A 130246-nucleotide genomic window follows, 5' to 3' on the forward strand; every position below is an offset into this window, starting at 1 on the left:
TCTATTCTAAATTTTTGTACTGGCTTGAGGAGTTGACTTTGTATTAATCTGATACTCCAGCTGCTTTTGATTTTCTTTATTAGAAGAGTCTTTAGAGATAAGTTAGGTAGCATAGCAGTTTCATCAAAAACGACATCTCTGCTAATCACAACTTTTCTATTTTCAGGACACCATAACTTATACCTTTTTGCACCGGCTTTATAACTAAGAAAAACATATTTAATGGATCTCGGTTCCAATTTTCCATTATCATGAGCATACACAGGACACCTGATAAACCGTAAATTATACATATTTTTACCCCATGTTTAATGCATTTTATGGATGATTTCTTATTAGAATTGGTGAATTCGATGCTCAACGCTTTAATTTCATGTTTTATACTTAGGAGGGCATAGGAGAGCGAAAGGAACAAGAAATGGGCCAAAACGGAGAAAATGGGCCAAAGTACGAAATCAACACGGCCTGGACCTCCTCACACGGGCAAACCACATGGTTGTGTCAATCTGGCAGAATTGGAGCACGACTCACACGGGCATAGCACACGCCCGTGCCATTTTAACAAGCTCGAACACGGCCTGAAGTAATCGTACACGGGCGTGTCACATGGGCGTGTCCCTGCCGAGCCCAAGTTAAGTCCAATTCAGAAAATACCACTTTTGAGGGCTTCTAGGCATTCCAAAGCCTATAAATACACCCTAGAAGAGGAGAGAAAGGGAGACGGAGAAGGGGGTAAGGAATTACCCCAAGGAAGCCGATTGATCCATCTCAGAAGCCGGATTCATCATCAAGACTGAAGATCTCTCCTCAATTTCCCTTTAGGAGTTTTGGGTTTTCTTTATGTTTTGTATTTTTTATTCTTCGAAGATGTTTTCTTATTTAGTTATGAACTAAATCCCCTAAATACCTAAAGGGAATAAAACCTAAGACGAATCTTGTTATTATTTTCTGAATCATATGATAAATATTTAACTTGTTCTTAATTATGTGTTCTTAATTCTTGTTTTGATATTCCAGGATACTGATTCAAGACATGCTCTTATTTAGATGAGGAATAAACCCTGTCTAAGAGTACTTTTTGTCATAATTAAGCGGAGTTGATTGCGCGCCTAGAAATAGGGTGACAAGATTTTGCCGGATTAGGGTGAAACTTAATAAGGGGATCCATAGATCGAGTTAATGCAACCCTAGAGTGTTAATTAGAGAAAAGTATTGGTTTTTCAATCTAAGGATTAGACATTATTAGTCTTGAATAGGGATAATAACATAACTTAGGGATTTCTGCGGAACAAGTTGAATGAATAAATCGTCCGATTCGGCGCCAGAATAACAAGTAAAGTCTAGGTGGATTCTTCCTTAGGTATTGTCTCAAGTCAATCGATTTCCCAAAAGCAATTCCCCAATTCTTTTCTCTATGCGTTCTTAGTTTAGATAATTAGTTAATTAAAACAAAACCTCATTATTCTTAGGCTAGATAATAAAAATACAGTCATTACTAGTACTTTTAGTTCCTTTGGGTTCGAAAATTCAGTCTTACTAAAACTATACTACTATTCGATAAGTACACTTACCTACATCGCGATAATAGTTAGTTCAAGAACGAGTAATTATAAATATTTAAAACCTATCACGAAACCTCGCGATCAACACCTAAAAATTTTTAAGTCAGAATAATTAGTAGGATTACCAGACCATACCTCTTGTGGAGTCTTTTTCTAAATGGAAACGGATGGAGATCGGTTGATCAAAAAACATGCAGTAGAGGCTACTTCTGCCCAAAACGACTTTGGTAAGTTGGAATTTGACAACATACATCAAACTTTCTCCATGATCGTTCTGTTCATTCGTTCTGCAATGCCGTTTTGCTGTTGAGTATGACAAATTGTCAAGTGTCACACGATCCCTTCTGACTTGTACAGTCTATTAAACTCATCAGAACATAACCCTTAGCCATTATCTGTGTGGATGTATTTTATTTATTTTCCCGTCTATTTTTCAATCATAATTTTCCAAGACTTAAATGAGGAAAACATATCACTTTTCTACTTCAAGAAGAACTCCCAAACTTTTCTGGGAAAATCATCAATAAAAGTTAGCATATAATTAGCTTCACCTCTCGAAGGCACCCTAGATTTCCCTCACAGATCAGAATGAATATACTCCAACATTCCCTTCGTGTTATGGATTCCTCTGATGAATCGAACTCTCTTTTGCTTCCCAAAAATACAGTGCTCACAGAACTTCAGTTTGCAAATTCTTTACCTATCAAGAAGTCCTCTTTTGCTCAATTCTACCATGCCATTCTCACTTATATGCTCTAGGCGCATATGCCAAAGTTTAGTAATATCATTATCTGATAAGGAAGAGGAAGCGACAGCAGCATCACTAGTAACAGTAGAACCCTGCAAAACATATAACTTGGTAGTCTTTCTCTACCCTTTCATCACAACAAGGGAACCTTTGGAAATCTTTAAAACTCCACTTTCAGCTGTGTATCTGTATCTTTTTGAATCAAGAGTACTCAACGAAATTAAATTTCTCTTCAATTTTGGAACATGTCGTACGTCACTAAGTGTCCTGACAACTCAATAAAACATCTTAACTTTAATTGTTCCAACACCTGCTATTTTACATGAAGTATTATTTCCTATCAAAACAACAACTTCAGACACTGTTTCGTAAGTTGTAAACCAATCCCGATTGGAACTCTGGAACTCACATGGAAGGTGCAGCCTGAATCAAGTATCTAGTCATCACTCACTTTAGAATTGTTGACAGAAGTGACTAGAAGTTCACCATCGTTGTAATCTTCTACAACATCAGCTTTACCGAAATTTTCTGGTTGTTTTCCCTTTTGATTCGCAGCCTCCTTTTTAATTTTGCTTTGTAGCTTATAGCACTCAGATTTAATGTGCCCTTTTTTTTTGCAGAAGTTACAAGTTTTACCTCTGTTTGAAAACTTTGATCTACCCTTAGATTTATCGCGATGATTATGTTCCTGTGTCCTTACACGATTATCATCAGCATTCCGATCTTGTCTCCCACGAACAATGAGACCCTCTTCTTGAGAGTCGGGTTTAACCACAAGTTACTTTATCTTATCATACGAGGTCAAAGAATCATAAACCTCATCAACTGTGAGAGACTCGCAGCTATATAAAATCGTGTCTCTAAAGGTTGAATAAGACGGGGGAAACAAATAAAGTAAAATCAACCCTAGATCTTCCTTATCATACTGAACCTCTATGGCCTCCAAGTTTAAGAGAATTTTTTAAACACTGTTAAGCAGTGTTCGTGTACAGACGCACCTTCCTCCAAACGATGAGCATAAAGACACTGCTTCATATGTAACTCGTTTGTTAGAGTTTTCGACATACATATTTGTTTCAGCCTCTTCCATAATGTAGCAACAGTCTTCTCATTTATCACATCCTGCAAAATTTCGTTGGACAAATGCAGATGTAATTGTGTTAATGCCTTTCGATCCTTACGCTTCTTCTCTTCATCTGTTAATGTCAAAGGCATCTTATTTATCCCTAGCAGGGCATCTTCTAGATCCATCTGCGTAAGAACTGCTTGCATCTTAATCTGTCACAACACAAATCTGGTGTTGCGATCCAACAACGGAATTTTATACTTCAAAGACGCCATTACCGTGATCGAGATGAACTACTTGGAAGCTTGGATACCAATTTTTGAAAATAAAATTAAAATAAAACATAAATAAAATAAAGAACACACAGATTTTAAGTAGAAACCCTTTCGGGAAAAAAACCACGGGCAGAGGAGAAGAAAATTCACTATGTCGAATTCGAATAATTACAAGAGGAATAAACTATGTCTATTTATAGACTTCTAAAGTTATATTCTAGTAATATTGAAACACTTTATTCTAATCAATATAAAATAGATGGAGTTTAATAAGGTTTAAAATTTTTTATTTTAAAATAAAATAAAAGAAGTATAGTTCTATATGAATTTTACTTTTATTTTAATTTACCACTGTATTTTATTTAAATAAGGATTCGGGTCATTTAATTATAGCAATAACATACATTCAATATTCAATTTCCACATTAATCACGTATATCCATATAAATTCAATAAATTTATCACATACCAAATCAATCCATTTCAATTATAAAACTCAATACAAATAATTCTCACCTTAATTATTTACTATAACATTTAATCAAAATACAACAATTAAAAATTAAATTCACTTTTCAATTTCAACCAATGTTCACTCCAATTCAAATAATCATTTCAATGCACTTACCATACATATTAAATAATAATTTCAACAATTAAATATTAAGTTCGGATTATAGAAATATAAACCGTAATCATTAAAACAATTTCCATAATCATTAATACAATACTAATTTACATTTAGGATTTAAATTTCTTATTGAATTTCTATTCAATTTCTACTTTAATTTCAATTTTAATCTTAACTAAATTCACTTACTTTTCTTTCTCAATTCATACTTTGTTTCTACTCAATTTTCAACCAAACTTAGACATAACTATCTAAAATTTATCATAAAACCCTAAATTTGAAATTCTTACAATTTAGTCCCTACTATGTAAAACTAATAACTTCTTTTACTATTTAATCCTTTAATCAATTCTAACTAAAAATTCCATCAATTAAACCCCTAATTCATCATTTTGTTCAACATGAACTATATTTGAAAACCTATAAAATTCCAAAATATTAACTTAATTTCGTCAAAACCTTGTTTTGAAACTTCAAAAACATCAAAATTAAATAAAAGGACTTAATTGACTTGCCTTTTAAAGCTTAAAGCTTCAAATCCCAAATTTTTCCTTTTTCTTTTCCTTTGCACCTTTGCTATTCTCTACTTTCCTTCTTTGTCTTTTTTGTTTTATGTTATATATATAAATATATTTATTCTTTTATTTTATTAATTAATTTATTATATTATAATATAATAACATTAAATATCTTTTATATAATTAATCATATACATACAAATGTACACCACCAATACCATACAATCGTCATACTTTCAATTTATTTACTAATAAAAATATTCTAATATAATTATTTAATTAGTAATTATCTTTTACTTAATTTTTAAGTAAATAAATAAATATAATACAAATGTATATATTCAAATGATTACAAGTGTTACTATCTAATTTGTTCATTACACAAAAATCTCACAATTTAATTATTTTATCTAATAAATATCTTTTACTAAAAAATATCACAAATGTATATATTTTTATTAACACTTGTATTAAATTACTACCATACATTTATCTTTATTTAACTTATTTCATAATATTATAATAATTAATATAATTTATAAATTAATTTAAAACCTTCAACATGCAAAATCTAATAAAAATCTTAGATTTTATCTAAGTTTGCCGCCTCATCTATGCTAGATGGCATATTTTTCATTTTGGTCCTTTTTACTTTTTATTAATCTATAATTCAACTTTTACCCCTTATTCAATTTAGTCTTTTTTTCCCAATTATCTTTAATTCACCTATCCACAATCTAATTAACCTCACAATTAACTTCATAAATATTTCTAATAAATATTTTCGAATCCATTTTTCAAAAACAGAGACCCAAAAATATACTTTTTCGATAACCGTAAAATCCGGGTCGTTACACTAACATTTTCTAAATTAAAACTTAATAATGATTACACTTTTACAATTTAGTCCCCATATTATAGTTAACCGATTGCACTTTTACAATTTAGTCCCCATACTATAGTTAACCGCTTTCTCGATTCAATTACTTGACCATCCAATAATATATTTTTCATACTAAATATGTAAATCATCCATTCAAAAATTTACTAACTTTATTTACGGATTCAGCTTCGAAACCATATTTTTTTACACTGGCTAAAATTGGGTCGTTACAATCTGATGGCCAATGTAAAAAATTGAAGAATAATGCTATTTAGATTTTGGTTCGCATATTGATGACGTTCAAAGTAATTTTATGAAAAAAAATTAAAATGTAGAAGATGAATGAAAGTTTACTCATCTAATTGGTGTTGGAGGTGAGAATGGAGAAGGTCATACAAAAATAATTTTAACAACCTAATGACTTAAATAAAAACTTTTCAATAACTTAATGACCATTTTCTAACTTTTTAAAGTTGAGTGACCAAACCTTAAATTTATTAATAATTCAGTGACCTTAAATGTAATTTATCCTAAAATAAAAAGTAAATGATATGTATTAGTAATTTTTTAAAGTAAAATTAAGATTTTTTAATACTACAGCTATCATTAAACTATATATAAAATTACCATATCCTATTATGCCGCCCTTCATTTTCTAAAAATTTAAATTATTTACTTTTATTTTATTAATGTAAATAAAATCTAGTAAATTTTAATAATATTATATTAAAATAAATATGATTTTATTATTTTTATTATATATACATTTTAATTTAATTTCTTGACTAGTGAATGGTCATTTTCTATTGTCATTTACTAATTTATTATTTTTATCATATATATATTATTTTAATGTCTTGACTAGTTTAACCGTTACGGTAATTAATATCGCCATCATTAACTGTGGTCCGTTCAAAAGAAATCTTAATGATTCTTTTGTTTAGGGGTTGTGAATTTTCCAGAAGAAAGTCGAAGGAGCCTAGCAGCAGGAGATATCATTATACCCATATCCCAAGCTGATAGCAAATTTCCAAGCATTATGAACCGTTCAAATTCTATCTTCCATCACTGCTTTTCAGATTTTTTGAGCAGATATTTTGATCCAGCTTCGGCGCTTCAGTTCAGATATTTTCAGCTCTCTCCCCCCTGGAAACAAGCTTAAATAACACCCCAAGTTAAATACTCATTATCATATCCCCTCCATTTACCACACAAAAGCACCCCAAAAACAGTTTTGCACCATTCAATGGTAGCCATGGCAACAACCCTCTCTTCACTATCTTCCACCCCCAAACCATCCTTCTTAGACCACAAGTCATCCTTCCATGGCACCCCTTTAGCTTCTCGCTTTACTCCCATTAAATCCTCCTCCCAAATCTCCACCATTTCCATGTCCTTAATCCCTCCTTACGACCTGCAGTCCTTTAAATTCCAACCCATCCAAGAATCCTATGTCGCTCGTGAAATGACACGCCGTTACATGATGGACATGATTACCTATGCTGACACCGATGTTATCATCGTCGGCGCCGGCTCTGCAGGTCTCTCCTGTGCTTACGAGATTAGCAAAAACCCCAACATCCGTGTCGCCATAATTGAACAGTCTGTTAGCCCCGGTGGAGGCGCATGGCTCGGTGGCCAACTCTTTTCAGCCATGGTTGTGCGGAAACCGGCTCACAGATTCCTTGACGAGCTCGGCATCCAGTACGATGAACAAGAAGACTACGTAGTGATCAAGCACGCAGCTCTGTTCACCTCAACAATCATGAGCAAGCTCTTGGCAAGGCCTAACGTGAAGCTATTCAATGCTGTGGCTGCTGAGGATTTGATCGTGAAGGAAAACAGAGTCGCCGGTGTGGTTACAAACTGGGCTTTGGTGTCAATGAACCATGACACACAATCTTGCATGGACCCAAACGTGATGGAGTCCAAGGTTGTGGTCAGTTCTTGTGGGCATGACGGACCATTTGGAGCCACCGGAGTCAAGAGATTGAAGAGTATTGGGATGATCGATAGCGTCCCTGGAATGAAGGCACTGGATATGAATACTGCCGAGGACGCAATTGTTAGACTTACCAGGGAGGTTGTGCCTGGCATGATTGTTACGGGAATGGAAGTTGCAGAGATTGACGGAGCCCCAAGAATGGTATCCTTATCCTTGTGTTTAGTGACTAGGAACATGTTCCCTGTCGAGTAAAATCATGTTATTAACAAAATGTTGGTTTGATTTTGCAGGGTCCGACATTTGGAGCAATGATGATATCAGGGCAGAAGGCAGCACATTTAGCCTTGAAGGCATTGGGACAGCCAAATGTGATAGACGGGACCTTCAGCGAAGCTGAAAGAGTACAACCAGAGTTTGTTCTTGCTTCTGCTGAAACAGAGGAGATTGTGGATGCTTGAACATATTTGACAGCGGGTTTGATTTTCAGGGAATGGACTCCATAAAGATTATATGTAAATAAAACTACACCGTTGTGGAATGGTGTGTGTGAAAGACTGGCGCTGGACAAAAGGAGGACTTTTGCATTGAGTTTTGGTTTAATCGAGTTATGCTTAATGTCCATATTATCTTAGAAAATGAGGAGAAAAAAATGTTATGCAAAGTAATTCTAAGTGCTACATAATTTAACCAATATTAAATGAAGGAAAGGTAAATGTTGCTGCAACTCCAGGTTGTGGTCCATACCTGAAGCTCTTGGGGTTGAGCAGAGATGCGTTATTACAACTAATGTGTTGTCGATATGCCCTTCTGGACTTTGAACAATTTGTAAGCCCCTTTCAGAACAAAAACAAAAACCAAATTATAAGCCCTTTTGTTCAATAACAAAACTTGCAACCTAAAAGGAATTAGCTATGCCATTTGTCTAAAAAATTTATTGAAAGAAGCTGAAAGTCTTTAAAATTTGCTAATATTTGAGAGATTAAGGTTATTTTCCTTTAACAGGACTCAAGCAAAAGCGACATGATTAAAGGCATCGTTAAAACCCAAGTGCTGAAATTGGATTTTAATTGCTCATTGCAAATTGGACCTTTAATTTAAACCCAATTGCACCCTTCACAACCGAATCAATCACCACTTTAATCCATTTTTCTTTGCTATTCTACCCGATATTTAGACATGGTTTGGTTATTCGTTTTGAGGCGGAAGATTTCTTAATTACTTAAAGGGGTCTCAAAAATGAACTTTCAGTAGAAGTTTACGCCTGATTTAAATATAAACCGAATTTGGATTTTAATACCTATAATCCATTTTTTTTATTTTTATATATAATTTTTATCATATAAAAATTGAATATATACTACAAATTTTTAGTTGTACAATCAAATTTAAATTTAAATTTTAAAAATTTTATCTCATATAACAATAAAAATATTTTTATAATAATATAAGTTATTTTTAGAACTACAATTTTTAGTTGATTCTCTAATTCTTATATTCGAGTTCGAATTGGTTACTAACACCAACTTCATTAATCAATTAATTAAAAAATAATATAGATATTAATTCCAACTCGAATCAGAAACGAACAAAAGTGTTAAAATTAGATTAAATTAGTTAAATCAATAATTTATGGTTTAATTAGTTCAACCAATACTATAAAATTAAAAGTTTAAATTGATAAAAAAAATCAATTGAACTAAATAAAAGATTGATTAAAATATCATTTGAATGAGATCTAAGTTAGTTTAAATATTTAACTTTATAAATAAATGCTTATCTTGGTATTATTATTTATTTATATTTATTAATTATTTTATCATTTTTGTTTTCGTTTTTTTTCCTTTACTATTTTTTAAATTTTGTTAGAACTAAAATAGTCACTTTTATTTGTCACAGATTACATTTTAGTTATTTATATTTGAAATGTTACGTTTTAATTACTTACGTTATCGTATTGTAACATTTTAATTACTGAGCTGCTGATTGCCATCAATTGTGTAACAATAAGTTGACGTGGCATGTTAAATCATCATTTCAAATAAAAATTTTAGGTTAAATTCTATAATTGGTCCTTATATTTTTTTTTATTTTGAGCAATTTAATTTTTTTCATTTATGTTCTTTTAACTTTTTTTCCCATTCTCTTCTGCTTTTACTCTGTTTTCCTCCATTCTTCATATCTTTTTAACGTAGTTTTTTTTATGTTTTTTTTAAGTATACAGACTAGTTTTAACAAATGAAAATTATAGAAAAACTATGTTAAAAGAAATAGAGAAGGGAGGAAAACACAGGGAAAAGTAGAAGAAAATTAAAAAAAAAAAGAAAAGTTAAAAAATATAGAAGAAAAAAATTAAATTATTCAAAACGAAAAAATATGGGGACAGATTATATAAATTAAAATAAAATTTTTATTTAAAATGATGATTTAATGTGCTATATCAGTTTATCTTTATATTGTTAACGGCTAAGTAAATAAAATATTATAATGTAATAATGTAAGTAATTAAAAAGTAATATTTAAAATATAAATAATTAAATTATAATTTAAAATAAATAAAAATGATTATTTTAATACATTAATCATCTCACCATCTCATCAAAGACCATCTATACAGTTTTACCCGAACCCGATTCAATACCTGAGGGGAAAAATGCTTCTCGAGAACAGTACTTTCTCAAGCGACGGAGAGTGTAAACTCTAAACTGAACTCCAATGAAGTTTCACTGCCGCTCTCGCCGTTTTATGAAACCTTTTTCAAGCCTTACACCAAGGCAAAGAACAAATCATCCTTCTTCTTCTTCTAATTGGAGAACTCAAATCAAACAAACCCAGCTGGTTTCCCAAGTCTCATCCATTCTCTTACAAAGACATAACTGGCCTCCCCTTCTTCAAACTCTCAACCTCTCCTCCAAACTAACCCCATCTCTCTTCCTCCAAATTCTCCGCAAAACCCAACATCAACCCCATCTCTCTCTCTCTTTCTTCAACTGGGTCCAAACCCATCTGGGTTTTGAACCTGACCTCCTCTCCCACTGCCATATTATCCGAATTTCACTGGGCTCGGATGTTTCCCCATCCCTAGACCCCCTTTTACACTTCCTGATCAGTCGCATCCTCCACCACTAGTTGCAGATTCTATGGTTCAAGCTTGCAGAGGTACAAATTTTGATTCCACTGCTTTAAGTTCGTTGATCAAATGTTATTCAGAAAAGGGTCTTTTTATGGAAGGATTTGAGGTGTTTAGGAAAATCAGAAGCTATGGATTTACTCCTTCAATAAGTGCTTATAATGAGCTGCTTGATGCTTTACAGAGAGGAAATGAGGTGAAACTAGCTTGGTGTTTTTTAGGTGCAATGATTCGAGATGTCGACCCTGATTCATTTTCTTGGTCATTGGTTGCTCAAATTCTTTGCAAAAATGGGAATTTTGACAGTGGTTAAATTGCTGGAGAAGGGCATTTATAATACTAAAATTTATGATCTTCTTGTTGATTTTTATAGCAAAAATGGGGATCTTGAAGCTGCATTTCATCGATTAAATGAGATGAATAATAGAAAGCTTGATGCTAGTTTTTGTACCTATAGCTCAGTACTTGATGGGGCTTGTAAATATAATGATAGTGAAGTGATGGAGAGGATAACGAGGATAATGATAGAGAAGCAATTGCTTCCGAGATGCCAATTTTCCGGAAATGATTCGATCATCCAAAAGCTTTGTGATTTGAGGAAGACACATGCAGCTGAAATGATGTTTAAGAAGGCTTGTGGTAAGAACATTAGATTACAAGATGAAACTTATGGATCTTTGTTAAAGGCCATGTCTCAGGTCGGAAGGATAGATGAAGCGATAAACATGTATCAAACGATGTTGAAAAGGGGAATTAAGGTAAAAGACAGTTGCTATTGTGCATTTGCAAATGTCCTTTGTAAGGAAGATCAATCTGGTGATGGATATGGATTGTTGGTGAATATCATGAAACAAGGACATCATCCTTGTCCTTCCCAATTGTCCAAATACATAGCATCACTGTGTAGGAGGAAGAAATGGAAAAAAGCTGAAGAACTCTTGAATCTAATGCTAAAGAAAGGGTTATTGCCTGATTCAGTTCCTTGTTGTTTGCTGATGGAGTACTATTGCTTTAATAGGGAGATGGACAAAGTTGTTGCATTGCATTATGAGATGGTGAAAGTGGAGGGAAGTTTAGATGTAACGACATACAACACGATTCTTGAAGGGCTGTGGAGGGAAAAGAAAGCAGAAGAAGCAGTCGGGGTGTTTGATTATATGACAGGGTTGAACTTGGTTAATAGTGCAAGTTTTACGATCATGATCTGTGAGCTCTGCCGCATGAAGGAAATGAGAAAAGCTATGAAAATTCATGATGAAATGTTGAAGATGGGATTTAAACCTGACAAGGGTACATACAAGCGATTGATTTCTGGATTTAAGTAATAGATATAGGTAGTGCATATATCACATTCACATGGCCATTTGATTATTAGGTTATGTAGAGCATTCAAGTTTGGGTCTCGAAAACTTACTCCTCCATTTAGATAGATATATATTTTTTGTGATTAAAGTATCTTTCATCTCCATTTAGATTCATGAAGACTATCTAACAACCTTGTTTCTAAGGTTTAAATTTGATCTCAACACTTGTTGGAGAGAAGGAAAAGAATATATATAAACTTTTAGATTATTTCAAAAAAAAAAAATCTTATTATGAAACGGTGTCGTAAAGGTTTAGTTCAATATCAATTCAAAGTCTTCCGGTTCAGTCGAATGATAAACTTGACCAATATACCATAAACCAAACAATTCCAACTGGAAAAAAAAGGAGTAAAAATGGCGGATCATTTCTTCACATTCTCGATCATTACCCTTTCTCTCTTCGTTGTAGCTTCCTCAGGTGGACTGGAATCAGAGCTGGTAGCCGATCTCCTAACTCTACAGGCCGAATCAAAATCAGGAGTCATCCACTTAGACGACCGAACCGTATCCAAATTCCTAACCTCTCCCCGAACCCCTCGCCCTTACTCTTTTCTCATTTTCTTCGACGCTGCCAATTTCCACGACAAACCTGAACTCCGCCTCCGGGAACTCCGCCGGGAATTTGAAATCGTCGCCTCGTCTTTCATTACCAACCACAACAGCTCCAACACCAAGCTCTTCTTCGGTGACATCGAGTTCCGCGAATCCCAATCTTCCTTTCAGCTGTTCGGCGTCAACTCCCTTCCCCACGTTCGCCTCGTCGGCCCCACGGCGAAATCCTTGAAAGATGACTCGGATGTAATGGACCAGGGCGATTTCTCCCGTTTGGCAGAGTCAATGGCCGAGTTCGTCCAGTACAGAACTAAACTCACCGTGGGTCCCATCCATCGCCCTCCCGCTCTTTCTAAAATGCAACTGGGTCTCATCACTGCCCTTTTGTTACTCTGTTTACCCTTGGTCGCCAAAAGGATCTTCGCTGGCGAAACCCTCTTACACGATCCCAAAATTTGGCTTTCCGGTGCCTTTTTTGTTTATTTCTTCAGTGTTTCCGGTGCAATGCATAATATAATAAGGAAAATGCCCATGTTTTTGGTGGATAGGAACAATCCAAACAAATTGGTTTTCTTTTACCAAGGGTCAGGAATGCAGCTTGGAGCGGAAGGGTTCGCGGTTGGTTTTCTGTATACTGTTGTGGGGTTATTGCTAGCATTCGTGACCCATGTCCTTGTCTATGTTAAGGATGCAACAGCCAAACGCTTGGCGATGCTTTTTACGCTTTTAGTTTCCTTCTGGGCAGTGAAGAAAGTGATTTTGTTGGACAATTGGAAGACCGGGTATGGGATTCATGGGTTCTGGCCTTCCAGTTGGAATTAAAGGGATTATCATTTTTTGTTTTCCCGGTTACTATGAGGTGAATTATGGTTTTAACATGGAGGTTTTAGTTGGCAAATCGATACAAATTTAGATACTTAAATTGTATAACTTTGCTTGGAATTTTTGGCTTATAGAACATTATTTTGTTAGAAGTTGACATCTTTGCTTGAAAAATCAATTTGCATGCTTTAATCATAGCGTTCCACATTATGCGTCCACTTATTTCTGTTTCTATGCTGCGTTAGGCTTTACATGTTTAGCATTGATGGTTTCGCTAACCCTCGTTTCAGTCTCTGGGTTTAGAAATGAAGGCTTACATGCATGGGATAAAATCTTGTGGAGAAATAAAATTTGCTGCCCTTGCTTAGTTATCTACTTATACATGTCTACGTTTGCCTTTTCTTTGTTCTCTGCTTACACCTCCAATTTCGTGCACCAAAAATACTAATCTAATCTTTGTAATTGATATTAGTGACGCTTTAAGTATCTGCCGAAGCATAGATTGGAAAATGTCTTGTAGGATTTCATATCCTAAACTGCAAAGGAATCCTGTAGACATATGAGAACCATAGTTTTTATTTGGAAAGATACTAATCATATCTGTGTTTGGTGGTATCGGTACAGGATTCTCTAAACCAAACTTTAATGTCCAAGTTGAATTCAAGCCTTGGACACCTTTTACTTGCCATGGTTCTTAGGATTTGTTTATGTCCTAGTTCCTGATGTTTTGTATCATACAAGTTAGCAGTCTTATGTCAGTCACGTGTAGAAGTTGATGTTCTTGATCAATAGAGTCACATCTAGAGCAGTAAACCGTTGACTGCACATTAAACATGGATGGGTTTTATATGGCTTATGCTCCATGTAGCAAACTCCTTGCATGCACGCCAGCAAACTGCTTAAGACGAGCAGTGGGAAAATTCCTTTTTCATGGCTCATACTCATGGGTGTTCAGATTGGCCAGGGCATAAAAGAACACACATTTCGTGTTATTTCTTCCTGGTTGAAATGCTGGTTTCTTTTTTTGTTTAGTAACTCATGAACCTGAATTCTTCGAGTTATTTTGGGGATCATGCTATGTTTTCTGTCTATTGAGAGGCTGAAGAAGAATGATTTTTGTTGACTAGATACTTGTTCAGTGCTTCAGAAACGAGAACACATCAGCTGATTGATTAATGTGAAAAACCATGAATTTCATACCGTTGATTATTAGAAAACCTACAGCCCCAATAGATTCAAAGTATTTTCCGAGGGCTCCCTTGTTGATGACTTTTCCAAACCAAATTAGCTCCTTGGGTATATTTGGTTGTTGGACCTTGTTCTTCAGGTAAAAAATTCTATATATTTAGGGATTTAAATAGCGGTCCGATATCGCTATAGCGGCCGTTATATAGCGGTAGCGGCACTGTCCGAAACCGTTACTGCTGAAACCGCTATTATTGTTTTACAATAAGTTGTGTGAATTTTCAAAAAAATTCACGATCGCGATACCTGCAGTGACCGCAATAGCATTCGTTATGTCCGCAACCGCGACAAATGCAATGCGACCGAAAACGCGGCCGCGTCCGCAATTTAAATCCCTGTTTCATACCAAAAAACTGAACTAAGTATTTAAGTAGTTTCACTTCTATGATAGGGATCTAAATACTCGCGCCTATTACACTGATTTAGCTGATTATGGAGATTTGGACCACTGGCTAAGTGTAGATATGGTATCCAATGAAACTCTCTTTGGTCCAGTTTCTGGCATTTGGAATCGGTTCTAAAGAGGATAAGTTTCTCAGGGGGAAAGAAAAGAAAAATATATTCCAAACTTTCGGCCCACCCCCTACTTCACTTTCTTAAGGTATTCTTTTTCTTTCTTTTTTTTTTTCAAACTTTTACTAAAAGAGATTGCTGCTGAGTCACTCACGACCATACAGGGCATTTATACATCACAAAAAGGTAGCTGTTGAGTCATTTGGACGGCTAGTAAAGGCTCTGAACTGTGGTTTCAATCCTCCATCCAATCAAACTTTGCGTATAATTGCAGGCAGCGGATTCCTCATCTTACAATTACAATCGCACCCCTCATCTAGTTGGAGGAAATCTCTACCCTTTTAAGCTGAAGGCAAATGAATATGGGGTACTATAGTCATCTAAATGGTAACCCGGGAGACAGTCCCTTTTGGTTGCTTAGCTTAGTTCGCATGTTATTATCTTAATGTCATATATTCATCCAACCTTATATTCGCATGGCATGGTGACTCTCGAGAAGGAGGGAACCTTTTGAGTATTATTGAGAGATCATAACAAATGGAAGAACAAATTGATTTGGTGGGGAAGGCATTTGTGGATCATTACTACCATCTCTTTGATAATGATCGGCCTGCATTGTCTTCTCTCTACAAGCCTTCCTCCACGTTGACCTTTGAGGGCCATAAGATACAAGGTGTTGAGGACATCACTGCTAAGCTTATCAGTCTTCCATTTGATCAATGCCGACATGTAATCAGCACCATTGATTCGCAACCTTCTTTCTCTGGCGGCATTGTCGTCTTCATCAGTGGCAGTCTCCAGTTGTCTGGAGAGGAGCACCATTTACGGTTCAGCCAGGTTAGGTATTTCTTACTCAAAGCTTGGTTCTCATTCTTAATTAATACAATTTTAGTCTCTAATTTTTAATGGTATAACAGATGTTTCATCTAATCCCCATGCTTGAAGGGAACTTCTACGTGCAGAATGACATATTCCGCCTGAACTATGGATGAATGGTTCTTTTTCCCATTCAATCATTTGTTGTTCAACATACATTTCTTGGATAAAACTCTATAATCACTGATCAATTTGTTCCTTTAGTATCGTTATATTCATTGTTGTCTGCATTTATCCTCCTCCTTGGATTGCTAAAGTTGTAGTTTACATCAAAGGCTGCCTGCCTGCATTGTTATTTCGGTTTAATATAATAAGAGATTGCAATATCCGTATTCGCGTTTTAAGCTTAAACGTTTCCTGCTCAAGGTGACTGCTTACTCCGCATTCAAGTACTAAACCTAGTTTATGGATGGATTAGTCAGATGGGATCCTTTGAAAAGCTAGTTGGGCCATTTTGATTTATTTGTTCATGGACCATTTCGAATGGGTAATTGTTTGGGATGGGCTAAGAGTAAACAACTCTCTAGGTATTGTAAAGAAACAGCGAGATTAAAGCAAATATCAATGTCCTTTTCGAGTTGAAAGATAAGAACCGAGAAGCATAAACTAGTATAAGTTGATGTAAATTTAAGTTTTTAAAATACGTTAAGTTGTTCCCAATGTTTAAACTTAGACAAAGTTCTAGGAAGAAAAGATGAAGAAGTGTAAAAGAAAAAGGACAATAATAAATTTTTATTTAAAAAAAAAAGAATGGTAAACAAAGGTAAGTAGAATAGGTGAAGTGATTGAATGGTGATATTCAGCAATTCCATGATGGCTCACATTATAAGCGGATCTAAAATCCTCCACTTGGATTCTAAAGTGGCAGACAGTGCCATCATGATCCCTTGCTTTTCCGAAGTCATTGCTCAATAACTAAGCATTCACATACATATGTGCTTCATTTTGTACTCTTTAGTAAGTATTGTTTTTGTTCCAATTTGATTATATTTATGTTTTTAAAAGTATTGGGTGTGTTTCCGTATTAAAATCTCGTCTCAGCCGAATATGTATAAGATAATGATATGCACCTTATGCAATGTCTTCGAGCACTCCTCGTGTATTTATGAACCATTTGAACATGTAGCAATTTCATAACCATTCAACAGTTTTCAGATGCATGTTTCAAGCATTCGGAAAGTTGTCAATAATTAAAGATAAAAATGAGAGAGGTTTAATGTTTAGATTTAGTTGAAGGAACAAAAGGTTCGAGCTTATTCCTGAGCCAAATAGCCTTAGCTATAATGTTGCCGCTTAAACATTGAGGGACCCAGAGAAAAAGAACAGCCTAAAGCATGGTTACAAATGTCCCAGTTTTCCAAAGTTGACAAATGATCCACTGAGAAAACTTGATCATCTCAAGACTCAAATCCTGGTTAATGATAACTTCCATCTTCATTCATGGTGTTAATTATTTACCTTTTTTATTATTATCCATGTGTAACTGTTTCATACATTATCCCCTTATGTGCTTTACTTCAATGTTGTGATTAAGAAAATCCCGTACTGGATTCCCTTGCTTATTTAAGGATTATGTAGCGAAAAAGAGCCTAGCTACTACTGCAGTTAAGCATATCAAGCTTACTTAAATACCATGGCTAATATCCGACAGCCTTTACTAGACAGACCAAGAGGTTCTTACAGCAGGGATTGCCCCCTAATTTTCACATTGGTACTTCTAATATGCTTAGCTGCCCTGGTTGCAATCCATTTAGTAAGATTCAGCTCCTTCGATGCTAATCATCCATATAAATATTGTGAGAGAGCTGTTGACCAGAAATCATGTTTAGCCTTGCTCTCTGAAGTAGCCTCAAAGACAACCGTAAGAAAGAAGGGTGTTGATCTGCTACATGCTTTCTTAGAGCGATCTGCTTCTGATATGCAAAATGTCATCAACCAGGCTCGCAACTTCAACGATGGAATCAATAATAGTAGGGAGCAAGCGAGTTTGGCTGATTGTCTGGAGTTGGTGGAGTTATCCAGGGACAGGATCATGGATTCTATGGTTGGTGTTGAAAAACAAGATGTTAATTGGCATTCCAATGCTCAGGCGTGGCTGAGCAGCGTGCTGACAAACCATGTGACGTGCTTGGATGGGTTACAAGGGTCAGTGAGGACCCTTATGGAGCCAGGGCTCAGCGACCTTATATCGAGAGCAAGAACTTCCCTGGCCATTTTGGTTTCCGTTTCTCCTACGAAGACAGAATTCGATGACGACCCATTGATCGGTGGGTTTCCATCATGGCTCAGCAGCAAGGATCGAAAGCTTTTACAGGCTTTGCCTAATGAAATCAAGGCCGACGTTGTGGTGGCTAAAGATGGGAGTGGCAACTACAAGACCCTAGGAGAAGCAGTGGCAGCGGCACCAGATAAAAGCAAGACCAGGTACATAATTCATGTGAAAAAGGGTACTTACAATGAAAACGTCGAGATTGGAACAAACAAGAAGAATTTGATGATTGTTGGTGATGGCATGAACTCGACGATTATCACGGGTAGCCTAAATGTCATTGATGGATCCACAACCTTCAAATCAGCCACCGTCGGTAAACATCTTTACCTTAAAATACATCTTAATGCATACATATTCCTTTCAACAGTATGGTTTACTTGCTTTCAATAATGCAGCGGCTGTTGGTGATGGATTTATGGCCCAAGACATATGATTCCAAAACACAGCTGGGCCACAAAAGCATCAAGCTGTGGCCCTCCGAGTTGGAGCCTATCAATCTGTTATAAACCGCTGCAAGATCGATGCTTACCAAGACACTCTTTACGCCCACTCCAACCGCCAGTTCTACAGGGATTCCTACGTTACCGGCACGGTGGACTTCATATTTGGCAATGCAGCTGTGGTGTTCCAGAACTGCAAACTCGTGGCCCGGAAACCCATGAACTCACAATCAAATATGGTCACGGCCCAATGAAGATTAGACCCAAACCAAAACACTGGGACTTCGATCCAAAACTGTAATATACTAGCAAGTGCTGATCTTGAGCCCGTTAAAGGCTCCATCAAGTCATATTTAGGTCGGCCCTGGAAGGAGTATTCACGAACTGTTGTGATGCAATCCTACATTGGTGACCATATTGACCCTTCAGGTTGGTCGGTTTGGAGTGGGGATTTCGCTTTGAAGACATTGTACTACGGGGAGTACATGAACAGGGGACCAGGAGCCGACACTAGCAAGAGAGTGAAATGGCCAGGCTTTCATGTCATTACTAGCGCCAAAGAGGCCAAAAAGTTCACTGTGGCTGAGCTCATACAGGGAGGATCTTGGTTGAAATCTACAGGGGTGACTTTTAAAGAATGGCTGTAAATATATTCACTGCGACTCGAGTTTTTTTTTTTTTTTAATAAATGAAAGTCGTCCACCAACCCTTTCGCTGTAATAGTTTGGCTAAAACGGACACGAATTTAAGGTTTGCATCAAGTTTTAGTTCATTAACTAATCGATTGCTTTGAAGCAAGGGTAATAAGAAGTTGCTATTGTCTTACTCAATTCACTAAACTAAATTTGATGGTAACCTTTTACTTATAAATTAACCTTAGTTTCGTTGAACTTAAGAGAGAGATTTGCTGAGTATTCTACTTTGTACAAAAAAACCCAAGGCATATTCAAATTCGCCCTTTGTCTTTTAAAGCTGAGAAGGATTGGAAACCAAGTACTAAAGCTGTGTTTTATTCCAAAAGACAGCTGCTCCAAACGTGGCTACAACAACCAATTACATTTCAAAGATATTGTGTGGTTTCCAAAGAAATGCTTAGGAAATTTAGCTGTATCAGATTCCAAGATGATGTTGGTCAAAGCAGTTATAATATTATAATACCCTAGGAGGAAGACATTGTTAAAATCAGATTCATTGCCAGAAAATATTTTAAAGAGATGATGAGTATCCATGTGGGGGTCGTGAAAAATCCATTATAATTGATTGACAATTATGGAAAGATACGTTTATGTTAATGAACCAATTAAAAGGAATGAATGATTCCTTTTGGTCTTTGACTTTTGATTTCCATCGAGAATTAACAGTATAGCAGTAATAAGGTGAAAGAAAAAAAGGGAAAATGAAAAAAAATTTTCAAGGAAGATTAAACGAAATTGAACAGGATATGTCCAAACTGCAACATTTGGTGGGCAAAAGAAAGGCATTATATCTTTTTTGTCCTTCTCCCATATCTTCTGGTTTTTTGCCCCAACTTAAAAGAGTATCTTATTAACTTTGACGGAGTAGCCTTAAAAATACATATAAAGTAGCAACAACAAATACTGTCTCAAGTCTCAATCTTGTGCTTTTTAACCAAACAAACAGAGCCACCACCCGATTTTTTTATGTCGTGACTCGATTCTTTGTTGTTTTATTTGTCTGTCAAGGCCCATATTATCTCACCTTTCATTTTGGGAGGTTCTTATTTAGTTTCATTTCATGCCCTTCCACTATCTCTTCTAGTCCCTTTAGAACCCTCTTTCTTATCTTCTTTCCCTTGAAGCCGCCATCTGCATTGCCTTTCCCTTTCTCTTCCTTGTTATCTCTGTTGGGTTTTTTCCTTTTCTTTTTCTTTTTTTATGTTTATCCGTTTGTTAAAAAAAAAGTGATACAAACAAGATGAAGAATGGAACCTTGCATCAATGCTTGGAGAAGATGGGGGGAAATTTATAGGTACATTAAAGTTGTTTATTTTTACACCTAAACGATCTATCTTTCATCTATTTATTATCATAATTTGCTTTAGTTCCAAGGATAGATACCAACCTTGTTTCACGGGTAATATAGTCCCTCAATCACATGTAATTACTCCTCTGATACGCAGCAACTTTTTGTTTTTTTGTATTTCTATATGTGTATATATATATATAAAAGGTTAAAGCAACAAACTTCATGTCAAGTACAACTACTTTTCAGCAGGCAAAACTCCAATCTCTTCCCATTTCTCATTTTTCTAGAGGTTCCTTCAACAATCAATCATTCTTTGAACCAGTTGCTCCATTGTATTCCTAGTCAACACCATCATGGTTACCAAGATGAAAGGGATCTACAAAAGTTTCAAATTCATTTCCCAAATCTTTGGTAAGGCCCCTTTCTGTCTCTTTCTTTATACATTCATTCCACAAATGTATGTATTTGAGCATGTTTCCTGGGTTAGTGTTGTGTTTTGATTGCTTTGGAGCTGAAGTGGGAAAGGGGTATTTTGTTGTTTGTAGTTGTGAAGGAACGAGAGATGGAAATTGGGTATCCGACAGATGTTAAACATGTGACTCACATTGGTTGGGATGGCTCTTCTGGCACTGCACCCAGTTGGGTAATGTTATCTCCACTCTGTTCCATATTTGATTTAACATTCAAGTAAGTTGTAAGTCCGTTTGTGTTTATCTCTTTAACTGTGTTGTCTTGGCATGGACCTTTATTGCAGATGAATGAATTCAAGACAGACCCTGATTTCACAGCAACATCAATTGGTAACTCCAGAGATTCTAATCCTACATGGTCTTCTCAAGGCATGTTTTCTCTCAATTTTACCTTGTTTTTATTTGATATGCTAATATGCGTGCATGATTTAGTTGAAATAAAATAGTAGTCGAGAGTATGCTATACATACAGAGAATAATATTAGGAATTATTTTATTTTATTTTATTTATACTTGAAAACCATGCATCCATCATCCCTAAAGCATTGTCAGATACCATGTGGAGAATTCTTAATAAGAGTAAAACAATAGAAATGGGGCCATTTCACGGGTAAGATGGACAAGGGGGAAATGTTTTATATATCTCCATTATATTGAAGCTAAGTTTTCCAAGACATGGAGAAAAGATTTTGAAATTATTTGCTCCCTTGGCTCTTCTGTCACGGGACAAAAACTTCCATATCTGGGGGAACCCTATATGCTACTAGTCCTAACTAGAGATCATTTTGGTGGTCCCTTTCAATAATTTTAATGGATCTTTACACTGCTATAGATATATACACGTCTTCTGATGGGGTGTTTCATTATTTAATAAACAGATTTTGAGCAATCAATGGGATGCCAACCTGCAACGGAGATGATGACAAACCTCTCTTGCACGGATCTCCCAGATATTCCTAAGAAACAAAAGCGAAAAAAGAAGACGTCTTCATCCTCAAAATCTTCACGAACATCAAAGACCAGGGCTGCATATACTCAAATGGGTTCCTCCACACAACTTCAAATATAAAGAGAGATCTGCATGTAATAAGATTTTTGTGGCTTTTACCTTCCTTTCAGTGGTCATTAAGACCAGAAAGAAGTGCAGGAATTTGGACCAAAAAGCTTGTGTAAATTAGAAAAACATATTTATTTTACAAAACGGTAAAAGTAAATTAGCTTTGGGTGATAACTTGAACACAAAATGAATGATCCAGATGGGCTGGTAGTTTGTATTGGGTTGTGTTTGGTGGAAAGTTTTGCTAATTCAGATTATTGGCTCCACCAAGTTTGTAAAGGATTCTAATTTTTTCGTGTTGTTATGGATGAAATGATAGTTTATTTTTGTGTTCGACCTCCAAGTACATTTCATATGCATGAATGTCATACAAGTTTTGTTTGGAATTGGAAGTAATTGCCTTTGGAATTCCAGAGCATTTTTCTTTTTGATCCGTGTAGATATGATAGCAGTGAAATTCCAATACTACATGCATATTATGAGCATCAATCATAAATGAGATGTATAAGTTCAGGCCAATCAAAATGGTTGCAGTGGAAGTTTTATCTTGGAAATAAAAAATCTTTTCTTTTGAAAGTTCAGGCTCATGGGGCAAGGCTAAAGCCTTTTTCCTGTTAAGCCATGAACCAGTTCAAGAACTTTCTTATGAGCTTTATTAGTGAATTTACTTAAATAATTAAGGGAAGCTGGGGTGTAGATTAATTACATGCTGTAGCATATTTGAACTTCAGAGAATAAAATTGTAGTTGATTATTAAATTAAATTTAGATGGCAAGACTGAAGCTGCAAGAGACTAATAAATTAAATTTTTAACTATTTAGTGCTCAACTATTTGGAAACAACCTCAACCATATCTCACTTACAACCACTACAAAGGTTACAAGAAAAATCACAACCCAAGAGAAAAGGGAAATGGAGGATCTAGCAATTCAAAATGAGCCAAAGAGGGCCTTTCTAACTGGAAACATCTACAAATTGAAACTGCCACGTGACCCTGCAAAACTTCAGAAGGAGAAACAAAGATTATATATTGCAGGAACTCCTTACTTAAACAATGATCATCTGCCTTACTCCATCTATAGACTTTACCTTTATGCTGGTTACTAAAATTGTAGGGTCCCTTTGTAAACAGAAATGAGACCTTCACAAAAAGATTAACACGAGGCATGTACCTTAAAATGACTGATTATCCTTGTCCCATCGTATACAATTTAAGCCATTCCAGATCTCCACCAGGGAGATCTGGCTTCATAAAAGTGCTCACCATCATCCCATGAAATTTGACAAGCTTGCAGACCAATGGCAACCTTTGGCTCTTTCCCAAACCGGGCAAACCACTTTGTGACAGCCATTTCTTTATCACTCTCAGTAGTGTACTTTTTGTATTTACCAAATGGGCTAAGCCCAGGGTTTGCCATCTCTGCAATAGCAGCTGGCATGTACATCGAGTCGCCCACTATTGGTGCCCCACAGGCAGCCAGTTGTGCACGAACCTGCATCAAATGATGAGTAGTTATAAAAATCCATTCCTATTGCCAATACTATGAAAATTCACATTGAGCTTTGTTCTTTTCTGCTCCTCTCTATTAATTGAAGTACAAAAAACTAGCACCTAAATGAAGGCCGAGGGATGCAGAAATGGACTTGAGCAGTTCAGAAACAACTCTAATTATATCTGAATTATCAGGAATCAACAAACTCCATTTCCCCTAGCTTTAGGTTTTTTAGATTTTCTAAAGCTCACCATAATCTAGACAAAATATTTGCTTAATATTAGGAACCAGTAGTCATCTCTAAAAGGAAAAGCATGCTACTAGACATATGTCAATAAATTACAGCAGTTACCTTTCGAACGCCACCATAAACCAGGAAAAATGATGCTATGAAAGAAACACATAGCTTAGACTGCATATCATGTAAACTTGGAAGACTACAGAAAGAAATAACTTAATAACCTGATGAGTCCGACCAGTCAAAAGGTTTATTTTACACTCATAAGCACGATCTTTCGAGGGCCACTCAAAGTCCTCAATACAGTACTTTTGTTGAATGACAGGATCTGGCCAGGGAACCTCCTTGCATTCCATAACCTCAAGTTTACACAAGTACCATCCTTTAATAAAATCTGCAAGTCATATAAACTCCAGGCTTTAACCAATATTAGAAATGTTGAAATAGGACAGCAAGAAAATGCTAACGACCAAAAGAACTTCTGAGAAGACAATGTAAAAATTACTCGAGCAAATTAGTGGAGGGGGTTGAAATCTCCATGTAATTGCAGAAAACATGTAATAAACAACAACAGCAAAAAAAAAACATCACACATCCAATGAAAAGCCTTCAACTGTAATGCGATTAATTTCTACAAATCAAGTAGCTTTTAAAACAGGACTTGGCATTCATATCAATTCATGAATAGAAAGAGGGGAAAAGAGTGAGTGAGACATCATTTGGTCAGACAGAAGCAATATGGAGAGGGCTACATCTTTTATGTTCCATGTTTTTTCCTCATTCTTAGAGTCTTTCGGGTTTGATTGAGATATTAAATAGCATAATCAAAATGATTAGGAGACAGCATTACCCTCTGAGATGAGTCTAGGAGCAACATTGATTGGACGCATATAGTGTGTTATTATTCCAATTGGTACAGGTGCAGCTGTGAGAGCAAGATATAGTTTCTTTACCTTTTTCTCCTGTTGTGATAAAACCAGAAAGCGTCAGTGCAACACAGACAAGCAAACAGACTAGAACAAAGTGAACAAATATCCATTTGCTAAATTAAACCTTATACTCATTCATAGATAGTTAATTAATTAATCTATTTACTTTGATAAAACATGACTTCACAGAAATATCAGCTATGTTTACAAGTTAAAGCTATCAAATATAACTACCTTTCTCAAATTATACAAACCTATTAGAAACTTACTCTGATTTTTCCATGAAAAATTGAGCAATACTCCTTAGTCCTAGCTAATACAACACTGCAAGTAAATTACTAGTTATTACTTAGCATACCAACAAACAACGGAAATAAAATAATAAGAAAGAAAAGGCTATAACCAACCACAAGCAATGTAACATCAACAAGATACAATACCAGCCTTCCGTGCAATTATCTATCTGATGAGTAGTTTTCAATGGGGTGGAAAATCCCAAGGCACGACTAGCAAATGTTGCACAACTTTCTTCTATATTGTCTGAAGTTCCTCCAACCTAGCAAGTTGAGATAGAATATAGATATTATAATTCATCCACACCTCAAATTTGAAAATATCGGATTTGGGCATGCATTAATAGAATAACTTTGCTAAGTTCAAATCACAATTGAAGAAATAAAGGAAGCAGACACATACAGATGTACCAGCAGGTTTGTCCAAAACCACATAGGAGTCAGCCACAGCTATGACTCTTGATTTCCAGTCAATTTCATAACACCTGGTCTATATACAAGTTTCAATAGCATTACAATGAAAAAATAAATAAAGAAACAAGTGTAATAGTAGTGTTTCACCTTGGAAAACGTTTCGGGTGTACATGCACACGTAAGTATGTTCCAGCTTCAACAAACTGCTCAACGTGAGTTATACGGAAAGTTTTCTGTGCCTCCCGTACGGTTTTCCCCTTAATGGATGTTCTTTTACTTAAAACTGATGGTGCTGTTACTTCTTTAAATATCCTAATTTGCTCCGGGGTGGCACTTGGAGGGGGCTGTGGACACACAAGGGCATAATATACTGCTCCAAAATGGATGAGATCTGCAACAAACCTTCAAAGAATGAAATTTTGAATGTATCACTCTGTTCTTATTAATGAAAAGATCAGTGTATAACACCATAAATCACGTAGTTTAAAACAAAATAAACATAGAGGATAATAACTTACAGAGGAGGAAGATCTAGTGATTTACAGATGTACTCCAGAACAGGCCCTCCTTCTGAAACAACTAAGTGTTCAACTCTTGGTGGGCCATTTTCTGAAGGACATGGAAGCAACCGGTCATATTTGTGATAGCTGCAAGGGAAATGAATCTCAATTACAAAACATAGAATTACCATATAAAAAGGATGAGTAAAATGATAAAGAAGGATAACCTCAATGTAGCACTACAAATAACAAAAGATCATCAATACCTCAACAGGATTCGAGTTGGAATATCAATATTTATAGTTTCCTTTTGCTTGAACTCTCAAAATTTATAGTTGAAACTATAGAAAATAATAATAAAAAAAACTAAAACACACACCAAAAAAACATTTAAACTAAGAAAGAGAACCATTTTTCCAGTTACCTAACTTTTTCTTAACATTTACAATCCGAAAGATATATTTTTTTCTCTAAAAACAGATACCCGACAACAAAAAAGGAGAAGAAAAAAGAAGCTGAAGTACCCATTAACAGAAGAAGTCGTTGTTTGGGCAACGTCCACTTTGGAAGATAAACAAGCAAGCTCTATCTTGCTTGAACTCAAACAAGACAAAACTGCACCCTTGCTATTCCTCTTGTAATGCTTATATAAAGAAGAAGACGCTAACGTTCGCCAGGAGGAGACTGGAGCACCGAGACTCCGGTAGCCATTGCTGAAAATTGAAACTAAACCAGCTGAGGCTGAACCCATCTTCATGATTTAGATAGCTTGAGGCAGTGTTGGTTTTGAGGGTTTATGATAAGATTATTCGGATAGGATTTGGCCCATTGTTTTGCGATTAACTTAGGAGGTTTTAGGCCTAATACCTTTTTAAGCCCGTCTCTCTAATACAGCCCAAACGTATCCGTTTGTTAAGACAGTTGTGAGTGGGACTGGTTTCGACGACGTCGTTTACTTTTCAATCATGTACATCCACCAAGATGACGTCGTTTGGCGGATCTCTCCGATTAATTGTAAAACGACAAAAAAAACAGTGTCAGACGAACAAAGAGGTAGTTGATTTCATAGGAAAAATGAACGTAAATACTGTTCCAGTTTTTTCAGTCACTCTCTCATTTCTTATGGCTCCCGCCTTTTAATCTCTCTAAAGTTTAATCCTTAACATTAAAAAGAAAGTAACTTTATTTCCATTTTCAATGCAATTTTTCTTTATAATTCTCCATGAAAGAAATGCAAATGTGAAACATCAATTGAACCGTTAGATCGGGATCATAGTTCTCTTCCCCGCGCATTTTAACTGTCCGATTACAATGTCTTGGGGACTAGGATGGAAACGTCCTTCGGAGACCTTCCGTTTATCTCTAAACTACGGATACGAAGAATTGACGGAAAAGCCTCACCGCAAATCCTCGTCACCGGTTCTGACTTCCTCTTCTTCCTCCTCGGCATTGTTAACGTCTACAGACCTGCAAGACCTCGGCTCCAAGATCGATCTGGATTGGGTGTCGGGAGATGACGACGACCAGGTGGCGCTAAGGCTGCAATCTCAGCTGATGGTGGCGCTTCCAGCGCCTCAAGATGCGGTGGCGATTGAATTGAGAGAGACGGCAGAAAATGTTGTAAGGGTGGAGATGAAGGTGGAGAAGAAAAGGGAGCCTTTACGAGCGGTTACAATGTTTAAGGCTGGCGGGTCGGGTCAGCAGAGTGATGGAGTTGGAGTCCTGGCTCGATTGTTAAGGTCAGATTTGGTTCTTTCTGGTGACGGGAGTCCCACCGGATATGATGACCATTGGAGAAGTGTAACTTTGCTTAGCCTGTGTGGATGTGGTTTAACGGTAATTTCTTATTTTCCTTTACCTTTTCATCGGTGATAGATATTTATATATTTGCAGAAATGTGGGAGCAATAGAGTGCAATAAAGTATAAGGCTAAGTCTAGGCTATTTTTAATTAATAATTGATTTTTTCATTGTCAACAATACAAATTGGTATTGAGAAAAAGTGGGTCCATAAATTTTTTTAATAAATATTTGAACTTTATCAGGCATGTTTCTTTTCCTTTCCTTCTTTAGTTTGATGCTCACTGGTTGCTTACTTTTTTATACAGACACTGCCCATCGAGTTAACTCGTTTGCCAGTTCTTGAGAAAATATACCTTGATAACAACAAGCTATCACGGTTACCACATGAGCTTGGTGAATTAAAAACCTTAAAAGTTCTTAGGGTCGACAACAACATGCTTGTTTCGGTTCCTGGTAAGCCTAATCTTGTTTTTACATTTAAATTACTTTCCTGAAAGTTATACTACCATATCAAGTTCACAACTTGCAACACAAGGGAAAATGTGTTCTCATGATTTTGGAGGGTCTAAGCCAATGATGTTGGAATCTGCCATATTTACCTCAGTGGCCATTTTCCTTTTCTTTTTTTTTTTGGGGGGGGGGGAGCAGTAGAGTTGAAACAGTGCATCGGATTGGTGGAAATATCATTAGAGCATAACAAACTTGTTCGGCCTCTTCTTGACTTCAGGTCACTTTATTGAACAACTTATTTCTTTTAGGCTAGTGAATATATAGCTTTCTCTGGTCTAATGCTTTTCTCCAGTTGGATGGCAGGGATATGGCTGAGTTACAAATTCTGAGGTTATTTGGTAATCCACTAGAATTCCTTCCTGAGATTTTGCCTTTAAGGAAGCTCCGTCACTTGTCTCTTGCCAATATTAGGATTGTGGCTGATGAAAATCTAAAATCGGTGACTGTGCAAATAGAGGTACAGGTCAACCAATATTAGCTGTTTGTATGCTCATGCCTTTAAATGAGCATAATAAATGAATGAAATGAAGTGCTTCTCTTGTCGTGTAACAGATGGAGAATATTTCTTATTTTGGTGCGTCTAGACACAAGCTCAGTGCCTTTTTCTCTCTCATATTCCGTTTCTCCTCTTGTCATCACCCTTTGCTTGCCTCTGCACTGGCCAAGATAATAATGCAAAACCAGGGGAATCGTATAGTTGTCGGTAAAGATGAGAATGCATTGCAGCAGCTCATAAGCATGATAAATAGTGACAACCGCCATGTGGTACACTGGCTATACTTTCCTTTTATGAGGTCACATAGGGCATCATCTCTTTTTCTTTCCCCTCCCTATTTTGTACCTTCTTTATTATTCTGTTTTGTCCCAGGTCAAACAAGCCTGCTCTGCTTTATCAACTCTTGCTGGGGATGTTTCTGTGGCCATACAATTGATGAAATGTGACATCATGCAACGCATAAAAAATGTTATGAAGTCTCCTGCCCCAGAAAAACTGATTTCTGTGCTGCAAGTTGTGGTTACACTGGCCTTTGGATCTGATACTGTAGCTCAGAGGATGCTAAACAAGGATGTTTTGAGATCATTAAAATTATTGTGCGCCCATAAAAACCCAGAGGTAACTGTCTGATTATAATTGACTAGTATATTGAACGGTTTGGTATATTTAACCTATCCAATCAGGTGCAAAGGCTTGCTTTGGTAGCTGTAGGAAATTTGGCCTTCTGTCTGGAGAACCGCCACATTCTTGTCACCTCTGAAAGTCTGAGGGAACTTCTCATGCGCTTGAATTTTACACCTGAACCACTTGTTAATAAAGCTGCAGCTCGTGCTTTGGCAATTCTTGGTATATTTTTTTGGATTTTACTTTTTTTGTTTTTTTGGTTTAGAATCTTAAGATTATAAGATTATCTGATTATGTTCTTTTTCTAGGAGAGAATGAAAGTTTGCGACGTGCTATTAGAGGGAGACAAATACCAAGACAAGGCCTACGCATACTCTCAATGGATGGAGGTGGCATGAAAGGTCTTGCAACTGTGCAGATCCTTAAAGAGATTGAGAAGGGAACTGGAAAGCGGATACATGAGCTATTTGACCTTATATGTGGAACATCGACAGGTGGTATGCTTGCTGTTGCCCTTGGTATTAAGTTGATGACCTTGGAGCAGTGTGAAGAGATTTACAAAAAGCTTGGTGAGTATGCTGCATAAATATTCATTCAATAACAATTTACTTGTAGTTTATTTTTTTACTTTATTCTCCCATATTGGCTCTGTAGGAAAACTTGTTTTTGCTGAACCTATGCCAAATAACGAATCAGCAACTTGGAGGGAAAAGTTTGATCAGCTTTATAAAAGTTCATCACAGAGTTTCAGAGTTGTTGTACACGGATCTAAAGTATGAATCTCTTTGATGTATACAAAATTTGTGCATCTTTTTTCAATGATAAGTTCCTCATGTCTTGCTGGAAAATGCATGTGCATCAGTATGTATACAGGGATATGCATGAATAACTGTGTGAAATTGGATCTCAAACAAATGGGATTTTCCTACTTTCTAACCAGATAATTTATGAGCTTTTAGGGGATTTACAATAACTCCTGGAGGTGTTCATTATACCAATAATTCAAATGGACCTGTTTGTTTTACCTTTCAAAGTATCATTTGCTTTCAACAAGACATCATAACTTTTAGTATTGCAGCACAGTGCAGATCAGTTTGAGAGGTTGCTAAGGGAAATGTGTGCTGATGAGGATGGCGACCTACTAATTGAATCTGCTGTGAAAAACATTCCAAAAGTTTTTATTGTGTCAACTTTGGTGAGCGTGGCACCAGCTCAGCCTTTTTTATTCCGCAATTATCAGGTTGAGGTCAAGGGTTCCTTTTTTATCATATAATATGAACTCTTTTTGGGTTCAAGTATTTTGTTGCTTATATATGGTAATCTTGTTAGCTGTATAAATTTGTTACACTTTTTTTTTTCTTACTGTGCAGTACCCTGTGGGAACACCTGAAGTGCCTCTTGCAATATCTGAAAGTTCAGGAATCACCATTCTAGGGTCTCCAACTACAGGTTCTCAAATTGGCTACAAACAAAGTGCTTTTATGGGAAGTTGTAAACACCATGTGTGGCAAGCTATACGAGCATCTTCTGCTGCCCCATATTATCTTGATGACTTCTCTGATGGTATTTTTCTTCTGTTTGCTTAGATCAACTACATCTTTTAAGAATGTCTAAGCTTTTTAACCTTTATTTTACCATTTGTGTAGATGTGTACCGCTGGCAAGATGGTGCTATAGTGGCAAACAATCCAACTGTCTTTTCCTTAAGAGAAGCACAACTTTTGTGGCCTGATACAAAAATTGACTGTATAGTTTCAATTGGTTGTTGTTCTCTGCCTATTAAGGTAATTGCTTCCCTTTTGTGCTTTTGCAATTTAAGAATTTTTCATGACATTGCTCTAAGTATCCATAAACCTTTACCAATAACCATGACCCTGAACTGAAAATCACCATTTCACGAGGATATTCCTGCAGATTAATAGGAAACAGAATAGGTGCTTTTATTGATGCTTCAACTTCTATGTGATATGTTTCTATGTGGTTCTGATATTTCGCCTAACTGGATGATAAAAATCAAAAGACTTCAATTTCATAAATTCATGATTATCTCTTCTGTGTTATAGGCACGAAAAGGTGGTTGGCGTTATCTAGATACCGGACAAGTGTTGATTGAGAGTGCATGCTCTGTGGATCGAGCTGAGGAAGCTTTGAGCATACTGTTACCTATGCTCCCTGAGATCCAATACTTTCGGTTTAATCCAGGTACAAAAATTTACAGGTTCATTATGACTTCCACGGTTGTGTAACAGCTCTTTAGTTAAATAATTATGAACTTTTCACTATTTTATATGGTTGCCCCTGTAGTTGATGAACGTTGTGACATGGAGCTGGATGAGACTGATCCGACAGTTTGGCTGAAACTAGAAGCTGCTGTAGATGACTACATCCAAAACAATTCAGATTCCTTGAAGAACGCATGTGAAAGGCTTCTTCTACCCTTTATACATGATGAGAAGTGGGCAGACAGTTTGAAATCTCCACATTTTACGAAGGCAAAGGCAACAAATTTAGGTGTTGAACCTTCTTGTTGTTAGTTGCATGTGTTCTAACTTTCTGGATGCTATGCTAAATCTTCTCAAATTCATTTTTCTTGGTCTATACTAGTTCCAGGTGAAAGTAGCCCTTCATTAGGTTGGAGGCGAGATATACTACTTGTTGAAGCTTTGAATAGTCCTGATTCGGGAAGAATTGTGCACCATGCTCGAGCACTTGAGTCATTTTGTTCAAGAAATGGAATAAGATTATCTCTTTTGCATGACATATCTGGAATTTCAAAGGCGGTACTGGAAAAAAAATTTCCAACATCATTTACCTCTCCTCTGATCACTGAAAGTTATCCCTCAAGCCCTCTTGTTTTCAGTCCTGATGTTGGCTCGCAAAGGCTTGGCCGAATTGACATGGTCCCACCTTTAAGCTTGGATGGATCTGGAAAAACAGTTACTTCACCCCCAGAACTCTGTCCTGAGCCCAGGCAGCTTTCTTTACCCGTACAGTCATTACACGAGAAGTTACAGAATCTACCACAAGTGGGCATTATACATATGGTACTTCAAAATGACTCCATTGGCTCAATATTAAGGTCTAAAAGCCTTTCTGTTTTGTCACATAATTTGTGTGTGTAGATTATGCCCTAATCTTAACCTTCTAACCTTCTAGCTGCTTCTTTCTCTAGTTGGCAGAAGGATGTGTTTGTCGTGGCTGAACCTGGAGAATTGGCTGATAAGTTTCTACAAAGTGTCAAGGATACAATGTCCTTTGTGATGCAGAACCAGAATCGGAAGGGTGCATTACCTTTTGCTAATATTGCTGATCTGGTTCACTGCAGACCATACTTCCAAGTTGGAAATATTGTCCACAGATATGTTGGACACCAAACTCGAGTGTGATGCTTTTCTCATTTGCTTTGTAATGATTTCATTTGCTGTCAATTTGGCATTATCAAAACTAATGAACTTTTGTTGTGATTTTTATGAGTTGTTAAAGGTCATGGAAAATGATAAAGAAATCAGGGCATACATGTTTTGTCGTAACATACCTTCTTTGCACATAATACCTGAAGATGTTCGTTCCACGGTATGTACGTGGCTTTCATTTGATTATCTAGTTTACCAGTCAAAGCACATGATACCTGAATCCCGATGACATCCATTGGATAATTTGTATTTCCCTTTTTCACTCTGGTTAGCTTTTGCATGGAGAAATAATTCGTGGTTAACCTCCATTGTCCACTTTATGTCTATTAATGTTCTGTGTTCTGGTTGTCTTGTAAGGCCAATATCTCATTTACAGGTCTAGTGTAATTTCCCTTGGTCCAATTGTATAACTTTATGGATCGAGATGACCTTGCTAGAAATAAGATTACCGTTATTTTTAGCCATTCTGGATGTTGTAGGGCCAATGTTCAGCAGATTCAATAATCCCACTTTCAATGGCAGCGGGAGTCTTCTTTTATATGTTTTATGTTATTTTATTTCTGTTCTCTGTGGATAATGAGCTATGATACCCTGAAGAAAATTGTTTTGGTATCATTTGGCTGAAAATATTTTTTTCTTTTTGACAAATTGTGCTATGTTGAATAATGCCAGGTTGGAGCTTGGAGGGACAGGATCATAATCTACACCGGGACTCATGGTCCCACTGCAAATTTGATTAAGGCCTTTCTGGATTCTGGGGCAAAAGCTGTTATATGCCCCATTGCTGAGCCCCAAGATGTGTCAGTGACAACAGTTACTGGATCAGGAAAGTATAACACCCCGGAAAACGGAGAGTTCAAGATTGGTGCAGAAGATATAGAAGGTGAAGAGGCTGAACGTATCAGTCCAGCAAGCGATAGGGAAGACAACGACTCGGAGAAGAATGGAAACCACCAAACTAGCGGTTTCCCGGACGAAGAAGAAGAGGAACTATCAGAGTTTGTATGTCAGTTTTATGACTTGGTATTGCGTGAAGGAGCAAGCGTGGATGCTGCCCTGAAGAATGCTCTTGCCTCCCATCGGAAGCTGAGGTATTCCTGTCACCTTCCGCGTGAAAATGAGCTTGTCAAATAAATCTCATTCAACATTTAGAAACAAGTAATAAAACGAAGGCAGATGAGGCAGAGAGAGAGAGAGAGAGAGAGAGAGAGAGAGAGAATAGAAAATATCAAGTGCATGAATAACTCCTACATTTATTTTCTATCATTCATTTTAGGTTAAAATATACCCCTAGATCGTTCCTATATTTTTCATAGTTTGAGAATTTAGTTTTCTTTTTTTCTTTTTATTTAAAAATTCATATCCAATAGATAGATCTGTTAAAATTTTCTGCTGACATGGATTTTAGGAAAAAAATATTTGGTATTTTACGTGTCATTTAAAGGGTAAATTAGAGAAGTAAAAAAAAACTAACAAAAAAAGGCAGTAAAAAGTTTCGTAATCTTATAGAAAAAAAACTTTGAAATCTTGGAAGAAAAACCGTAAATCCAGTCGTATTTTATGATTTTAAAGTGAAATACCAAACTCATTTTCAATCCCTGATATTCAAATTTAAACCCAACCTAAAACCTAACCCCTTTCGAGAATTTTGAATCTGGAAGCTAATCCGATCTCAACCTTCAGTGGTCTCTAAATCTCAACCTTGCAATCTTTTGCATCTGGGATTGCAAAAGTTAAAAATAAACCAAGTTTATCAGCTTGAATCTGATGGTTTACGTTGAGTGTGGGTTTTATTTATATTTTGGTGTTTATATACAGTTTGTATGTATAATTTATGTATATATAATGGGTTAGGGTTTTCAATAAAAACCTATAAAATACGAAATGGGTTTAACATTTCAAATAATTTCGATTCGATGTTTTGGGCTTGGTTTCTTTGTTTTTCATTTTTAAGATTAGTTGCAGAGAAGAAGATCATAAAATGTTTTTCCGCCACATTTCTCTGCTTGAGAAGAAAGTATTGAAACATGTTTCTGAAACATGTTTCTATTACTCATTAATTTACATTTTAAATGACATGTCAAATGCCAAGTAAGTGTTATTTTTCTTTCTAAAATCCACATCAGCATAGTTAAATAAAAAAAGTATAGGGATTAAATTCTCAATACACCAATAACTACAGGGACTAAAAGGATATTTTAACCTTCATTATATTAACAAGAAGTGTATATATTTTGATTTTCTTTTATTGGAAATGTGTATATAAATTGAAATTTCGTCTTAGCGCCTAGCGATAGCCTTTTCTGTGTGTTGTAACCTAGCCAGTGTCTTCTTATGAGCTTATTCTGTACCTTTATTAGAGTGCAGTTACTGAAAATGACCACAGATAGTTTTTTTTTTTGAACAAAAAAACAGCCCAAACAGGCCTAACTTTCATTTATAACATCTTGAATAACAAGATCATGGATTGAAAATGACCACAGATAGTTACTATTGATGGTAAGGGTGATGGATTGAAGATGATGATTGCTATATAAAGTATAAACTCATTAAATTGATCGTACATTCTATTTTTTTTGTAGAAAATGATTTGATCTTTATTAAGATGATGGATTGCTTGCTCGAAATAGAGAGAGAAAACTTTATTTCTTTTTTATCATTATTGCTTTCTGATGATATTTTCACTCGCTCACTAGAGCTTCAAATCCCCTTATGTTCATGTTTTTTTTAACTGAAAGAAGATTTATAATTGAATATGTTCTATTTTATTTAAATGGTGAATCCTGACGTTAACATAAAAATGCTACCTAAAACTTGATTGGGGGGCATGCAGGGCAATATTGCGAACACATGAAGTATATGATTATGTTATCCCTATCCAGTGCTCCAATTGTGCAGAAACCCATACTGACCACTTTTATTAAAAGTGATTAAGACTAAAATAGCTTATTAAAGTAACCTTAATTACCATATCTTCAAAACGATCACCAGGGCCACCATTTTCTTCAGCGACAAGCTTCCATTAATAATACCACTTCGAATGCACCAAATTTTTCTCAGAGAACTCCTGTTGTGATAGGAACAAGAGGAACTGTGGGATCACTACTCCAGTAGGAAATCGAGTACTTTACCAAGTTCGAGTCAGAGGGACGAGGGAGCTTTGCCCTTTGGACGTCTCGTGGACAAATAGTGGAAAAGGATTGCAGGAGTGGTCATTCAAGACCTAGTTTCTGGCCGGAAACGGAAGATGTGGCAGCGGATTCCGACCAGCGACCAAGCCTATGTTGCAGATAGATATGAATCAGCTAAAGAAGATTCCTCGTTTCAGTTACAGGATCCTTAAAAATGACGTGTATAACTTTCAGGTTTAGTCATGTTGGAGGCAGCCTCTTAAGTTGGATTTTTAGGAACCCACCCTTCAAGCCCAGAGCTTCAACTTCTCTTCGTAAAATCAAAACCCATGGTTACTCTTTTTCTTAGAGACACAATCATGTTGAACTGCGGCACAGAACCTTGGAGGTTCCCCTATGTATGGTTTCGTTATCTTTCATGCACAATCTTTGAATTGTATATGCTGATATACTTACAAAATGAAAAACACCCTTTGCTCTGCTTGGTCTTGCTTTCAACTGCTAATCTAATCAGCTCCCGACTTTATGAAAAATATTCAAATCACTTAATTTGAGAAAAGGGAATGAGATCCATGTCAAGATTTTGTATTCTTTTTACAGGTATCTTTGACATTTGAGGAATTCTGAAATATGATGTTCAGATAATGCCATAACAGCTCCAATTGGCCGCCTTCTTTTTGTTACTTTCTCTGCCTCTCAATATCGCTTGCTGCAATTGCAAGAACTTGATAATTGATAAAGACCCTTTACAGGGTACTTCTCTTCATGTAGGGAATCGCCATCACCATCAACTTCTGCCGGTCCTTAAATAATGGCTCTGCTTGCGGGTTAAAAGATTAATTTAAATTGACCATACATGATTGATCGATTGATCGAGTTGTTAAAATATTAATTATATAAAATATAATTAATTTATATAAAACTATTTTAAATTTATATTAGTGTGAATGAATCCTTACTAGTAATAAGTAAGAGATGATTAATATGATGAGTTTTTTAGCTAAGCAATGAAACAATAACATTAGATGTAACTTAAAATCGAATTTAAAAAAATTAATCTTTATAAATCATAAAATAAACTTAAAAGATATCTTAATTCTGAAACATGAAGTTCTGTTACCAAAAACAATTGATTATGAAATCCATATAAATACTAAAGTAACCAAGTTTTATAATTCGCTGCCACTTCATTTCATACATGCGAGCATAAAAATGTTAATAGCTATAAACCATACTTTACAAATTATAAAAGTGTTTATAGGTCATGCCTAAAACTACCTATAACTCCTCCCCAATTTTTAAACAAGAGGATAATGTGTTTCAACGCACTTAAATCTAAGGGTGAGCAAAATCAGATTCGATTCGAAAAACTCGATAAAAAATTCAAATTTTAAATTAAATAGTTCGAGTTATTTGAGTTAATCAAGTCATTTGGATCAATTCGAATAAAAAATTAAGTTTTTTGATTTAACTCGAATATGAATTACATAATTTGAGTTATCCGAAAATCCGAATAAGAAAAGACAAAACTACGTAGTTTTGATAAATGTTTACTTTATTAAAAGTTAAAATTCAAAATAATTAAGTTAAAAGGTAAAACTACGTCATTTTGATAAATGTTTGCTCATTAAGTTAAAAGACTAAATCATTATATTGTTCATGTAGTTAAATAATCTTGTACTTCATCTACTAGTTAAATAATCGGTCCATCTAAACACAACATTAAGTATAAATAATAGGATTCATTAACTTGACTCGATTTGACTTGAAATTTTTGACTCGATTCGATTCGATTCGAAAAAATTTCAAATTGAGTTCGGTTGCTAAAATAAGATTTGTCAACTCGACTAACTCGAAAATTTTTTACTCGATACGACTCGACTCGATCGAATACTCACCCCTACTCAAATCTATATCTTTTTACACTGATAATAATGTTGATGTCAACTGAGCAAAGACTCTATCGACATCAAACGATATAATTATATCCTATATTTTATTTTAAATCATATACTAAATATATTTTATAACTTAAATTCATTTCTTAATTTTTTTAATTCTTATTTTTAGAACACTTAATTTTTTTATTTTACCAAACACAAATTAAATTAAATTAAAATTAAAAAATATAAATTCAAACCCCAAAGCCAGGCGAACTGGATTGAGCAGAGCGGACCACCCGCCAATACATTGCTGATCCTTGTTCGGCATTTCCAATGTGATTTGTTCGGCATTGCTGATCCTTTTGAATTATGATAAGATAAAATAACGTGCTTCATTAATTGTAGCCTTCTCTTTTTATATGTATACAGACGTGAATTTTCGTAGCCAATCAACCACGTCTAGAGGCTTACGTGGATAGCAAAGGCCAAGGGTTCCAAAGAAATCAATTTCTTTAAATATGTTCATTATTTCATAAAATATAAACAGTTTAATGCCTTAACAGCACAACACTAGATATGACATCAGTTTTATAAAAGGAAACTGTATATATAATGGCAACAATCATACAAGATAAAAGAATTTAATGAGATTTTGGTGACGGGACATCGGATTATCTTTTAAAAAAAATTGAAATGGTATTGGTAGGGAGTCCACAAGCTTTTCAACAGTAAAAATATTGTATCTAAACTGATTAGGTTCAGTTTTATCTTTTGAATTTTGTTTTTTAATTTCCAGAAGAATTCACCATGTCACTAAAGAATATTCTAGTAAAATTTATGTCTTTATATTAATATTAGTGAATAAAAATAATACCATTTAAACTACCTATCTTAATAAGTGAGACTTTCATAAATTCTATAAATTTAATTAAACTCTCCTCAAAGTCGAAGAATAAAATTTGAAGATATAAACATCTTTAAACATAATATTTTCATTGTTAAATGATTGGTCGACTCTTAATAAACTACATTTTAAATTTTTTTTAAAAAAATTCCATGTTTTCTCAATAGGCATCATATGCAAATTTAATCCCTCATCCTTTTATTATGATATAAAAACAGAAGGTTGTCAGAAGAAAACACAAACTATTATGCAACTGTTTAGTTGAACATCTCATCCCATATATAATTACTGTAATATAAAAAGAGAAAATCTAATAAAACAACACTTATTGCCAAAAGAGATGATAAAACCGAACACGATAGAGCCTTGTTTGTATTAATAAAATAAATAAATAAATTGGAAAGTGGGGGAAATTCAGAAGACACCGCCAAAACCGACCATGGGCCATTGGACACGTCATCGATAGGGCGCAGTGAAGAAACTTCGCGTCACAAGCTGTTAACGTAGTACTTCCCGGTTCTCACTTCTCCATGATTGTGGGACCCCAACTCTCGGGGAATCTCTTACGGCATATCCCATCTACCACACCTGTTATCCTCTCACTTGCTTGGCCTTTCCCTTTTATATCATCCCATTCTCATCTCTGGTTCTCCATTAATTTTAATCAATAATTCTGTGATTTGGAATTTAAATATTTTAAAATTATATATCCAATTAGATGCTAATAATTGAACAAATGTTCCCAAAAAGCACTCCTAATCACAATATTAATATTTCAATCCTTCGTCATCTTAATTATGTTGTTATTTATTAAAATTTTCATTTGATATACATTTTAAAAAGTTTTAGTGTATATTTTTCTTCAATTTTAAGGGTTTAGAAAATATTATAAGTCATAATAGTAGTAGCAATTATATAAAAACTTTATTATTTAAAAAATTATAAAACCATTACAATAGAATAAATTTAATGGTGGAATATGTACTTAAATTCAATTATAATAATCAAATGAGAATATAAAATGATCATTAATAATATTAGAATAAAAATTTTATATAATCAACATTTTGGATTGTTTGAGCTTTATGAAATTATTAAAATTGTGTTAAGTTACAATTTCAATATTATTTTTTATACTTTTAAATTTTAAAATTTTAGTTTTGACTAAATGTAATAATTAAATATGTCTGGTTAAATTTTACTATTAATTATGTAATATGTGTAAAGTTATAGATTTAGTCCATATTCGTTAACTAAATCATTATTAACCACTATATTTTCTAAATTTTAAAATTTTAATCTCAATGAAAATGAAAATCATAAAGTCCATTGACAATTTTTCAAGTAATATACAAAAATAGTAAACTGACATGATAAAACACATGTGATAGTATATTTGTCGCATTAAAATTAAAAAATAATAAAATTTAACTTAATAAATTTAATAACTATTATTTGATCAAAACTAAAATTTTAAAAGTGCATGAATTAAAAATAACTAAATTAAAACATAAAAATTAAATCCATATAGAATTTAACCTTCAATAAAATGTAGGTTGAGTAGAAATCAAACTACACCTTTTGTAAGAAAAGGTCAACTCCCTAACGATTTTCTTCTTCCTAATTTAAGTGTATGTACTTTTATTATTATTATTTATAAATATGTAAATAAGACATTACGCTGTGCATCGTGATTTAACTTTTTTTCTCTTTAAAGAATAATCACTATCAATACTACATTGGTGAGAAAATGTAAAAGAGTTTTCATATTTATACATTTTTTAAATAATTTTATTATAAATTTTGATCATATATGTTATTTTTTATATAATATTTAGAATTATCTATAGCTCATTCCCAACTCATAAATAAGAGTATAATACGCTTCAGCACACTCGAACTCACATATTCCTGCATTAACAATAATATCTATGCTAATCGAATTAAAACTCAATCAATATTTATATTTATATTTTTAAATAAATGATATTTATGAAGGATAAAAAAATCAAGGGTGCTCTCAACAAAAAAAAATCAAGGTTATTTTTTAAAACAATGGTAGATTTTTTGAGGAGAGTTGCTTTTAATGCTAATATTTTTACAGATATTTTTAAGGAAAAAACATTTGCATTAATATTGTTTTACAATTTTTCATAATTTTTTCTATAATCTTCTAATAATTTAATTATTATATTTAATTATATATATAAATCATATAAGTTTGAAGTAAATAATTTTTTTGACTATTTGTTTTATATAATCAACCATTAAATATGTATTAATATGGACAATATTTTATATCGATATGATAAAAATATTATATCGATTTGAAACTTTACATGCATAATAAATACAATTATATTGTCAAATTCAACTGTTATTTAAAATATCAATTGCTAAAAAAATTAGAAAAATGCGTCAAACCATTTTAATTTTACATTGTAAGCTGATTCCATCCATTTTTTAAGTGATAAGTTATTTTATTTGAATATATATTATATATTTTAAAAATTGCGTTTAAAATATTTATTATTTTTAAAAAAATTAATATTATGTCAATTAAGTTGTAGTTCAATTGGCATCGGCATTGTTGCTAGTACATGAAGATGTAGGTTCGAGTGTGCAGAATTGTATTATCGTCCTATTCAAGAGTTGAAAAGAGACTATGGGTAATTTTAAGCATTATATAAAAAAAAGAACAAATATGATAAGAACCTATGATAAAATTAATGTTAAAAATAATATTATTTAATTAAATTAGTGCTGGATTAATTTATAATATTAATTAAATCAAAATTTTTATACTTGTAATAAATTATTTAACAATTGAATTAATTTTTGAAATACTTAAAATCTGATCATGGTATACGAGTAATAAAAGATGAAACAATAACTTAGGCGTTATGATTGAATTTTCTTTTATGTATGATTAGAATTAAAATGATATTTATATCACTAATGATTTCTTTTTGGTGAATTATAAAAGAAGAGCAAAGCTCTGATAATAACATGATTAATATGACTCAAACGCAAATTACATTTGAGACGATAAATACATTGACCATCTGGTCAACACACGGGTTCATCATTTAATACTTAAATTACATAATTTTAAATTTTATTTTTTTCTTGATAAAAAGATATTATTTTTAATATTACAATGATAAGAAATCATTTGAGTTGTTATTAATTTTTTATATTTATTAAAAATATTGTTTTATCAACATGGCTTCTCCAAAATTAACATGAAACAGGAAATATATAAAAAAATGGAAATATGTTTGGACACCATAAATTAAAAATATTATTTATGTACCATTAATATTAACTTTTTTTATATAAATCACGGCTCGACCTGTTTGAACCATAAACACCTCACCAACAAAAGGGAAGATGAAAGAGAGGAAAAAAAATAAAATAATGAAAAGCAAAATTGGAAATTGCAACTACCACGAACTCGTAGAAGCTTAGGTGGGAGTTGAGAAGGGAAGAGAAGGCAAAAGAGCGGCCCAATAAAGCCATAAAAAACGATAATAATAATAAAAAGGTTTTCACAGTTTTATTGCTAATAATTACAGAAATTAGGATTAGCTCCATCGCTTTGGACCGACGGGTAGATTTATTTAATCAAAAAAAGAAAAGAAAAGAAAAGAAAAGGGCCTCTCTCTTCCTATCTGTCTCTCACAGTTGGAGTCATTGGTGTCCTCGGCTTTTCAAAGTTTTTCATTTCTCTTTCAGCTCTTTTTGTTTTTAGGTTTTCTTCGATTCGTGTTTGGCTGAGGCGGGTTTTGTTTTTCCCGGGAAAGCTCGGGGAATTAAGAGAAAATGGTTAGAATGACGAAAATGCCACTGAACTTAACTTCTATTGAGCTTCCAGCTCTGGTGTCCGACTGGTGGGACGAGATCAATGAGTCCACTAAGTGGCAGGATGGCATCTTCTACACTCTCTGCGCCGCTTATGCCCTAGTTTCCTCCGTTGCTCTGGTCATCCTTCTATTCCTTTTTTTTAAAAAATTATTTTTCAAGTTTTTTTTTGTAAGTTTTTGTTTGATTCACTGAACTTTTCGATTTTGATTTTGTATGGATCAGTGCTTAGTAGAAGCCCTGTTCTTCGAGTTTATTTTTATTTTCATGTTAGTACTTTCCAATATTTTAGGATTCAAACTGATTTAGTTTGTTTAGTTAGTAGTGACATTTTATCACTAGCTATTCTTTTCACACAAATTTAATATAGAATTAAAGCTTTTAAAGTTAATTTTACTACGTATTTTATTGTTAATGATTTCAATTTCGAGAAATTTATTCCCAGTACTGGGATATGAGATTAGTTTGTATGTGAAAGTTGCTGTTTGTAATGTGCAGATACAATTAGTAAGGATTGAATTGAGAGTGCCCGAATATGGTTGGACGACACAGAAAGTTTCCATCTAATGAACTTCATTGTTAATGGAGGTAATATTCAAAGTCCTCAAAACATATGTAGTGTTTTCTATTACTGTTATTAGGATTTAGGATTTTAGTTTGATTATTTGATCTTGAATTTTGTTGTTGTTGCAGTGCGTGCAATTGTGTTTGGATTTCACAGACAAGTATTTGTATTGTATCCCAAGGTTAGTTTGCTATAGGATCCAGAGATATTGGTTCATTTCTGACACAAAGTTTGCATTGCATTTCCAAATGTGATAACATTTCATATTTGGGAATAAATTCGTTTCACTCTTTCTGCTTCACAATCTAGGCCTATTGTTTGAGTTTCTCATACAAATTAAGGTTTCTTGGGTAGCATAAGGAGAATAAAGGAGGATTCTATTTTGAGAGAACAAGGAGTATATAACTAGCAAGTTGTAATGATCCAATTAAGACAAGAGTTTTATAATACTAACGTGAGCATTACTTCTTGAACTAGGTCCTCACATATATGTTGTTGGATCTTCCGGGCCTTCTGTTTTTCTCCACATACACATTACTTGTCCTGTTTTGGGCCGAGATTTACCATCAGGCAAGAACCTATTCGTAATTGCTTTTGTGAAATGATGTGTCAAACTTTGTTTCTCCATGATATAAGATCAATATACCGGGTTACAAACTCATGTACTCGGTTCTTTCTTGTACTCTTGTGAGGAACTGTGCCATTTTACCTTTCCATTATGAGCAGGCTAGAAGCTTACCAACGGACAAACTCAGAATCTTTTATGTGTCAATCAATGCTGTTATTTACTTTATACAGGTGCGCTCCAACTTGCATTATCTTGTCTGTTTACTCAGTATTACCATCATTAGTACTAGGCTAATCTGTGAGGGAAGTGATTATATCTGTTTACTTATTTCTCTGTTGAGTTTTTATCTCAAGTTTCCTGCCACTCTTGCTATGACATGTACTTAAATGTGTGAGTGAAGTTAAAAAATGATATTTTGACTTCAGGTCTGTGTGTGGGTATACCTCTGGATAGATGACAACAGTGTGGTGGATTTCATTGGAAAAATATTTATTGCTGGTAAGTGTTACAGTGAATTATCAATCCATGTTCACTAGGTTTATCCCTGGGTATTAGTTTTTCTTTTTTTCCCCTTAATGAAAATCTTATGCACATTAAGTCTTACTATTATTTTTTAACATTGCCCCTTATTTTCTATATTCTTTTCTCCAGTGGTGTCATTTATAGCTGCATTAGGATTCTTGTTGTATGGAGGAAGGTAATTATGGTTTGCTTACACAAAATTTATTGATATTGAATTATAGTGAGCTTCTAAGTATGACCAAATCCTACTTACTCAATTCCTTGCAGATTATTTTTCATGCTAAGACGATTCCCTATTGAATCGAAAGGAAGAAGGAAGAAGCTTCACGAGGTATTTTCCTTCCTTTATTAAATAACAATTCAATTTCAGTATAAGCCTGACATAGCATAAGTTTAACGTGCATTTCTATGTTCTAATCTCATGGTTTCTAAAATGGCCATCATGCTGTAAGATGTTCTCGACATTACTATTGTTTATGGATGTGTTATTTGTTTGTAGGTTGGATCTGTTACGGCCATTTGTTTCACCTGCTTCCTTATTAGGTGCTTTGTGGTAAGTTTTTCTTTCTTGACCAAACTTTGTTGTAGGTTTTCAAGCTATGTAATTTATTGCTTGACCGAGAATGTTGCACTTTAAACTATTACTTGTTTGATAAATCTCTTGTATGTAACTCATGCTGCAGTCTCTCTGTTCTCAACAGATGACAGTTTATTTGATTATTACATCCTGAGGCAAACTGATAATCTGAACTCACAAATATGCATGAATTTAGACTTGCTACATCCTTCACCTGAGAGAGTACCTCTGGGAGATTTAATTTGTATAGTATACTTTTTAAATTAAAATGAGGTAAAATGACTAAACAATATTTTCCGAGCGAAAATTGCATACTTCATTCTGAGTTTTAATTCCACTTCTTTCTCTTCCCTTTGAACTGAAAGAAAACTTGAAACTTTAAAGAAAACTTGAACCTTTCCTCGAGTTTTTTGTTTTCTTGAAATTCTTGCTAATAATAAGAGACAAGGAAATAGGTAGTTTGCATTTGGCTAAATGCTCCCAGGAATTGGTGTATAGCTGAATGTAAGAAGATATTGATTTGCCCACTGGATATAGAGAGAAGAGAGGCATGAGGCTAGGCTTGACAACAGTCAAATGCCAAAACTCTTTCCATCAACCATTTAGAAACAATAATATTCTGCTGCTGATTTCATTTAGTTGCTCAACGTTTCCCTACTGCTTTATGTGCTCCTTTAACTAATTTCTCTGCATACAGGTGGTTTTATCTGCCTTTGATGCAGATGCGTCACTGGATGTTTTGGACCATCCAGTACTGAACTTGATCTATTACACGGTATTTAATGAACCCATTTCTCTCATGTCTTATTTGTCTCTCTTATATTCTCCTAAGCATGTAATTTCTATTGATCAAATTACAGCTGGTTGAGATCCTACCTTCGGCTCTAGTGCTGTATATCTTGCGTAAATTGCCTCCAAAGAGAGTATCCGCTCAGTATCACCCAATCCGTTAGTCGGAATGCATCTTTGTTCGTAGAATTGTTTATTCCCGTAGGAAAACAAAAAAAGATGGTTTTGGCATGTTTCAAGAGGGCTAGTTAAATTTCCAGTTGAGTGAGGGAATCAGAGCCAGGAGAACTGGAATGGTTGCTGATGCATGCAAAAATTTTTTAATTTTGTATGTGACATAGCTGTTTTGGAGCTTTCTTAAGGGGAGATCTTCGTTGATTTCTTCATTCGTTATGTGATCGAAGAGTTGGTTTATCTGACGCTTTGCGCATTATTGGTTGACAATTGAGAATTTAGTAGGGGTTTCCAAAAAAAAAAAAATCAGAGTTTAGTAGTTGTTTCATCGGTTTGCTTATTGGAAAATGAAGATGAACATGATTTGTGTTGGGCATGCACGCCTTTGTTTAATGTATAACTTTTGTCATAAGCAAGACATTATTGTTAGCTCTACTAGCAGAAGCTTGTTGAAGGGAGAGTTTGAAAATAAAATAAAAAAAATTCATTTTCTGCCACAATCTGTGAAACTGGTGCTCTTTTTTTCGTAATTTATGTTCCGACTTAAAGTCTTAGAAAAGAAACGAATAGTTTTCTTTTTCGTGAAAAATAAGAAACGAATAAATTTCATTTTCTTTTGTTTAAATATGATTGAATTTTCTGTTGATGCCTTGGCCTTGGGTATAATTGACTGTTGACAGTGTAATACTAGTAGGTTTTGATTCACTTGTTTATTTTATTCACACAATATTATTATATCAAATGATTTTTTTTAGATGACAAGTACGACCAACGCCATTTGAATAGTCAACCATTATAATTTGAATATATCTTAATCAAATCATAATAGAATTTATATAAAGTGTAATTTAATTTGAGATTTCAATAATAATATTAATATGATATTGAAATTAATTACATGGTACTTGCATTTGGTTTTAAAGTTTAATTTCGTATGTAGATTAATTGATATTATGTGATCCAATGGATGTTTGACACGTGTACTCTAGAAAAAAAATATAGGTACTTTATTGGGATAAAAAATTGAAGTACCAAATTGGAAAAAAATACCTCAAGTATCCAATTGCAAGAATTTAGGTACCAAAGTGAATGTTAAAACTAAACTCAAGTAGGACAAAAAAATATAGGTATCAAATTGATTATTGAAACCAAACGTAGGTACCAAATGATTTATCAACCCATTTTTATACAATCAAAGACATTCCAATAGAGGGATGTTAAATGTTAACACTAAGGTGTCACTTTTAGGCATTTGCTCCTCGAGTTATTGGCGCCAATAATTAAAAGAGTTAATATGTAATTTGCCCCTTGAACTTGTCTAAAAGTGCTCAAGTGATGCTAGAGTTTTTTTTTTTTTACTTAGTTGGTACTTAAACTTGTATTCTGTCACATAGGTTGGTACTTCTACACTAGCATCGTTAGTTTGTACTGAAGTGATATTGATTGCCAATCTTATATCGACACGTGATGACCTCTCAGTATGATACATGACAAACATAAATTAAAAAAATAAAAATCTTTTTAAAAATATAAATTAATTTAAAATGTATAATTTTTTGGACAAGTTTAAGTATCAATTAGATACTTTTGGACAAGTTCAAGTACCAACTAAATACTTTTGGACAAGTTCATAGGGCAAACTCCATGTTAATTCAAAAAAAATTAACACTATAAGCAAATTGGGACAATGTGTATGACAAAATATTAGTCCAGGTACCAATTTGATACAAAAAAAAAAGTTAGGCGTCGACTAGGTACTTTGATACGACCCGCCCCCAGGAACGGCTATTGTTTCAGCCTACGAGCGAGGCTCGTCATTTTTACAAGCGGGACGTAGCTCAATTTTATTTTTATGGAGCTTCACGGACTTACTTTACTTCTTGAAACTCAATTATATTCTATCTTCTTCTCGTCTATTCTACTTCTTCGTTTACGATCGGGAACTAAACGACTCGGGTTCAACTACTAAACCGAGGTCATATCATACTTTGGCCAAATTCAAGAGGTAAACTACATAATAACCCTAATTAAAATGACATAAATTATAATATATTAAATCTACATATGATCTTTGGTCAAATGTGCAATTTCATACATGAATTTTGATTTGGTGTAATTATACATATAAAACTTTGATTATGGTTCATTTGTAAATATGAAACTTTAATTTTAATTTAATCTTATACTTTTAAAGAAATACATATATCAATTTATTCTTATATTGAATTAATATAATTGTTTGCGTTCGTGACATATAACTGTAAAATGGTGCTACGTCAATAAGGTTGTTAATGGTTTGTTAAATTTAATTTAAATCGAAATATCATATTTAAAATTACATAAAATCAAGGTTCATATATGACATTACACATTAAATCAAAATTCACATGTAGTTCTAATATTTATCTCTATTGGAAACAATGACTTAAATGAAATATATATACATAAAAAATTTATATAGTAAGAATTATTGAATTTTGACTATTTTAACAATTTTAGTTATTTTTTTCCAAAATAAATAAAAATTGATTATAGAAGTGAAATTCGAATCTGATGCTCAATGAGTCAAAAATTTTATTGGCTTAATTTAACCTTTTTATTTATACAAAAAGTTACATAGTTTTGAGCGTGATACAGTATGCATTGATAAATGAATAAATCTTTAAGATTTGCATGGAAGCAGCAGTTAAGAAACAATGTTAAGTGAATATTGATTAGAAGATAAAGAAGAGCTAAGTACACCAGTATTGGACTGTGGTAATTAATGAGCTTTTTTAGTTAATAGGGGCTTAAATTTTTTTTAAGTTCAACAATAAGATCATAATCAAATTTTTAGAGAATGAAAATAAATAAAATTATTCGGGAATTAATTGAGTAGATAGTTATTGGCCAACTCAAAGAATAGTTGAGTAGGATAAAGGTTTATAATTTAAAACAAGGAAAGTAAAACTCTTGAAGAGATCAATGTTGCACTTTGCTTAAGAATGGCGGCCAAAAACTTGAAGGAAAAAAATATACATGGTGGAAAAATGTGTGATGATCGGTTAACGTAGTGAAAAATGTATAAATGGATCTCTTATTGATTTCGACATTTAAATTTTAAAAGAATTTTATGCAGAAACGCAGAGGATGAGTGGAGGATTAGTTAATTATAAATAAACTAATTGATCATGAAAATAGAATTTACGGTTTAGAATTTATTATTATTATTATTATTATTATTATTATTATTATTATTATTATCAAAACTAATATTTTGATGTATTGTAAAACTATGAGATATTTTTATTCAACATTAAGCATGTAAATAGTGAAATTAAGATAAATGTTACATGAAGATAGTTTTTTCTTCCCTTGATATGTACTTGACGAGAAATGAGAAAAATACAAAAGTTAACACTCATAATAATTTTGACTTAATTATTTCATTGACAGGTGGTAGAGCCAGAGAATAAACCATCAGCTGAGGTAAAACATATTTACTATGGATTTAAATATATCTAAGTAGGATCTTTTTTAAAAAATAGATGTGCAGGTAAATTTTGAAATTATGATTAGCTACGTTTACGCATTATGTGAGATTAATGAGTAAAAAAATTTATAAAATGAGATTTTAAAAATTAAAAGCCCTGTTCAAGGTAATGGTGATGGCTAATGAGTATGCTTTGTTTTAGAGTTGCTAATTGTATAGCGAAAGAGATTAGAGGTAGTTTAGATCGATTGATTATTTTTTTTGCTCCACCTATTTTTATGTGACGGATTTTGAAAGTAGATATACATCACGCGCTGTCTACAAAAGTCGTTGTTAATTAAATTTGTCGATCCATCATTGCTTTTAAAAAAACTGCTCCTTTTAAGGAACAATTGCATGCTATTTCAAAGACATTGAAGAAAATGATTAAATTGGTAGATTTATGCTTGAAAGAGAAGTACGAGAGAAGCTTAAGAATATTTAAACAAAATGAAAAAAAAAAGTAAACAATTTTATTTATAGATGACGTCACCTCGTGCTTATGTGGCACGCCACGTAAACTACTTAGTTGACCTGTAATTTAACTGACGGTCCATTCACGTTTCCCGTTAATATTGAACTAATTTTTAAAAAATCATAACGACAAAAGTGTCAATAAAAAAAATAGATTAAACCTGAAGGTATTTCGACAATTATGACTTGGAAAAGAAGTTAAGGTTTGGAGATGTATAGTTGGTGATAGATGCTGAGGAGAAAATTATGGAGTTAGCGCGAAGAGATGAAACATGTTGGTAACTTAGTGGTAGATATTTATTGTTTATTTCTTGTGTGGATTTGTATTAGCTTTGATGCCATAGTTAAATAGTGTTTTGTTGTTTTTAATTTTCAAGAAGTAGATCATTTAGTAAGGTGCTTGTCTTATTTAATAAAATGGATTGTTGGTTAATAGAAGAATTGTAACTTTATTTTATTATTTCTTCTTATAAAAGTTTTGTACATGTTTTCTAAATTAAAAAATAATAATAATTATGTAATTTGATTATATAGGAATTATTAGTAGACTCGAAAAACTGTTTAGCAATAATTCATTTTTATTTTTATTTAAATAATAGAGTGCCAAAGTCCTTATTAACCCTAAATCATGAGTTTTATCGCTAAACAATCCATTCTCCATCCCCCAAGAAAAATAGGAATATGCTATGCTCTACTAATTACTATTTATTACCAATAAAGGCAATGCTATTGGTCTGTGTCATCTACTCGCTCTTTCATTCGCCAGGATTTGTCATTAAACAAAACCCGTAGTATACAGGACAGCCAAACTATTGTCAATTTTACTTCCTGCGCCATCTCGCGTTAATTCCCATTCGTTTCTTCTTTTTGGTTCTTCAAAAACAATATTATTCTCTGTTTCGATCTTGAAGAATCCCCAAATCCCAGAAAATCAAATTAACAATTTTATCGAATTAGCCTTTAAATTATCTTGATTCAATTTTGTTATCGTTGAAATTAAGGAGATCTTTTTTTTGGTAAAAGAGAGGAAAATGGCTCAAGCTGTTGAAGAATGGTATAAGCAGATGCCCATCATCACCCGCTCTTATCTCACAGCTGCCGTAGTTACCACTATCGGTTGCTCTCTCGAAGTATGCCTCTTTTTCATTTTTTGTTGCTTTTATTTTTGTTTTGGTGTTATTTTCCTTTCTGGGCAACAGGATTGATATCGTGCCTTCGATTTTCATTGACTAATTAATGCTTGCTTTTTAATTTATATCCAATTGGGTATGAATAATTTCGTTAGATTTGATCTGTGCTTATCTCATTTTTTTTCTCTAAATTTGGCGACTCCCTATTGGGTTTCCTATATGGTTGTAGCGAAATTTTATTTCTTCAGAAAGTTGGTAAGGAATATGGGCAGGCAAAGCTAACAATTTTTTTGTTCCTCCTTTCTGAGTTTTTTTTTTGTGTATAATGCACAATTGGTTATGATTGGTTTTTCACATCTTGAAATTGAAAAAAAAAATAATTAGAATATATATTTGGGATTGTTATGCTAATCTAATTTACTTTTCTGAATCTTTGCAGATAATATCACCTTATCATCTGTACTTGAACCCTAAGCTCGTGGTTAAGCAGTATCAATTCTGGCGCCTCATTACTAACTTCCTGTACTTCCGCAAGATGGGTAAATTTCATGTGCTTTTACGTCTGAGTGTTATGAAATCTCTGGTTTATTGTTGTGCCGTCAGAACGATGCTGTTTGGTATGTTGTGCTGGTCAGTGTTGTCAAGGGCGCGAGGAACTCTAGGTGACCCTGCTGTGTCCGAAAGGGTCTGAGGCCATAGGCGCGCCTTGACAACATCACTTCATGTTATTGCTAGAGATGTAGAATGTTCTCAATGGAACAAAGAGTTGTTTTTAATGTCTCCCTTCAAATGTTAGTCAAAAGTATTGAAATGCAGTTGTGTTTAGATTTCAGATGATTTTAAAAAGCTTGAACAGAGTACGTGTACGTGTAGCAGTGTACGTAAAAGTGAAGTGACGTATGATTTTTTTTTAAAAAAAGAATAAAGTCCATTGTTCCTATGCCCTCCCTGTTTCCTTTCTTCGTAGAGTACTACACTAATAACGTTAAAACATCTTTAAAAAGAATAATTGATTGCCAGGCATGTATATGTGATAAATTTGAATATGATTGAGGTCAGCATTCTCAAATCATTTAGCATCTTTAACACGGTATCCCTTGATAATGCCAGATTTGGATTTCATGTTTCACATGTTCTTTCTTGCTCGGTACTGCAAGCTTCTTGAAGAGAACTCTTTCAGGGGAAGGACTGCAGATTTCTTTTACATGCTCTTGTTCGGAGCTTCAGTCTTGACTGGCATTGTTCTTGTTGGAGGAATGATACCTTATCTGGCAGCATCATTTGCCAAGATCATATTTCTAAGCAATTCATTGACATTCATGATGGTAATTTTGTCTGCCTTTAATTACATGCAAAATAGTAGTATATGTTTTTTGGAGTCCATTTTGGAAAGCCATCTTATTGTACTACATGTAGGTTTATGTGTGGAGCAAACAGAATCCTTTTATACATATGAGTTTTCTGGGTCTTTTTACCTTTACAGCAGCTTATTTACCCTGGGTGAGTGCTTCTATTCTTTCTATCCTTTTTTTCTTATATTGTTCTTCGAACATGTATTTTCTTTATCAAAGCATTTTCAAGTTTTGACCAAGAAAGAAAAAGTAGCTATGTGGATTGCCCATTGAGCTAAACTCTAAAGTTTACTATTTTATATATGTTTGTGCTGTTGAATATGATTCTACTTCTCATAGTTAAAGAGTGTAATGGCTTCTGTTCCCTGACTTTCAGGTGCTTTTGGGATTCTCTGTCCTTGTTGGTGCTAGTGCTTGGGTGGATCTCCTGGTACGTTTCCCTTCCAGAGCCTGCTTTAACGTCAAAATATTGGGACACTGTTGTATGGGTTTTTTGCATATCTCCGAAATCCTTTGTTATATGTTAAGGGGGCCGAGCTTATATTTATATAATAAAGCATTTTTTTCATACATGCTTACTGCTGGGAAGTTCATAGTGCAAGTCTCGAAAATGTGGGGGGAGTAAGTCGATGGTGGACTGTCAGACTGCCTTATAATTATGTTGTGGTCCTATAAACTGCCACCTGTTCTAGTCTCACTTTGTTTAGTTAGATTCTCACTGCTGTTATGTTCAACTTTTGCGTCTTGTTGGTTAACAATTATAATTATTACTTTTGTGGCGTTTGTTTTTATCGAACTAAATATTTGGTTGATCCAGGGAATGATTGCTGGTCATGCCTACTATTTTCTTGAAGATGTATATCCACAAATGACCGGACGTCGACCCCTAAAAACTCCATCCTTTATTAAAGCGATGTTTGCAGATGAAGCTGTAGTAGTAGCACGGCCAGCAAATGTGAGATTTGCTCCACCCGCAGATGAACTTCACGGAGACTAGTCGGCCCTTGGAAAACTAGAGCAATTTTGGTTGAATTAATCTCTGATAGGAAAGGCCTAAAAAAATGCATGGTTGGCCCCTATTTCTTAGACATGTTCAAGCTTTAACATGCTTAAATTGGTGATTATGGACAACATATATCTTTTGGTAGAATTAGAGGCGTGTATAACTGTATATCTGTTGTTATTGCTTGCACTATATGTGCAGAAATTGGGGATGAAATCTTGTAATTATTACCAGACTCTGCTTTTGGTTGTTATAGAATGCCCTTTCTCATCATCAACCTTTTTGCAACATGGGGAAGTTCTACAAATATAAAATAATTCTGTATATACCACCACCAATTTGTTTCCATATATGAATCGATTGCTATTATATCTTACGAGAATTTCAGCCACTTCCTGTTTTCTTACAATAAGCTCTGGCTCTACTTTAAGATCCTAAGCCAAATTAAATGTGCATATTTATTAGGCTTCATTGAAAATTGAAAATTGAAAATTCAGACTAAAACGTACTTGCTGTTGCCATAATTCACTGAATGAAAGCTACATGCATTATTCACTTGGGTGTATTTCAAAATTCATTGATATTTACGGATTTAAGAATAAATTTTGAATTTTATTTTTGATCTAATGTCTACTATCTATAATCTCTTCTTAAACCTTAAATAAAAAAAAATACAATCAATCATGTTGGAAACCACACACTCACTAATTGAGCTAAGGCTTAACATTAATTATAAATTCTAATTAAAATTACAATTAATGCAAACTGGTATAATGATGATAGAAGAGCACTGAGGTGCAAGTTCCTCTCTATCTAGACTTAAAATGAAAAATATGTATCTATGCAATTTTTCTCAATTAAGTATTAATAGTTAACTCTAATTAAAAATCTAATATATTATAATTTGATTGGTTTAAAATTTTTTTAATTAAAGTTAATGGTGGTAACAAAATAAAGTTTTAAATAACTACTTTAAAAAAATTTAAAACTTAAATGAGATAAATTACGTAATTTGAATATATATTTTTGGTATAAGCGCTTAACAAATATGAATCAAACTAATAGTTAAGCAACGACATGAAAAACAAAAAATGATAACCTAAAACTAAGAGCAATTTTTAACTCCAAATCAAATTTGTACAAATATTTAATCCTACCAATTAAAGGATTTTGATTTCCTAATCTAGTCAACAAGTGACACCGCCTCTAATTCCCTTCCTATATGTGTGTATATATACACATAATATAGCTTCGTTGTATTATTAGATTGCATTGTAGGATTTGTTTTGAGAAACAAGCCTCTTATCAATCTCAAATAAAATCATATTGACGAAGAAAGATGCTAACAATAACATCATAAGGTCTTTTCCAAAAGATATGTTGGCGGAAATTCTCAAGCATGCCGCCTCAAATTCCATCACTGATTTCGTCAACGCCAAGTTAACTTGTAAAGCTTTTCATGGAGCATCAAACTACCATCAAATTTTGGAGAACGTTTCCATGGACATAGTGTCGTTCCATGGCGTAAAAGTGGGAGTCTTTCAGAAAAGATGAAAAGCTGCCAAGAATGACGAAGCATTATATAGGAAAGGAATGGTCGATTGTTTTAGTCGAAGGAAATAGGAGTCTGGTCTTTGTTTGAAGCATGCGGCAGAGAAAGGTCAGGTCAAAGCCATATATGCCTACGGCATTATCTTGATTTGTTTCGGAGGTTCAAGTTGTGTCGTCTCTCGATCTTGCAAATTCTAGTAAAAGAAGTTCAAAAATCATTGCTAGTTTCCGTTTGAATACCGAGAAGTTTTTGAGCAGCATGTGGGTGTATGTTGCACTGACCGGCCGAAACAAATCGGCTGTAATTGCTGCCATCATGACATCAGACAGACCTGTTCGAGTTCTTCAGAAGGCCAATCTTGGGAAGCAAGTAACAAAGTCAGCTGTGGTTGCGATTTTTGTTTTTGGGATCACGAAGCAACTCTGTTTGTAGTTTGCTTAGGAAATATTTAGTTAATTAAAGTCAAATTAGCCTAGTGCATGCAATGTAATCTAAGCTATGTCTTATATATCTATTGTTTTAATTGCAGAAACACTTGTTAACCCATTAAGCAAAGTACTTGAACAGTGCTGATAAACTGAAGAAAACAGTTTGCCCTTATTTATTCAGGTCCCTTGACTTGTCCCTCGACAATGCAATATATTCATCTCTCAGGCTATTATATTTGAGGATCAGGTCATGGAAAGCTTCCTTTTTCTCACCTGGGGTTTCCTTTTTCTTCTTCTGCTCCAACCGAAGCTTCACAGTTTCGATTTGTTTCTTGAGCTCTTGGATCTTCACTGTTTTCTCCTCGTGCTGCTTCTGCAGTGTTTCCAACTCTGACGCCGGTTTGCCTAACAGTTCAGTATTTCATATAACCAGCAAAATCCACACACACAAAAAAAGAAAAACAGCAGCTATAATATAATATAATTAATAAATTAAGTTGATAATTTCTAGATTGAGAAATCATGTTACTTGGGTTGAAAAAAAAATATGCATGAGATCGGGGGAAAAGACAAGGAAGGAAAGCGTTTGAATATGGCATATAAATTATACAAGCTTCCATATTATGTACTTTTTTTTATATAAACATTTGACCCCCCCCAAATATGTTGTGTCTGAATTTATGGGGAAAATATAATTCGAAGTGGTAAGAATTTGGTACCTGCCGAAAGGTTATAAGAGCTACCACTTCTGTCTTCCATGATTTTCTTCCCAGGTTCCTGTTGGACGGCTTCATTCAGGCTCAAATTCAAACAAGCTATAAACTACTTCAAATCCACCAAATAGACTTACATGTTTTAAGCTTGATTTCCAAACAATTTGATGAATGCAGTAAGAAAGAAATAAACAAATACGCCTTGCACATAATGCCATTGGCTAGCGAAGATAATATAGTTTTAAGATCTACATTAGTGCTAACTCTGTTTACGCATAAACAAATACGCCTTGCACACCAAGTCAATGAAAATTAAGATTAAGAAGCTATTAGCTAGCGAAGATAATATAGTTTTAAGATCTACATTAGTGCTAACTCTGTTTACGCATGTAGCTGATGTGTCAACATCAACTCTCGGAGCCGAAAATTAGACGCATAGTTAACATTTATGGCCACCTTGGTATGTTTTTCTTAATTACCAATCAATATACATGCAACACAATCTTAACTAGCCTTATAAGAAAGAGATGAAGCTAAATCCAATGCAAGAAAATCCTAACCTTTTCTCTTTGTTGGTGGCCACACTTCACAGTGAAATGCAGTTGGTGTTATAATGAAAGAACTTCCTCAATTTACGTATACATATAAAGATGGAGCTATGACAAAGAAAGAAGGTTTTTGCAAGTTAAACAGAAAAGAGCATCTTCCATTGATAGAAACAATTATTAAGGCCATAGAATCTCTGGGTACGATCATTTGCTGAGCCCCTTGTTAGTGAAAGTCTCTCCATCTGGTCCTCACATGCCCATGTATCTCTGGTGCTATTAAAAAAGAATCAGAATACTTCATATTTTCATGCTGAGTGATAATGATATCATGCAAATAAGAAGCAATGTATGACGTGACGTCTTTTATTTTTTCTTCAATTTGGACATGCTTTTGAGCTCATGAGACAAATAGGGAAATCAATCATGGTTTCATTTCATGGCACTCAATGCTTTTTGTTTGCTTTTCTGTATTGGCTCAGTTGCCATATGTGGGAACTTTCTTGGAAGTTCAAGGACCGTGTAGATGAAACTAAGTTTCAACATAAAGAAAACTATGAGGTAACCTTTCACGTGTAAGGTTTGTGGGATGGTTGGGAAGATTATAGTCATTTGATTAAGCTACATAAGAAATTTGAAAATTGTATTGATCACTTAAAATTTGTTAAATCAGTAGCAGGATATGTTGAGTTTTTTGAAAATCAAAACTGATTGAATTGAATGAGTGGTAAACTCACTTTCTTCAATATAAATTCTATGTGACATGATCGATGATAAATTGAAAATTTTTTTTTATCTTTTTTTATTTCAACCATTAATTTTAAATTCCTTCAAATTTTTAAGATGCCAAATCAAAAATAATAAAATTATTATTCAAAAACTCATTTTTATTTTTAAAATATTAAAATCCATACTTTTTTAAATATTAAACATAATATCATGTTTTATAATTAATTTAAACGCAATTTTTTTATTACTTAAAATAATTTGAATTATAAAAAGAATTCAAACTAAGATTTATCATAATAATGAGTAATTCAATACTAAATTATTTGTAATGTTGGTTAAAATTTTCATTTTACACTTAAATGATCTGATTCAAATACTATTAGTCCTACTCTCTTTTCAATAAAAATGTCACAGAGGCTTCTGTACTAGAGTTAAATTATATTTTACCCCACTTTATTTAAAAAATGGGTAAATTAGTCCATATACATTAAAGCAAAGAGTAAACTGGTCTTTTATATTAAAATTTTCATCAATTTGTACTGTTTTAAACTGACATGATTGAAGAAAAAAAACCGACAGTAACATGTGGCATATCAAGTGCATCTCATTCTAATATACAATGATAAGTTTCAAATAGTAAAAATGGATAAAATTTTAACAAAAAAAAACCAAATTTTTTCTTTGATATAACATATAGAGACTAATTGCCTATTTTTGAAATAAATGGAGCAAAATGCAATTCGACCATTGCCACAAAGGCCTCCATGATACTTTTACCTAGGGATGTAAATTTGACATTGACGCTCGCAAGCTACTTAAGTTGAACTTGAAAAAAATTTAAATTTGATTTGGTAATTATTGAGTCGAGCTTGTATAGCTCCAGCTATCAATTGAGCTAATTTCTAGCTTAGTAATATTTGACTCAAACGGCTCACGAACCTTACCCAACTTTTTATATTTTTATATTGTTAAATTACGTTATTGCCCTTAATATATATTATTAACCTTAAGCTTAATTACTAAACCGAGTTCGAGCTTGAGTTTAAGTATAGAAATTGATAAACGAGCTTAATCGAGCTCAAGCTCGAGTAGTTCGATTATATCTTGAATCGATCTCGAGCTTAAAAATAGATGTTCGATCTAGCTCGAGTCAAATATCAAACTTCAAATTTTGAGTTGAGCTTGACATTCAAACTTGGCTCAGCTCGATTATACCCTTACTTTTACCCTTTCGTGATAAAAAAATTTATGTGAATAAATCCTGCATAGGAGGCAAGGTTTTGAAATGTGACGAGGATCTTAATCTTTAAGAATGATTGCTTATTATTAGAAAGGAACATTTGGAGTTAGGTAATGTGGAACTTGAATATTTTATTTATTTTATAAATTAAGTAAAAAGGAAAATATTAATTTATATATATAGTATATAGAGTTAATTCATGTAAGTATAATTTAGTTTTTCATGTATAAACGTTATTGTAGAAAAGTTTATTAGTCAAATTTTTTCATGTATAAACGTTATTGTAGAAAAGTTTATTAGTCAAACTTGCTCCAAAAGCTTTATTGTTCAAAAGGTGGCTGATGCCTGATGGCGGCTGTTTTTCTTTTTTACTTTGGTTTCTAATTCATTGAATGGGCAAAAGCAATTGGAAACAATAACTTGGTTTTAAGGATGCGTAAAAATTGTATTAAATATTTAATCCTACCAATTACAGGATTTTGTTTGCCTAATCCTGGTCAATCATGGCACCGCCTCTAATACCCTTCTTATATAGCTTTGCTTTGTAGGATTTGATTCAAGAAGCAGCTTCTTTATAATCTCCCAACGGAATCATGACGAGCAAAATTGTTAACGACATCGCAAGGTCACTTCCAGAAGATATGTTGTCGGAAATTCTCAAGCATGCGGCGTCGAATTCTGCCGCTGATTTCGTCAATGCCAGGTTAAGTTGCAAGGCCTTTCGTGCTGCTTCGAATTACGATCAAATCTTCCAGAACGTTTCAATGGAGAAACTTAACTTCGTTCCATGGCGTAGAAGCGAGAAAGTTTTGCAAAAAAGATGCGAAGCTGCCCAAAACGCCGAAGCTTTATATAGGAAAGGAATGATGGATTGTTTTAGTCTAAGAGAATCTGAATTTGGTCTCCATTGTTTGAAGAAAGCGGCCGAGAAAGGTCACGTAGAAGCTATATATACTTACGGTATTATCTTGATTTGTTTCGGGGGTGAGCTAAGGGAACAAGGGCTTCGAATTATATCTTCTCTTGATCTCACGAATTCTAGCAAAAGAAGAACAAGAATCGTGACCAGTTGCCGTTTAAAAACCGAAAACTTTTTGAGCAATATGTGGGTGTACGCTGCATTGACCGAACCCACACGAATCAGCCGTAGTTGTGATGGTGACATTAGGGAAAGACCGAATCGTTCATGTACTTCTTCGGAAGGCCAAGCTTGGGAAGCAAGCAAAAACGTCGGCTATTGTTGCGATCCATGTTTTTGGGACGGTGAAGCAACTCTGTTTTGTAGTTTGCTTAGGAAATATTTAATTAATTAGAGTGCACGTAATCTATGCTATTTCTTCTGTTAATTGTAGATACCAAACAATATTCCAATTTGTGGCTCAGGTGATTTCAATTTATTTTGGGCCGACAATGATTAAACAAGTTGCAACTTTGATAATGATAAATTTAATATTTTCGTGGATTTTTTTCAACTTCAATTAAATTAGTTGTGCTACAGATTTGAGTGATGGTCCCTAGTCCCAATGGCTGCTACGCACGTGAATGATCCTTTTTGTCGTTGCAGTGAGAGATCCACTCAAAAGGGAAAAAATTATCTAGCCAACTATATCAAGGGACTGTTTGGGTAACAGACTTGTTTAGAGTAGCAGCAGCAAAGGGGAAAAAAACAAGCCCTTGTTGTTAAGTTGTTTGCAGTTAAAGCCTGTTTGGTGGTCTGAATGCGTATCTTCCACCTCAGTTCACAGCTGTTCTACAATTTAGATTCCAATAATCTGAGCAACGGATCGGACAGATAAGAGAGAGAATTTGAAACATGCCAATATAATGTGGGCCAAGTGCTTGTGTTTCTTGACATATCAAAATGAGAGATTTCTTTTCTTTTTGAGATAGATGGGAGGAATTTTAGATTATATTTAATCAAATAAAATGTAATGTACAGTTAATCCCATGTCCATAAACATGCCTGCTGAACCTGGATGTTTGTTTCCTGGAAAATTCTGAAGTTTTAGAGTTACAGGAGCCATAGTCCAAATCAAATTCAATCTTTCATCCTTGGGATCAATCTTTGGTACAATCAAATTCCCCAGGTTCTCACCCCAGACCAATCATAGCCCACAAATAAGGTTTACAATCTAAAGAAAAAAAAAATAATGTTCCCAATTTCAGGCGGCCCTTGCAAGAACTTCGACCCTATCAGGCACATCTGCAGGGTCAATATAGAAACTACCCCTCCTGAAAGTCCTTGGCACGGTTACTGTCAAGACCCCATCTTCATATTTAGCTGATATTCCATCAGTATCTATGGAACCAGGCAGCCGGAATTTCCTCTTGAAGTCCATGGCTGGTTTTGTTGAGTCATCGATGGCCTCGGTCCTAATTATAAGATATCTTGAGTCCTCAACTTCCACTTTTATCTCCTCCTTCCTCACCCCTAATGTATAGTACAAAAAGAAAAACCATGGCATGAAACTAGTTTCTGGTACATAAATTAACAAGGTAAAGGAAAAGAAGATAATGAAAAGAAAATTTTCCATGGCAGAGAGCTACCAGGAAGATCAGCAGAGTAAACGTGAGCCTCTGGGGTTTGAGTCCAATTAACATGGCTTTCAGGAAGAAGCTGGTTGGAGAAAAGGGCAGGAGATGGAAGGAGATAATGATACAAGGAAGAAAGTTGGTATGATGGGAAGGAAAACTCCATTTTTAGTGGGAGGTAACTTTTCTTGGCTGCCTGATGGATATATAGCCATCGGGGTTGGTTTTATAACGAGATAGGAACAGGGTTGTCTGCACTTTTGATAGGCCAAGTGGGCAAGTTGGGGGTCATGGAGGCATTTAATTGACGACCTTATTGGCTATTCAAAGGTTCAATCAAACTTTACAGTACTTTGTATAGTAAAAAGGTTGTTTTTGTAATGACAGACTTGATCTAGCATGGCATGGGCTGTCGAAAATGACATGTTACTTTCACCATACTTGCACATACTACTCCTGAGATTTTAAAAGGGAGAACTAAAATATTTGTTCGTGTACAGATTTCAAACCAAGTATTGAAGTATTCAGGCCCATGTAAGCATTAGGATTGGAACTTGGATGGTATCCACGTATGTATTGTAGGATGAAAAAGGAGAAAAAGAAAAGGAATAGAAGCCACGATTCTCATTTCCTCACGAAACAGTCGTATTATTGCAGTCAAAATCATATATGCCATTGCTAATTCCCTAATGGTCTCAGATTGCTAATTCCCTAATGGTCTCAGATACTTTAGAAACAGTCTTATCAAAATCAAAGAAAACAGAAAACTGTCCGACTATAATAATGAAATTTACCACCAAGTTAAGCAGAATAATATCTGGTAGCTTCAGTCAGAGGAGGGACAAAAAGTTCGTTCACAGCCATAGTTTTTATTAATCAGAAGTGATGGAAAAATCATAAAGTTTACATCATTGTATTCAACTCAATAAGGGAAACAGCCTATCTTGCAATAAGAATTTCATTCCCAGATTGTCTCTCAGCCAATATCTTATCAGTAGGTAAAGCAGCTAACAACATTCAATATATACTTCTAAAATAAAATCATGAAAAAACTTAGGTTCCGGTGTCCAGTGCCTGAAATTTGAGTCATGCATTTACCCCCAACACAAATCCATTGCTGTACGAAGGAAGATTGGTGGAAGAATCGTGATTCTTCACCGGGGAACGGAAGGGATTAGGTGTCACTGGGTGGGTGATATGTAGTCCAGCACCACGTAGAACCTGTTTAGCATTTGCACACAAAATTTCAGATTGCTCAGTGAAGAAAGCAGGGACGCCGATGGCTTTAATCAGATCAAGAGCACCACCCCAGCTGGAATACCTATCCAATGCACAGTTCAGAGCAACTATAACATGGGGGGAAGGCAAGTAGGTGGCTTCTTCCTGATAAACACCCCTTACTAGATTCACCCTAACTCTGCTACTAATTCCTGACGTGGTACCTGACAAGTTTGTCGGAACTTCAGGTCCTACCATAATGATTTGTATATTACCCAACCCGTTTAACAAGTGACTGATTTCAGAAAATGCAGGCATCCAATCCATCTCCCCTTCAGGCCCCAGGTAGTGAAGAATCACCTCCTTTCCCTTTAGTAAAAGATTCTTTGTATTGATACTGAGAGCCGTCAATATATGATAAACGGTCAAAGGGTGGGAAAGAATATCAGCAACAGGGCTCGACAATGACAGGGACCGAAGGTTATAGTACTCGGACCAACCAGAAAGAAGGATAGGGCTAGAGATCCCATCTCGAAGTTGATTGTGGAAGGGCAAATCACCAGGGTATTCTTCATCATCTAGCCCACCCCAAGAATCCCATAACCCACCTTTAACTGGAAGGAGACCAAAAGGGCAGTGAGAGTAGCAACTGCACTTCCTTCTCCACATCCCTTTCTGATGGATTCCCAATGATTCAAGCCATTTACAAGGTTGGGCAGCAGAGCAAGGGAACATGAAGATTTTCATTACAAGCTCTTCTTCCCTTTCCATCATAGCTTTGTACAGACCGCACATGCTTTTATGTGACTCCTTCCAGTGCTGCTTTTGGCAGAGAGAAGTGCAGTAGACCACTGCTCGACATCGCCCACAGCAGAGAGATTGATCTCCATGAACTTCTTTCTCACACATTGCACAATGGATTGAGCTTGAATTTGAGTTTACTCTAATATCCATGAAGGTGACCTCATCTGGAGGCTCTGCATACTTGGTTGGTGTTGAGCTGGTGGTTGAACTTATCTTTTCTTCATATGCCTGACCAGGTGGATGTGAGATTGTAACAGCAACAAGCTCATGACCTCTAGCCATTTCTGAAGGCCACTGAATGTCAACCGTCTCGATAAAGGGGTCAAAACTTATCAACCTTGTCCAGTTTGGACCGCTTTCTTTATCTGCCTGAAGCAATGGGTGCACCAAGGAAATGGCTCTCATGAAAGCATAGACAAACTTCAGTTCTTCCAGGGTAGGATTCCTAAATTGAAGCTCACCAGAAGATGTGCAGCGTGCGACATCAATAACAGGAAACCGATCGTTCCCAGATGCTTCCAATGACAATGACTTGATCATTTTGCGGTTGGAAGGAAACATTAATGTCTCAAGCTCGTACGTGACCCTCAAAAGCTCAACATTTGGAACTCGAATAGTCTCCCTTAAGCCTGTCATCTTCTTAGCATCATTTTCAGATCTAAACATATAAAACCCAATATCCCCACCATCTCCTCCAATGAACTGGGAACACGGAAAAGGCTGTTTTTTGCCTGACCAATCCGAATCTTTCCCGACTCGGACACCAAACAAATGCCCTGGGCGCAATCTTCTCCAAGGTTCAGTTCTATATAAGGCAGCAGAGGCTTTAAATAAGGGCTTTATAAAGTTGGAAGAAATGCCTTCTACCTTCATAAGGCACGTCCCGGATCCAGGACCGAGACCAGGACCAGAACCAAATTGCTCCTGGAATCTATCAAACAGATTCTTCAAATGTAAATCCATTCCGACCCTAGTATGAAATCTAGCAAAATCCTGGATGTCTCTTAGAAAACGAGATAAAAGATAACAATTCCAGTTGCAAAGATGAAATCAGTCAAAATCTGTCAAGAGATCTCATAAGATAATCACTTTAAACCCAGCATTTTCTCCAAGCATATTCAGTAAAGAGCAGCTATTCCAGCAAGTAATTGCTATACACGCTAAAACTGCTTAAAACCTAGAAAGAAGGAAATTCTGACTACCAGGCAAGATGAACGAGTTAAAAGCAAGAATGGAAACCAGTCAATTACCTCAATTTGGAAGACAAAAAGTTAAAAATTCATATAATGTATTAGCTGTACTCTAGAATTCTCCTTCAACATTCAGATTCAAAAGAGTGGAAGAGCTGTCAAAGATCCGTTGCCTTTTAACTTTCAGACCGAAGAGTTTACAGTTTGTACAGCGTACACTTCAAGTAAAAGACCAAAAAGGAAACTGATTCGAGACAATTAGAAGGTTATTGTAAAAACCCAAATTAGCCCATATTTTAAGAAAAAGAAAAAAAAACCCCTCTGATTTCATGTAAAATTATCAAAATATACCTTAAATAACATATTTAATATTTCCTTGACTAAAAGTGATATCTTTAAATTATATAAATTTTGATATGTATTTCTCCTACTTAACCTTTAGTTACCCATTTAAATAGGTAACAAACAAACCTATTTCAGTCATTTTGACAAACACCATATCAGCTTACGTTCCCATTCTTTGAAAGCTTTTCTTTTCCAAACTATTGCAGTACTTTTTCACTTGCTGATAATAAAAAGAACTACGACAGTATTTTCCTAAGCTTTTCCTAACAAAACCTTTCTCACTCAAACCATGAGCCTCGTCGTCAGGAATGGTATACAGTTAAGCGTTATATAATTACAATGACAGTTGCAAATTTTCTGCCCAACTTATGGGTCTTTTTCTCTTTTTATAAAAATAAAAAAAGAAAGAAAAAATGTCCCTGAAACCATGCACAGTTGCACACAATGTCGACTGCTTGATGTTAAAGGTAGATTGCAAAGAGTACCAATTGCAAATAATCCAAATTTGAGAAAGGGTACCTAAACACCACCCCCAATGTCACCTATACTCAGTAATGAATTAAACACTAATCATTCATCAAGACTTTTGACTGTAAAGCTCGTTCCTTTTCTGTTTTTAGTTTGACAACTTGAAAACTAAGATTGTGGTGGTGGGATGGCATCTTTGGCATTAGATTCCACACCATTGGTGTCAGCCGCCATTAAGGAACTAGTACTATCTTCAGGTACAACCATTTCTGGAACAATTTCTTCAGCCGCAGGCTTTGGCTCAGATGGGATGGTTTCTACTCCAAATATCATTACTGGTTGGCTGGTCATTGACTCAGAGCATGAAACTGTCGTAGCAGTTGTGGCAGCCTCACTTGCAGATAATCCATCCATGTGAGACGTGCCAACTCCACCAATTATCTTTGTAGCAAGCTCCAATTCAGTATCTTGAGAAATATCTACATCTTGCCTGGATGAAGCCTGTTTTTCGAACAAGTTGGTTTGAGTGGGTTCACCACCATCGGCTTGAGCTTCAGGCTCAGAAATTTTGGGAGTTTGGTTGTTACCAAGGTCAAGGTTTTTCACATCATCATGAAACAATTCCTGTGACTTAAGATCAGAACATATGGCCTGGTCATCAACTTGAGGATTTGGATTTACAATCTTAGCGGCTGGCACATCAGCAGTAAACATTGCAGACACTGGCTCAGATGTATTAAGTGCCTCCACGCTAATATTTGGTCCTTTCATCTGCTTTAAGGCTTCAAATCCCAGCAGTGACTGATTCCGTCCCACAGCTTTATCTGTCTGCAATCCGGAATCTAACATTCGGTCTTGCAGGACCTTTTGCCCCACGGGAAGACCAGTGTCATTAATTGGCAAGTTACTAGCTAGAGGAATTGAAATACAGGCAGATTGGCTCTTACTAGCAGCCATGGCACCAGAACAAAGCCCAATTTGTAGACCTTGGTCTGGAAGGTTAGGTGCATCGTTTTTATCCTCAACAGGCTTCGCACTTTTCCCTGATGAAGGACTCACAGCATGGAGATGACCCTGTGCGTTTACCAATGGGATAGGAATATCATTTCTTTCATACATCTTAGCATGCGGAGCCACATCATTTTCAGCAGTAATCGGAGTGAATCGCCCTGGTAGAAATGCAACACCCCTAAGGTGCATGTCGGTATCACAAACCTTAACATTAAGAAGGTATCCAGCATCAAATGAACCTTCAATGACACCAGAAACCATCTGACCTACCATTTCATTAGACGTAGGGTCGCTTGTTCCCACACTCTGCTTGTTTTTCAGATTCTCAGTTGCAGGTGTTGGAGGTGTGCTGTCCCGTTGAATACTATCATCCTTACGTGGACGCCCACGTCTCCGCTTTACAGGGGGATTTTCTGTCAAAGATATGCTCGCCCCTTGACTCTGGTTGCTCATCATCCACAAATGGATGCACAACCTCCTTTAAGCTATCTTATAACAAATCCTAGTCAATAATCTTCCTGCGTTTACCTGCAATGATGAGAGTAATAAAAACTTTTGTCATCCATATGCTCAATCGAGAGCTGAATGCACTAGGAAAATGGTAGAAAAACATAGTTAATCAACACTATTACCACTTCTTTTGCCATGCTAGTAAACAGTATTTTACAAGAATCAAATATACCAGACTATATAACGTCAGGTCCTCTGGATTATTATTAACATAAAGTTTGCCTATTGGTGCTATAGCTAAGTGTTCTCTTGGAGTAGGCCCCAGGTTTTGGCCTAATATTTTTATTTAAATAAGTGCTCAATGCCACAAAGGAATTAATGTCTTAATTTTCTCAAGTGACAGATAGTATATAAATGGGTTAGATTTGAACAGCAAAGATCACGTACTCAACAAAAGGAGCTACTGGTGAACTGAGATATGCATATCAAGAAGGTCACCAATGTAATAGGTAGATTCAATAAAAAGCCAGATGGATGCAAATACAAAAATATAAGGGAACATAATTTGGGCACCTAAGCAGACAATAAAGTTACTAAATGCTTCAAAGGTCTCAGTTTGTTTAAGATGTTGAAGAGTTTTAAATTTAATCAATACAAGTTTGGGAACAAAATCACAAAATAAATGCTATGGATGTCAGGACCTTAGACCTTGCCACCTCTACAAATATACCAGGCGGGATAAAATCAAAATATAGATATTGTCTGTGAAGGGTGTATAGAAGTCTAAGCATGACCAAGAATTTCTAGTACAGATTTGATATCATGATGAAGGCCCAAAGTTCAAGCCATAGATGTTGCTTGTTTCGTCTATTCCTTTAACATTTTGTCAACAGCAATGTACCGGTTGGCCATATCTGCCAATGAAATGCTAAACAAATTCCCATTTTTGATCTATGATTTCTTAACCCAAGTCTCACACTATCGAAGGATTTTGAGACTTGAGATAACCAAAAGTTCATCCTCTAAACAATTTCCAACATGATATGATACTCAATAGAGCTACAACTTTGATGTAAAAAGAGAATATACGGAACATCACAATCACCGACAAAAGATGGAAGGGACAGTTCTAATATCTATGCATAACAAACATAAAAACATGGAATCATTCAATAAAACAACGCACACCAACCTACACCTTTGATGACCTTTTTCCAACAAAACGACGTAATTCTTGGATCAAGAAACACCCTCAAATATGAGAAAATTTGAACCCATAATCATAACCCAAATCAGGCAAGAATGAACATAGGAACACCCTGTTGAATACATTCCTAAGTTACAACGAGTCCAAAAGAACAAAACCATCTTCTTCACAATTTAAAGAGGAAAATGAATCTGTCTAAGTTAAGAACTAAGACACAATCCCAAATACAAGTCTCTTACTCATTCAATCAAAATGTAAAAGGAAAAGAAAAGAAAAGAAAAGAAAAACAAACTCAGTAATCAAAACGCAACGACATAAGGTAAACTACAGTTTCTAAAAGAAAAGAAAAGAAAATTAACGTACCTTTTGTTTTTACGAGAGATTCCGAATCAGTTAGTGGAAAATGGGTGGTGAGCTCATCAATAAACAAATCGAAAATTTGCTGATTTTTCTTCTGATTTCTTTGGAGTGGCTGTTTAGTTCGCGGGATAATATAAAAACCGTAATGCGACGAAACATGAAAGGCAATCAAGTGTTTTTGGGCCATTAGTTGGGCTTCAATTCGTTAAATTGTTAAAAGAGAAATCGACAGAAAAGAACATGAACTTGGCCCAAAAAAGAAAACTGGACTTTTAGCCTGCTCGAACCCAAAAATAAAAATCGTTTAAATCACACCTGGTGGGACTCGAACCCACAATCGTCTGATTAGAAGTCAGACGCCTTATCCATTAGGCCACAGGTGCTTTTTTTTGTTGGATGGAGTCACACCTATATTTTTACCTCTATTTTCTTTTCTCCATTTTACAAATGGTTAAATCTGTTTTGATCCCTCTAATAGCTTAAATTTGATATTTAAACTACATACTTTAATTTCTCACATAATTTGGTCCTTATAGCTTTATAATGTTATTAATTAGTCCAAATAGTTAATATCGTTAGTTTTTCAATTAAAATATACGTAGTTATATATAACTTGAATACCTAAATTTTAAAAACCAACACATGACTTTCCATTTCTTTTAGGTTTGCATAAGATTTTTTTTTTTTTACATTATAAGACAAGGGTCAAATTTTAATTTTGACTCTATACTATGTTGAGACTTGTGATTTAGTCAATATATTTTAATTTTGGATTAATGGTAAAAAGGCCCCTGTATTTTGGGGTTTGTTCTAATGTAGCCTTTATACTTTCAAAATGTTCAATTAACCCCTGTACTTCATTTCCGTTAGCTAAATGGCCCCTGATCCTAACAGCGTCAGCTTTTATACTGATGTGGCACGCGGCCCAATCAAAGGATGCCACGTGTACCATTGTTGACTTTTTGACTTAAAGCTTAAGGACCATTCAGCAATTAGTCCTTTTTTTGAGTTTTTTAGAATTAAATTAAAAATATAAATTTTATTTTTTATAACAAATCTATACTTTGTCCTTTTTATTTTTTTTCCTTTTCATTTGTTAGTTTTTCCCCTTTTCGTTTCTTCTTCTCATCTGTCTTTTGTTCCTTTGTTTTTTCCCTCTTTCTTCTCACCTTTCTCTCTTATTCTGTTTTTTCCATCTTCGTGTCATCTTCTCTTATTTTGTTTTCCCTCAAAACCATCACTGTTATTTTGATACGTAACCCCTCTCCTTTCTAATCTCAAAATCAAACCAAGGTTTTGAATGGATTTTAATATTTGGGTTAAATTTCCATTTTCTAAATAAAAAATGGTTAATTGCTCATAAGCGTCTAATTGGGCACAAGCAACGCCCCTTGGTTCATGTGCCCCTTTAACTAACAGAAATAAAGTACAATGGGTTAATTCGACATTTTGAAAGTATAGAGGTCACATTAGAAAAAACTTTAAAGTATAGGAGTCATTTATGTCATTAACCCTTTAATTTTTTACATAACTTATAGCATCATTAATTAATTTAAACAATTAATATTGTTAACTATTTCAATTAAGTTACTACATTAATTTTTTAAAAGCACTGTTTTAAAAAAAATTAGTCATTACTATTTCGATTGAGTGATTTATAAAAAAAATTCTAATAAATTTTTTAATATTAATTTTTTATTTTTAATATTACACTAAAAATTTTAATAAAATTATTTTAACAACGATAAAAACTAAATCTAACTTTTTAAATCCGAAAATAAAAAACTAATTTTCAAATATGAAAACTAAATCTAAAACTCTTACTAATACGTGTTAACTTGATGGGTCCTACAAAAAAAATTCTGTGGCGAGTGCGTGTTGCCCACAAGACCATCTAACAATATCATAGCCAAGAAAAATTAAGACAAAAAAAAAAAGAAAAAGAAATTAGATAGAAACCAGAAGCTAGTCATTTCAAATTTCACGTTTGTTTTAATTTCCTTTTATTTATTGTTTGTTTGTTTTCTGGTGCTTTCTTTCTCTATCCTGAAACCACAGCCGTAACCATGTCTTCCTTCCTAGCCAACGGCATTTCCAGCTTCTCACCACAGCCTACTTCCGATTCAACCAAGTTCCTTAAAGGCTTCTTCCCAAAGCTCGATTCCGTCAAATCCATAACCCCAAAACTCCAAAGTTCAAGGCTTTTGAAGGTCAGAGCAGATGTTGGTTTCGATCCTCAAACTCTCACGTCAGATCCCAGCTCTTCATCAGGTAAATCCTACGATGACAAAATCCAGGAAATTCTTCGAAACCGTGATTATGATAAGAAGTTTGGCTTTACTATGGATATCGATTCTTTTGCGATACCCAAAGGGCTTTCTGCAGAAACAATCCGTTTAATTTCTTCTTTAAAGGAAGAACCTGATTGGATGGTGGAGCTTAGGTTGGATGCTTATGAGAAATTTTTGAAAATGAAAGAACCCAAATGGTCTGATAATCGGTACCCGCCGATTGATTTCCAAGATATTTGTTATTATTCTGCGCCCAAAAAGAAGCCAGCTCTGAATAGCTTAGATGAGGCTGATCCTGAACTTCTAAAGTACTTTGATAGATTGGGTGTCCCTTTGAATGAACGTAATCGATTGGCTAATGTCGCCGTTGATGCGGTTCTTGATAGTGTTTCAATTGCTACTACGCATAGGAAGACCTTAGAAAAGGCTGGGGTCATTTTTTGTTCGATCTCCGAGGCAATTAGGGAGTACCCTGATTTAGTTAGGAAATATTTGGGGAGAGTTGTGCCTAGTGAGGACAACTATTATACAGCTTTGAATTCAGCTGTTTTTAGTGATGGGTCGTTTTGTTACATTCCAAAGGATACGAAATGCCCGATGCCAATTTCGACTTATTTCCGGATTAATGCATTGGAAACTGGGCAGTTTGAGAGGACTTTGATTGTTGCTGATGAGGGAAGCTTTGTGGAGTATTTAGAAGGATGTACGGCGCCTTCTTATGATAGGAATCAGCTTCATGCTGCTGTTGTTGAGTTGTATTGTGCTAAGGGTGCAGAGATTAAATACTCCACTGTACAGAACTGGTATGCCGGTGATGAGGAAGGAAAAGGAGGGATTTATAATTTTGTTACTAAGCGTGGACTTTGTGCTGGAGATCGTTCGAAGATATCCTGGACCCAAGTGGAGACGGGGTCTGCAATTACTTGGAAGTACCCAAGTGTTGTTTTGGAAGGTGATGATACGGTGGGCGAGTTTTACTCTGTAGCACTCACAAATAACTATCAGCAGGCAGACACGGGTACAAAAATGATACACAAAGGGAAGAATACAAGAAGTAGGATTATCTCGAAGGGTATTTCTGTTGGACATTCAAGAAACTGTTATAGGGGGCTTGTTCAGGTTCAATCAAAAGCAGAGAATGCTAGAAATTCATCACAATGTGATTCAATGCTTATCGGCGACAATGCCGCTGCAAACACCTACCCTTACATCCAGGTGCGAATATTTGATTTTTAGACATCTTTCTCGTATATTTTGTGAAAATATTTGTCTCTGTACAAGTTTTTATTGATATTTTGTGTATAGAGGTGATTCCCATTTCTTTCCTATTTGCTTTTCCTGTTTACCCATGTAACATAGTGCTGCAAACCTCAAACTGTTTGATTGATATTTTGGCATACATATGTTTTCCTTTCTATCCAACTTCTTGTCATCTGTGTCTGAACTATATTACTCCTTGCTGAAACAATGTTGACTCCCATACCATGCATGCTCTGTAATATCAATCCATTACCGTGTTTTACCAACTAGAGCTTTATTCAACCTCTTATGAAGAAACAGTGGAATGCCAGTTGGGATAGAACTTTATTCTCATTATTTTTTTTTTGAATGTTTGTGCTGTAATAGTTACTTTTCCCACAGTGCCATTACATACCATTTATCGTTCATTGTTGTTATTTGTTGTATCAAGAACCTAGATGCTCCATTTTGTTACTCACGATTGGATTGCTGTCATTAAACAGGTCAAGAATCCATCAGCTCGTGTTGAGCATGAAGCCAGCACCTCCAAAATTGGTGAAGATCAGTTATTTTACTTTCAGCAGAGGGGAATTGATTATGAGAAGGCCATGGCTGCCATGATTTCTGGATTTTGCCGTGACGTTTTCAATGAGCTTCCTGATGAATTTGGTGCTGAGGTGAACCAACTCATGAGTCTGAAGCTCGAGGGATCCGTGGGTTAAGTATGATGAAGGTTTTATTCAACCGAGGTCAAGTTGGACAATGAAATAATTTTGTCAATGAAATCAATAAAGTTCAAGCTCTTAGCATCTTTTTACAAATGACTAGTTAGCTGTAATGTACTTTGCTGTTCCTGAAGTGCTGTTTAGTGTATTTCCTGGAATATACCTCTGTGTATATATTTGATCTCTTAAACCATGAAAAACTGTGTTACATGCATTTTAGTAGTCCATTATGTGTATTGCCGTGGAGAGGAATAAGATCAATAAGTTTATGTCAATATTACCAAATAATTATCCTTTTTTTTTATGAGTTTGCTTTTTTGTAAACTGTCGGTGTAATTCTATTATTCACCAGCAATGTTAGAATCTTGTTTGTTGCATTTCTAATGGGAAAGTTAACATCAAAGTTAATAAAACTTGTTTGTATTTCCAGCAGGTTATCCCTTGAACCATTATTATTACTGTGATGATGATGTAGATACCAGCAGACCTCTTCTATCATTCCCATGCTTGTCACTTTCTTTGTTAATTCTCAAAAGAATTTAGAAATAATTGGTCCTTTTTATTATTGAAAAACAATTTACTTTTGAGTCAATGGCTTATCAGCACATAATTGGTAGGCTGACTCATGCTTCAGGAACTGTGTTTGATAATGTACAATCTGAACATAACTAGTCGGTAGACACTTTGTTTGCTTACAAAAGATGCTTCATGACATATCATGGCGGTGGAAATTTGGTCTGTTTTATATCGGCTACCTTTGACTTTAATATTTCTCCTTTCTGTCTCTGGCCCAACCCGACCAATAAAACACCGAAATGATATCTCTGTTACACTCTTCACTCTTGAGTTCTACTTTCCATATATGGCGTTCTCTCAGACCTATCAATAGCTGGATCATATGCGCTGATCCAGCTTTCCACCACGTGCTCCATTTCTCCTTGCAATTGGGATTAGGATAAAGCCTTTAGAGTGGTCAACGTGATTATTAAATTTATAAAAATAACCGGAATTACCATATGAATAACTTGATTTTATCTTATTTTGCAAGAAATGTTTATTTTGTTACATGCGGATGAATAAACTAACATATCCTGATCTTGTAACAGGAAAACATTAATAACAGGAAAACATATAAGGTCTAATTAAGTAGAAATACCCTCAATTTTCATTGATAATATTTCTTCATTGGATTTCTATAATTTTCAACGATTAAAATATATTTACATAACTAATTCAGGTCATAATCTTCGACGTACTTCATGCTTAATCTGCATTCATTCATTTATTTTTAAAATAAAATAAAACCCAACCTAATTTGATAAGTTCTAAATTAACCTGCATTCAATTAAAAGCTTAATAATTATCTTATCTAGTGGCATGTTGTTTCCTGAGCATTGCAGCCCAGAGCAGGTCAGTTTTCACATTGAAAAAAGCCAGCTAATTTAAAACCTATATTTCTCCATAATTATTGTTATTTTAAATTTATCTAATGAATATTGCTTCACATGTACAGCTTCAGCACCATATGACATCCTCATAGCTTAGATACATCCCCCCTATAAATATTGCTTCAACCTAAGGTCTCGTATTGTTTCTCTTTTAACTCCCTCTCTGGTAGTAGAATCTTTCCCAAAAAAACAAAAATGGTGATTCTGAGGAGATCAAATGGTTACTCAAAGGTGGATAAGGAAGACCCAGAGGAGATAATCCATCGACGAGCTCAGTTCTTGATCCACAAAGTGCTGGAGCGAGCAGATTGTAGAAGAAAACCATCGTTTCTACGAATCAGACTGTGTAGGCTAAAGGTGAAGATCGGGAGAAGATTGAAGAAGTTAAGGAAGAGTGCGTTGGTTAGTATTTCGGCAGCAAGAACTGGTGTTTACAAGCAGGTTATAGATCAATTGAAAACATGGAGACGCTTGTTTAACCCTGCTAGTCATCATGGAACCATTGCCACCCTTCCTCGCCCTTTGTTAACTTGAAACATATATATATGTGGCCTTTATATTATACACATTTTCTCTGTGTTTTTTTTTTTGGTAAAATATAAGAATGATTCGTGTTTTCTTCTTTTTGGCAATAACAAGTTTCTTCTTCTTTTTCCTTTCGTATCTCGGCATTGCTTCATTTTTCTTTGTCGCCAAAATTAGAGCTTTCTAGTGGGTTAATTTGTTTGGTTGAGAATTGAATTAGATCATCATTTGGAAAATTCTTCCTTTCCTTTTTTTTCCTTGATGAAATAAACTCAAAATTGGATCTGCAAAGAGCATAAGGATAATACAAAGACATCATGAAAGAAAGGTTTATTTTACAAGTTTTCTTTGTAATAGAGGACAAATCCTTGTTCCATTGATATTTTTTCTTTTTTTCAGATGAACCCCAAAATAAAAAGTGAGGATTATGAGATTGTGATCCTGGTTCCAGCTAGGTGCTTAGAAATGGTAAGATCCAAGCGTGATTTATGATTGACCCAAGCTGAGATTTGAAGCAGCCTCTCACATGGGTTTCAACTTCGAATTAGAATCAGCAATTTACTCATTTACTGAAATGTTGGCCATAAACCAAACAGCCGAATTAAAAGCTTGAAAACGATTGGTACTTTAGTGAGTGCTTGAAGGATCTAGCTACAAACCAGACATTTTCCCTCTATCCTTATCACGCCGGACTGTCCTGACTGTACTCTCCCACGTCCCCAATCAATTACTTTAATTATTGATTCGCTCGATGCCGGTGCCCAATTGGCTTCTGGTCAACCCAATGACAACCACCCCGGTCTAATTAATGCTATTTAAACATTTAAGTATTTATATTGCTTTTTATCTATTTGGGTTCTTGAATAGCTCATTGAAATAGAGTATTGTATGATTCTATGAATATACAGTCAAACTAGCAATAATAAAAATTATTAGTTACTCAAACTCTTTTGGCACTCATGCACTCATCATTGTTCATGCACTGCGCACCTATTAAATAAAACCTCGGGACCACGTTGTCCCCTCAAATTTCGTATGTCAAAAGTCATGCTTCACAATTCTTACGGCTACGGGCTTCCCGTGATTTTGACTGAGGTTAGTTGATGTTTATGTACCGTTGGTGATGGATTGGACTGGTAAGTTTTTTTTGGGATCGATGAACCGAGTTTTATATGGGTTGAAATTTGTGGCAAGACGAAAGTGAGTTAAAAATAGAGTCGAGCTTGTGGGTCTGAATCTTGATGCTTACATCAATGAATAAACGAGATTTTGTAATGGAGAAAACAAGGGTTCAAGTTTAGCAACGCATAATACCAGTATTTGAGAGTCTAAAGAGTAGGGGAAAGTTGGTAATATTTATTGAATTAAAAAGGCAAACAAAGGGCAAAACACGTCAAGCAGATGCAAAATACACATACTCGCCTGAAAGTAAAATAAATTGAACAAAATAGAAGCCAAAACCAGAACGAAAACTCCCTTATAAATTCGCAATCTTCATAAATCCCCACAAGTCGAGGACACCGTTCCACAAAGTTGCCCATATATCACCAAGCAGGAAGTCGATCCACCAATCCGTGAAAAGCCAGTCCACCGGCTACACCCATCGCCAATAACATTCTCAAACCACGAACCTATAATCACAGCAATTAAACCAACTATAAAATTCAAGATTTAGTAAAAGATCACCCTCAAAAAATGAAAGAGAAAAACCATAAAAGACATTATCTCTGACATAAAAATCAACCTATCTTAAATCTTTCTTCAACAAGCACTCCTCGAAGACTCGACACAATCTTTCAACTTCGGAATGGGACAAATACCTCGACTTGACAACCCCTCAATCGATAAAAAATGCTAATGTTAGAATAAAAAGAAAGAAAGAAAGGATACACCAAACCTCAAGAAAACGAAATCAATCCTCTTATTGATCCAACTTCAGACTCCTCTCCTCAATCTGCACTAATTTCTTGATCACCTCTTTATCATTCTCGATAACCATGATTATAGAGATATTAATAATAAATTTTTTTATTCAATGAATCAGAATTGTTGATAAAGAGAGACAACCAAATCAAAATTGTTAATAAAAGGGGTCGGGATATTTATATAAAAATACATATCTAAAGAGTGGAGCAACTTTCGATAAATATTTTTAAATTTGGATATTTTAATCATCAAAATTTAAAGAAAACAAAATAAATTATTTAAGTTTATTTTTTACCTAATTAATATTTAGAAACTATTTATACTTAGATATTACAATTATTAAATTTTATTTTTACCAAATTAATATTTAGATACTATTTCGTATTAGTTTACTAAATTAAACTAAATATATCACTAAATATATCATTAAAAATTATAAATGCTATAAAAGAAATTAAATTTAAAAAAATTAAAAAAAACTTTGGGGGCCAAACACAAAATTTTCCTTTTTCTAAATACTAATCATAATCTTAAAATAAAAAATATATAAAATTTCAAAAAAGCTAAAAGAAATTTACAAAATTTAGACATATGGGGAACTGCCAACCCTCTTGATTTTGCGTCTGTTATTTATATATTTTTAATATCCATAATTATATTATTGTTATTATTAATGATTCAAAGTGTAAATCTTTTAAGTTAATGAGGAACTTTCTTTTATTATATTTTGATGTCGTAGAATTATATTTAAAAATAATTTCATATATATGTTGCATTTTTAGCACTTTTATCATATTTATGGAATTAAGAAATTGAAATCAAATAAATGATTAATTAATAAGTTGATGACATTTTTTAAGAAAAATTTACATCGAATTTTTATTATTTTAAAATTTATCAAATTATATTTACTTTATCTTTTATGTTAAATATATTTAATTATTTTAATAATTAATAACATAATAATAAAAAATTTACTTTCAAAAATATATAATAAAAAATTAACTATCATTTTGTTACCTAAAATTTTTAATAAAAATTAAATAGTATATTACATTAAAATAAATTATAATTTCTATCAGACTAATATTTTAATAATAAAATATTATGATAATAGGTTAATAAATCCTGTCGAACATTTTAAGCGTAATAACGTAAATCTATATCTCTACCAGCAGATTATAAGGTAGAGTAAGCTTTGATGTTAATCAACAACTCCAACCTTTATTTTAAGTCCGTCAATAAGTAGTCCAACTTTTGGGGTTTATCAAGTTTTGTATGAGATTAGGATCTCCTATTAATCAAGCAAGGAGTTCAACTTTTTTAACTTACAAGCAAGTTTCACAAAAATCACATTTTATAATATAAGTCTTTGTTATTTAAAATTATAAAAATATCAATATCAATCCAACTTAATTTTTATTAGCAATAAAATTTTAATAAAAATAAAATAACTTTTTTCATTATAATACGAGTTTAAAAAAACTAAAACAAAAAAAGCAAATGATTTTCTTTTATTATCCAAAGTTGCTCTACCCCTATTGTACGACCCTTTATGTGCCCCACCACTAATTTTTTGACATGTGGATTAATGAATATTGAGTAAATTAATGGATCTTTACTATTTCTCTTGTTCCCTTTTCAATTCACTCCTCCTTCTTCACTTCATGTTCTGTTTACAAATTCTATGGTTAAAAGTATAAACACTAACTGATTTAATTAATTTATAAATGTTGGTGACACATCGAGAGATCGGTTTTGGTGTATTATTATTGGGCATTTTGGCTTTTGGGAATTACTGGTTTTGTGCTACTTTTGCCTGTAAATATTAACATATATGAATTAAAACAGCTTGAGTTTTTTACATCATGAGATTATAAAGGTCGGATTGTAGTTGAATTTCAAGCCTAAAACAGCTTCAGTTTGTTAAATTATAAGAAGTTTGACTGCTAACGGTTTCATGGTGGGATATCTAACTCAAATGTAATAATAGAAATCAACTTTTAACTTCAATTGTTTAGGGTTAATGACATATAAATAAAGAGAAAGACATCTATTCTTAATTAGAATAGATGAGATTTTTTGAGAAAAACTTTTCTTCCTTATACTTTTTAATAGAATTATTAGTGTTTATACTTTTTTAACCATAGATTTTCTAAATACAACATGAAGTGAAGAAGGAGGAGGACTAAATTGAAAAGGAAACAAGAGAAACAATAAAGTTCTATTAATTTACTCAATATTCATTAATCCACATGTCAAAAAAAAAAATAGTGGTGGGCGCATAAACTTTTGCAAGGATACTTGCATGGCGCAAGATTTGTTCCATTCCTTGAAAACGTGCATGATTTTGATCTCCTAGTGCATGTTCATTAGATTTCTAATTGCTTGATGCACTGACTTCCACATCCCAATCCCGCTTTAACCCATCATACGCCCTCCACAGTTGGACTTCAATGACCGGACAAATACCAAGGTTACGTGCAAACCCCTCACGCAAGCACCATTTTGGTCTCTAATGACTCCCCTACAGACGCAAGACCAGTATTACTGCTCCTAGCACCATCTGTATTAACTCAATACCAGCCTAGAGACGGTTTCTCCCGTCGTATTTGTTGCCACTCTTTGCAACGAACTTGGCCATGCAACTCCATCCTTGCTTTGCTCACCTCCTCACACAATCGAAATCCCGAGCAAATTATGAGAGGTTTGTGTAGAACCAATCCCAATTTTCATTTTGATCCATCATAGAACAAATGAGCACATGAACGTTTAGGCACTAGAGCCGATTGAGTACAATTGTTCAACACAAATTCTTAAAATTTTAATTATCAGAATCTATCAATTTAGTCGTTTACAACTCAAATAAATGAATTTAAATTCTAATAATTTAAAAATATTTTGGAACAAAAAATTTCTAAAATCTTTTCACTTTGAATTATAGTTTATATACGAAAACATAAACCCAAGATCCATGAGATTATGGTAGTTTTATGGGCCAAAAGCAATAACAGAAAGCTTCGTTAAAGGAATAAGTTGGTTCAATCCCTGTGCTTGATGACGTGGTTTCTAATAGGTTGAACTCAAAATTTTCATCTTTGTATTATATTTAATTGAAGTATTTACAAATATTTTACTTTTATATATAATATGTCTTTGTTTAAATCATTAATAACCCAAATCAACTAAGATTTTTTTAAAAAAAAAACCCTAAAAGTTTAAATCCCATGTTTCCCATTATAATTTTTTTTTAAATTTCTTGGTTTTGACTTTAAAAAAAGCTCTACTAGACAAAAAGAATAACATTAATAATAAAAAAATCAAATTAAAATACAAAAAATAAAATCAAATTAAAATAAAAAAATAAATTCCACCATAAATTTACTCATTACTTAGATTGTTTTGTTAAGCAATTCGCATGAAAATTCCATATAGCTTGAAGAACAGAACCGGGAACACATTTGACGGTAGTAGGACCAAAATGTCTTGGTAGGTGTATAGCAGCATATATTGGGTTATCCGGATTCTCAGTGCTTACTGCTTATCATCTTTAGCTTTAATTTGGTGATATGACGTATTACAGGTGGTGGCTAAACCAATTTATTTATTGCATTTGCTGGCAAAAGCTTAATTCTGTTTTCAACAATCAGTTCTTAAGAAGTGGCTGCTTCTTGTCTTCCCATCTGTCCAACCGCCTCCTTGCTATCTCCACCTGAAATTTCAGTAATCCGTTCATCAGTTCCCACCACATCAGAGCACATGATTTTCAGACAAATTAAGACGACCAAGTGTGTTTCGACGGGACGGACTTACCTCTTTGTTCCAATCTGTTGTAAATGTCACCCACAATAAAATGAGGGTTTGCATCATTGTTCCTCCTATCATCCCGGACCATATTCCCTGTTCAAAGATGGGAAAACATGGTTTATTTCCCAAGGAATCGAATGACTTAATTCAAGGCAGACTTTACCTTTGCACCTAGGTCGTTCTTGAAGCCGAGAACACAGCCCAAGGGAATCCCAACAACGTAATAGCATCCCACGTTTACATAGGCTACAAATGCTTGCCATCCACATCCAACAGCCACCCCTGCATCCATCCATCCATCATATATTTCGTTTCACTTCCAAACATGGGAACCTCACACAGCTGGTGGCTGAAAATTTTTCTTACCAGACAAAACAGGTTGAATCCCATTAAGGATAAGAGTGACAGCCAAGAATGGGCATAGGTCCGAGACTGCTTTTGCCACCGTCTCACCTTCCGTAAATGCATAGCTTATAACATCTCGCAGAGCTAATACAATGACAGCTTCCACTACAGCAATTATGAGGGAGACCAAAGTCACGACAGCAACCGCGAATGCCGCCGACTTGGGATGTTCCGATCCGAGCTCGTTGCTGACCCTAACACTGTTCTAAGGGAAACATAAACACTTGCAAGATTTTAGCTTAAATTTTTTGATCACCGGAATTAAAAGGAAGTAGTCTTTACGGTAATTTTAATTGACTTTTTTGGGATTGTAGAAATATAATTTTGGGTGCTTCTGTTTGTTAAATAAAATAATAATGAATTAAAAGCGACGAACCTTGCAGCTGCATTGAACCCGACAGAAATCATGAACATTGTTGCGGAAAGGATCGATTCGAGAACTCCGATATGACTACAAGTAAATTGACCGGAACGAAAAATAAAGTGAACACAAGGATTTACGTGGTTCGGCTTTAATGCCTACGTCCACGGGCAGAGGCGAAAAGAAATTTCACTATAACAAGATGAAGATTACAAGTGTTTTACACTCAAGACACAACCCGAGAACCTCACAACTCTCAACCCCTATAGAAAACCCGAAAGCTAAAATCCTAGCTTTCAAAGAACAAGCTTTGCTCTCTCTTGGTTTTGGGATGATGAATATGGCTAATGAACCTCTCTATTTATAAGAGAGTTCAAGGACATAATTGTCCAAAACTTTGGCAAAGATTTGTGGTTGAAAATGGACACCAACAACCATCCACTAATCCACTACCACCAACAACCCACTACCAACAACAACAATCCACTACCAATTTTAAGCCATTTCTTAACAAATCTCCACCTTGGCTTGAAATTTACCAAGCTGAACATCATAGTGAATTCCTCGAACTGGATCACCTCTTCCAAACGCCTCTCTGGCGCTAATCAATCCCGAATACCTATCAAGTCCAAGCAATGCTTGAACTTATATGCAGGGATCACCTTAGTTAACATATCTGCAGGATTCTTCTCGGTAGCAACCTTGCTGATAACAATGTCACCTTGCGTAACATGTTCCCGAACAAAATGATATCTGACATCAATGTGTTTGGTCCGTTCATGAAACATCTGATTTTTAGTCAGATGTATGGCACTCTGGCTATCGCAAAATACAACAGTGAAATCCTGTTGTAAACCCAAACTGCTTACTAGACCTTTCATCCACAATGCTTCTTTCACTGCTTCTGCTAACGCCATATATTCCGCCTCAGTCGTAGATAAGGCTACGGTAGACTGTAACACAGCTTTCCAACTAATGGCTCCTCCAGAATAAGTGAAAACATAACCCGTCAGAGATCTTCTTTTGTCCAGATCTCCAGCATAATCAGAGTCCACATAGCCCGTGACACTGCTAGTGCAGTCACTCTGATCATATACCAAGCATAAATCTGCAGAACCTCTCAAATACCTGAGAATCCATTTCACGGCCTGCCAGTGTTCCTTGCCAGGACAACTCATGTATCTGCTGACCACACTAACTGCATGTGAAATGTCTGGACGAGTGCAAACCATTGCATACATCACGCTTCCAACTGCACTCGAGTATGGAATGTGAGACATTTGCTGCTTTTCTTCATCAGATTGTGGTGACAACTCTGCAGAGAGTTTGAAATGTGGTGCCAACGGAGTACTCACAGTTTTCGCTTTATCCATGCCGAAGCGTTGAAGAACCTTTTCAATGTAGTTCTTCTGCGACACACGAAGCTTGCCCGCCTTGCGATCTCTGTGAATATCCATGCCCAAAATTTTCTTGGCAGCACCCAGATCCTTCATCTCGAACTCACCACTCAACTGCGACTTTAACTTGTTGATTTCCGACATGTTTTTGGAAGCAATTAACATGTCATCAACATACAGCAACAAATAAATGTGCGAACCATCTGAGAGCTTCCGATGATAGACACAAGCATCATAGTCACATCTTGTGTAACCATGCTGAATCATGAAGCTATCAAACCGCTTGTACCACTGCCTTGGGGATTGTTTCAATCCATATAAAGACTTCTTTAATAGACAGACATGGTCTTCTTTACCAGGAACTGTAAAACCCTCTGGTTGACGCATGTAGATTGTTTCCTCGAGCTCACCATGCAAGAACGCCGTTTTTACGTCAAGCTGCTCAAGTTCTAGATCAGACTTGGCCACCATGGCAAGTAATACACGAATGGAAGAATGCTTTACGACTGGGGAGAAAACTTCATTGTAGTCAATCCCCTCTTTCTGAGTGAAGCCTTTAGCAACCAATCGTGCCTTGAATCTAGTTGCTTCAACCCCTAGGATGCCTTCCTTTTTCTTGAAGACCCATTTGCAACCAACTATCTTCTGGTTACTTGGCGGCTTAACCAACTCCCAAGTATGGTTCTTGTGAAGAGATTCTATCTCCTCACTCATAGCAATTGCCCACTGTGCCGACTCATCACACGTGACAGCCTCATTATAACTGGAAGGTTCTATACCAATGGACTCCGCCACACTGAGCGCGAAAGACACCAGATTAGCGTAACGCGGATTTGGTTTGATTTGTCTCTTCGTTCTTCCAGTGGCAATGCTATATGGTTTTTCTTGAGGTGACTCATCTTCATCGGAATCTTGCACCTCAACTTGATCATCCTGGACTGAAGTACCTTCCGTAGGAATTGGAGCGTCCACCTGACACTCCACCTGCTTCTCAACACCGTGATCTCCCATTCTATCTGACACCTCCTTTTCCCGGGAATTTGTGGTGGATCGAAGCATGGATGACTCATCAAAAGTCACATCTCTGCTGATGATGAACTTGGACGAAACCGGATCAGGACACCACAACCTGTATCCTTTCACCCCTTGGCCGTATCCAAGAAATATGCATTTCTTCGCCCTCGGTTTGAGTTTTCCCTCATTTACATGAGCATACGCAGGGCAGCCAAACACTCTTAAACCAGAGTAATCAGCAGGAGAACCAGACCATACTTCCTCAGGAGTCTTCAGCTCAATAGCTGTTGATGGAGATCTGTTAACCAAATAACAAGCAGTATTAACAGCTTCAGCCCAAAATTCTTCACCGAGCCCAGCATTTGATCGCATGCAACGAGCTCGCTCCAAGAGAGTTCTATTCATGCGTTCTGCAACTCCATTTTGTTGTGGTGTTCGACGAACAGTGCGGTGTCTCACTATTCCTTCATTTTTGCAGAACTCATTGAATTCACCTGAGCAAAACTCCAAGCCATTATCCGTCCGGAATCGCTTGATCTTCTTTCCTGTTTGATTTTCGATCAAAGCTTTAAATTGCTTGAAGTTGATGAGAACCTCATACTTGCTCTTCAGAAAATACACCCAAACCTTTCTCGAGTAATCATCGATAAAGGTAAGCAGATATCTGTAACCACCTTTAGAAATTGTCGGAGAAGGCCCCCAAAGGTCAGAATGGAAGTAATCCACTGTGCCTTTTGTCTTGTGAATCCCAGTGCTGAACTTTACCCGAGTCTGCTTACCGAAGACGCAGTGCTCACAGAAATTCAACTTTCCTGTACACTGCCCAGACAATAATCCTCGTTTGCTTAGCACCGATAAGCCTCTCTCGCTCATATGCCCGAGCCGCATATGCCATAACTTCGTGGTGTCAGAATCTAGATCATCTGATGATGACACTCCCGCAACACCTGTAACTGAGGAACCATCGAGGAAGTAAAGGCCCCGCTCCAAATTACCACGTATCACAGTCAAAGCACCCGAGAATACCTTGAGAACTCCACCTTCAGCAGAGTACCGAAAGCCTTTCTTGTCCAACGTACTCAAAGAGATCAAATTTTTCTTCATTTCTGGAATGTGCCGAACATCAGTTAGAGTTCTAACAATACCGTCAAACATCTTTATACGAACTGTGCCAATCCCCATGACTTGACATGCGTGGTCATTTCCCATTAGTACTGAACCAGAATGCTTCTCGTATGTTGAGAATGCATCTTTCGAAGTACTTATATGAAATGTAGCTCCCGTATCAAGAATCCATCTCCCACCAGCGTAAGAGTCGGATACTGCAAGAACGATCTCGGCATCACTTGAAGAATCTGCATCAGCTACATTCGCACGATCATTTTGTTGCTCCTGTGATTCTGATTTCTCCTTCCTTTTCGGACAATCTACCTTCATGTGCCCGTACTTCTTACAGTAGTAGCACTGTATTCTCTTCTTGGACTGCGATCTAGGATGGCTTTTACTTGAACTTCCACCCTTTGCCTTGGATCTTCCTCGAGCAACCAAGCCTTCGCCTTCATTGTTTTCGACCACCTTACCAGTGATTTTCTTCCTCAACTCACTGGAACTTAAGGCATTTTTCACCTCCTCTAGAGTCAGGTCATCACGACCGTACATCATTGTATCAACAAAATTCTCATACGAGGGAGGCAAAGAACACAAAACAATTATTGCTTGGTCCTCATCATCGATTTTGTTATCGATATTATTCAAATCCATGATAATGGAATTGAATTTATCCAGGTGCTGGGAAACAGGTGTACCTTCCTCCATCTTCAGGGCATAGAGTCTTTGCTTGAGGTAGAGCCGGTTCGTCAATGACTTCGTCATGTACTTGCTCTCTAACCGGAGCCACAAACCGGACGCGGTTTTCTCATCCGCTACTTCTCGTAGCACTTCATCTCCTAGACATAGCAGAATAGCACTATGTGCTCTTTCTAGCATGTCATCCTTTTGCTCTTCCGAAAGCGTGCTTGGTAATTTATCTTTACCAGACAATGCTTTTAGCAATCCTTGTTGAACCAGCACTGCCCGCATCTTGATGCGCCATAAACTGAAACTATTTTTCCCGGTAAATTTCTCGACATCATACTTAGTCGATGAAACACTTGTAGCCATAATTTGGAACCTTTGAATGAATGATAATATTTTCTTCCTGATGTGAAAGATCAGACAAAGCTGCAGTCACAGGGCAATTCAGAAAATATTATCACTCCTTCAACTACGCTCTGATACCAATTTGTTGCGGAAAGGATCGATTCGAGAACTCCGATATGACTACAAGTAAATTGACCGGAACGAAAAATAAAGTGAACACAAGGATTTACGTGGTTCGGCTTTAATGCCTACGTCCACGGGCAGAGGCGAAAAGAAATTTCACTATAACAAGATGAAGATTACAAGTGTTTTACACTCAAGACACAACCCGAGAACCTCACAACTCTCAACCCCTATAGAAAACCCGAAAGCTAAAATCCTAGCTTTCAAAGAACAAGCTTTGCTCTCTCTTGGTTTTGGGATGATGAATATGGCTAATGAACCTCTCTATTTATAAGAGAGTTCAAGGACATAATTGTCCAAAACTTTGGCAAAGATTTGTGGTTGAAAATGGACACCAACAACCATCCACTAATCCACTACCACCAACAACCCACTACCAACAACAACAATCCACTACCAATTTTAAGCCATTTCTTAACAAACATCAATCCAGATATAGACATGCTGCACCCAAGAAAAAACCATCAAATTCTTGGTCAAATTTAAGGGTTAATATTTCACGTTGACGGTACAGTTAATAGAAATGAATAATAAAATAAAATGAATTGATCTTTTAAAATTTTGGATAATAAGTCATCATTTGATTGAATAATAATATATATTATGAATGATAAAGCATAAATCCGACCGACAAAAATATTCGTTAGAAGGTAATAGTCAAATTAAACTATAAATTCAATTGAAAATATATCCTTTGGCAATAAAAAGTGGAGCGCATCGTTTACTCCCATATACAGACTTTGTCATAAATCTCATATAATATGCATTTTTTGGAAGAATGTAATAAGGTTTTACTATTCCCCCTTTTCACCTTTTGCTTTTAGAGCAATGACCTCATATAGTGCTTTGTCATTTAGAAACTTGATTAACAAGTTGAATTAAAAGACAAACTAACCAAGATCACAATCTCTAATGTCTGCATAATGGATTATAAAATATAGGACGATAACTCAAATAATATGGAAGAATATAGTTGCCAAGTATCTTACCAGATAGAAAGGGAGTCGAGTGCAAGCTCAGGATTCTCCAGCAAACCAGCGATCAAGACCAGTATCTGAAAGTACCAAGTCTCCAAGCACAGCATGACGGCCGAAGCAGCCGAGAACTTCAAGAAATCCCATAGCCCAGAAAAGGCCTGCGAACTCAGCCCAGACCATGTAAGCCTACACTTGTCACTTGTCAAGATATACACCATTTGGGCCCCCACTATGATCCACCACGACAAGCTGAGCACCAGAGATGCACCTATCAAACCCAACCCTATCTTGTAAACTGCGAGCCAACTTAGCACGAGGTGCAGCACAAGTGTCGCAGCTGATATGTATGCACTGGGAATCACAATGCTTTGAGATTGAAGGAACTTTTGTATGGGGAAGTTGGCAGCGTAAGCAAAGATTTGTGGGATCAAACCGTAGACAAAAACAGCAGCCGCTGATGCAACCTCCGCCGGCTCGCCTAGTAACATCAAGATTGGCTTGGAAAAGATATAGGCCAACATCAGCGGGATCCCTGTTAGTGTAAGGACAATGGTTGATCTCTGAAGATAAATCCCTAACATGTCGTATCTAAGCGCCCCATAAGCTTGCCCGCATAGAGTCTCTACAGCACTCCCCATCCCTAGCTGCAAAACGTTAGTTACATGAAGTGATCGAGGCTAAATGTTTCAAATATTAAAAAAAAAAAAAGAAAGAATAAAGTAGGTTAAATTTTATCACCATGAGACCATAAGCAAGGAGTTGGATGCCGCTGTTGCCAAGAGAGGCAGCGGCAAGCTCAAGATTGCCTAGATGACCACAGAAAACACGAGTGGATAAGGACATAGCATTGTTGATCATATAAACAAACACCGCCGGTGCTGCCAGACGGAAAAGGAGCTTCATTTCAATCAACGTGGCCAATTGGAGACGCTTGAAGAAAGGCAGTTCGGTGTCCGACAAAACTTTCTCGAGTCCAGAGTCCACCTCATGGCCATGACTAGCTCCTGATGAGCCGTCCGAGGGTAGCAGGTGCTGATGATCATCATCCATGGAGTTATTCAATATTGGGTGATTCAGCTCCTGTTGGGAATCCATGGTGTGTGTGCTTTTTTCCCTAGCAGTTCTAGGCTATGGTTGATAGTAATTAGAGAAAATATTAATCGGCCTTAAAGGAGATTGTAAGGAATTAGGGATTATTTTTGTTGATATATTTATAGTGTTTTATTGCATTGAAGTGAAGTATAGTGCCAGTTGCCATTGTCAGTAATGGTTGGCGGCTATTATTTCTTGAGATTGTTAATTTCTGAATGAATGAATAATGTAACGTTTGAAAATTCCAAAGGCGAATGCCATTTTCTTCTACCACTCACTTTACCACACATATACCGCCGCTAATTGGTAACTTTCTTAAATTAAAAATTTAAACTGAAAAACTTTATTAAATTACTATACAATATGTCGCTTTTTTAAATTTTTTCCTTAATTTTATATTAATCTATTGTTACGTAAAGGATTTCAATAATTGTGCCAAAGGAACAACAAAAATTATCCCAAAATTTATGTGTAAGTTTCTTTTATGATAATGCATAATTTTTATTGTCGTTATTTGATTATATTAATCGTAATTATATCTTGCAATTCTGATTTTAATTTATTCCAAAAAAAAGGTAAACAATTATAAAAATCAATCAAGGAAAAACCAGTTGAAGATATTAAATCACTTTTACATAGGTGTTCAAAATTATTGAGAAAAGAAAATTGGTAGGTCCAGGAATTCCATTTTCGATTAAATATTTCTTTTCAAAGACATCAGCCAAGTAACATAATTAACAAAATTACAAAATTGATTGAATGTGTTGGGAGTTTACTATAATGGTAGGTGATAATGTTTAGAAAACTGTTAATTGTATTGTTGAAACATAACTTTTGCACCAAAAACTATTCAATTATAAAAGCATAACTTTAAGTAAATTTATTGTCCAAAACAACACAACATTATGAAGAAATATTTTCATTGAAATATGCATCTTAATCTCTCATGGAAAGATGCATATATCTTATATTTATATAAACAAAGAGTGTATTTAAAATTATTCATAATCCCTTATCAATCCTTAAATAAGAGGGTAATATGGTTCAGCGCACTCGAATCTATGTTTTTCTGTACCGAAAAAATATCGATACCGATCGAATTAAAACTGAATCGACAATAAACTATTGATATTTAACTTATGCCCAATTAACCCTAACCTTTACTTTGTACTTCGATGGAACTTTAAATTTGAAATAATTCAATAATTTTTTTTAGCATCTTTAACCTACTTTTAATATACTTTTAGATGAGAAATACACTCTTTTTCATTTAACAAGGAATTAAGACCCGTGACAATGCACGTTTATAGCCCCATTTATTTATACAAATCGGTATGAAGTTTATGGTATTTGGTAAGAACTACTACAAAAATTTGCAGTCGATCTATGGCCTCTACGAAGCAAACAAAGTAGATAACATTTGAAGGAATCTTGTCCTAGTTAAGGTTAAAAAAAAAGAAAGAAATTTTTTCCTTTTTTTTACTGAGGATCTTGATCTGGTTTATTTTATTATCGTAGGGCCAGTTTCTTTCCCAACTGTACATATATAAACATTAAATATTAGATATCGGGGTTAGTAACATGTTTGATCTCAAATCTCGAGTCAAAATTTAATTTACTTCATAATGTTTAAAAACATAACTAATAGATCCTTCAAGCTTATCTTAAAATCTTTTATTTAACTCATGCCCGTGTATCACACACATAGGAATGTGGCATGCGTGAAATCCAATTTCAATAAAAATTCCATCGTGATCTGAACCCGGTTTTTCTCATTCATTACCTCACGTGTATAAAAAAAACCTACAACTTTTATAGGTCCCCCCACAAAAGACGGAAACCGATTTATGTAGTGCGTGGCATATTGTTTGTCTTAATATTATATATTGGATGACCCCAAATTTCATTATTTACTAATTTACGATTGTTTTCTTTCTTGTAGGTTTGGAGAAATTAAGATACTATTAAAAACAGGAATGTTTGGGTTGCATTTATGTAAACTTTGGAATCCTAATACGGCAGCTTCTATTGGCTTTAATCATATCATTATTCTCTCCCTCATCATCCATTTTACATCCAACACCAATTATTTAAGTTACAATTTGCAATCACATTTTCGATTGTATCATATTTTTCATGAATACAGATCTAACAGATATTATCACAATCGTGAGTTTTTATTTTTATAATTTTAATTTTAAAAATTATATTTACAATCATAAAACTTATTTTCTTATCATTTCTAAAATATTTTATAATATTGTAATTAATTTAATATCTTTATATATATTAAATAAATGCACTTGAAAACGTGCATTCTTTTTTAATTTTTATATATTATTTAAATAATTTTAAAAAAATATTATATAATATTTTATAAATATAAATGTTACTACTATCGTTGAAATAAATAATATATAAATATATAAAAAATAAAATCATCTAAATTTGTAAATGTTATTTTTTTTCTTTTCTTTTTTTTCCTCCTGACTAACTTTTTATTCATTCTTGTTTTTCATCACGTGTAACATTTTTTTTTTAATTCATCTCTTTTGACTTTTGCCATCTTCTTCATCTGCTCTTCGCCTTCACACTGCTTCTCTCTTTCTCTAACAGCGGCCTTCTGTCTATCTTATTATCTCCTTTTTTCTTTTTCTTTTTTTCTTTTTTTAACGTTAGGAAAGCTTAAAAACGGGAATAGCGGGCCTTTATTACCGCTATCACCGCTATACCGATTGTTACAGCCGTTATTCTCTGCTATTGTAGTGATTTACAATCAAACCCGTTTTCCTTCCGATAGCGGTGGCAGCCGGCGGCGCTACCGCTAAATAGCGGGCAATATACCGCTATTCCGGCGCTATTTGAATCCCTTTAGTATTCAACACGATGAAGAATTTAATCTGCAACACAATCATATTAATTAAAAAGAAAAAAGAAAACGTTTGTCTTATTTTGTCTGTAATTTATTAGCTGCATGAGATTGACGACATCAAATGCATCATAGTATTTGTTTACACCCAGCAAGTTAAAACCAACTTGAATACGGCTTCACTCATTTGTATACATCCACATCAAAATAATTGTCACACTTTGATGGGATTAATATTGTTATCCTTCAACTTTTATAATATCTTTATTGTGTGAACAAAACAAAAACAAAAACAAATATGGCTGTCACTGTCATTTCCTAAAAGGCAAATTACAATTAAAACCCCAAAACCTCAAATTTCTGAGCCCACAGCATTTATATATGGTTGTCACTGTCTTTGTTGGAAGGCCAGCTATATTTGAACCCGAATAGAAGGAAATGGTAAAGCGCTACAACAATGATAATAACTATCCCGTCAAAAGGCTAAAGTAATCATTACTAAAGTTGTTTCAAATTGTAAGAAGGTTTGTCGGTATGGGAGTATGGGTTACATGTAAAAAGCACAACGACCAAATATAGTAGCAACATGTTACCTTGCTGCTATAAAGCCTGGCTCGCAGAATAGGCTGGACCAATGCATTCATTCAATCACCCCACCTACCTCTACTAAGATCAATCTACCTTCTTCCAACTTTTATTTTATTTTTACGCTTCTTACATAGAATATATATCAGTATAGGATGGTATGATCTTTTAAAAATTTTATTTAAGAGAAGTGAGTATACTCATATGGGGTAATAAATATGGAACCTGAGTATACATATTGGAAAACAGGAGTGATAGATATTGGAAAATAAGTCAAGAGCTAGAGAAAAGGCCGCAATGTGCATCAAGTATTTGTAGAAGATGTATGAAAGCATCTCATTTTTATTTACATCGATTTAGAAAATGAACAGAACACTTTGACAAGGATAGCAGATCAAATTTAAATAATTAAATTGGAGAAATGAAAACTCCCCAACCTTCAGTTGTACCGTTTAAAATATATTCTGATGTAAAGTTGGTCACGTCACACTACACAATTATGTCCAGTCCAAAACGAAAGTAGACAACAACCTATCCTTTGTTGCACTAATGGCATAGCCCATAAATGATTCCATTTCTTTCTCCCCTCCCCACCATTTCCTTTTCTTCCTAAGCCATCTTCTAAACGTGTCAGGGCCATACTTTTCGAAAGTGTATGGTGTTTGGACTATACTTTTATTTCATTCACTGTTAGCTTTGATTTGCCAAAACATCTAAGATAAATTTTACATATTTCTTCCAAAGTTATTTTATGGAAAGTTTATTGAAAATTTTATTAAACATTTTCACATATTTAAAATACTAAACAATATTTTTAAAAATATGTTTTAAATGTGTTTATATGGAATATTTTAGAGTTGATATTAAATTATTTAAAAATATTTAAAAATAATTTTTTAAGCAATTTAATGTAAACCTCATCATAGGGCCTAAATTTTGTCCTAGCCCGACCCAGATAAAAATGCTAAAATCAAGCTTGACTCACCCGTATTAAAATTTTTTATATTATTTTTTTATATAAAAATAAATATTAAAAAATATAATACATCAAATACATTAAAAACATTAAAATAAATGTTTCCCAACAAATTAAAAATACATTGAAAAAAAATCTTTATACTTAAATAACACTAATTTAGTTGCAATTTAGCAAGCAAAAATCTCTAAAATAGTAGCAAACAGGGGCAAAGCTAGAACAAATTGTTAGGGGGCGGATAAAATTTTAATTTTGTATACTTTATATCTTTATAATTTATAAAGGATTAAATCGAATTTTTATAATTTTAGGGGGGACTAAAGTGTAATTTTACCTTTATTAATTTAAATTTTTTAAAAAAATTTAAAGACTAAAAGAGCAAATTTACATTTTAGGGGGGGCCGGGGCACATGCCAGCCCCTGGTAGCAACAGAAATATTTTATCTTAGCCTTAGCAAAAGAAAAGGTTATAGTTTATATCAATTCAAGTTAGTAAATTAAAAAAAAAAATCTTGACAAGTGAGACTATGGTAGTATAAATAAGCAATTAGTGCCAAACCGGTATAAATTAATTATTGTGAAGCTTTTCTACCTTCTCTCAACTTTTAGAAAAGAATTTTAAAATCTCAACCCCTCCTAACATTTTTAACTGTAACATTCAAATCTTTGATGTTGTGTAGGTGGATGATATAACCATCACTGACAACATTGAATCTATGGTTAATCAGGTGATTTCATTTGTTGCTAGTAATTTTTCCATTAAAGATCTTAGTAGCTAGATTACTTTTTGGATATTGAACTTAAATGTCTCGGTGGCTTGATTTTGTCTCAAGAAAATTACATTAATGAGCTTCCGAATAATGCCAACAAGTATGACTACAACCTTGCTAAGACACCTATGAGCAACAAAAAAGTACTATAGTTACGTGATAACTCTCCTCCTACTTATGTCACTCGCTATTGTTGGGTTCTTGGAAGGTTCTGAAATGAGTTCCCCCCGCCTCCCCACCACCTCTGGCCATATATTTTTCTTTGGTATAAGTCCTATCAGCTGGACTTCAAAAAAAAAAAAAGAAAACGACAGTGGTTGACTTCGGCTAAACACTTACTGCACGAACTAGGTGTCTTATTACCACTATCGCCCAATGTCTATTGCGACATTGTTGGTGTTCTATATCTTAGTGAGAAAATAGTTTTTCATACTCGAATGACACACGTGGTTTTTTTACTTTCACTATGTTCGCCATCACGTGCAAAACAACCAGCTTTGCGTGGTTCCATGTTCTTGCAATAGATAAGCTAACCAACACTATCATCAAAATCTTTGGCCAAACTAGCATTTGACTGAAATTTATCTAAGTTAGGTGTTGTTTCACGCTGCTCAACTTGAGAGGGGGTATTGGCACATGTCTTCAATCACAGAGTTATGATCTTCTTGCCACAACAAATTATGTTGCTAGACCAAGTCAAATATAATTGTTTACTTAACTATTTTTGTTTGTGACGATTGTTAATGCATTTTAAATTATATCTGCTTTGTATTAGGAGCTATTAATGGATGTTATTTAATTCAACTTTGTATTTCAAGTGATTGAACTAATTAACACAATTTTCATTTTATCAAACCTCCAAGGGCATTTGAGTATTTTTCCCATTTGAAAATTACTTATTAACGTTACATATAAGATAAAATAATGCCAAGGCTACCATATCATCATCTAGGTTTAGGGTGGATTAAATCCAGAAAATTCGAATGAGTAAGTGCTAAACTGATAAAAGTTATAAAGGATGAGGACTAAATTTCGCATTTCTGCTTTTTAACGAAATGGTGTCAGGCCTGGAAATTGAGAAACGGGTGGCAACTGAAATTAGGCTTATCCCCAGACCAAATTAATATCATATGTATCCTTAATTCAGACCTAATACTCTGAAAGTGAGCCCAGTGGATTAAATTTTTTTAATGCATAAGTCCAAATCTTAGAATTAGGAGATCAATACCTATTGGACAAGAAAAATAGTTAATAAAAGTGTTATAAGTTTAAAAATTAAAATTAATTTAAATAAAAATTAAATTATTTAAAAATTAATAAAATTAAATTTCTTCAAATTACATTTAGAAATATAGACTAAAAACTTATACTTTGAGATAGGTTGAATTTAGGTAAATAATGTCGAAAATACTATATACAAAGGCTTTAACTTATGAGCCTACAACTTTAATTAGATTTTTCATTATTTTTTCTTCATAATTTCTTTATTCTATATTTTATTTTATTTTATTTTAGATTGTGAGGTTTGAAGATAGGGATATAATTAGAAATAAGCTACAAAATTATAAGATCACTTTTGGAATTTAAATATACATGTTTTTAATACCACAACTTTTATATAAATGACACAAAAATCATATTTTAACTCAGAAAATAAAGTTATATATATTCAATGAAAAAAATTTATTACTTAATATGAAATTCTTTTATGGATTTTTAAAATTAAAATTAATAACTAATTAAGAATATAATTATATTAAAAAATAAAATCAAACCACCCATAGTGTGGTCATATTCTTAGTACAGCATATATTCGATGATCACCAAAGTACCATTGATTTCTAATTTCATAACATGGCAGTCCGTATCCCTATACTCAAGAAATCTTCTCACAGAAGTTATAAAAATCTGGAACTTGAGTGGAAGGTTATATATATAATACTTCTTAAATACACACAAAATTAAAATTTGATTGAGGCGGAGGATGATTGCCGAAAACCATAAATAACTATACGTCTCTAGAACAAAGGGAAAATTTTGAAAAAAAAATCTAAAATCAAAAGGTTTGAATATTAATTACAGGATCAGAATTCAAGAGAGAGAGAGAGATATACACATCAACAATAGAAAACGGTGCCAAATGATGTAGGAATTGAGGCACCACCATCTATGACTGATCATAACCTAGTTCACCTCCGGAATACTTTGTAGCACTGGCTTCCATGAGCGAGGTTGCTCAAACTCAAACATATCTCCTCCTCCTCCTCCACCCTTCACCATCCTGGCTAAGAGTAGCGGTTCAAGAGTCAAGCCCTGCATCTCCACCTTGTGCACCAACTGCTCCAGCTCCTTCTTTGAAATTGTTATCTTCACCTCTCTGGTATTTATTGCATCTGTCTTTCCACCAAAAAGTTGCCTCGTCTCCTTCTCCATAATGTTAATCTCATTATCACCATAATCTCCACCCATCTGAGATGACTGCAATGACCAGCTGGTCTCGTCATCAGCCCAAGTTGACTTTTCGCGTCTAATACAGTTCCCCATCTCTTTATTACCACTGCCTTCTTAATTAATTTGTATGAATAATAAAATTTTGTAGAGAGCAGAGCAGAGATTTTGGATAGGGAAGGGGGCGCAGTTTTTATGGAGAGGTAGAAGAGCGGTGGCAAAGGTTCCTTCCTGGAACGACAGGATCTTGAGCTACGGCCTTACGTGGAAACCTAATAGCTTGGTTGGTTGACCAAATTAAGATTACCCCGCTGTGAAATGAAGGGACCCTGTAGGAGGCTAACTAAGAAGGGATCAGCTTTAAGGTTTGAAGTATTGATTAGCTTTAACACGTAAGGGTGAAATTAAAGCAAATAGTGAAAATTTGGAGTGTGAAATGGATTAAGAGAGGGATCTTTTGGATCGAGGAAAAAAGGTGGTGTGAACAAAATGCATGTTATTGGAATCTTTGACATATTTGCCCTTTTCACCCCTCACGTTGGTGCATGTTGCCATGCTTTGCTTGAGAAACAACTATCTGTTTTAATTTCCTTTTATGTTTAATGATATTCCATTTACACGCGCTACTAGTTTTTTTTTTAATGGTTGATGCATGGAGTTGTATTTCTCAATAATTTAAGGATAAAGTTAAAAAATTTATTCTAAAAAAGTTATATTACATTATTAATTTTTAGAGAAGATCAAAGCTACAAAAATTCTATTTATTTGAATGATTAAAAGATTTAGAATAAAAATTAAATGCTTGATAGAAATTATTAATTAAATTACCCTATTTTATTAAGGGGTGTCGATCCTAATTTCTTAATTTTCAAAATTTAAATGTATGTTGTTTTTATTGAAAGTGCAATGATAAGATCATTGCACCCACTTGTTGATTAAGGTTCCTATATTTAATCCATATAAATTATTATTTGATTAAATTATGTCGTAAAACATGCCTAATCCACCACGTCAGCTAACTTTATTCAATTTACATTAATATATTGACTACTGACGAAGCCGAAAAAAAAGAGGAAAAAGTCTGATTAAAAACATACGAAATTGGAATGTTTAAAGAACCGGGTCGGCCGATTAATTTAATCAATTCATTTAGTTTAATTAAATAAATTATTAAAAAAATTGTAAATAATTAAAATATATATATTAAAAATTCAGTTAAATCGGTTTTTTATCTAGTTTAATCAGTTTTAGCTAATTTTTAGATCAATAGATTTAATACCCTTCTCTGGACTGATTTCAAATTCGAATCAAACAACTTTGATATTCATGAACATTTTAAAATCAATTAATTAATATTTATGAAAATATTTTTTATAAGAAAAAAATTGAGTTATGAAGTATACAATACTAATGTATGAGAATATATTATCAACTTGGATAAATATGGTATTAACTTCTTTAATTGGCACAAACTGATGGTGCATCTAAATATAAAAATATATAAATTCCAGGGAAGTTATGGTTGTTTCATCAAAACAACGTGAAAGAAAGATGCAAATCCAAGTTCATACAAAATAAATATTTCATTTTTCTATTAGTTGATCGGTCATCCATGTTGCTTTTCTTGCTTAAATTTTGCATGCAACCACCTCATTTTTGCCTATATTTTACATGTCAATCATATATACATTTTTCCTTAATTTGTTTTTACCTTCAATTCAGTGTCAGAAATTAATGCCCACAGGAAATTATAGCAAACAATATGCAATGATAAATACTCAATTTTTATAATTAAAAAAACATCAATATGATAAGATAATAATAAAAATTATATAATAATATGAAATAAAAATTTAAATTCGTTTTTTTCAATTAAATATTTTTTTATTTTATTTTCTGTCAAATTTGAACATGTATTTCACTGTGCTAAACACATATTTGGCACCTAAATACTCTGTCCATGTGGTTGTATAAGGTGGGTAGTCAAATTCATGTTAATTAATTTAAGCAGAGATTACCTGAAAAGAAGGTCAATCCATCATCGATGCATGCACTTTCTCCATCTGCAGTTCCGTATCAATTTGATACTCCTTATGCCCTAATTTAGTAACTTGTATGATCCAAGTTTGAAGTTATATCACGTATATATATATATGTATAAACGCATTAGGTGAAAATTGTATATCACGAATTTATAAAGAACTAATATAAAATTTACAGTAAAATTAAGATAATGAAGATTATAATAGCTTAATTTACCTTTACATTTTATTATCCATTTATATTTTTTTAATTATATAAAAAGATAAAAATAATTTTAAAATAATATTTGTTATTTTATAAAAATAATGAATTTCTGATAATTTCACAATTGAATTGGAACTCTGTTGATAAATGATACCAACTGAATTAAACTCTTAAATATAGTATAGATATACATAATGGTCTTATTATAAATTTTATTTATCTACGAAAATTAAGAAGTAACTTTCACTACTTTAATTTATTAGAATTTGGTTATTCTACTTTAATAAAATTAAGAAGTTACGTAAAATTAAAGGGTTGATTTTACTAATTCTTTGCATAAAAATTATTCAATTGATGATTTTCTAGTTAATGATTTGACGGTGAAGTTTAATGATGTTATTTAATTAGATCAACAATTTTAATTTTTGTAAAGTACAATTTTAATTTTAATTTTGAAATTCAATCATCTTATTTTTTTATTTCAAAGAATTTAATCTCTTTATTTTTTATTTAAAATTGCAAGTTTAATTGTTAACACTGTTAAAGTTTTTCAGTTAAATTTAAGTCCATTCCAACATTAACCAAATGATTTTTTTATATATATATTTGAAAATGTCATACCAATAAATTTTGGGTAAACTGTTAAAATAGTCATTTTTGTTTCTCTTAGGTTACATTTTAGTCACTTATGTTTAAAATATTACGTTTTAGTTACTTATGTTATCGTGTTGTAACATTTTATTTCTCTCTGGTTTATTCTGCCATTCTCCCCGATAAATCATTAGGATTCATTTTCAATAGAATCCTCCACATTCATAGGTTCCGTCGTCCCCATCGCTCTCGATTAATGCTTAGGTTTGAATTCTCCAATGGGGCCTTAATTTAAATTTAATATTTCTATTTATTTAATAAAATAAAAAAAATTGTTCTTGAGTCAACATTCTCAGTCTTTATTGACTTAAGTTAAGGCTCTTGATTTTTTCTTCAATGAATAGATTTTTTTCTTCAATGAATCTCTATTTTTGTTTATCTTTTGTTTATCTCTTTCTCTCATCCTTCTATTTATCCACATACTTTTTATTTTGATTCACAATTTCGATCTATTCATAATCAGATTGGTTTTGTCTTTTACTTAATGCAAAAAAAATTCAAGGTGTAACGATAAGCTGACATAGCATGTTAAATCATCATTTCAAACAAAAAATTTAGGCTAAATTATACATTGGTCCCTATTTTTTTCGTTTTTAGTATCTTTTTTCTTTTACGTTAAAAGAGATGGAAAATGGAGGAAAATAGATAGAGAATTAGAAGAGAATGGGGAAAAAAAGAAAAAAAAAAGTTAAAAGAACATAAAAGAAAAAAAAATTACTCAAAACGAAAAAATATGGGGACCAATTGTATAATTTAACCTTTTTTTTAAATGATAATTTAATGTACCACGTCAACTTACCATTACACCGTAAATGACTTAGTGACTAAAATGTTACAATACGAGAACGTAAGTGGCTAAAACATAACATTTCAAACATAAATGACTTACTAATGTTTTTTACTTGAAAAACATTTTTGGAATATTACTGTTGGGCGTTACTTTTGGGATAAAGATAAGGCATAATGACAAATTTAGCCATTAGCATAAGGAATTAAGTCGTTATTTTTAATGAAAATACTAATTAAAATGTCAAATTTATATGCATGGCAACCGACATGTTAATTCACGTATACTTCATGCTAGTTTTTTGAATTTTTATGAAATTTTAATTTTTTTTAAATTTTTAAATATTTTTATAGCTATTAAAATATTTATTGATGTGACATACAAAACAAATATTGCAATACTAACATGAGTCACATTTAGACTTTTTCCAATGCCAAATATAATTAAAAAATTAATATTTTAGTTAACATTTCGTTAAAAAAATTACCTTTCAAAAAGTAAGAATCAAATTGACAAATATATATATATATAAACATCCACAAATAAATGTATTATTATGCCTAAAAACAATTTCAGATGCTTGACTTTTAATTAAAATTGCGGTTAAAAATTGTTTTACCACCCAAATGGAAAAGTTTTGCATTGAGGTGAAATTAACAAAAATATCTTTATTTATTTTAATTATTTATAAAATATTTAAATATTAAATTAAATTATATTTAATGTATTAGTAGGTGTTTGAAAATTTAGATACGTAGGTAGTCATCCAATGGGCTTTCATGTCTTTGCTGCTCCTCTTGATGTGGGCTTAAGCGGTTTGTGTTATGTTTGCAATGGCATAGCTTCTCCTAGATTAGTTACTATATAATCTCTTCAAGATGTTATCAAAAAAAATTATTTAAAAATAATTTATTATTATATTAAATTATTTAATTAAAATTTATAGTTATAATTAATATTTTAAAACATTCCATGTATATTTATTTTACAAGTAGTTTATATTAATTATTTAAAAGAATATTTAAAATTTATATTTTATGTATAATTATATTAAATTATTTAAATATCATATAAATTAATTTATTTTATAGTTTTCAAGGTCATGCTTAAAATTTATTTTTTAAATTTTCACTCAATTTTTTATAATAATATAAAACTTTTTAAATTAAAAATCATAAAATTTCATATCACTTTTCAAAAACACTTTTAACAAATAAGCTTTTCAAAAGTAGTTTCCAACTCTAACAGCTCTTAATTAATTTAATATATATCACTTGAGGCAGGGATGAAAATTAGAAATTCAAAAAATTTAAAAATTAAAAATGATGAAATTGAAGAACAATGAGTAATAAAACCTAGATTATCTAACATAATAACAAAATTTGATTTAACAAATTTAATTGCTATTGTTAGATTATGACTGAAATTTCAAATTCAAAAAATTCAGGGATTAAAATTGATTAAATTAGAATATATGAACTAACTTCGTAACTTATACATAATATAAATACTATATAGCTCAGGTGGCATTGACATAGTTGTCAATACAAGAGGAAATGTGTGAGTATTTATATTGAAATTTTTATCTTTTAATACTTAAAAATATAATATTGACAAATATTTTTATATTAAAATTTTTATCTTTTACTACTTTTATGTAAAATCTTTGAATAAAATAAATTGAATTACGAAGAATACAACCTAAGATTTCTAAAGGCTAGTATTCAAACCTTTTAGCAGCCGACCTACGATTCATTCCCTTAATAAATTTGGTATGATGTGAAATCACAATATTTAAGTGAAATGAAGGAATGGAAAAGGGCTCCTGCATGAATAATCCAATTTTAAAACTTAAAAGAACTAAGTAGTAAATAGCTCAGCTTCAAAGCTATATGATTATTGGTGAGAATTTTCTTGCTACGACCAAAGAAGCTTTAACGTTTCTAGATGAAAATTAATTTGGTTAATTATGCTTTTCACATCACCCTTGCCAAATTGTCTCAGCTATTACGTTAGATGGTCTATAGGGCTGTAGACTTTATTAGATATAGCAAATCAAAGCGGATAACATCTCTTGCAATGTTTAGGATATCATGTGGAAGCAGCAGTCGATGATCCTATAAAGTAACATCAGTAATGGAAGGCTTTCAAATGGTTTTGGGGATAAATTGCTATTAGAAATGTTGCTTAAGATGCAAATTGAACTCAAGTTATCTAAGAAACGAAAAGAAAAAATAATTTAGATGAGTAATAAAAGAAAACTCTAGATGCTATGGCGTGATCATTGTCCCTATCGTTCTCTTCACCCTAGTCCCACCTTAAACTTCCATGTCTGCAATTATTAGTCTTCAAATCGTGAATAGTCTCTTGTTGAAAAACATAACCTAATTTCCAGTGCCTCTATTGGCAAATGCTTTTAACTATTCACCATATATCAGGCATAATATCAGCTTCCTAGTGAAGTCCAGTCTTAGTTTGCCATGACCCACACGAACAGCCACTTGTGTATGAGAAGTTAAGATATCATAGCAGTAAGACTCTTTGAGCTTGAATCTTGATGACCTCATCCCCATACTTGTGCTATCATGTCATCCAAAGCAGAACTATCTTTCATTATCTACTGAGACACGAAATATTACGTTTCAAATATCCAGAATAGTCAGTGGAAACCCCAACTTCCTTCTTATACTCAAACTCAGATAACATGTCGTATCCAAAACTAATGGGTTAGGAAGAAACTTATTGGCCTCCACTTTACTTTAATGATTGATTATTTTGGGCTGATTTGCATGGGCTGAAAAGCCTGTGAACAGTTTCTACCTAACTTCTACTTCCATGGCTACGGGTATGAAAGTTCGAGTTCATAATTATGCAAATGTATTCATTCATCGAGGCATCTGCTCGCTGTGACTTATTATGACATGAAACCAAACATATCTGCTGTGCAATTACAGGGAATGGGACATAGCTTCAGGTTTATCTGTTGACAACAAATGAAGGTTTTGGCCTTATATGTCGCCATATCATTGGAATAAACTTATGCAACAGAGGTTAAAGTCAGCAAATTCAATCATCCACAGAAGATTTAGAACATTAAGGTTAACTTATATTTTGTTGGTTCTAGCCATATAAATGGCATTCATATCTGGATTTTCAGTTAATTCCGTGGATCAAAGTAATTGAGAAGGCACACCTAAAGGTATATGAAATGACATCAAATATATGTGATTAATTTAAGCAGAAGGTGACTTTTGATTTGATCTGCCTTGGGGCCTAGTTACACTCATCAGATGATAAGATAACAAGCGATGTTATAGGCCAAATAAGAGGGCATAGTGCATTGTATTCATGATTAATGAAAGAAAACCCACCCTCAATTAAGAAATGGACTTGCCACCAGCACTAGAATCACAAAAGGTCCAGGTGCCACTACACCATGCAAAGTGGGTGGAGCACTTCTCCAGTAACTGGTAAACGATTGTAACCTCATGTAAAAAAATCTTCTATTAACTGATACCAGGTGGTAACAGTTAATTGATATGACCCGAGAGTGACTTTACGCACCCATCATGCAGTTGTTTAGACGTTTTCAAATACATGGAGGGACTCTAGTTAAAGTAACGACTTTTAACCTATAACCGGTGACACAGACATGGGTTCAATCCAACTACATTTGTGATTAATTAGGTCAACAATGATCATGTTAGTTTTTATATCTAATATTTCTGATTGTCTTAATACGAGAAAAGTACTAGAAAAGGAGAAGCAATTATGAAAGCCACCCTTGACGGTTCAATTAGAAGCGGACATAGGGTCAAGCAAGACAGTCCCTTTATGTTTTGGAAAGGTAAGATTCTTGCCATTCCATTATTTTATAATAGCAGCTTTGATTAATATCGGTTCTTTATTGAATAAATTACAAAGCTATATTGTAATTAATACTTGTATCACAAGAAAAAGATGCTTTTTTTTAATTAAACAAAAAAGATTCTTTTTCAACACTAAACTATACATTGTGGGTTAATTGTTTATGTTTTAATTAATTATAATAATAGAAATAAACATTGGATTTCATGTAACAGTACTGAAAACTATTGCAAATGGTATTACCTTGTTGGCATGTTGAAGCAAAATATTAGGAATCAAAGTACTTGACCTATAAAAAAAAGGATTGGTTTAATTAGTAATGTATATTAATACACATGATTCTTTATTTTATTTTATTTTATTCTTGAATATACAGATATACCGGGAACTGCCATTACGTTGTCATGGAAAATAATGAAAAATGGCTGCATTTGCGACAGTACATTGTCATATACTACAGCTGCATTCGACAGTACTATGTCATATTTTTTAAGATTGTAAGTTTAACATACCAAAACAGTTCAATCTGTTCAAGCAGTTATTCTTAAAAGAGAATTTATATATTTATATTAGAATTAGGGTTTTCAAAGTCTTCAGCATTTCTTTTATTTTTAAGCAGCATGCTTTGCAAAAAAAAAAAGGAAAACTTTGTTTTTTAATAATATGAGAAGTGATAATGACAATAGCTTGAGTATGGTAAAGCAGAAGATTGTGGCAAGAAAAAGAGAGAGTTGCAAGATTAGTTAAGCCGTCAAAAAATAACTAAATAAAGCTTGTTGAGTTAAAGTGAAGTACCATGTTTTTTTTTAAGTGATCAATCTCAACCATGAGTTAATGTTAATGGAAGCAAGTTTCACAATATTGAAATTATTGACTCCTCTCCCTCCTTTTTTATACCCCACAATGAAAAGGGGGGAAAAAGCAAAGATTAGGAGATCTCAGAGAGATAGAATCTCAATATCCCTCAAGATTCACATGGTCAGTCAGGCTACAACAGAAATAAATGGTACTGCATTGTCAGTAATAGGAAGTAAAATGACCAATTGAACAACTATAGTGGGCTATGCCATTGCCAGCCACTAATTTAATAAACCTAGCTACCCCTAGCGAATCGCTGATCCATCTAGCCTTAGATTCCTTCTCTATATATAATATATATCTAGTTCTTCAAGGATTAGCTACGGAGTACTATAATTTATATTTATATAAACCACTCCCAGTCCCAGTGGCCTACAACCTCTCTGAGATTCACTATTGAAATATCAATAATCTGTCAAGTACTGCAGCGAAAGAATACAACCCGATCATTGAGCACAAGTGAAAGGTATACAGTTGGGGGAATTTGATTGCAGGGTGATAATATTAATATTACTGCACCATTGTTATGGCACCATCAAATCCTGGAGGAGATGATACGTGAGGACACATGGATTTGTTAATATACCAAAGGCAATGGGGTAGGGATCCGTTTGGTGATTATTGCTGTTTCGATCTGTGACGACTAAAGATAGAAATCCATATCCCCACCACCTACAGTGAAACTGCTGTGATCAACTTGCCTTTTGTTGTTATTTGTACTCTCTCATCACTCTTGTCATTCATATCGATTGATCATAATATTTTCCCTATAGTGAAGTTAAAAAAAATCTGTCATCTCTGTGGCACCAACATGCTAGTGCTTGACAGACGAGCCTTGCACTGTAGAGAAACATTTATACAAGTAGGTATTTCCATTTTTTATTTAGACGCTCGGTGATGTATTGTAAAGTTATATCACTCTTTTTAACATTTTTATCAGATCATTTCAAAAAACAGGAACCATATTTGGACATGTCGGTTCTGAAATAAAGTGGCAGTTCAATTTGTTTCTTCTTTTCTTTTCTTTTTTAATTATTACAACGAGAATTGGCTTACCACACGCCGTTTCAGAGACATGGCCCACGTGGTTTAATTCCAGAAAAAATGGAGCCCACTAGGGTGGAACAATTGATTGAGTATCTCGTGAAAGAATCTGGTTTCATTGGCTGGCCTGACAACTCCAAGTCTCGCTTCTCGACAAAGCTCCCAATAAAAACTTTGCCGATGCTTCCTTTACTACATCAAACCCCCTTGCCTTCCTTAAACTAGTCACTGTCTGCGTCACTTTTTCCTGGCTTTACACTCACTAAAAAAAAAACCATTGATTCCTCCACTCCCCCAGTAGTACAATCATTACAGAAGAAGCTCTGAAACAACGGATCTAACCAAGAGAATTACCTGAACTTCTGATACCCCATTAAAAAACATACACAGTAGTATAAAACAATGAGATCCATGCACTCAAATTAATGACCAATAAATATGTTTTGAATTTTCAAAGGGGTAATTTGGATTCGTTGCAGAGAGATCCCAAACGATGCATGATTTATATTTGCTCATAAGGGTAAGTGTATTGAGCTGTCATTGCATGTTCTGGTGTTTAAGGACAGCAGCGGTGAGATCATGTGAGGGCTTAATTAGTTGAACGAGTAGTTCCTAACTTCCTATGGTATTGGAACACTTACTTGCGGCCAATTAATGGTAATCATCCACACCTAGTAAGGGTTGTGGATGTTTTTCTGTCGGTAAAATGTTAAAATTTTAGGTTAACCTAGCTAGCATAGGATACTGATAAACAATGATGGATCCAAATACAAGCTAGACAAAGTTGGGTCCGGGAATGGGTCCATGGGGAAGGTCCGGTCACTGCAAACCCAGGTCCCACACCCCTGCACTGCACTCTTGTTTCTACAAAAGGCCAATACATGGGAAGGTATATATAATTTCATACCACCAGAAATATCATTCACAAGAAAGAGTGGCTGTTTTACTTTCTACAATTCTATTCCGCAATTTCTTGCTAGTTAATTGTACATCTTTCATAGAATTATAAATTATATGCAAATTTAGTTTTTACAAAAACAATAAAATTATTTTGGAAAAGAAAAAAACTTAAATCATTCGTAAATCTCATGTCTTTAAAATTGTGATAATAATAATTACATTCACGTACCTCTAAGTTAAAACTTAATCGGATTAAATAATATAAATGTAAGCATTAAAAAGAATTTCAATTTTGGGTAGAACCGGTGGATTCAGGGGCTTTTAGATAGACCACAACATTTTGATTTATGAGGTTTATGATGCTTAAAATGGTTACGATGTTTTCATTCTTCAATAACTTATACCGATCAAGAAAGGGACTTACAAAAGAAACCGACAATCAAATTGTAGAATCAACAAAAGGGACCCACCCATCGTATATTTGTATTCTCAACCGCTCAAAGTGCCAATCACAGAAGAGAGACTTTGCTTTTCTTAACCCTCACCCACAAGTGGGACTAGATTAACCTTTAAACCGCCCACATTGGAAAAAAATAGTTATAAGAAAATATAATATATCCTTAACTTATTTTACCTCTCCTAAACCATTAATAATGGAAGGGACCAACAAAAGTGATTAGATTTAATTTTTGTCCACTACCATCATAAGTTTCGTCTCGCAACATCCCAAGCATTTTATTTTAGGGTTATATTGAATTTAGTACTTATTCTCATATTGGGGTTAAAATATATTTTATTTAAGTTAGGTCTTGAATTTTACATATGTTTTTATATTAAGATTTTAATTTTTTTTATTTAAAATTTCAATGTCAAGTTCTAAATTTTAAAAAAAATAAACTTATAGAAGAAATGAAAATAATTATTAAATTTAAATATTAAAAAAATTTCAAACCTTAATTTGGAAATAGTTAACAAGATGAAGCTTCAAATAATAAATTAATCCTTTACTTTAAATAGTCATTTGCTACGTGGCGTGATTTGGACGTGATTAGTGGGACCCAAATTAAGTCGGAGATATACGTGTTGAAAGAAGTTGGATGTAAGCCGCCACGTGTGCGGGACCCATTTTCTTAGATGGAAAATTGACGTAGTCAAGGTGGGATCCACTAGTTAGGAAATCTGACGTGGATATATCTAATCAACGTCATTTGAATCTTTATCTAGAAAACTGTGAGCCTACTACTGTACTACATGCTTATTTACTTAACGAATTTAACGATGTTTGTGTATAAAATAAACTTATTAGTTAGTTATGTAAGATTTTACTTTTGTTATTAATAAATTTTTAATTAAATTAGTGTGACTCTGAAACTAACTTAGTTAACAAAACGAGATTTAAAAAATATAATTTGTAATAACAGTACATATAAAGAAAAAAAGATGGAAAAGTTAATTAATATTTTTAAGAAACAAATAAAATTGTTTACTAACTTTACTATTTTTTTATGGTAAATATTTCTTTAAATATAACATAATATCCTCGTGTTAAACTTTAACCAGAGGTATTACAAACACAATATATGACTACGAGTGACAACAATGGCAGCTTTGATTCTCGAAAAATATTTAAAAATAATTTTTACTAGTTAAATTTAAAAAATAGAGAATTCAAGAAATAGTTCAATTTTTTACCAGATGTTAGTCGTGTTACGTAATTGTAAGGAAATCCAAATAAAGAATGTTCTTACATTACTACTAGTTTTCCTTCTTACACCCACTTTTATAGTAGTGGATGTACCATTATTTGGTATAAAAATATATATTAATCTATCAAATGAAATAGCTGGAAGTAGATTATAAATTTTTTAAACAAAAAACAGATATTGCATCACTAATACTCCATCTGATAAAGGTTGATATTTTATTGCTTTCTAATACTGTAAGAAGTATTTGTTTGAACAAATCGTTCCAACTCTTCTTCTCTCTCAGTTTTATTATTATTATTTATTTCTTTTGTTGCAGCAGTTTCGTGTTAATATTGGCATCTTCTATATTCTCACCGTTGATCTGATTGGTGGTAGTGGGAATGGAGAGATGAAATGAAGACAAAATGAAGTCCAAATTCACACGAAATGAAAATCCCATTCCCCAAATGCTATATATTCACAGCTTCCCGTTCTAGGCCTCCTTATGTTTGAGTCTCCTCTCTAATGGACTCCCTTTGATATTCACCCTCCCTCTGTTCTCCTTTCTTCTCTTAGTGTAGATTTTTAATTTTCATTTTTCCTTTTTTTTTCTTTTCTTTTTTGTCGTTGATCTATTGGTTTTGGTTATTTAATAGTATTTGGTTGTTTGATGGCGAAAGGCCGGCGGTTGACCACCAGCAGAAGCGAACGGTTGCTTGGAAATTATGGTTACGGGCACAGCCAAGGGGACAGTGTCGTCAATGAAGAAGCGGAGCTTGGTGAGGAAGATGTTTGGTCGATGGTTGGTAACGTCGCAGACCGAGAAGACGGCGGGAGTGTCGACAATTCTCGGAGCCAGTGGAGTCCACACGCTGATGCGGAGAGTAACGGGAATGCGAACTTCGACATGAGGGAGGGTCGTCGTCTAATTCCTCGGGGTGACCGTCACGTTGGTGGGCTGTCCTTGGCTTTCGAGGGTTCTGCTTCGACGAAGCCTAGGATCGTGCATCAGTTTCGTGGCCATGACGGCGTGGCGGCCGCTGCTTCGCCACGTGGGCACCATATGGCCACGTCAGCTCCAGTGAACGTGCCTGACTGGAGTAAGATTTATCGGGTTAACTCGGTGGAGTGGATACACGACTCGGACGATGGGTTGGCTGACGCTGAATCGGAGATGGTGCCACCACACGAATACTTAGCGCGTGAGTACGCTCGGAGTAAGAAATCTGGCGGGGCTTCGGTTTTCGAAGGCGTGGGTCGGACCCTCAAGGGCAGAGACATGAGGCGGGTCAGGGATGCAGTATGGAGCCGGACCGGGTTCGATGGCTAACCAATTTGTTAGCCAAAAGCAGCTTGAATATGATTGATTAAAAGGCAACTACATCATTATTTTTTTTTTAATTGAGCAATGATTCGGCTGAGTCGACACAGGTGAGTCAACTTAGTGGCGAGGGAGCTCAAGCAGGATTTTGTATTGAGGTGTCTTAAAAAAGATATTCTGTTATTGGATTGGAATTTGGAAGTTAAATGTGCATTTCCATTTTCTCTTAAATTGACGAGGAAAACATAATTGGACAAGATTTTCCATTTCAGAGCAAGGGCAATCCTAATGCTATGTTACACTTACTCAACTCGTACTTTACCAAAATATGCTTTTAATTTCAAAGCATACTGTGTAGGTCCTTCCAAAATATGCTTCTCATCTGAAATCATTTTACACGCATCCAAATATAAATTTAATAAATTTTAAATATTATTTTGATTACGTAAATTAATGAAATTCAACTCTAAACATTAAAATAATTCAAGAATAAGGTTTATACTCCTATTGTATATTTAAAGGAATGATTCCTTTTTAAATAATGATGGATTTTTCAAGCATTATATATTAGATTATGTTACAGTGGGTAAGGAAAATAATATTTGATAATTTTATTTTTTAATAACTGATATTTTATAAACAATGATTTCTAAAGAGAATATAAAGGTTTTTCACAGTATATAATATATATTAAGAATATTAGTTTGCCTTCGCTTTCAAACTTCTGTCTGGTTACACTCACATGAACAGATCATACCCCTTTTTTTTCTTTTTCTTTTTTTGAAAAAAAGATTAAAATTAAACTAAAATGAATTTATCACAAATACTATCTATTGGCGGAGGATTAAATTTCTAATTCGTTATTTTGGCTAAGCAATCAATTATTCAGATATTTTTTCTAGAAACATGTCTTGGACTTCAATGCTTTACATGCGACCAAATCTGATGAATCCATCTAATCAAACCAGAGTTTGATTCCACTAATGCACTATTTTGGACACCTTTAATTGCCTGCAAACAATCAAAATATATTACTTTTTTATATCATTGTCGTTGGAGAAAGGCTAAACCATCCAAGATACTCCATAATTTAATGTTAAATATTGAACATTTTCCCACGTACCCATTATACCCAATAATCCACTCTTCAGCTTCATTCCACAACACTCCCCAACATTGCCTAATCCAGAGTCCAATTTTACTTCTCCAACCAAATTTTAATGGACCCAATTTCTTGACAAAAACTAACAAGGATTATCTTCATGGTGACTGATTCGAGTATATTTATGAACTGACATGTATTGTTTTGCCCAACTATACGAGACTTTAACAATCTCAAAAGAACTCCAAGATACACCTTGGAAAATGAAGAAATTTATGTTTTTCCATATTCGCCACACAAGCAAATAAAAAAAATGACCAACTAACCCCTCTTATATTCAACAATGAAACATTTTGCAAATTAGAAACAAGTCAGTCTTAGAGATTGGTTGAAAAAAACGTACCATGGTAATTTAATAGAATGACAAACATCCTTTGTAGCTGAACAGTTCCTAAGCACATATAAGATACCCTTTAATTCACTCAAACCTAATAAAAATCCAGAGCTGCCAAACATGTAAGTAATGTATTATAATATCACTCATTTAGCTTTAAATTAATAAGTACAAAATAAATATACATAGATATTTTAGTAATTAATGTTTAATTAATAATGAGTTGATTAAAAGTTAAGATTAATGGGCAAAAAATATATATCAAGGTTGTAGTTTTAAATTATACATATGTAACTTTACTTTAGAAAAGAGAAATTTACTTTGTCTCATTTCAAAAAAAAAAAACTTATTTCTAATATATTTGTGCGATAATTTAAAAGAGCAAAATTACAAGAATTAAAGGTAAGATATTAATGGATTTAAGTATGCTTCTGTATCTAATTTTTGTTATTAATAAATTGACCTTGCACATCTTGATTTACTATCCTAGTCAAGATATATTGAAAAAATTACAGAGAGAGAAAGAACAAATTTGATTTTTGATGACAAAATTCGACAACAAAGGAGAGAGGGAGAGGGTTGAGCAAAACTCGATTCGATTTGAAAAAATTGAAAAAAATCGAATTTTAAGTTAATCAAATCATGTTGTTCGAGTTATTCGAGTCAACTCGAATTAAGTTCGAGTCGAGTTAGATTTTACAATTCGAATAAAAAATTAATGTAAATACCCCTTAATCTCTGTCAATTTTGAAAATAATCAAATTTGTCTCTTTCAACAAAAATTACAAAAAAAATAATTTTTAAAAATTCTAAATAATTTTTAAAATTCTAAATATTTATAAAAATTCTAAATTTTATATTTTTAAAAAATTCTAAAAAATATATAAAGAAAGTTAAAATTTTAATATTTTTTTAAAATAATAATTTTATGATCTAAATAAGTCAATTAATTATTCAAGTTTACCATACTAAAATAAATTATTTTTTTATTATTTTGCTTCGAATTTTTTTTCAAATATATATGGCTTTAAGTTGATGTGTTTTAACATGAAATTAGTTATACTATAACAAGTTTTTTTTTAATTGACATGTCTAATTTTTTTTAATGTAACTCTAACAATTTAATTCAATTCGACTCGACTCGATTCGAAAAAAATTTAAATTGAGTTAGGATGATAAAATAAGACTCGTTAATTTGATTAACTCGAAATTTTTTCACTCAATTCAATTGAACACTTACCCAAAAGACAATGTAGGTTTTGTTGTCAAAGATGAAACCAATATGTGAGTGTGTGTAGAATGGATGGATGATGCTTGAATGGTGCCTTTTTGGAAGAATATGGCTTTCAAGTCTCCCTTGGATGGCTGTATCAAATTTGTTTTAGATCGAAACCATTCCCTCCATTCATTTCACTCCCTCTATCTTTTCTGTTGTTTTGGATTTTTTATTTTGAGGGCCCATGGTTGGTGACGATGGGTTATTGGTTAATGTTCTTTTGTTCTTTGATTCTCATTTTGTGTGATCCATGCAATCCGACATGACTTTGAAAACAAGAACCAAATCTCTTTTTCTATCTCCACAACTTCTTCGGTTCTTCCCTTCCCTAGTTGATTGCTTATTAAGATTTCCAATGTTATTTTCTGAACCCAAAAACATCATCAGGAAATAAAAGCTCTTTTGGTTTATACATAAAAAGTTTGGGTTGTCAAATATAGCAAACTGAAGAGGAAATCTTTGAAATTTGCAACAATCTGGGCTCACTCAATGAGTCATCGTCAGTGACCCCTTTACCCTCTTTTATCTTTTTAGGCTTGTAATTTGAGGATCCATATCAGCAAAATGATGGGCTATTTATCTCCATGGGATAGCAAAAGCTGAAGGGTGAGAAACTGAAAAAGAAATGGAAGAGCTTTTGGGCCTGATTACCTGATTCAAGCTCCGCCCACAACCAAACAGAAAAACCCATTAAAGAAAACCGAACATAAACAAGGTATCCGAGGATTGAAATATCTTACATATTGTGCATACTGTGCATCTTATACCAATGACACCACCCTAGGGCCCAATTGCAAACGAGTAAGAATAGAGAAAGCTCAAGTTGTTAATAATCCCTTACTTTAAATATTTATATAGTAGATGAACAAATTGAATGATATATTTAATGGCCACCGCTATCAATGTCTGCTCATAAGATGGAGCGTTTGTCCCCCTAACTTTTTGATAATTCATATGTAAGTATAGCTTTTATTGAGTGAAACTCAGGACCACATATATAACATGCATAGAAATGATTTTTTTTTCTCAAATCACCGTAGATTCAACCTGTTTTAATATCCCACCGTTTGCTGGAATCTTTTATAATTTGGTGGACACCTGGAGAGCCAGAGTCTATTTCATTTATTGTTGTCGTTGGGACGGGGTCTTTTTCATTAAATTGACCCAAATACAATAATATTGCTCATAGTATTGCATCGTAATGGAGAAGGAAGGGATTATGCATGAATCATCATAACTTTTAAATCATTGAAATTCATGCATCATACACAGTCAACACCATCCTTACATACATATATTACATCCATCCCTACATCCACCAAGCCCATGACCAACATCAAGAGAAGGCAACCTGGCTTATGCTAAAAGAAAAATGCAATGGATCGATCGTTACAAACCAGTACCATTGCACCATTACTCACCTGCACATTAACAAACTCGTCTCTTGGAAAAGAAACTGAGTAAACAAACATTTTATTCGGCCACACTCGGCTTTCTCTTTGGCGAGGCATTTTAGTGAAGCTTGTTTGCAAGATTGCATTGCTTCCTGATCTCACCCTTGCTACCAGTGAGAGGATTGTTCTCAGAGAGGAGAGTAATGGCCCTTGAGAACTCCTTGAAGAAATAGTCTTGGCTCTTGGCCATTTTCTTCACATAAGGTCTGGTCCTTTTGTCGTACGCCAGTTGGTGATCCACAATCAACAAACCCTTGTTGTCCAGTATGTTCCTGTAGTAGTTGTTATCCAAAACCATGGGTGTCCCACGGTCGTTTCTCACATACTGGACGGCCTTGGGGTCTGGGATCTGATCAGGGCATTTATGGAGTATGTGTGGAACATGGTCGGGGTTGAGGGCAGGGTCAACCTCTGGGTACAAACGATGCACCAGCTTCACACAGTGAGTTCTGCCGACACTGTGAGCTCCTGTTTTGCACAAAATAGGAAACTTAGAGCCAAAAAGATGCTAGAAATATAATCTCTTCACTCACATAGTCAGTTAGTCACTTGCATTTACTGATACTGATGTAAAGATGGAAAAGGAGTACCTAGGAGGGCAACGACTCCAGGGGTGTCAATACCCATGGCGGCAAACCTGTCAAGAACGCCAGAGATGGTCTCATTGTGGTCCGGAAGATACTCCTCCACAACATCTGCTCTGCTCCTTCTACCGTCTCTTCTTCCAGTTTTGAGAGGAATATAAGGGCCTCCCAACTGAAACAAGTGAATTAGGGGTTACTTTTACTTGACTGACAAGCTAAGCTAAGCTAAACTTAGTAATTCACAAAATTAAGATATGCATCCAGGAATTTTAAGTATTTATTACAGTTAAAATAGGATCTAAGCACATGAAACTGAAGTTGAAACCTCAAAGGACTGGGAAAGCAAAGGTTAGTAGTAGATTAAGCAAACGAAACCCCACTAATCTTACTGATCTAGTGCAATAAGGAACTCTCAAGTAAGCACATAGAAGTGTAGTTTTAATTAAATTTGAATGGAGGAAGAGTAATCTAAAGAGAGGTGGAAAGAAATTTTTACCGAAACGATGCCTTCCCTAGCAGACAGAACAAGGATATCAGCACAAGAAACAACTCCAGGACATTCCCTTTCTACAGCTTCTTTGATGGTCTCAATGTACCTGAAATTCCTTAGGCCAAAGCTCCTGTCTGTCTCCTTCTCAGACAAGCTCCTTCTTGTGGAGTCCAGCAGCAGTGAAGCATCACATGACTACTCCAAAAAATGAAAAAACAGTACTTGTAACTATCAAGAACAAGAAAATAGTGTAAAGTAGTTGAAAAAACACTGTAGCGTATAGATTCATAGAAATATATACCTGGACAGCACAGTCATGGAAAATGTTTCTCAGCCAAGAAAAAGCAGTGTTTTTGTGTCGCTTGTACAGTAGCTTAACTTGCTCCTTGATAATGTCTTCAGCCTGAGGACAAGAATCCTTGTAGAAGTTCATAACAAGACCTTGGTCTTCCTCATCCTGTGCAAATGCCGAGACAGCTGAAAAGGAAAGCAAAGCAAAGAAGAAAAGAACTTTGGCACCCATGATTTTCCTCATCTCTACACTCAACCCAAGGTCACTAACCTTGCTCTAGATCCCTTGTGACGTGCTGCTTAAATAATTCAGAGTGTAACAGATCTGGTATAAAAAAATAAGTACAGTTACTAATATTTTTATACACTTGCCATTAACTACACTCCAGTATTTATTGCTAAAGGTCACTCTTTTTTAGTCTATGAGTGAGTACACAGTAACACCTGTGAGAGTTAACAACGGAAAATGACAAAACTAAGAGAAATGACTGATAGAGAGGGATAGAGATCCGAAGCCAGTTGATCCAACGGTGTATAATGGAGGATCATGGAATAAAGCTGTAAGATTAGGGTCCCTTGTCAGAATCAAGTTTACCTTTTAAAGGCAGGTACCTAGAAGATTTTTGAAACATTTCTAGTAAATTTATCCTGTTTTGTTGTTGAATGATGATGTTGGAGGGGACGTTACTGTTAGTATTATTTGTCTCTCTAATACCACATTTGTTCTTTCCATAATCAGTACTAAAGCCTTTAGCCTTCCCAATGTAAAGCATGCTAAAATGTTGAAACAAAATCAATGGTTTCAATCTCAAATGTGATTCAGGTAAATTTTTTTTCTAAATTCTCTGAAGAGGATATAAGATTTAAGTTTGACTGTTGTAATCAAAAGTATATAATTTATTACCACTAGCAGTATTCTTTTGATATATTAAATTATTAGTAAATTTACGTTTTAATCATTAATTTAAAAAAAAATTATAAAATGGTCATTAAATTATTTGAAAGTTTCATTTAAATAATTCTATTAAATTTTTTAAAGTCTAATTAGCGAGCTTCAAGTAACGATTCAATGATTGATACAATGGGATCTATATTCGTCAACAAGTAGATGAAAATAACTTAGATCTAAGTCGATCAGATTATCAATGTTGGAGGTCGAAGAAAAAAATTGTTTAGACTTTAGTTCATAGATTTGTAATATTTAAGGTCGTTTCATGAAAAAAAGTTAAAATGTATCAGAGAATGAGAGTTTTTGATTGGTGTAGGTAGTACAAGAGAAGACTAATAGTTTTGAATGAAAAGAAATTTTTGAAAATTTAGTAAACTTTTGATGTAGTTTACCCTATTATTAATTGCAAAGCGGGATCTGGAGGAAGAAGGCTAGAATGCGTTCAGGTTTCTCAAATTTTAAATGCGTAAAAAGCATTGAACTTTGAACTTGCACATGCCTATCGGTTTCAACATTTTTGTGCACGCATTTAATAATTTGGGGATAAATAGTATAAATTTGAAGGTTTAATTAAGTGACAAATAAATACATAAAAAGGGTTATGGAATGTACCTTTAATAGAAGTAATAATTATTGGTAGGTGATCATTCTTAAAGATATGGTGTAAGCATGTATGAGACATGGTATAAAAAGAAATGGAAAATTTATTTTGAGATAATAAATAATGATTAGCTGGTTAATAAAAATTTATTTCATTTTAGATGAGATGAATGGGATGGTTAAATGCAATTTCATTAAAGACATGAATGGGACGAAAACAAAATACTAGAGGCAAAACAAACTATGGGTTAATGAATATAGGCAGCAATAATGTAATAATACAGTGCCTTAGATATAAGCTTCTAGGTCTAGCCAAAACTTGGACTGTATATACTTTGTTACAGTTTAAATCCATTTTTATCATTAATTTGGAAAAAGAATACCCTTCACTTAAAAAGTGGGGTATTTATTATGCATCGGATAGCGTGTAGGAATTGCTAATCCAATCCAAAATTGAAGAAAGGAAAGCTGACAAATTTATTCAGATCTTGGATGAAGAAGAAGCAGCCCACTAGCCTACCACTCACAGACATTTGCCCTTTTATTTTGGTGGGGGGACATCTCTCCCATTCAAACAATGGACCCACTTACATTTTTCTAGCAAGTTTATTTTAAACATTTATTGTTAATGGCAATTGGCAATACATTATTGAAATCTAAGACGACAAAGCTAAAAGTTATTGTCACTGTCACATTTAGCTTGATTAAATTGGATTCTCTAGAATTCAATAATAATAATAAGAGAGTTTGGAGGCTTTAGGCAAAGTGCAGAAGCAAATGCATTTCCGTGACGTAGTAGGGCTTTTTCATGTTGCCAGCAATGCCCTTTTGTAACCCACTATTGTTTTGCTTTACAGCACTACAGCATGAAGGGTAGATGCGAGAAATCGGGGGAGCTCAACCAAGAGGTAGGATGGACCACCGACACTTTCATATCACTTGTTTGTTTGTATATATGGATAAACGTGAACGGTGAACCCCCCCAAGTGATGAATCATCATGGCAGCTGAAAAATAATATTAACAAATGAAATAGGGAACAAAATATGTTCTGGGTCCTAACCTTGTATGCGTGAACACGACATTTTGTAACCTTGCCAGCGTAAACATTTTCAGTAATTACAGTAAAAAGAATAACACGAAAGTGAATAAAATTTCTTCAGAATGAACTTCGCTTAACCATTCATTTTTACTTACCTACTTTTATGCATTCATGTACCTATTGCATTGATGCATGCTTTCATTATATGCAGAGTAATAATGCTACTGTTGTGACGACTGATGAGTGATGCCCACGCGCCTTTGTTTCAAGCTTTTGCCACTTTTTCGTCGGAACTACCACTTGTTGACTTTTAATCTCGTAACGTTAATGAATCACTTCAAACATAAAATGGACTAACGGAGTCTTTTTATATGAATTTAAAAGAAGTATGTAGAAGATCTTTTAATTTCACTAAATTGCTGTATGATGGGCCGAGTTCTATGGGTCACAAGCTTCCTCTCATCAAAGAGTTATTCGGGCTTTGGGTGAATAAAAGAGTAACGAGCAGGTTCGGCAGTCACAGACAACTTAAATAGGGCATTAATGGATAAATGGGTTACCATATAACCCACCCGTATGGATCCGCACTCGCATGTTTGCCCCCTCGAATTATTTCCCAAGAGATGCAGACACTAACCGTCATGAAACAATTTCATCCTAGATCTGTCTGCATTTAACATCAGCAACAAGATGGCGGATGTGTGGGGCATACCATTTCACTTTCTCCACATGATCGATCGTAACTTCCCAACGATGGCCTGCACCCAACATTAATCACTTTAAACTGGCTTTTTCTTAAATAAAACATGAACCCCAACATGTACATGTACGTTGTATAAGCTCAGAAAGTCATACCCTCGGATCTTGCAATTTCAGATATCGATTTTGAGACATGGTTAGCCCACAATTCCACCTCGGTGTCCTTCACATTCCCGTGGACATGCAATATCCCACCGTTACTCCTGCATTTTTAGTACCATCATTAAATGTGACCACAAACAATGGGAGAAAGAGAGAAAGAAGAATGCACGGACTTCCCCCATGAGTTCCTTAAATGAAAAAAGCAATACGTATATCGGGGTCTAAAAGTGCGACAAGTTTAAGATCTCACAAGGAGATACTAGCAAAACTGCTATAAATATAACTGAAGCCTCGCTAGACAGTTCTTCCAGAGTCCAGAAATGGAGTAATCAACCAAATAAAAATTCAGAACCAGAGCAAATATTTAAACTATACCCATGTCTAGGAGATGTTGTAAAGAAACCATGAATATTATCCAAGACCAAGTTCATCTGCACACTGAAGGTGAATGGTAGTGGACTTTTGCTTGAGAAAACTATTGCAAGCCGGGGGAGAAGCAACAAATCACAGAAAAAGTTTCAAAGAATAACCCTACAACTCTTTTTCTTCTAATTTATCATTGAATTCGGATTTTAAACTGGAAACAAGTAATGAATTTGATATTAGGCAAGGTGACATGAAATGAAACACAAGTAATAACACCAGAGCAAAGCACCTTAATGCCCTCACAGCAGTAAGCCAGCTACCCTCACTTGATGGAAGAAGACCGAGACAAACTCGATCTGCCACTCCCTATAGGAAAATAATCAATAGGAATCAATCAATACAGTTTATTTTGGTACTTAAGGCTCAAGTTGCCATGGCAATATTTTATTTTCAGTCTATTTCATGAAAGGGTGAGTATTTGGTACACTGGCAGTGTACTTTCTTTATTTCACAAGCAGCCTCAAAAAAAGGACATGTGTCTTTTTTTTTTAAATATATATATTTTTTAATAATTTACTATACCCCTATAGGACACTTGCCAACCCCCTAACCCTGTCCATGTAGTTTAAAAACTCCACTGGCAGTGTACCAAATATTCTCCTTTATGAAAAAAGCATATATAGATAAATATGCTGCCTTGTCCTTGTATTCCAAGGGTATAAATGTTTACAGTGTCAATGCGGATATTAAGCATGCCAATGTACCTTGGGTGCTGTAATCCGATTATCCCCTTCAAGTACGATACAACGATCAGAGACAGAATTGGCTTCAAGATTACGTTTAAGAGCCTCAATGGCATAAGGATTCCATTCACAAGCATAGACTAACTTTGCTTTCGCCCTGATTGATTAGCATTACAATTCAAAAAAGGCATCAACATAACAGAAAAGACAAAATAATCAGTGAAATTAAAAGTCAGCAGGTTGAAAATTGAAGAGATAATAAAAAATCTCCATACACTAACTTATAATTCCCCATCAAAACGTGTAATTCCTGTTAACAACACGATGGTGGAATGACACAAGAAATCCTTATCCTCCACATAGCCCATAAAATGACAAGTGTCATACCATTAATTCAAAATCCTTAAATCTAACACCAATTACAACAAACTACAGACCAGTACAGATGCGAAGGATGATATGGTAATTGTCAGACCAACAACATTATCTAACAACTTTTTTAGAGGGAAAAAGAAGTCTGCTTCTAGTCAAAGGTCACAAAAACCAAGTTAGCAAGTATTTACATCTGCACGTAATGTGTGTGTGACAGAGAGAGCTGAAAATACTTGAGATTTGGAGAAAATTTGAAAGGCATAAAAATCATAATTAGAGCATACCTAACAAGGAAGGGCAATACAACATATCCAATTCCAGCAAACAGATCCACGATGACTGCATCTGTACAATCTGAACTGGCCATACGGATTTTCTCAGAAAGATTGCCCCAAGAGAACATGCACTTGGTAGCATCAAAAGAATATAGAATCCCATTTTCACGATGATCAACCCAGCCATTATCTCCTACAAGAATCTCCAAAGTACTGTCCCTTGTACCATTTGCAGTGACCCGGCCCTTGACAAATTATAGAAATTAATTCAATAAGTCCATGAGTGGCATACATAATATGACGAATGGTACCCCTGAGATTCTTAATTATTGACTCTTTGTCTAAAAATAAACAACTAATTTAATTCAACTCGTTACTCCTAAAACAAATTGGAAACAACAGTTAAACAAATTAAAACCTTCAAAGTCATTTTCTTGAAATCTTAACTTTGCCTTCCATATAAAAATTGGACATACTGACCAACTAACTAGAGACAAAAAATATCATTTTACGGTATTAGACTGAATCAGCATAAGACAAGAAGTTTTTGAACAAAAGTAAAGAAAGAATTATCAGTCAATATAGCAGCTAAGATATGATTCATCCATATATCTTACCTGCCGTGCAAGGCGACAAGTATTAAGGGATTTGGCAATAATGGGCCAAAGCTCCTCTCCAATTGAATTCCATATTGGGTCCCCGAAGGATGAAATCGGTAGCACAACAATATCACCAATCCGTTCCCACCTGAACTAGTCGAAGATGTTAAAATAGTGAGGATATTGCATGCGCAGGTACACAAAGAAAACCAAAGCTAGCCACTGAAACTCTCAATCTAACTCAAAAAATTTCACAGAATTGAAACTGGAATAAGCAAACAATGAAGTGAAGTAGTGAAACAAACCTGTTTGGTAGCTGCTCCAGAAGCTTATCTGATAACCCCTTTTGCCTAATCAAAGAGGCAACAGCTTCAGTCATTATTTTTAAGGGAGATTTACAAGCTTTTCTTTTTTGAACAAGCTCATCTGGAAGCTTAGTAGCACCATATTCCTTAAGAATGTCCAGAGCTACTGAGGAGGACATGTCATTTAAGAGTGAACCTTCAGCTCTAAATGGTTTAGATGGATGATGATCACTCAAAACTTCAAATCTGTCTTCTGAGAAGATAGCACAAAACTTCTCGGTCACAGGGAAAGAGATGAACAAACCATCCTCTTGTGCATAAACTTTTCTCTCTAGATCTAACCATCCAAACTTCTTCAATATGTCCTTTCCTAATTTTGCATTTTTTTTTTCAAGTTTTACAACCCAACTCGAAGCATCTATCTGTCCTGTCTGGTTCTCAACATTTAAGCTTTGCATTTCAGGATGTTGAGGTGAACCAGTTCCAACATGTGGAGCTTGTAAAAGAACATTCCCATTTTCCATCATACCTTCCTCTTCCTTATTAACTTCATTTTCACCGAGCTTTCGAGAACTGTCATGATCATCTAGAGATAATAAAGGAAACAAGTTGATTTTCATAGGCTCACTAAACTTGGTTCCAAAAGCATAACAAGCTGCTCCACCACCAACCATAATAAGATCATCACGAACAACATTGGCTGTGGAACGCACAAAAAGTTCTTTATCCATTGAACTGAGGGTCACATGCTTCCAGACTAGGCTTCGCATATCTAGTAATGTCAACTCTTGACAATGTTGTGTAACAGGACAACCTCCAATTATTCCAATAAAATACTTGTAGACAAACATGGAGTGGGAGAACCTAGCATATGGGCTTCTTCCTCCTACCTTTTCTACTTTCCATGAACATGTTAGAGTATCAAAACTGTACAAGTCCCCAAGAGCCTCTCCATAGTACCCTCCAAACATGAATAACTTAGATCCATATGCCACCATTGAGTGAGAATGACGAGCACATGGCCGTTCACCGTGGGCAATTAGTTCTTCCCATTGCAGTGTATTGGTGTCAAGAACATGCAATGATGAAGAGATTGTTTCGTTATTAAGGCCACCAAAGACATAAATCTTTGATCCTACTGCAGCGGCCGCATGCCGATGCCTGTGCAAGATACATACAGACTACAAATTAAGAACTAAAATGAGATGCAGGCTGAGGCAGGGAAAGAAACAGTAGATACAGACATTAATGTACATTCATAGCATGTTCACGGAGGGATTTACACAGATAATGCTTTTTTATAACATATATTTAACCCAATGAAACTAACTGGAGAGGCAGAACAGCAAGATATGAGTACCTTGGAGGAAAAGCGCTGCCAGTACGATCTAGTAGCCTCCATTCGTTCTTTAACGTATTGAGAATCCATACCTCGCTCAGTTTGTTCGTAGGATCAGCCCTGCCTCCAATAACATACATGCAATCTCCGATTAAAGAAGCAGTGTGACCCAGGCGAGGTGATGGACGGCCCGCCACATTGATTTCTCTCAATGTCCCATGCAATGGATCAAGGAGAAAAGAGTCATCTCTTCTCGCATGTTTTCCACTGCCCCCAAAGCCACCAAATATAAGAACTTCAGCTTTGTTTGTGCTTTCTAAGGTACAAGTAGAATGGCCCCAAAGGAACAGTCTCTCTATAGGTTCACCAGCAATTACCATCTGACTAATAGATAAACTGCAGCCGGGAATTCCTTCAGTTTCCACCAATGATTCACGAGAAAATCTTGCTTTTTCGCTAGGAACGATGTTCTGCAAGCGCATACGTGAAATAGCTCAAAATTAAAGCCTCAATCATAAATATAAAAGCTCATTATAATCACAAAGCTCGGGGTTCATATGAAATAATTGTAAAATCATAGTAAAACAAAATTTACCAACTTGAGAATCTACAAAACTTCTCTCCAAACCATCTTGATCTTCATTACAATCACCGCCACTCACACTACACTTTGAACCAGTCGCGTTTTCCAATGTTCCATCCTGACTTTTTCGAAATGATCTAAGAAACCCTTCAGTTCTCTTCCAATTAGCTTCCATTTTCTCATTAGCAACCCCAACAAGAAACCTCAAGTAATCTTCAGACACCATAATCTTCTGGGTATCCCCCAAAGGCACCTCCAACCGTATCGAGCACCGTATCCCCACTATCACTCTCTTGCTGACGCTTGTAATCCCAGACTCTCTGAACCCACAAGCAATCGCCAAAGAAACCAAACTCTGAGCTGAAATTAAGTCTCTACACTCAACGGCAATGATGAGAGGCTCGAATCGAAAGACCAACTCACTGTCTTGAATCAACTTAGTCGAGTCAGAGAAGAGTAGGGAGATGACCGAGTCGGGATCAGCCGTGTCGTGCGTGATGAAGAGCCAGGTACCTCCTCGGGCTTTCTTTTTGGTGGGATTATTGGAGCTGGGATTGGGTTTTGGTTGGGAAAGGATAGAGATACGGCCAGAGCAGGAACTGGTGGTGAAGTAAGAAAGGTGGTTGTTGAGGACGTTGATGAGAGGAATGATGGGTGTGTCTAAAGAGCCTTTGGGTGAATTATCTGCTTCATTGGAGCTCAGTGAAGCTAACGTCGATGCCTTCCTCTTGTCAAAGTCCATTTTATTTTTCAGCCACCTCTTTCACTGTTTTCTTCTTTCTTTCGGCTCCAAAAACCCTTTGCTAAATCTTAGATTCAAAGGGTAGGGATAAAGAGAAAGGTAATGGATAATTTTGGAGATTTTCATTAATTTATGGGCTTTGAGCTTTACGCAGTAGTAATGAAGTGATTCAGACTTTCATTTTTTTGATTCATGGATGGGCCATGGACTCGAGCCATTTTCTTTTTGACAGTAGAGACAATAGTTGGGTTTTTTTTTATCTATATTACTAAACATAAAAAGCAAGGCCTTAGGGCCTTTTCTTCTTCCTTTTATACGTAATAATATAATGGTGAAATTTTTATTCTAATCCCTCTATTTTTTAGATTATATAAAAATAGTTAAATTTTAGTTTTGATACCTATACTTCACTCAAATTTGAGATTTAATTTCTATACTTTTATTCAGATTAAAATGTCATTAGTAAGCTTAAATACTTTATTCAGTTTGAAATGCTTATGCAAATTTTTAAAATTTGTTAACATTGTTAAAATTCTCTATTAAATTCATGTCCAGGGATATCAAGTAAGTATTTCTTTTGTTAATTTCAAAATGCCATACCAACAAGTTGAATTAAAGCATTTTAATTGTGTTAACAAATAAACTTAAAATTTTAAATTTAAAAAATAAAGGGACTAAAATCTTAAAAATAAAAATACAAAAATTAAATTCCAAGGTATGAATAATACAATAACTTAGAAGTATAGTGCAACATTTAAAATTTCATTCTATAATATAATAAAATAAATAAATACTTAACAGAACGCGAATTGTGGGTGGCAACCATACTAATAACTCTATGTAATTGCCTTCCTCCTAACACGCGTTCAGTCCCTTTAATTCAATTTTTTTTTCATTATAATTATAATGGTATAATTTCAATTTTGATTCATCAATTATAATAACACTTGAAATTTATTTTTTATATTTTAATTTGGCATAATTTGATTCCCGTATTTTATAACAATATGAGTTGATTCAGATAGCTAACATCATTAGTTATTTTATTAAATTTTGTTATATTAGTTTTTAAAAAATGCTATTCCGATGAGAATTTATTTTGACATAATGAATTTGAATAAGTGTTATTAAAATTCAGGTTGGCTAATATATTTGGCCTAATTGATAACAACTTGTTTAGCAATTATAATATAATGATAAAATTGCAGTTTCAATCTCTCTACTATGCTCGTATTTGGGATTTAGTGATTGTAATTTAATTTGACATAATTTGATCATGTACTTTTATAATGACATTAGTTAGTCAAAATAATTAGAATCTTTAACTATATCGATTAAAATGATTATGTGAATTAGCGATGTCGAAAATAGTGGTTCGAGACCATCAAATCGACAAATGAACTCGTAGATTATATTATTTAATATTCATGAGCCAAATGTAGCTTTTAAAAGATTTTTGAAATAGTAATTTGTTTTTATAAAGATTTATTTGGTCAATAAATTGAAAAAAAAAGTATTGAGATCTCGATGTTATAAACCGAGCCATAAATATTTTTATAAATATTTACGGAGTGTCAATAAGGTAGTATTAAATTGTCGTTAGAAAATTTTGACGTTTGGGTGATTAATTAAATAAAAAGGATTAAATTGAAAAATGTGTAAAAGTTGCTAGAAGGATTAAATAGCTCGATTTTCAAATGAGGAATGAAATAAAGTGCAAATAAGCTCAAAGGAGATATTTTGGGCGGCAATAGCTGAAAAAAATTAGGAAATCAGTGAAATAAGGGAAAAATTAGAAAATTGCCAAAATTAGCTAAATAAAAACGGGACCAAATTGGAATATCTAGAATTCTCTTCATTTTCTCTTCATTTTCATCATCTGAAAAACATCCATGGAAGAGGGTTCAAGATAGTTTTCATACTCTAGCTTCATGTAAGTTTAATTATTGCTTTCTCCTTAAAATTTCTAAGATTTTGGACTTTTACAATTGGGTCCTGTAACGACCTGAACTTTAAGGTTATAGGAAAAATATATTTTCGGGTCTCTGTTTCTAAAAAAATGGATTAAAAAATATTTATGAAAAATAATTACGAAGTTAATTGAGTAATTAACTAGGCTTTAATTAAGTGAATTTAGCTTAATTAAGAGTAATTAGGAAAAATGACTAAATTGAATAAAGGATGAAAGTTAAATTGTAGATTAAAAGAAAATAAAAAGGACCAAATAGGGAATTATACCTAATGTATGAATTTAGGCGGCAAAAGATGGAAGAATCTAGGATTTTCTTAGATTAATTAATTTATTTATTATTATAGCCATTATTATTTAATTGATGTTAAATTATTATTTTTATGAAATAAATAAAAGAAAGACAAGTGTATACTGATAATTTGATACAAGTGTATGGAAAAAAAAATAATAAAATAAAAATAAATACATGTGTAATAATTATTGTAAATACATTTGTAATACATGTGTGTATTTACTTATTATTTAAGTAAATATTAATGTTATTATTATTGAATTGATATTATATTATTAAATAAATTAAATAAAGACAAATGTGTGGATACGATTTGATACAAATGTATTAATAAAAATCCATACATTTGTAATACATGTATTTGATATTAAATAGATATTTATTATTTAGTAAAAGATATTTATTAATTAAATAATTATATTATATGATATGATTTTTTATGTGATGAATAAATAAAAGTGTGACAAATGTAAGAATATAAATGGATACAAATGTTAAATAAATATTGGTTATTTAATAGATTTTTATTAATAGATATTTATAATGTTATTATATTATATATATATATAACAAAACTAAAAAGAAAAAACAGAAAAGTAACAATAGGCAAACGTGAAGAGGGGAAGGAAAGGAAAGGAAAGAAAGAAAAGGAAAAATTCAAGGTTTGAAGCTTTAAAGTTTAATAGGTAAGTCAATTTAGTCCTTTTTATTTAGTTTTGATGTTTTAAAAGCTTTAGAACAAATATTTGATGAAATTAAGTTAATATTTTGAAAGTTATTAGATTTCTAAATATTGTTCATGTTGAATAAAAAGATGAATTAGGGGTTAAATTGATAGAAATTCAAGTTAGAAATGAAATAAGGATTGAATTGTAAAGTAATTCATAAGTTTTATGTTGTAGGGACTAAATTGATGAAATTTAAAAATTAGGAAAATATGCTAGAAATTTTATAGTTAAGTACGAGTTTGGATAAAATTTGAATAGAAATGAAGTATGAATTGAGATAGAAAAAGTAAGTGAATTTAGTTAAGATTAAATTGAAATTAAAGTAGAAATTTAATAGAAATTGTATTAATTAGATATAAATTAATAGTGAATTAACGAATATGAATTGTTTTAATTCCCATAGCTAACGTTGTCTCGGGAAATTTCGGCTAAGTAAGGAAAAATGGCAAAGACAACGAGAGTTAGCTCGAGAAAATACGGTTTGTATTTCTATAATCCGAACCTAGTTATAATTGTTATATTTTTTATTCAATGCAATTAATAAATGTTGAAGTGAGAATTATTGTGTTTATAATGGAAATGGATTAATTTGGTATGTGATGAATTTATATTGATTGAATTAAATTGAATTATATATTATAAATATATATATGTGTGTGTGAATGAGATATTGTGCAATTATGATAATTGAATTTTAGATAAATGTTATGATAAATAATTAAGATGGGAATTATTTGTATTGTGTCTTTATAATTGAAATGAATTGATTTAGTATGTGATAAATTTATATTGAATTGATTTATGAATATATATGAATATTTGAATTGAAATGAATATTGATGTGGAAATTGAATAATAAATATTTGTTATATTATGTAGTTGGAAGTGTGATGAATTTGATAGAAAATTGTGATTATTGTGAAATTGGATATTTATTAGTGAAAAGTGAATGGAATTATATTGAATTGAAACTATATAGTTAATTGATTAAAATATAAATTAATTGAAAACTAAAAAGTGAAATAAATACCCTATTAACTAGTCGGGCTAGTCGGATATAGTTGGCATGCCATAGGATATAGAAGAGTACGGGTTTTGCCGGCTTACTGATCAGGCACTTATGTGCCGACTATTGTTACTGTTACCGTTACTGTTACTGTTTCGGCACTTTGTGTGTAAGATATTGTTACTGTTACTGTTACCGTTACTATTACTGTTTTTTTATTTGTTCCGATGAGGTACTCTGTGTACCGTACTGTTACTATTCTAGATTTGTTCCGATGAGGTACTCCGTGTACCGTACTGTTACTGTTACTGCTTCGGCCGATGAGGCACTATGTGCCGTACTGGTGTGTTGGTTGGATCCGTGTATCCGTCAAGGTCCGAGTCATGTTAATAGGGGTAAATAAAGGAACTGGAAAGATCGACTGTTACTGAATAATTTAATTGTTACTGTATATTTGATTTCTACTGAATAATTGACTGTTACTGGGTAACCGATCAATTGATTGATACTGAATAACTGATTAATATTGAATAATTGATTGTTACCGAATAACTGACTATTACTAAATAAATAATTGTTCTGATACGTTAATGGATATTACTGATTGATTAATTGCTATTGAAAAATAATAAATGATTTTGAATTTAAAGACCAAAACATTGGTTGAAAAGTGAATGTTTGAATACTCATTGAGTTTGAAAAGTTCAATATATTTAAATTAATATGTTTTATAATTGTTTAAGTGTTCGGATTATAGAAATACCACAGAGTGTATACTCAGTGTACGGTTTGTTTCCGTGCGCAGGTTAAGGCTAGACCGTTGAATCAGCATCCCAGGCCGATCCCGAATTCAATAAGGTAAAGTATGTTAAGTATTGGTAATGGCGTGTACCTAGGATGTCTTATGAGAGTCATTTAGGTTGTGAAAGTATTGATAAAATAAGTAAATTATGGTTGGCAATGGTATATAGTATGAATTTGAAAATTGAAAGAAAAATTCGTAGTAATTCTCATTTAGTCCCGAATTGATTTTACTGTTCATATTGGACCGCGAGGGCCCATTAAAGGGACGTCATCTTAAAATTATGATGAGTCTGAACGTTTATATTTAATTAATGTCGGTATTGTACTGTACTGATTGGTAATATCTCATAACCCTGTTCCAGCGACGGTATGGGGTTAGGGGTCGTTACAGGTCCAACTTACTATGTCATTAGTTTTTGATTCCATGGCTAATTTTTAAAAATTTCTATGGATGAGTGCTAGAAGAATATGATGAATTAATTTTGATATATGATAATTTTATCAAATAAAATTGATGGAAATTGATTTTAGGACCTAATTATGGAAGAGTTTGAAATTAAGATCTAGTACTAAAGTTCTGATTTTCAGGGGTTATGAAATAGTTTAAAATGATAGACTAAATTATTAATTGAGAAAAATTAGCTCAATTTAGTGGTTAATTGAGTAAGGACTGAATTGTATGAACTGTGAAATTTGGAGTAAAATGAAAATCAACATTTTGCATTAAAACTGTTTTGGACAGCAGCAGTAGTCTAACTTTAAAAAATCACCAAAAATTGTAGAAATCGAATGAGAGGATAAATAAAACATGAAATTAAAACTTATTGAATCTAGTTTCTTATAGAAGAAACGATGTAAGCAAGGAATTGTAAATCATGAGATATAATAAATTTTGTGAGGTAAGGTCAGAATGATTTCGGGTTCTCCTATTCTGATTTTAGAAAATCATAAAAAATTGAAAAAATAATTAGGGACTAAAATTTATATGTTTAGAATCCTGAATGAGTCTATTTTTAAGAGAAACAAACGAGAATATTATTTGAATCCCGTACGAGGAGATAATTAATTTTTAGTGAAGAAGGGTCGGAACTATCAGACAGCAGAACAATTGTGACTTTAAAGAATAAACTGTACTTATTGGCTGAACCAAAAATTCTGAAAATTTAATGGTAAGAAGGTATGTAAGTCTAATTTCAGGAAAAATTAGCGGATCTAAATTTGGAGCTCCATAGCTCAAGTTAAAAATAATTTAGTGACTAGGACACGGGTAGACAGCTTTGGAATACAAATATAAGTAAATAATGAAACTATAGATAATGTTACTTATAAGCGTATTATATACATTAAGGATGTGAAATGGAGAGGAGAAGGAGGAAAATATGTGAGTGACTTATGCATAAATTGATCACATGCTCGATTATATTTGGTAAATGTTAAACTTTGTTAAAATAAAAAATGTTATAAATACATGTTTGAATTAAATGTTATATATGTTAAATAATAATTTGAATATTTGATATTACCTGATAAATGAATATCCGATATTGCTTAGTAAATGTCAAGCCAAATTTAAAAAAAAATATGTTATAAGTGGAACATGTGTGAAAGGATGTGGTAAGTATTTTCATGGTTATTATTGCTCATTCACATGAATCTATCATTTGAAATTGTGTTAGATAGAAAGAAATAGTGAATGGCATGCTTATGTATGGTTATATGTATTTATCTGAAAAACAAGAAAATGATGATTATACATTTGATATATGGAGACATGAGACTATGATATATGAACATGGAATATATTTTATAAATGTGTTCGTTTATAATTATAGAATTGTGCAACTCAAGTGTACTATTTGTATAAAGATAGTATTTCAAATGATTTGATGAGTAAAGCTCCAATGTGAGATAGTCTGAAATCAAGACAAATTGTTATGAAAGCGTATTTAAAATACATAGATATGATTGTTATAAGTTATGTGAATAAATGATGTGTAAAAGTACATGCATATGAGAAATTTAATGAAAGTTGAGCACATACATGTTTCTTGAAACTTATATGGATTATATGACTAACAATGTGATAAGAATAGGTATTAGGGCTTATGATCAATTCGAATAATTATGTTTTACATAATTATGTTGAATATAGAGAAGCAGTAAGTTAATTACCATGTTATACGAATTTATTAAATATTCCATATTTACTTTGTTTTACTTTTTCCCCTAATTAATAATG

General features: G+C 33.9%; 21 protein-coding genes, 1 long non-coding RNA gene, 1 other non-coding gene and 1 pseudogene across 43 annotated transcripts; 13 read left to right on the forward strand and 11 right to left on the reverse strand.

Annotated features, from left to right (window-relative positions):
- Window positions 1-6614: 6614 nt before the first annotated feature.
- LOC107958248 (thiamine thiazole synthase 2, chloroplastic) lies at window positions 6615-8352 on the forward strand. Its single transcript, XM_016893950.2, has 2 exons — window positions 6615-7829; window positions 7919-8352. The coding sequence occupies exons 1-2, from the start codon at window positions 6930-6932 to the stop codon at window positions 8084-8086; spliced, it is 1068 nt and encodes a 355-aa protein (XP_016749439.1). The 5' UTR covers window positions 6615-6929; the 3' UTR covers window positions 8087-8352.
- A 2639-nt stretch (window positions 8353-10991) lies between these two features.
- On the forward strand, window positions 10992-13688 carry LOC107958251 (pentatricopeptide repeat-containing protein At4g21170). Its single transcript, XM_016893952.2, has one exon. It carries the CDS (start codon window positions 10992-10994, stop codon window positions 12078-12080), a length of 1089 nt encoding a protein of 362 aa, XP_016749441.2. The 3' UTR covers window positions 12081-13688.
- LOC121203039 (probable dolichyl-diphosphooligosaccharide--protein glycosyltransferase subunit 3B) lies at window positions 12474-13493 on the forward strand. The gene has a single exon (XM_041111879.1). The coding sequence runs from the start codon at window positions 12474-12476 to the stop codon at window positions 13491-13493; it is 1020 nt and encodes a 339-aa protein (XP_040967813.1).
- Window positions 13689-14353: 665 nt separating the features above from the next.
- Window positions 14354-16471, forward strand: LOC107958252 (nuclear transport factor 2B). Its single transcript, XM_041113652.1, has 5 exons — window positions 14354-14820; window positions 15130-15339; window positions 15416-15638; window positions 15751-16088; window positions 16169-16471. Exons 4-5 carry the CDS (start codon window positions 15789-15791, stop codon window positions 16241-16243), a joined length of 375 nt encoding a protein of 124 aa, XP_040969586.1. The 5' UTR covers window positions 14354-14820; window positions 15130-15339; window positions 15416-15638; window positions 15751-15788; the 3' UTR covers window positions 16244-16471.
- Window positions 16472-16564: 93 nt separating this feature from the next.
- LOC107958249 (pectinesterase-like) lies at window positions 16565-19753 on the forward strand (annotated as a pseudogene).
- Window positions 19754-20409: 656 nt separating this feature from the next.
- On the forward strand, window positions 20410-22680 carry LOC107958253 (CRIB domain-containing protein RIC10). 3 transcript variants are annotated; one of them, XM_016893954.2, is made up of 5 exons: window positions 20410-20828; window positions 21030-21236; window positions 21371-21468; window positions 21580-21664; window positions 22174-22680. In XM_016893954.2, exons 2-5 carry the CDS (start codon window positions 21179-21181, stop codon window positions 22362-22364), a joined length of 432 nt encoding a protein of 143 aa, XP_016749443.1. In that variant the 5' UTR covers window positions 20410-20828; window positions 21030-21178; the 3' UTR covers window positions 22365-22680. The 3 variants fall into 3 exon arrangements, with proteins under 3 accessions (XP_016749443.1, XP_016749445.1, XP_016749444.1); XM_016893956.2 differs by having other exon boundaries at window positions 20420-20828; window positions 21072-21236; XM_016893955.2 differs by having other exon boundaries at window positions 20497-20828; window positions 21075-21236.
- A 450-nt stretch (window positions 22681-23130) lies between these two features.
- LOC107958255 (RNA pseudouridine synthase 6, chloroplastic) lies at window positions 23131-27075 on the reverse strand. Of its 6 annotated transcripts, none has more exons than XR_005927154.1 (10): window positions 26744-27075; window positions 26238-26366; window positions 25867-26121; window positions 25709-25790; window positions 25453-25568; window positions 25282-25336; window positions 24934-25045; window positions 24308-24477; window positions 23442-23845; window positions 23131-23354 (listed from the first exon to the last, which is right to left on the reverse strand). XR_005927154.1 is itself a non-coding variant. In XM_041113655.1 (10 exons), exons 1-9 carry the CDS (start codon window positions 26974-26976, stop codon window positions 23564-23566), a joined length of 1434 nt encoding a protein of 477 aa, XP_040969589.1. In that variant the 5' UTR covers window positions 26977-27075; the 3' UTR covers window positions 23131-23346; window positions 23525-23563. The 6 variants fall into 6 exon arrangements, 4 of the variants coding, with proteins under 4 accessions (XP_040969589.1, XP_016749454.1, XP_016749453.1 ...); XR_001700599.2 differs by having other exon boundaries at window positions 25420-25568; XM_041113655.1 differs by having other exon boundaries at window positions 23131-23346; window positions 23525-23845.
- Window positions 27076-27310: 235 nt separating this feature from the next.
- LOC107958254 (phospholipase A I) lies at window positions 27311-34369 on the forward strand. 8 transcript variants are annotated; one of them, XM_016893957.2, is made up of 18 exons: window positions 27313-28055; window positions 28327-28474; window positions 28670-28748; window positions 28835-28988; window positions 29084-29296; window positions 29400-29645; window positions 29711-29873; window positions 29960-30220; window positions 30306-30424; window positions 30730-30891; window positions 31022-31214; window positions 31298-31434; window positions 31714-31852; window positions 31955-32161; window positions 32255-32729; window positions 32823-33030; window positions 33125-33223; window positions 33736-34369. In XM_016893957.2, exons 1-18 carry the CDS (start codon window positions 27531-27533, stop codon window positions 34195-34197), a joined length of 3990 nt encoding a protein of 1329 aa, XP_016749446.2. In that variant the 5' UTR covers window positions 27313-27530; the 3' UTR covers window positions 34198-34369. The 8 variants fall into 8 exon arrangements, 6 of the variants coding, with proteins under 6 accessions (XP_040969588.1, XP_016749446.2, XP_016749448.1 ...); XM_016893959.2 differs by having other exon boundaries at window positions 33134-33223; XM_041113653.1 differs by having other exon boundaries at window positions 28673-28748.
- An 8083-nt stretch (window positions 34370-42452) lies between these two features.
- LOC107958257 (tobamovirus multiplication protein 1) lies at window positions 42453-46537 on the forward strand. Its single transcript, XM_016893966.2, is given in 12 exon segments — window positions 42453-42965; window positions 43344-43398; window positions 43401-43433; window positions 43539-43591; window positions 43888-43980; window positions 44137-44208; window positions 44404-44476; window positions 44630-44675; window positions 44768-44831; window positions 45000-45053; window positions 45775-45852; window positions 45938-46537. Coding segments are annotated over 12 exon segments (873 nt in total). The 5' UTR covers window positions 42453-42806; the 3' UTR covers window positions 46031-46537.
- A 4224-nt stretch (window positions 46538-50761) lies between these two features.
- On the forward strand, window positions 50762-53783 carry LOC107958258 (derlin-2.2). Its single transcript, XM_016893968.2, has 6 exons — window positions 50762-51155; window positions 51595-51694; window positions 52266-52480; window positions 52572-52655; window positions 52884-52937; window positions 53325-53783. Exons 1-6 carry the CDS (start codon window positions 51057-51059, stop codon window positions 53502-53504), a joined length of 732 nt encoding a protein of 243 aa, XP_016749457.1. The 5' UTR covers window positions 50762-51056; the 3' UTR covers window positions 53505-53783.
- Window positions 53784-55549: 1766 nt separating this feature from the next.
- On the reverse strand, window positions 55550-56954 carry LOC107958259 (uncharacterized). 3 transcript variants are annotated; one of them, XM_016893971.2, is made up of 3 exons: window positions 56764-56954; window positions 56210-56267; window positions 55550-55895 (listed from the first exon to the last, which is right to left on the reverse strand). In XM_016893971.2, exons 2-3 carry the CDS (start codon window positions 56247-56249, stop codon window positions 55660-55662), a joined length of 276 nt encoding a protein of 91 aa, XP_016749460.1. In that variant the 5' UTR covers window positions 56250-56267; window positions 56764-56954; the 3' UTR covers window positions 55550-55659. The 3 variants fall into 3 exon arrangements, with proteins under 3 accessions (XP_016749460.1, XP_016749459.1, XP_016749458.1); XM_016893970.2 differs by lacking the exon at window positions 56764-56954 and adding an exon at window positions 56341-56757 and having other exon boundaries at window positions 55550-55880; XM_016893969.2 differs by lacking the exon at window positions 56764-56954 and adding an exon at window positions 56341-56752.
- Window positions 56955-59310: 2356 nt separating this feature from the next.
- LOC107960738 (putative F-box protein At1g67623) lies at window positions 59311-60030 on the forward strand. The gene has a single exon (XM_041111881.1). It carries the CDS (start codon window positions 59311-59313, stop codon window positions 60028-60030), a length of 720 nt encoding a protein of 239 aa, XP_040967815.1.
- Window positions 60031-60610: 580 nt separating this feature from the next.
- LOC107958262 (15.4 kDa class V heat shock protein) lies at window positions 60611-61555 on the reverse strand. Its single transcript, XM_016893974.2, has 2 exons — window positions 61265-61555; window positions 60611-61148 (listed from the first exon to the last, which is right to left on the reverse strand). Exons 1-2 carry the CDS (start codon window positions 61413-61415, stop codon window positions 60880-60882), a joined length of 420 nt encoding a protein of 139 aa, XP_016749463.1. The 5' UTR covers window positions 61416-61555; the 3' UTR covers window positions 60611-60879.
- A 543-nt stretch (window positions 61556-62098) lies between these two features.
- LOC107958260 (zinc finger MYND domain-containing protein 15) lies at window positions 62099-65009 on the reverse strand. The gene has a single exon (XM_016893972.2). It carries the CDS (start codon window positions 64232-64234, stop codon window positions 62336-62338), a length of 1899 nt encoding a protein of 632 aa, XP_016749461.1. The 5' UTR covers window positions 64235-65009; the 3' UTR covers window positions 62099-62335.
- A 285-nt stretch (window positions 65010-65294) lies between these two features.
- On the reverse strand, window positions 65295-68432 carry LOC107958261 (uncharacterized). 2 transcript variants are annotated; one of them, XM_016893973.2, is made up of 2 exons: window positions 68306-68432; window positions 65295-66813 (listed from the first exon to the last, which is right to left on the reverse strand). In XM_016893973.2, exon 2 carries the CDS (start codon window positions 66739-66741, stop codon window positions 65443-65445), a length of 1299 nt encoding a protein of 432 aa, XP_016749462.1. In that variant the 5' UTR covers window positions 66742-66813; window positions 68306-68432; the 3' UTR covers window positions 65295-65442. The 2 variants fall into 2 exon arrangements, with proteins under 2 accessions (XP_016749462.1, XP_040969590.1); XM_041113656.1 differs by lacking the exon at window positions 68306-68432 and adding an exon at window positions 67928-68193.
- Window positions 68433-68612: 180 nt separating this feature from the next.
- On the reverse strand, window positions 68613-68685 carry TRNAR-UCU (transfer RNA arginine (anticodon UCU)). The gene has a single exon. It is a non-coding gene; the product is annotated as a tRNA-Arg (tRNA).
- A 1553-nt stretch (window positions 68686-70238) lies between these two features.
- On the forward strand, window positions 70239-72832 carry LOC107958263 (UPF0051 protein ABCI8, chloroplastic). Its single transcript, XM_016893975.2, has 2 exons — window positions 70239-71808; window positions 72336-72832. Exons 1-2 carry the CDS (start codon window positions 70369-70371, stop codon window positions 72552-72554), a joined length of 1659 nt encoding a protein of 552 aa, XP_016749464.1. The 5' UTR covers window positions 70239-70368; the 3' UTR covers window positions 72555-72832.
- A 1368-nt stretch (window positions 72833-74200) lies between these two features.
- LOC107958266 (uncharacterized) lies at window positions 74201-74539 on the forward strand. Its single transcript, XM_016893977.2, has one exon. It carries the CDS (start codon window positions 74201-74203, stop codon window positions 74537-74539), a length of 339 nt encoding a protein of 112 aa, XP_016749466.1.
- A 1332-nt stretch (window positions 74540-75871) lies between these two features.
- Window positions 75872-76638, reverse strand: LOC107958267 (uncharacterized). The gene is made up of 2 exons (XR_001700600.2): window positions 76428-76638; window positions 75872-76161 (listed from the first exon to the last, which is right to left on the reverse strand). It is a non-coding gene; the product is annotated as an uncharacterized lncRNA (long non-coding RNA).
- Window positions 76639-79787: 3149 nt separating this feature from the next.
- LOC107958265 (protein DETOXIFICATION 40) lies at window positions 79788-87955 on the reverse strand. 3 transcript variants are annotated; one of them, XM_016893976.2, is made up of 8 exons: window positions 87478-87953; window positions 86752-87383; window positions 86186-86206; window positions 81045-81080; window positions 80630-80868; window positions 80427-80545; window positions 80270-80356; window positions 79788-80168 (listed from the first exon to the last, which is right to left on the reverse strand). In XM_016893976.2, exons 1-8 carry the CDS (start codon window positions 87832-87834, stop codon window positions 80103-80105), a joined length of 1557 nt encoding a protein of 518 aa, XP_016749465.2. In that variant the 5' UTR covers window positions 87835-87953; the 3' UTR covers window positions 79788-80102. The 3 variants fall into 3 exon arrangements, with proteins under 3 accessions (XP_016749465.2, XP_040969592.1, XP_040969593.1); XM_041113658.1 differs by lacking the exon at window positions 86186-86206 and having other exon boundaries at window positions 81045-81119; window positions 87478-87955; XM_041113659.1 differs by lacking the exons at window positions 81045-81080; window positions 86186-86206.
- Window positions 87956-94753: 6798 nt separating this feature from the next.
- LOC107961306 (uncharacterized) lies at window positions 94754-95965 on the reverse strand. Its single transcript, XM_016897475.2, has one exon. The coding sequence runs from the start codon at window positions 95573-95575 to the stop codon at window positions 95216-95218; it is 360 nt and encodes a 119-aa protein (XP_016752964.1). The 5' UTR covers window positions 95576-95965; the 3' UTR covers window positions 94754-95215.
- Window positions 95966-107515: 11550 nt separating this feature from the next.
- LOC107958268 (uncharacterized) lies at window positions 107516-109110 on the forward strand. 2 transcript variants are annotated; one of them, XM_016893979.2, is made up of 2 exons: window positions 107516-107745; window positions 107859-109110. In XM_016893979.2, the coding sequence occupies exon 2, from the start codon at window positions 108189-108191 to the stop codon at window positions 108846-108848; it is 660 nt and encodes a 219-aa protein (XP_016749468.1). In that variant the 5' UTR covers window positions 107516-107745; window positions 107859-108188; the 3' UTR covers window positions 108849-109110. The 2 variants fall into 2 exon arrangements, with proteins under 2 accessions (XP_016749468.1, XP_040969594.1); XM_041113660.1 differs by having other exon boundaries at window positions 107627-107745; window positions 107856-109110.
- Window positions 109111-112828: 3718 nt separating this feature from the next.
- LOC107958269 (peroxidase 42) lies at window positions 112829-115093 on the reverse strand. Its single transcript, XM_016893980.2, has 4 exons — window positions 114441-115093; window positions 114146-114334; window positions 113656-113821; window positions 112829-113533 (listed from the first exon to the last, which is right to left on the reverse strand). The coding sequence occupies exons 1-4, from the start codon at window positions 114672-114674 to the stop codon at window positions 113124-113126; spliced, it is 999 nt and encodes a 332-aa protein (XP_016749469.1). The 5' UTR covers window positions 114675-115093; the 3' UTR covers window positions 112829-113123.
- Window positions 115094-117369: 2276 nt separating this feature from the next.
- On the reverse strand, window positions 117370-123360 carry LOC107958270 (tRNA wybutosine-synthesizing protein 2/3/4). The gene is made up of 9 exons (XM_016893981.2): window positions 122480-123360; window positions 121902-122350; window positions 120542-121702; window positions 120255-120384; window positions 119647-119882; window positions 119012-119147; window positions 118537-118613; window positions 117876-117982; window positions 117370-117778 (listed from the first exon to the last, which is right to left on the reverse strand). Exons 1-9 carry the CDS (start codon window positions 123203-123205, stop codon window positions 117678-117680), a joined length of 3123 nt encoding a protein of 1040 aa, XP_016749470.2. The 5' UTR covers window positions 123206-123360; the 3' UTR covers window positions 117370-117677.
- Between the last annotated feature and the right edge of the window lie 6886 nt (window positions 123361-130246).

This window comes from Gossypium hirsutum, chromosome A05, assembly GCF_007990345.1.
Source record: "Gossypium hirsutum isolate 1008001.06 chromosome A05, Gossypium_hirsutum_v2.1, whole genome shotgun sequence".
In the NCBI taxonomy this organism is placed as follows: Eukaryota; Viridiplantae; Streptophyta; class Magnoliopsida; order Malvales; family Malvaceae; genus Gossypium; species Gossypium hirsutum.

What these genes read in the sequence shown, in the direction of transcription:
- LOC107958248 (XM_016893950.2), top strand. Translation starts at nt 6,930, where the DNA reads ATGGTAGCCATGGCAACAACCCTCTCTTCACTATCTTCCACCCCCAAA. An exon ending in TTGACGGAGCCCCAAGAATG is followed by an intron (nt 7,830 to 7,918) that starts GTATCCTTATCC and finishes TTGATTTTGCAG; the next exon opens with GGTCCGACATTTGGAGCAAT.
- LOC107958258 (XM_016893968.2), top strand. Translation starts at nt 51,057, where the DNA reads ATGGCTCAAGCTGTTGAAGAATGGTATAAGCAGATGCCCATCATCACC. An exon ending in CTATCGGTTGCTCTCTCGAA is followed by an intron (nt 51,156 to 51,594) that starts GTATGCCTCTTT and finishes GAATCTTTGCAG; the next exon opens with ATAATATCACCTTATCATCT. An exon ending in CAGCAGCTTATTTACCCTGG is followed by an intron (nt 52,656 to 52,883) that starts GTGAGTGCTTCT and finishes CCTGACTTTCAG; the next exon opens with GTGCTTTTGGGATTCTCTGT.
- LOC107958260 (XM_016893972.2), bottom strand. Translation starts at nt 64,234, where the DNA reads ATGGATTTACATTTGAAGAATCTGTTTGATAGATTCCAGGAGCAATTT.
- LOC107958254 (XM_016893957.2), top strand. Translation starts at nt 27,531, where the DNA reads ATGTCTTGGGGACTAGGATGGAAACGTCCTTCGGAGACCTTCCGTTTA. An exon ending in GTTGTTCTCTGCCTATTAAG is followed by an intron (nt 31,435 to 31,713) that starts GTAATTGCTTCC and finishes TCTGTGTTATAG; the next exon opens with GCACGAAAAGGTGGTTGGCG. An exon ending in ATACTTTCGGTTTAATCCAG is followed by an intron (nt 31,853 to 31,954) that starts GTACAAAAATTT and finishes TTGCCCCTGTAG; the next exon opens with TTGATGAACGTTGTGACATG.
- LOC121203039 (XM_041111879.1), top strand. Translation starts at nt 12,474, where the DNA reads ATGGCGGATCATTTCTTCACATTCTCGATCATTACCCTTTCTCTCTTC.
- LOC107958270 (XM_016893981.2), bottom strand. Translation starts at nt 123,205, where the DNA reads ATGGACTTTGACAAGAGGAAGGCATCGACGTTAGCTTCACTGAGCTCC. An exon ending in GAAGTTTTGTAGATTCTCAA is followed by an intron (nt 122,351 to 122,479) that starts GTTGGTAAATTT and finishes ATGCGCTTGCAG; the next exon opens with AACATCGTTCCTAGCGAAAA. An exon ending in CTGGAGCAGCTACCAAACAG is followed by an intron (nt 120,385 to 120,541) that starts GTTTGTTTCACT and finishes CGACTAGTTCAG; the next exon opens with GTGGGAACGGATTGGTGATA.
- LOC107958263 (XM_016893975.2), top strand. Translation starts at nt 70,369, where the DNA reads ATGTCTTCCTTCCTAGCCAACGGCATTTCCAGCTTCTCACCACAGCCT. An exon ending in ACACCTACCCTTACATCCAG is followed by an intron (nt 71,809 to 72,335) that starts GTGCGAATATTT and finishes GTCATTAAACAG; the next exon opens with GTCAAGAATCCATCAGCTCG.
- LOC107958253 (XM_016893954.2), top strand. Translation starts at nt 21,179, where the DNA reads ATGGTTACCAAGATGAAAGGGATCTACAAAAGTTTCAAATTCATTTCC. An exon ending in CTGGCACTGCACCCAGTTGG is followed by an intron (nt 21,469 to 21,579) that starts GTAATGTTATCT and finishes CCTTTATTGCAG; the next exon opens with ATGAATGAATTCAAGACAGA. An exon ending in TCCTACATGGTCTTCTCAAG is followed by an intron (nt 21,665 to 22,173) that starts GCATGTTTTCTC and finishes TTTAATAAACAG; the next exon opens with ATTTTGAGCAATCAATGGGA.
- LOC107958252 (XM_041113652.1), top strand. Translation starts at nt 15,789, where the DNA reads ATGGAAGAACAAATTGATTTGGTGGGGAAGGCATTTGTGGATCATTAC. An exon ending in ACCATTTACGGTTCAGCCAG is followed by an intron (nt 16,089 to 16,168) that starts GTTAGGTATTTC and finishes ATGGTATAACAG; the next exon opens with ATGTTTCATCTAATCCCCAT.
- LOC107958266 (XM_016893977.2), top strand. Translation starts at nt 74,201, where the DNA reads ATGGTGATTCTGAGGAGATCAAATGGTTACTCAAAGGTGGATAAGGAA.
- LOC107958259 (XM_016893969.2), bottom strand. Translation starts at nt 56,421, where the DNA reads ATGGCATTATGTGCAAGGCGTATTTGTTTATTTCTTTCTTACTGCATT. An exon ending in GGAAATCAAGCTTAAAACAT is followed by an intron (nt 56,268 to 56,340) that starts GTAAGTCTATTT and finishes GCCGTCCAACAG; the next exon opens with GAACCTGGGAAGAAAATCAT. An exon ending in CTCTTATAACCTTTCGGCAG is followed by an intron (nt 55,896 to 56,209) that starts GTACCAAATTCT and finishes CTGAACTGTTAG; the next exon opens with GCAAACCGGCGTCAGAGTTG.
- LOC107958251 (XM_016893952.2), top strand. Translation starts at nt 10,992, where the DNA reads ATGTCGACCCTGATTCATTTTCTTGGTCATTGGTTGCTCAAATTCTTT.
- LOC107960738 (XM_041111881.1), top strand. Translation starts at nt 59,311, where the DNA reads ATGACGAGCAAAATTGTTAACGACATCGCAAGGTCACTTCCAGAAGAT.
- LOC107958261 (XM_016893973.2), bottom strand. Translation starts at nt 66,741, where the DNA reads ATGATGAGCAACCAGAGTCAAGGGGCGAGCATATCTTTGACAGAAAAT.
- LOC107958255 (XM_016893964.2), bottom strand. Translation starts at nt 26,976, where the DNA reads ATGAAGATGGGTTCAGCCTCAGCTGGTTTAGTTTCAATTTTCAGCAAT. An exon ending in TCACTAGATCTTCCTCCTCT is followed by an intron (nt 26,122 to 26,237) that starts GTAAGTTATTAT and finishes CATTCTTTGAAG; the next exon opens with GTTTGTTGCAGATCTCATCC. An exon ending in CACCCGAAACGTTTTCCAAG is followed by an intron (nt 25,791 to 25,866) that starts GTGAAACACTAC and finishes TATATAGACCAG; the next exon opens with GTGTTATGAAATTGACTGGA.
- LOC107958265 (XM_041113658.1), bottom strand. Translation starts at nt 87,834, where the DNA reads ATGGATTCCCAACAGGAGCTGAATCACCCAATATTGAATAACTCCATG. An exon ending in CTCGACTCCCTTTCTATCTG is followed by an intron (nt 81,120 to 86,751) that starts GTAAGATACTTG and finishes ATTTACTTGTAG; the next exon opens with TCATATCGGAGTTCTCGAAT. An exon ending in GGGTTCAATGCAGCTGCAAG is followed by an intron (nt 80,869 to 81,044) that starts GTTCGTCGCTTT and finishes CCCTTAGAACAG; the next exon opens with TGTTAGGGTCAGCAACGAGC.
- LOC107958268 (XM_016893979.2), top strand. Translation starts at nt 108,189, where the DNA reads ATGGCGAAAGGCCGGCGGTTGACCACCAGCAGAAGCGAACGGTTGCTT.
- LOC107961306 (XM_016897475.2), bottom strand. Translation starts at nt 95,575, where the DNA reads ATGGGGAACTGTATTAGACGCGAAAAGTCAACTTGGGCTGATGACGAG.
- LOC107958269 (XM_016893980.2), bottom strand. Translation starts at nt 114,674, where the DNA reads ATGAGGAAAATCATGGGTGCCAAAGTTCTTTTCTTCTTTGCTTTGCTT. An exon ending in TCCATGACTGTGCTGTCCAG is followed by an intron (nt 114,335 to 114,440) that starts GTATATATTTCT and finishes TTTTTGGAGTAG; the next exon opens with TCATGTGATGCTTCACTGCT. An exon ending in CTAGGGAAGGCATCGTTTCG is followed by an intron (nt 113,822 to 114,145) that starts GTAAAAATTTCT and finishes CACTTGTTTCAG; the next exon opens with TTGGGAGGCCCTTATATTCC.
- LOC107958262 (XM_016893974.2), bottom strand. Translation starts at nt 61,415, where the DNA reads ATGGAGTTTTCCTTCCCATCATACCAACTTTCTTCCTTGTATCATTAT. An exon ending in TTACTCTGCTGATCTTCCTG is followed by an intron (nt 61,149 to 61,264) that starts GTAGCTCTCTGC and finishes ACTATACATTAG; the next exon opens with GGGTGAGGAAGGAGGAGATA.